Source organism: Trachurus trachurus (genome assembly GCF_905171665.1).
Source record: "Trachurus trachurus genome assembly, chromosome: 13".
Classification (NCBI taxonomy): domain Eukaryota; kingdom Metazoa; phylum Chordata; class Actinopteri; order Carangiformes; family Carangidae; genus Trachurus; species Trachurus trachurus.
The window spans coordinates 4,811,148-4,953,578 of NC_139892.1; the positions used below are offsets into that span (position 1 = coordinate 4,811,148).

The 142,431-nt window shown below is 41.6% G+C and overlaps 1 protein-coding gene across 1 annotated transcript; it reads right to left on the reverse strand.

Moving 5' to 3' along the window:
• Nucleotides 1-3,248: 3,248 nt before the first annotated feature.
• myo7aa (myosin VIIAa) lies at nucleotides 3,249-102,490 on the reverse strand (the record flags this gene model as incomplete). Its single annotated transcript, XM_083984952.1, has 49 exons — nucleotides 3,249-3,341; nucleotides 4,363-4,482; nucleotides 4,958-5,041; nucleotides 5,232-5,348; nucleotides 7,003-7,188; nucleotides 7,320-7,426; nucleotides 10,025-10,112; nucleotides 10,973-11,086; nucleotides 11,176-11,281; nucleotides 12,327-12,482; nucleotides 12,680-12,822; nucleotides 14,383-14,551; nucleotides 15,478-15,602; nucleotides 15,938-16,128; nucleotides 17,296-17,465; nucleotides 19,467-19,593; nucleotides 19,921-20,038; nucleotides 22,392-22,559; nucleotides 26,537-26,764; nucleotides 31,508-31,681; nucleotides 32,363-32,482; nucleotides 32,635-32,761; nucleotides 34,487-34,614; nucleotides 34,719-34,808; nucleotides 37,551-37,727; nucleotides 38,850-39,056; nucleotides 39,827-40,036; nucleotides 45,085-45,192; nucleotides 50,887-51,105; nucleotides 51,299-51,383; nucleotides 54,244-54,338; nucleotides 57,522-57,614; nucleotides 59,249-59,407; nucleotides 59,851-59,988; nucleotides 63,757-63,863; nucleotides 65,329-65,464; nucleotides 65,610-65,820; nucleotides 68,724-68,866; nucleotides 71,632-71,751; nucleotides 72,749-72,825; nucleotides 73,254-73,338; nucleotides 81,213-81,281; nucleotides 81,774-81,887; nucleotides 82,634-82,776; nucleotides 84,465-84,586; nucleotides 84,810-84,994; nucleotides 93,414-93,566; nucleotides 98,224-98,337; nucleotides 102,386-102,490. The coding sequence occupies 49 exons, from the start codon at nucleotides 102,488-102,490 to the stop codon at nucleotides 3,249-3,251; spliced, it is 6,624 nt and encodes a 2,207-aa protein (XP_083841078.1).
• Between the last annotated feature and the right edge of the window lie 39,941 nt (nucleotides 102,491-142,431).

Consider the following 142,431-nt stretch of genomic DNA (forward strand, 5'->3'; position numbering starts at 1 on the left):
TCGGCAGAAATAGAAAAACAATTACAGAATGAAATGTAAAATTGATGATATTAATATCATGAATCCAGTATAAAACAAACACAAAACTCATAATTAAACCAGAACCAAACCAGACCATACATAGCAAATACAGATGTGCTTCTAGTATCTCACATTAACATAGAATTTTAAATAAATTAGTTCATCTGTTAATGCATAAAGTTACACCCGAACAAGAATCAGAATTTCATTTCCCAGCCTGTGATGAATAAAGTGTCTCTTATCTTGTGGAAGGGATTTTGTAGAATATTGATGCTTGATGATAGGCAGATGCAGGCAGATGCCTAAGACAAACAATTCAAAGTACTTCAGGTTCAAAGACAAAAGAACAGGCAATACAGACCCTTGTTTGCTTTTCCCACGGTTTTCTGACAAAACAATTACAACCCATTTCATTTCTGAGAAAGAACGAAAACTCAACAAACTCTTGATTTCAAGACACAGAAAGAACAAGTGATGATCTGTGACGATCACACACACTCAGTGATTGGTCGTGTCATACAAGTGATGTTGGGACAGAATCCAGAAGAATCCAGTTTAAGCTTTGAAATGTGTAAATGGTAAAGTTAGTGTGGTCCTGTCAGACTGTTGGAACTCTTTCTGGTTCAACAGGGTTTTTGAGTCTTACTGTTAAGTTCACTCATCACATTTTGTCTTTTGTCTGTCCCTCAGCTGAACAAAGTAATAATTCTATGTAACTTCATGAATCCATGAATTTGACCTGAACACAGATAAACAGCATAAACTGATCAACTAAAATCAAAAGTGCCTGTTGTGAGTGGATGATAACTGATGCAGCACAATCCAGACATACCGTACTTGTAGTTTATTGATGTGTGACATCCCATGATACATAGAAGTTATTACTAATGGTACTGTATGTGCTACAGCTGAACATTAAAGGCTTTTTAAAGTGATAGTTCACCCAAAATTCAAATTTCACTCATTATCTACTCACCCTCATGTCGACTAAGGGCTGTGAGAATTTTCAGAGTCCTCCGTCCCTTCTCTGAGTTACGGGGGGGTCCGCGCAGCAGTATTTGTCCATATAATGGTTGTCAATGGATACCAACTTTCTTCGTCCAAAAAGACACACCAAAAAACATCCAGATACCTCCATACTGCTCGTCTGTAATGTCCCTCTTGTATTGAAGCCCCGACATGAGAAATTGTTCTGATAAAAATTAAATAAGTCTATATTTTAATCTTGTTTGTAGCGGAAGCTCCCAGTGTCTCAGTTCACTGCTCTTCCTGTGTCAGTGCAAATCGAACAATTTCTCATGTCGGGGCTTCAATACAAGAGGGACATTACAGACGAGCAGCATGGAGGTATTTGGATGTTTTTTGGTGTGTCTTTTTGGACGAAGAAAGTTGGTATCCATTGACAACCATTATATGGACAAATACTGCTGCGTGGACCCCCCCCTAACTCAGAGAAGGCACGGAGGACTCTGAAAATTCTCACAGCTCTTAGTCAACATGAGGGTGAGTAGATAATGAGTGAAATTTGAATTTTGGGTGAACTATCCCTTTAATAATATATATATATATATATATATATATATATATATATATATATATACTGTATATATATATTTTTTTTAACTGTGAGCTCTTCTACAGCTGCAGATTCCTTGTTAACATGCTAAAGCTGCAGAAAAATGTCCCACTATTGTGGTAAGTGCAACATTATGTATTAGGTATTGGATACAGCCAAGCCACCAACCACAGGGACTAGAAGTCTTGTCAGTCTCTTTCAAAATAAGGGAATAGGACAAAGAAACACATTTCATCTATAAGAGAGGATGTGGACCAAAACCTCTGACAAATAAAAAACACTGATGCTAAATCTGTAGACAGGACATGAACTCACTGTCCAGAGCCTGGTCATGCACTCAGTCCAAACCATTGTAACAAAACACCACACTAGATAGTGTCAGTGACAGTCCTTTAATGATCCCTCCATTTGTTACCATACCCACCATGACCTCTGGACAGAAATGTCCACCTATAGTGAGAGACATTTAACATCAGTTACTCCCAAAATATTTGTGATACATTTAAGGCTGGGTCTTGACTCAACATGAAAATCACTTTTGACATGGGTTTCAAAATGATTTAACCCCTTCCTGGCCAGTTGTTTTAGCTGCAAAAACACATGATTTCTCATACTACGTTTTTATTTTAGTATTTTTTTTATTCCTGACTATATTCTGAAGGTTTTTACAGAGGGGATTGTCGATATATCATTCATCCAACATTTTATTCCAAAAAAAAACAAAAAACAAACAAAAAAAAAAAACAGATTTTTTTTTTTACGGCTGGTGACAATATTTACTCATTTACAGAGTGATAAAAAGAGATATCCAAAACCCCCTCTGTGAAAACTTCTGACTCTAATGTGTCAACAAAATAAAACAAAGTGGCTTTATCCATTGTTCAGATTTCAGTTCTGGAAATGTATGCAAATTAGCGCATATTTCATCAGATATTGCCTCATTTACATATTTAAACATAAAATCTGACAAAACTTGTAATAGAAAAGATATTTGTCTTAATGTCAGTGATAAACTTGGGAAGTTTCATGGTGATATCTGTTAGTTAAATTTTTTAGCTTAAAATACATAAAAAAAAAACCCATAGGTGGAAGTGGACATTTTTGTAAAAATGCATTACGAGTCCAAAAAATGGACTTTCATCCTAAAACTCGGGACATCCAGAGTTTACCCAGAGATACACCTCCTTGACCTTTCATTTGACCGTGGGGAGTTGGGAAAGTGTGAGAGGTGGACAAAAATGTCCAGGGGTCATCTGAGGGTTCCAAACCTCGAAGCAATGAACAGCTGCTGCCACTTGGGGTCACTGCAACATTCATTATACATGCAACATTAGAGCAGAGAGTCTCTAGTCAGAGGATGTTCATCAGCGTGTCTGACCACAGAGACGTCCACCTGCAGCTGTCAGAGGTAGTCGTCTTCACTAGATGGCTCATCACTATCATCATAGGTGTAGTTGTCGCGGTAACGGTTGCTGGGGCCTTCTCCGGGATCGTTGCTGCTGGGAGGTGAACTCCTCGACCCTTCTAAACTAGCAGAAGGACTGCGACTCATCCTCCACAGCTGGTGGGCGAAGGTCCGACCCCAGCTGCAATGTTGGCCAATAGGCCGCAAGAGCCGGATGAGCTCGGTGGCCTCCTGCCAATAAGAAGTTCACTTGCTGTGGCCCCGCCCCGAGCGCTGCTTGTTCATGGTGGTTAACATCTGACTGATGTAGGAGGTCAACAGGTCGTCCATCTTGTAGCCCTGCAGGTCAGGTGCACACACACACACACACACACACACACACACACACACACACACACACACACACACACACACACACACACACACACACACACACACACACACACACACACACACACACACACAGAATCACAACTGTTTTTTTTGCCAAGAGCAGTAAAGGTCAGTTTACAGCCCCAGGAACTTGTCTTAGTGTCGAGTGCAAACATAAAGGTACCAAAAATAGTTTAAAGAGATAGTTCATCCAAAATTCAAATTTCACTCATTATCTACTCACCCTCATGTCGACTAAGAGCTGTGAGAATTTTCAGAGTCCTCCGTACCTTCTCTGAGTTACGGGGGGGTCCGCGCAGCAGTATTTGTCCATATAATGGTTGTCAATGGATACCAACTTTCTTCGTCCAAAAAGACACACCAAAAAACATCCAAATGCCTCCATGCTGCTCGTCTGTAATGTCCCTCTTGTATTGAAGCCCCGACATGAGAAATTGTTCCGAAAAAAATTAAATAAGTCTATATTTTAAGCTTGTTTGTAGCGGAAGCTCCCAGTGTCTCAGTTCACTGCTCTTCCTGAGAGATTTGCACTGACCGGCGGAACATTTGGATGTTTTTTGGTGTGTCTTTTTGGACGAAGAAAGTTGGTATCCATTGACAACCATTATATGGACAAATACTGCTGCGCGGACCCCCCCCGTAACTCAGAGAAGCCACGGAGGACTCTGAAAATTCTCACAGCTCTTAGTCGACATGAGGGTGAGTAGATAATGAGTGAAATTTGAATTTTGGGTGAACTATCCCTTTAAAGGGAGGGATAAATATAGAATTAAAAATGTAAACAAAATAAAATAAAATAGAATGAATTCAAATATTATAGTGCAAAAGATACGCATACACTATATGCAAAACAAATACGCATATACTATAAATATGCATATACTATATAAAAAATAGTGTGTGTGTGTGTGTGTGTGTGTGTGTGTGTGTGTGTGTGTGTGTGTGTGTGTGTGTGTGTTCCACCCACCAGCGAGGTCTCACACAGTAGTTTGCTTCCTCTGACCAGGTTGCCAATGGTGATGTGGAAGTAGGTGTTCCCACTGCTCCAGTTGGAGATTTTGGTGAAGGGGTGTGTGGTCAGAATGTCCTGCATGTCACACAGAGAGAGATTAAAGGGATAGTCCTTTTTTTTTTTGGAAGTGGGGTCGTATGAGGTACAAATGGCCACGAAGTGAAATATCTCTGCTCTGACTCAGCGTAGAACCAAGTATCACCAGCAACTGCACCAACAGTGCAGTTGCTGGTGCAACTGCACTGTTGTTCTCTGAGTTGACAGAACTACTGCAGAACAGGAGACAGGTCTATATTAGGAAACTAATAGCTCCAGGTTGAATTTACCTGGAATTGTCCTTTAAGGAAATTTACATTTGAGGGGGGGAAAAAAACAGTGAAAAAAAAAAAAATGAAAGAAAAAAAAAAAAAGTTTATTCAACCACAAATTTTGGACCCCCTGTTGAAGATCTCTGTGTTATGGTCAGCTGAGATATCATTTGGATTTACCTCTCAAAGTTTGAAATGAGCCTTGACAAAGTGTCATCAGTCAGACTAACTCAGGCACATACCTTGGTCTTGGGGTCGATGAGACTGACTCCATGCTTGTTGATGGCTATCAGCAGGATCTCTGGGTAGTTGGGCTCAGTGGTTTGCTGTGGACAGAGAACAAATATTCAGGCACTGATCATCTGTCACATACGAAGCAGTAATATTTAACTTATGTGACAAAATGACACTGAAGTCAAGATGTTTTGCTAACAAAACAAAACAAAGATAAAATGCAGCAAAGCAAGAAAAGCACTGAGACAAATGAGTGAGGGCTGCAGAAGAAATGACTTTTACCTTGACCTCAAAGAAAGCAGAGCCAAAAGTCGGCCATTTGTAGATGATCTTTAAGAATATCAGTTTGGCCTCTTCCCTTGATTTACCGGCCTGCTTGTTGAAGTATGCAACCACAGACTGCAATTATAACACACACACACACACACACACACACACACACACACACACACACACACACACACACACACACACACACACACACACACACACACACACACACACACACACACACACACACACACACACACACACACACACACACACACAAAATATAAAACATATTCTGGTTTGTTTAACACTTTTTGTTCATGTGTTCTCTCATAATTAAAGGGACAACGAGGAGTTTTGGAAAAGCAAAGTGTTTTCCCACTACATTTATGAGCCTCCGTGCACCGTGAAATTATTTGACCGGCGCAAGACAGACTCATGTTTTCATTCATCAAGAATTAAAGTCAGAGGTTGGAAGACGATCACATACCATCGTAGTTCTGACCATAAAGGGCGATTCGGCGGCGTTATTCTCATTACTCGCCACAAAACCGAAAGTAAGGAAATGCTGGTCGGCTCGCCCAGCATTTCCCCCACCACTAATAATAACTAGGGCTGGGACTCGATTAAAAAAATTAATCGAATTAATCAGAGGCTTTGTAATTAATTAATCGCAATTAATCGCATTTTAATCGCATATAAATATTTGACCTGAGAACAGTGAGAAGCATTTTTTTTCCAATGGATTTGAGTATACCATTGAATGACTGAATACATAAGCTTAAGCATTCAAGGTGGTACTTAACCAAGACCAACAGACTAGGGATGCAAATTATCGATTAATTCATTCATCGATATTTGATACATACAGATTAAATGGTCTTTCCTTCCAATACACTATGATGATTACTGTAGTATTTAACTAGGCTACTTAAATCACAGTAGCATAAACTGATTTGTTGAACTCAGCCTGATGTAAACATTAATAAAACTCAGTAACCAATCACACAGGCAGCTCCATGTTGTCCCTGTGTGGTGTTCAGGGACAGGTCAGGACAGTCTGAAGACAGAGCTCTGAGGGTGAAGTCCTATCATAATGAGATGAGATGCACCTGTGACAGTGACAGGTCATAGATATAGCGCTGCAGCTGAGTAATTAGCGCTATATAGCGCATTTAGCGTGCGCCCGTGTCTGTGTATCTATGTGCAGGCAGAGATCAGAGATGGTGTTTTAAATAACCATGCTAGCGTTTCACCAGCTCTCATCTCTGCCAGTCAGCCTCTCAAACTGCCGCCTCTCTCGCGTGCGGGCGCACCGCACGTAGACACATGTGAGAAAAAAAAAAAAAAAAAAAAAAGTTTAATAAGTGCAATTAAAATGTGTTAATTTTTTTTAACGCGTTAATTTTTGTGTAGTTAATTAATCGTAATTAATGCGTTAAAGTCCCGGCCCTAATAATAACAAAATAACGATAGAGACAAAACGATATATTTATTGAAAATGGAGCCATTAACAAGTGTGGGTAATGTAGATTCATCCACATTAATATGAGACTTTTTTATTGTCGCGGAATTTTTCGTTCTGCCGACGGAGAAACTCCTCATTGTCCCTTTAAGATGACTTTCTACTGTGTAGACAGATTCATGAAAATAAGGACATTGACTGGTACTGTGTATTTGTGTATAAGTATAGAAATAAATACATAAATATAAAAGGAAAAAGTAAATAAATTTTAAAAAAGACATAATAATTTAAAAAAAGACATTAGTTTTGCAGGTTTACCCTTTTCCAGTCATCAGGTGACATTTGACGAATAAGATCTTGAGGAACCAGCTCCCGAAGCATCTTGGGAATTGTAGGAAAGTGGGATTTGTCATCCTCAAACTTGACACGGTAGATAAGTGCTGCAAGTTGGAAGACCTCTTCTCGGGTGCACTTATGGTAGCCACGGAGGTATTTAGGCAACTCCTGAGTCAAAAATTTGAAAAAAGAGGAATAGCATATTATAATTGAAAAAACCTTGGATGAGTGTGTGTGTCAGCTGAAACTAAGGTGAGGTGAAGTGCAGGGTTTCTCAGTGGAAACAGCATCAAACTGACCTGGTAGTAGTGGAAGATGAAGTCTGCAAACGAGTCCTTTCCTGGAACTGTGCTGGTCCACAGCTTCTTCATGAAGAACACCTGATAGGTCAGAGAGGGAATGATACCTGTACGGTGGAAGAGAAGAGTCATTTACACTCTGCTGGAATATTAGTAACTTGGCCTCAGAAATCCTGTTGTTGTGTCTGAACTATTCATTTCGTTTTTTCCCCACCCTCTGTTGAACAAACTTGAATTAGCACTTAGCACTTCTGAATGTAACAAACACTGTTTTTCTTAAAAACTAAATACAGACCATCAGAAATGTTTTGTTTATGGGCTTCTACTCATATGTGTTGGTGACTGTGTCTGCAGAGCCACGCCCCTCTTCCTGTAGTTTGATGTTTTGGTGTAGTCAGGATGTTTCTGGGTGGAGTCAGTGTGTTTTCCGCAGGTAAAGTTGGGCCTATATTTTACTTTTATACAGTCAGTCACCACTGAAAGAAGTTGTGCGCTCGCAGCAGTCAGATAATCGGATAATCGGTAAAGTTAATCATTTCACTTAATGTGGCCATGAATACATTAATTTAGATGTTTCGCCAGTGTTGCCCAAACGCAAATCTTGAATAAGTCTACGATGTTTTCACATTTAAAAAGGTCTTTGTTGTCTTTGTACAGAGACAATATGAGATTTGCTTGTAGCTACAGCACCTAAAAAACCCACTATTTCCATACGCACAAACACACACTTGTATTCTATAATTTCGATCAGTGAAATATAAGAAAACAAGATGAAAATACAATTTAAAATGACAGAACTTGTTGCTCTAGTTTATTTATAAAGCTTCATATTTAAAAGTAGCGCAAGAGCTGTCAGAAATTAAAAGCAGCTCCTCTCTTGTCATATTTACAGCAACACTGTTGCTTCAGGCTCATACTATATCGCTCATACTCTCCATTAAAGCAGAAGTAAGCGATCCGGTCGTTTTGGCTAATGCTGCGTTCCAGGCAGGCTTTTGAAACCGTAAATTACAGCTTCAAGTCACAACTTACGATTTTGTAGCGTTCCAGGCAACCCACTCGTGTTTTTCCGACCTGTTTTACCGGTGAAAGTCACTATAACGGCCACTCGTAACTTCCGACCCGTGAACTCGTACCAGATCGAACTGGTACCACTTCACAGGTCGGAAAAACACGAGTTACGGGTTGCCTTGAACGCACCATAACAGTCCTCGTCCCTACGTCACCACATTCACGCGCATCCCTTGGCTGCACACACAGCCCTGCATGCCGTTCTCTCTCCTCATTGGATAAAAACTGTAGGATACGAGAAAAGTTTTCTCCTCGGCTCAGAGCAGAGCAGAGGGACTGAGAGACCCGTGTTTCAGTCCAAACACTCTATGTAAGTGATTGCTGTCGGAAGATATAACTATTTAAGACTTATATTAACACAAAAATATCACTCACTTCTGCTTTAAAACAACCTGCTGCTCTTGGCTGAAATCAGCCCGTTGTCGCTCCATTCATCATATGACGCCAAACGCCTCCTTTGATGTGAACACGCACAGAGCATGAAGCTGAGAGCCGGACTTAACAAACCAAGTTGATAACCAGCTTCGTAGCACCGTGGTAACTCTGACCGGGGCTGGAGGTTTAGTTGAGCTGCATCATGAACACAAAGCCTGGCCATGTTGAGCCTCCTGAATGTTGTGTTTACAAACTGCAACTAACAAATCTCCAGACTCTACCTTTAAACTAAGAAAATGTGTACAGCACAACTTCGATTAAATGGGTTCATTCAGAACAGCAAAGACCTACACATTACAAGAACATGATGCTCATGTCGGCCAATCGACTGTCAACTTTCTGTTTACAGGCAAATCTGTTTTTATGTGTTCAGAAACTAAACTGACACCAACTCCGTAGGAGAATACACAAAGATTCTCAGTGGGGTTCAGGTTCAGGTTCAGGTCTGGACTCTGGTCACATTGGACCACATTTCTTCCTTGAAGATGATGGTTCCCCACTCTCCTTCCAGTTTCAATAGTACGTTGGACAGTTCTTAACCCTCTCAACAATCTCCTTAGATGTTTTATTTGCTTGATGCCATTCATTTGACCCTTCTGAAACAGATTAACATTAGGGGTGGGAGAAAAACTCGATTCACATAAATATCGCAATATCTTTTTTGACGATTTTTAAAACTATTTTTTTTTGAAAAAATCTTTTTTTTTTTTTTAAATCTTTTTTTTTTTTGAAAAAATCTTTTTATTTATTTATTTTTTTTGATATTGTGCAATGTGCGTTTGTTAGCCTTTTTTTTTTTACATACAGAGAGTACAGGTTTTGAAAAGGGTTTAAGTTCACTTTATAATGCAGTATGTTAATTTATAGGCTCCTACAGTATTTGTGTGCAGATAAATGTTAAAAATGCAGACTAAAAATCGAGAGAATCGGCAATATAGTAGAATCGCAATTTAAATCTAATTGCCATCCGATCCAATCGTAGAAGAATCGAATCGGGAGAAAAGCATATCGTCCCAGCCCTAATTAACATCTTTTCCACAACCACAGGATGCGTCTTCCGACAAGGTTGACTCCGTTAGGGTTAAATAACTTTTTGCCAGCAGAAACATAATCATCCATGCAGTAATTATCCAATGGGAGGCTCTTTTTTTTGGACAGGCCGTGTATCTTTGCTGCTATAAACAGATGCTGGTACAAACCGTCTTTAGCTGGTCGAGATTTCTTAATCCAGTCAGTCAAATGTCTGACAAAGTCAAAGAAGAAATCTCCCTCTGGGACACTTATCACCTGGAGAGAGTCCACACACATTCACACACATCAGCTTACTGTAATGCAAATTCATCAATGAAGTCATTATAGTATCACTATCATTTACCTATTTAGATGTGAAATTTAAAGGGATAGTTCACCCAAAATTCAAATTTCACTCATTATCTACTCACCCTCATGTCGACTAAGAGCTGTGAGAAGTTTCAGAGTCCTACGTTCCTTCTCTGAGTTACGGGGGGGTCCGTGCAGCAGTATTTCTCCATATAATGGTTGTGAATGGATACCAACTGTCTTTGTCCAAAAAGACACACCAAAAAACATCCAAATACCTCCATGCTGCTCGTCTGTAATGTCCCTCTTGTATTGAAGCCCCGACATGAGAAATTGTTCCGAAAAACATTAAATAAGTCTATATTTTAAGCTTGTTTGTAGCGGAAGCTCCCAGTGTCTCGATTCACTGCTCTTCCTGTGTCACCGGCGGAACAATTTCTCATGTCGGGGCTTCAATACAAGAGGGACATTACAGACGAGCAGCATGGAGGTATTTGGATGTTTTTTGGTGTGTCTTTTTGGACGAAGAAAGTTGGTATCCATTGACAACCATTATATGGACAAATACTGCTACGCGGACCCCCCCGTAACTCAGAGAAGGAACGGAGGACTCTGTGGACTGTGAAAATTCTCAGAGCTCTTAGTCGACATGAGGGTGAGTAGATAATGAAATTTGAATTTTGGGTGAACTATCACTTTAAGACTGTACATTTAAGACTAGAAAAATGAAAGAATAAAAGGACAAACTTTGATAAAAGAAGGTCTGACAAGAGTAACAGCAGAAAAACAACAGACACAAAACAGGATTGGAATGTCCTAGTTCAGACCTTGTCTGAGATCTTGACGAAGAGGCTGAAGCCCTCAGGAGACTTCAGCAGCAGCCTGGTTGAGATATTCTGGCAGAAGTCCTTTGCTTTGGTGCTGGACTCCACTTCAAATGCCTGCATGTTTCACATAAATATTGAATACAAAAAAAACTCAATTTTTCAAACTACACTTCCTCAGTATTAATTATGTTTGTGTGTTGTACCTCATCTGTATCATCAGGGAAATAGACTTTGTGGAATATCTGTGTCGTCTTATGTTGGATTGCCTCCACCTCAACCAAATGAGGGGGGTACTTCCTGGATCCATTACTGTTACAGTGACAACAATGACAAAAAAAGCAGAAAAACAAAAGTTTAGTCCAATTGTGTGTGATAAAAACTGAGTAATTCAATGAGCCTATTACTACATCACACGTCTTTCAGAGGTTCCGCCTTTAGCGCTCCTTTAAACATTTGGTCAGTCAACTCGCTGTCCGTTTGGACGGGTAGTCATCCATATACTTCATCATAGGTGGGACAGGCGTCAAGGAACGGAAGATTAGCCTCAATACAAACGATACAATATACAACAATATCTGGCTAAAATGTTGAACTTTACCATTTGTGAGAGAACTTTTCACTGATCTGGGTCTGCTGGCATTTTACCTACATGATCGTGTTGCTTTTGTGAATGTAAGAAAACAGGTCTATGTAGACCAGTGGTTCTCAACCTTTTGTACATCAAGGACCCCTAAATTGACACAAATTAGACCACGGACCCCCATTGGACCAAATTTTGAAGTAAACACCAGAAATAAACAAATATTTGTTTGAAGAACATTACTTTTTTATACTTTTAAATTAGGGCCAATGGCGTGAAGTTTTGGAAATATTATAGAGAAATTTCTGGAAAAAAGTGGTCCAATTTCTCCAAAAACATTTAAACATTTCTAGGAAGAAGTGGTAACATTTCTCGTAAAAAATGTTCAAAATAAAAATAAAAAAGTGGTCAATTTTCTAGAAAAAAGCGGTAAAATTTCTAAAACAAAAAAGTTAAAAAAAAAATCGATCAAGAAATCAAGAAATAAATTGGGGACCCCCTTCAGATCTCTCAAGGACCCCTAGGGGTCCCCGGACCCCACGTTGAGAACCACTGATGTAGACTTCAATCATTATTTTAAGATAACCAATATCAAACTAACAGACATTTACAAAAACAGCCCATCATTTCCACTGCAAATGGGGTAACAACCTTTATGACATGACATAAAGGTTGTTTATGTCATGTTTGTGTCATGAGAAAGTTTCTCATTACATCAGAATAATAAAGAAACATCCAGTAAGTTGATGTCATTGAGCGATAACAAGTGTTTACCGTAGTGCTTTGTGCAGTCTCTGCATGCAGTCCCCAGACAGCGGGTGGTGTTTCTTGGACTGGAGGAAGCGCTGGATGTGGGGCAGCAGCACGTTACTTGGTGGAAAGAGACCGGAGCACAACCACAGCAGCTCCCAGCCTTTCTCCTCACTGTACCTGCAGCAGCAACACAACACCTCAACAAACACTGCCCAAGCCGCACAACACTCTGTTGTGTGTTAAGTTGTAGAATATTTACTAAAGAAAAATAATCATATCACTGTTTTGATGAAAATAGAATAATACAATCATATTTGGTGTGTATTCTTGTGGGTGTCAACACGACAGATTATTATGGACTTCCGTTTACACACTTAACATGGTTGTCAGTGAGCTGTTTGATGATCTGACAGTAGATCTCGTCTTTCAGAGGTTCCGCCTTTAGCGCTCCTTCAAAGATTTGGTCAGTCAACTCGTTGACCGAGCGTGTCCGTTTGGACGGGTAGTCGCCCATGTACTTCATCATAGGTGGGACAGACGTCAAGGAACAAAAGACTCTCCTCAATACAAATGATACAATATACAACAATATCTGGATGTGACACCGAGGGCAGAGAAAATATTCCTGTCTGTAATCATGTGCTTCTTACAAACATTAAGTATATCAAATTAAAAAAAGAAAAGAAAACCCCCCACTACATATTCTATATTCTGTCATTTCCCAGCTTGGGATCAATAAAGTATATCTATCTATCTATACTGATTTCTTGCTCAACACAGAAATCAATGTGCCAAAAGGCAAAAAAGTTTCTCTTGAAAATGTTGTTCTGTCGAATGAAATCATTGGTTTATTATGACTTAATAACATCCCAATTACAGTGTTATATACTAGTGGACAACCCTGTTTTTCTCTTCTGTTAAAGTTAGCATGCTAAAAACATCTCATCACTTGACTATAGCGAGGGAGTGTAGCATCCACTCTGCCTTCAGTCCCACATGTGAGTATGTAGAGACAAGTGTAATCTAATCTCCCATCTTGTAAATGAGTTAAAGGTACGCTGTAGGCGAACCTGTTGGGAAGGATGTACAGTACTGTAATCTGTGATGACTATATGTATTTATATGTATTTATTGTGTCATGTGTGTGCTATGTGAGCTCTACTGTGTTGAACTTTTGTTGCAAACCAAATTGCCCTTCGGGGACATTAAAGATTTTCAAATCAAATCAAATCAAGGTACATTGTGTAGGAATTCCTCCCATCTAGCGTTGTGGTTGTATATCACAAGCAACTCAATCATATTTTTCATGCTGCATTCACCTGAAATTGGGCAGAAGGCAGACGGACGACAGCTGCTGCAGGTAACGGCATAAACAAGCCTCTATGTAAACAAGTGGTCCGTCAGCACGAGGCAAAACAATACACGTGACAATATGTTGTCATGGCGATGTCGTATTGTTTACCTGACCCACGTTTTACCGGCTTTCTCTGGACTTCTGTGACTAAAATGACATCTGGTTTGTTAGCGACGGCCGTCTGCCCGACTGCAGGTGAATGCAGCATCAGTGTCACACTCCATTCCTCCTCACTGCGTTACCGCGGTGACTTTTCACAGACGCCACCTCGACCTGAGCCGACAGCTCCGGTGTCTCCGCTGAGTTTCCGTGGTTTCCTACCGTCACCATGGAGACACCACATGGCAGCCAGCACCGAGCTTACCCGCTCCATGTAGATATGAATGATATGAACGGCTCATTCAGAGCTGAAAGGAACACTTCAGTTTGTTGATGGGGGGGATGACTGAGTAATGAAAAACAGACTTTTGAACCAAATAATCAATTTTTGTGAATAGATAACAGGAGAAGTTACACAATGTCCCTTTAAGGGTCAACACTTGTGTCAAATGAGCATCACTGCCTGTTTTTGCTACAGCAAACAACTGCAGGCTCCTTTCCTTCCCTTCTTTCCCTTCTCTCTCCACTAACAGCTGGAATAAAGGACAAACTGCTATAAAAGAGTCCAAAAAGAAGAGAAAGAAAAGGAAAAAAATGGGTCAGACACGGCATCACATCAGCTGTTTCCAGGATATCTATGAATGACATGCAGGCGTCCTGAGCCAACTCCTCGTGGTTGACCACCTTCTTCAACAGTGGCTGCTTGAGTGGCTCTCTGGTGCACATCCACATCTTGTCCTTCCCACGATTCTTAGTAACCATCACTCTGCTCAGAGTGTGTTTGGGAGGAGGCCTAGAGGAAGCAGGTCAAAGGCTCAGTGAGGGATCAACAGGGGTTGAGCCACAATATAAGGGTTAAAGGAATAGTTCACTCAAAATTGAAATTTCATTATCTACTCCCCCTCATGTGGACTAAGGGCTGGGAGAAGTTTCAGAGTCCTCCGTGGCTTCTCTGAGTTACAGGGGGTCTCGGCGTAGCAGTGCATGTCAATATAACAGTTGGATGGATACCAACTGTCTTTGTAACAAAAAGACACACCAAAAAACATCCAAATACATCCATGCTGCCCGTATGTAATGTCCATCTTGTATTGAAGCCCCGAAATGCGAAATTGTCCCGAAAAAAATTAAATAAGTCTATATTTCAAGCTTGTTTGTAACGGAAGCTTCTCTTCCTGGTCCATCCAAATCTTGCGAGATTTGCGCAGTGCGATTACGGACGCCAGCGCAAATCGCGTGAGATTTGGACGGGGCATTTCGGGGCTTCAATACAAGACGGACATTACATACGAGCAGCATGGAGGTATTTGGATGTTTTTTGGTGTGTCTTTTTGTTACGAAGACAGTTGGTATCCATTTCCATTTGCAACCGTTATATGGACATGCACTGCTACGCCGAGACCCCCTGTAACTCAGAGAAGCCATGGAGGACTCTGAAACTTCTCCCAGCCCTTAGTCCACATGAGGGGGAGTAGATAATGAGTGCAATTTGAATTTTGGGTGAACTATTCTTTTAATGTCAACAATGTTTTCAAACCCCTTCATAAATCAACAAATAACCAAAAAAAAACAAGACAGCAACAATAAAGCAATATATAACTAAAAAAAGAAAACAGCCTGAGCCCACACATGTGACTGTGAACTGTAGTTGTGTTGTGCATTCTCCAAATGTTGTGTTTATATTATTCATGTTATCTTTGTTTGTGTTTTTATTTGTACCTGAAGTAGTCATAAGAGAACTCTTCCAGCGTGTAGGGTTTCATTCTGCCATCTGTCTCTGGCTGGACAAGCTGCGAAACACGAACTGACTCCTGTCTCTGATCCGGTGTCATGGTAACCAGTGCCTGATTGGATTACATTTAATTACAAAACATGCTTCAGACAAGTTGTTGTATAAAATAAGATCAAGATGTTACAGCAGTACATTAAGATTAAAATATTTCTCTTCATCAACCTTTCCAAAAATAGTGCTTGAATTTAAAAAGGTGTGATTTAGTTGTACTATGCTGCAAACTGTCACACAGGCACTGCTGTGTGTGTGTGTGTGTGTGTGTGTGTGTGTGTGTGTGTGTGTGTGTGTGTGTGCGTGCAGCTTTCTCCTTAAAAGAATGAAGCATATTTTTGGCCGACAAAGAGGAGTTTCTATCTGCACGTCACGTACTGTAGAAACCCTTCTCACCACTATTTCTTGTTGAGGTCGAGCCATGGTGGGCAGGACATAGACACAATCAGCTGGGAAATCTCCCCTCTGATTGGTTCGTTCATTGATGCCGTGTGTCCAACCAGAGTTGAGGACCTGCTCCCCAGTGTCCTGGTCCAACAGGATCAGGTCTCCCTTCAGGAAGCTCAGGAATGTTGACTCCTCACCAGCTGGAGGAAGAGAACAGACAACAACCAAAATGAAAACAATGAAAATGTATTCCAACTGTCACAGTGTTTGATGGGAATCTCTGAACTTAGAACTTTTGAATATATTAAAGGGATAGTTCACCCAAAATTCAAATTTCACTCATTATCTACTCACCCTCATGTCGACTAAGGGCTGTGAGAATTTTCAGAGTCCTCCGTGCCTTCTCTGAGTTACAGGGGGGTCCGCGCAGCAGTATTTGTCCATATAATGGTTGTCAATGGATACCAACTTTCTTCGTCCAAAAAGACACACCAAAAAACATCCAGATACCTCCATACTGCTCGTATGTAATGTCCCTCTTGTATTGAAGCCCCGACATGAGAAATGGTTCCGCCGATCAGTGCAAATCACACAAGATTTGCACTGACACAGGAAGAGCAGTGAACTGAGACACTGGGAGCTTCCGCTACAAACAAGCTTAAAATATAGACTTATTTAATTTTTTTCTGAACAATTTCTCATGTCGGGGCTTCAATACAAGAGGGACATTACATACGAGCACTATGGAGGTATTTGGATGTTTTTTGGTGTGTCTTTTTGTTACGAAGACACTTGGTATCCATTCGCAACCGTCATATGGACATGCACTGCTACGCCGAGACCCCCTGTAACTCAGAGAAGCCACGGAGGACTCTGAAACTTCTCTTTGGACGAAGAAAGTTGGTATCCATTGACAACCATTAGATGGACAAATACTGCTGCGCGGACCCCCCCCCCCGTAACTCAGAGAAGGAACGGAGGACTCTGAAAATTCTCACAGCTCTTAGTTGAAATGAGGGTGAGTAGATGATGAGTGAAATTTGAATTTTGGGTGAACTATCCCTTTAAGGAACAAACTACCAGATAAACCAGTCCTCAACAAAAAAGAAACAAACAAAAAAAAAACAATTCTCTCAGTTACAATGTGGATCAAATATAAATGGATCTGAATGGTTAGTTCTACAAATATCAGTCTGTGAAAAACAGTTTACATAGTTTGTTTCTAGCTATTCCTGATCTAGTTGCTGTGTGCATTTCACTGTGCAGTTTCTGTTTATTTCCTACTTAAATGTATATTTTTATTCTTAATTCTTAAATAATTATTTTTAAATCCCCCTCACAATAAAAACGTGATCCTCAGGACTTACTGGGGTTGGGGTTATCCTGCAACGCAACCACAAACTTGGACCTCTTCCTCAGGCCTTCCAGGAAGGTCACCACCAGGTCACGGATGTCTTCTGCATTGTTGGAGGTGAAGGTGTACTCATCTCCTTTGATGGTTGCCAAAGTGAAACTCTGACCATGCAACTTTCCTCCCCTGAAACAGGTCAACATACATACAGATAAATAATCTTTCACTGCATTGCACATTGCATTTCCTGATTTGACGTTTCCATCGTCAGGTCAACATTATTTGTCAGTGATATGCCTGAAAGTCTACACATTACTGCTACTACAACAATAAAGCAGTTTCCTGATGTGACACTGACGTAGTCAAGGTTTGATGGATGACTTGATCAGGGTCATTGTTTTGTTTAAAATCCGTTAACCCTTTGATGCGCAACAATCGAGTGAGTTTTTTTGTGCTATATCTTTGCGAAAAATGTATTTCATCATATAGCCTAGTATTCCAGGTATTCCCCAATTAACTTGTTTTTGATCATAATACATCCTTATTTTATTTTTTACTTTTTCACTTTTTTAATAAAAACACATTTTGTATCACTACCCCTCTAATGCGCAACATGGGTCTAAAATGACCCACATTCATTTCCAATGTGATTTCATGCTGAGTGATACTGTAGTTTCTTTGCTGTAACTTTTGAAATCTATCTATTTTATGATTGAATGTTCCAAGTATTATTTAATATATTGTTTTTTATTAGTGGGTCATTATTTCCATTTTTCATTTCTTACTTGTGAACAAAAATGTCTCAGTGAGTGGACCAGTTGAAAAAACAAGCATAGCAAGAATACTTTAATTTGAGCATTCCCTCACTATCGATACCAACAGCAGACCATTGTTTCCTTGATTACAATAATGACTAGTCATTACTTGTCCTTTTTCCCCATTAATAGCTCTGTTGACATATTCTACTGTGGTCAACAGCTAGCCATCTAGCCATCTCCATTGACTTCAGTAAATATTCTTTTTTAAGCACATATAATCATATTTACTTGTTTTACAATTATTCCAATTTACCTAAAGAAACATTTGATGACTCATTAAAGATAACTGTGCATAATTGATAAGGTTTAAGTAAACCTTGAATAAGTAGCTACATTACTTGTCATAAAGGGAAATACCTTAAAGCAGAAGTAAGCGATATATTTGTGTTAATATAAGTCTTAAATAGTTCTATCTTCCGACAGCAATCACTTACATAGAGTGTTTGGACCGAAACACGGGTCTGTCAGTCACTCTGCTCTGCTCTGAGCCGAGGAGAAAACTTTTCTCGTATCCTACAGTTTTTATCCAATGAGGAGAGAGAACGGCATGAAGGGCTGTGTGTGCAGCCAAGGGATGCGCGTGAATGTGGTGACGTAGGGACGAGGACTGTTATGGTGCGTTCAAGGCAGCCCGTAACTCGCGTTTTTCCGACCTGTGAAGTTGTACCAGTTCGATCTGGTACGAGTTCACGGGTCGGAAGTTACGAGTGGCCGTTATAGTGACTTTCACAGGGAAAACAGGTCGGAAAAACACGAGTGGGTTGCCTGGAACGCTACAAAGTCGTAAGTTGTGACTTGAAGCTGTAATTTACGGTTTCAAAAGCCTGCCTGGAACGCAGCATTAGCCAAAACGACCGGATCGCTTACTTCTGCTTTAATATTAGCAAGCTAGCTAACTGTTAACATGATGACATGTTCTAGCTGGTGACAACAATAGAATAATGTAGGCACCAGCTAGAACATGTCAACAGCTACCTAGCTAGCTAGCTGGTGACATGTTCTACTGTAGTTAACTAATACAGTAGAATGTAGAAATGTCAATAGCTAGCTAGCTAACTGGTCCACTCTCTGAGACTTTTTGTCTGTTTGTTCGTAAAATAATAAAGTAAAAATGGAAATGACACCCTGTACTAATTAAAAACAAGATACTTGGAAGATTCAATCATAAAATATATTGATTTTAAAAGATACTGCAAATAAACACTCACCCAGCATGAATTCACATGGAAAATGAATGCGGGTCATTTTAGACCCATGTTGCGCATTAGAAGGGGTGTGCATATGTTGTGCATCAAACAATTGAGAAACAAACAGTGATCTCCAGCTTCAAAATCTCAACTCAGTGGCTCCAGATCTCAGCTTGCTTCACCTGCTGCTGGAAACTGCAGATATCTCTGGGAAGGAGAGCTCCAACAGGACTTGCTCCTGTTCATCTACAAAATAAACTCCAGTCCAGTTGACGGCGACTATCAGGTCGTTCTTAGGCAAACTGGGACCTGGAAGGCAGAGTGACACAAGAATTCACTGTCACAGAAAAAAACACAAGGGCTTGATTATTGATACAACATAATTACCAATCCTGTATTTTATAAGGCAGATCGTTAATAACAGCAAATATAGATCAGTGTATTCTTATGAAGAAACAAAGTGATCTAATAGAAAGGAAACTGAAGACTGTGATTAAATGGGATTAGTTAAATTCAGTTTATTGAATGATGTAAGCTTCTTTCACCAAGGTGAAGTTCAGATTGATCTTCTCACCTCTAGAGGTGTTCTGGATAACTGGATATTGTGTTAAGGTAGAAAAGATTGTGGGCATTTACCTGAGAATTTGAAAGCTTCGTAGAAACGAGAGAAGAGTAGAGGCCACTTGTGACGAGCAAAATCAACCACTTCCTCCTTCACCTTCTGAGGTTCAAATCTTTTCTGGGTGTAGATGCCCTGAATGGACCAATAGAGACACAAAGAACAAGTGGCTTTAGACTACACAACATGACATAATATGTAACACTTTACTTGAATAGGTATTCATAAGATTGACATAAAACTGTCATAACCATGACCTAACAGCTGTCATAAACATCAATGAATACTTATGACAGCTGTCGTTAAGTGTCATTCGGTAAGTTATGTCACTTTTGATGCAAAGTTGACATTATTTGAGATGTCCTTGTTATGAGAACTTGACATCATTTTTAAAGTTTGGCAATTAGGTCTGCTATGATAGGTTAAATTGTCTTTATGTCAAGTTGTCATAACAAAAACATCTCAAACAATGTCAACTTTGCATAAAAAGTGACATAACTTACCGAATGATACTTAACGACAGCTGTCATAAGTATTCATTGATGTTTATGGCAGCTGTTATATCATGGTTATGACAGTGTTATGTCAATCTTATGAATACCTATTCAAGTAAAGTGTTACCATTTGTTTGAATGGAAAGTGAAGCTTCATGTGTGAACTGGACAGAGGAGCAGCGCTGCCTCAGGGCTCTGTGTGTAAGAAAAATGTGCAATATGTATGTGTGTGGGATACTTTTTTTTTTAAGAGTTTAATTTATTGTCTATTGCTGCCGTATTCATACTTTTGAACCTGGGATTGCAACCAATTTCGTTGTGCTTGCACAATGACCACAATAAAGTCTATCCATCTATGTACACAAACCTCATTTACATCAATAAATAAATGTTTTACAATGAGCCCATCGGTCTATATTCATTTACAGAGGGAAGTTTGGTGCAACGTGCTTGTTTTTTCGTGCTAGTCCGTGGCGCACAGCTCCGTAAAGTGTTCCTTCACGCTAGCGTGGCATGGAGAAAAAAAAAAAAAAGTGGTCTTGATGTTCAACCTGCACTTCAACACATGTCGCCTGGGTTTTGTTATTATTTCTGTTGGAGGATATAAGCAAGGTGCCTTTTTTTGTGCCAAATTTGTTCTTCACAGGAGAGAAACTTTGTTTAAAGAAAATGGTCTTTGAATTTAAATATACTTTCTTTATGTTTATTCTACATTCATTTGATTATTTTACATAAATAAATATTTGTTATAAGCTTCAGTCAGTAGAAAAATGCAATTCATTCATTGACGATCAAGTTTATGTATCTCCACAGTGAAACATAAACTTATTTAAAATCCTTCATGCATTGTCCGATTTGCTTGAAACTTCACATGTATGATGATGATATATTTTATTTCCAAGAGTTTACTGTAGTACTGCACTGCAGGCGCGTAGGCAGGAGTGGGCCTGGCTGGGCCAGTGCCGCCCACACGAATCACTGGCCCGCCCGTCCACGTTTCATAAGAAGAACATTTTAATTGATTAAATTAAATTAACTGCAGTTAATCGATCGTTTTCAATGGGAGTTGTTCTGTGAAATATAAACAAACAAAGCCGACAGACATGTAGCCTAGCGGATCTCTGTTTAAAACGTTGGTGCAGCGCACTGAGCACACAAGGGAGAGAGGAGGTGAAAAGAGACAATGTTACCTGTTGTATACTGGACTCAGCCATGTAGCACGGTCGCTAAAACACCGAGACCAGTGAGTAGGCTATAACGAGTCAAAAAGCTGCAGACACTGATAACTGATCACTGCCTGAAGAGTTTGAAAGTAGCCTCTAACTTCATGAACGCAGCTCAAACAGACCCGGTGCTTCAGCATGGTGACACTTTGATAAACAGCGGATCCGCGCTGGTTTACAGTAGCCTATCCTCCCGTATATCAGCCGGTCGCTACCGGAGCTTAATTAAAAACTTTTTTTTTTAAAGCGCTCCTCGCGGTGGAGCGGAGTTTCCTCTAGCCTACTCCAGCTGATCAGCTGACATGTGGTCAAGACGTAGCTACAGACCTCACAGTCACAGGTGCATTTCATTTTTATAGGACTTCAACCTCAGAGCTCTGTCCTCAGACTGTCCTGACCTGTCCCTGAACATCACACAGGGACAACATGGAGCTGCCTGTGTGATTGGTTACTGAGTTTTACTGTTTACATAGTAAGTTAAATACAGTTTATCATCATAGTGGCAGGAAAGATCATTTCATCTGTATCTATCAAATATTAGTGTTGGTCAAGAGCAAGTTACAAAAAAAAAGGAAAAAAGTTGTGCAATAAAATGGTTAACAGTGATGTGCGCTAGATGAAATGCACTGTCCTGAGAAAAGATGGCCCATCCAATTTTGTACTGGCCCACCCAAAATTAAAATTCTGCCTACGCCACTGCTGCACTGATGCCTTTTTGAATGATGAATTAAATACAAAGACATTGATACAATTTGTTCAAGAGACAGGCACCTTTTTGTGGGCAGCCATGATGAAATGAGCCCATTTCTCCACCGTCCAGGAAGTGCTGATCTCTCTGTCAGGGATGTAGGAGGGAATGAGGCTCAGCAGACGCTCCAGAAGGATCTCTGAACCGTAGTCAACGTAGTACTGCTGAGAGGCCAGCTCTGACAGGTCATCCTGGGGAAACACACAGACACATACTGCTAAGGTGGGTCATGATGATGCATTTTGTTTTGCATGTTTTCTCCTACATGTCATCGGCCAAGTGGATTTTATCAATGGAGGTTGTATGTTTTAAAGGGGAACTCCGGTTTTTTGACACCTGGGGCCTCATTTATCAAACAGGGTGTAAAAGTGCTACTAAATCTTGACGTACGACGAAAAGCCAAAAATGGCGTACACCCAAAATATTTAGGCCTACACCCTTTTCAGATCTATCAAACTGTGCGTACGCACAACTGCCTGCAATTTCCATTGATAAATCACACCGGACCCAAGAAAAGTGCTGACGTGAACACGCCTCATATCCTGGCCCAACACAACCATATATGGTCAATGCAAATCAGTACGTGCATATTAAGTAGCCATGTGCACTCTGGAAACGTGTGGAATGACGTCAGTGGAAGACGGTGAAGACAACAGACGGACGGAGAGCGGAGAAAGAAGCGGAATTTCTCTGAAAGCGAGATACACGGTAACACTGCAATATCAGTCAGAAACATCATCTTGCATTGAAAGGCTACAATAAAAACAAAAAACTCCCAAATCTAAATGAAACAGAGCAGAAAGAAGAATAATTTTAGATTATGTCACAAATAATTTAAAGCAGGTTTTCCACTACCAGTTATTAGGCTACTTTGAAACATTCTAAAACATTGAAGTCCACCAGTCTGTGACTTTTCCTAAAATGATGTTGGGCAGCACCCTCCTTTTGTTAAATACAATAAATACTACATTTAGTCATGAATGGCCAGTGTTATCATCATGTCAGCTATGAGCTCAGCTACCTTGACTCGTCACCCAGGGACAGGGGTGGAGCAGTGATTTTAAATGTGGGGGTGTTCCAAAGAACGGAAATTGAATTTCAATTTGAATCACAAAATGCAATTTTTAATCACTATCACGTAGTTATCACGGTGGATTTACCTATGGTACGACGTTCCTGAAAAAAACTCTGCACTTCATGGCTGGATTGAAAACTCTCTCGAAAAGATATAATTGACCTAGCCCACCTTAGATCGTAAAAAGAGTAAGCTTCCAATCAGGGTCCAAAACTAACTTTTTCAGGCTGGTAAGTGAATTTTTTTTACCAGTCAGGCAGATCATTTACCAGCCAAGCAAGTAAAAATTGCATTCAAGTGCTGTATATTGCTATCAGTAGGCCTATTATTTAACGTGTCATTTGGGTCTTATATGCGATTCTCAATCAATATTTTAGTAGTATGCACTAATACTAGCAATTAGGGGTGTGCAAAGCATCCGGAATTTGTATTTGTTGAGGGGGGAAAGTATTTCTATTTGTATTTGTGTTCGAGTAAAATTCAAAATAGGTGTAAAAATCCATGTTTTTTAAGATACACTTCTAATTCTAATCCATTATGAATCCCACCACCACCTGCTGAACAGACAGAATATAAACAAATGAACTATCATTAGGCTACTTCAAAAAATCTCTCTCTCTCTTACAGTTGTTTAGGATTGTGTGTGGTGTTTTTAATCATATTTTTATATATATATATATATATATATATATATATATATATATATATATATATATATATATATATATGATAATTAGTTTAAAAAATATTTTTATCAGTAATTTCTTTTTTTCAATTACTAGACATTTAAGGCGACCCCATCTGAATTCCAGGCGACCCCACATGGGGTCCTGATCCCAAGGTTGAAAAACACTGCTCTACTGTCTTTCCTGTCTGCTCTCAAAGAGTGTGTGTGTGTGTGTGTGTGTGGGGGGGGGGGTAATGTAGTGTTGATTCTCTCTCTCACACACACACACAAACAGGCGCGCGTGCACACACATGTTCTCAGCGGTGAGGTCCGACCAGAGCGATTGACATGTGTCCAACCAACCCAATCAGACGCGCGGGTTCGGAGTCCGGACCGAGAATTAAAAGTTGGACCGCGCTGGTCCGTGCTTCAGCACCGTGTGTCGGGCCGCGTCTGGGTTTAATTAACACGGGGATAAACAGTCAGCGCCGCGGTCACCGGAGCTGATCACTGCCCAAAGCAATAAGAGCATTTTTTTTTTTTTTACCTCCGCTGACAGAGATGGTGTTGATTTGAGGGGGCGGTTTCCTCTGCATTCACTCACCGGTGAGTTGAAAAAGATGCCTCTTCCTTTTTAGCATCTTTGCCTCCTCCTTCTTTCTCGTCTCTTCTCAATATTGTTCACTTTCAGTCACCGGTGAGTGACAGAAGCTCTGACTGGCACGTAACCAAAGTCCGTCTCTGTGACTTCAAATTTCGCGGGCCGGCGGCCGGGTCGCGGACAGCGGTCTGTGATTGGGTGAATGCCCGTTCAATTCGACCACTGCCTTTTCATGCAGCGTAAGGAGGCTGAGGCTGAGGTGCGCTCCATTTGTGTATGCTGGTGCACAGCGAGGGGTGGGCACACGGGTTTACTATTGGAAAATGTGGGGGGGATGAAATTATTTTGCTATAAAAGTGGGGGTGTCGAAACACCCCCATCCCCCACGGGTGCGACGCCCATGCCCAGGGATGACGTCATAGACATGCGCCGCAAAAACTCTGCTGATTGTCCATGCTGTTTTACGCTCGGCTGAGTCGGTTGCACTACAAACATGGTTCTCCATGGTCTATTTCCACTTTGTCCAAACAAAATGACTAGTTTGTCAAAGTTCAGCTTCCACAGGCTTCCTTTGGACTACCCAGAGTTACTAAAGCTCTGGCTTGTTGCGCTCAAAATGGATACGAATATTGAAGTGGAAGAATTGAGGCGGGCGAGTCATCGGGTCTGCAGTGCTCACTTCGCTCCAGAGGACTTTATTCCCACGAAGCCTCAGAGTAGCCAGACATACGTATATTTATGGAGACATCAATACGTGTATCCCCTGGCCTCAAGTCCCACTCTGAGCAGCAAATACATTCCTCTTCTGTTGCCATCGGTGAGCAGTGTCCACAAGAGCACCGCCAGTTCGCAGCTCTTCATGGACGTGCAGCGGTTTCTTGTTCTTGGGCCAGCTGTTTGGCTCTCTGCCTCCGCATCCTCCTTTCATGATGATAACACTGGCCATTCATGACAAAATGGAGGTGAAATGAGGGAGTTTGGCAGCAGATAATGTCCTATGTAGAGGCTGCTTTGCCTTGGCCCTCGTGCGCTGCGGTCATGATCGGTTGGATCTAAATAACGTCCGAAGGACTCCAAGCTGCACTACAAGTGTCTGTGTGAGTATATGAGCATAATTACACCTAGAAAGAAGGTCCAGCTGTCAAAAAACCAGAGTTCCCCTTTAAGTCTACATGGTCTGCCTCCTGTGTTAAAAGTCTTTTTAAAGGGATAGTTCAACATTTTGGCAAATTGGCCCATTGCCATAATCCCTATAGTCATAGCAGTAGGTTTGTTACCTTTAATTGTCGATGCAAGCTACTTTTAGAACGGCGGAGCAGAGCCGTGAGCTGCTCAGAGCTATGCTACGGAGGCTAAGGGAATTTCTTGGTTTCCCTCATCACACTCATCAAATACACAATCCAACAACTCCACAACGCTTTCGTGGACAAGTTGTGACCTGCACATTCACCACGCTATGAGATAATATCGGAACGTTACGAAACGGAGCCGTTTTCGAGGTAAATACAGGGTAAATACAGAGTCTGCTTGCTGAAAAACTGTCCCTGAACGCAACGCGCATCAGCGGTTTTGCATGAATTTACCTCCATACTGCTCGTCTGTAATGTCCCTCTTGTATTGAAGCCCCGACATGAGAAATTGTTCCGCCGGTGATTTGCACTGAAAATTCTCCCAGCCCTTAGCCGACATGAGGGTGAGTAGATAATGAGTGAAATTTGAATTTTGGGTGAAATATCCCTTTAAATGGTTTTTTGGGCCAGTGGAAAAGGGGTATTAGATTCCCAAAATATTTGAGCTGGAGAAGAAAACAGAAAGCTGCAGTCACCCTGTCACAGCGGTATTCTCCAAACTTGACCCCCCTGACAGTCTGTTGGTAGATGAGGTTGGTGGCCACCAGGTCATCAGCAGGGCAGTGCCACGGTGTGAAGATCTCCTTCCTGAAGAACAGCCTCCAGGGAGCGTTCCTCTCCTGGGCTCCCTGCTCCTTCGCATACTGCTCACACTGGGACACGGCATCCATCACATGGTCGTTCCCACTTCCCAAAGAGGACACCTGCAGAAAAAGAGGAATCATTTACTGCTACTACTGACACCACAAACATCTCTCATTGTGTTAAGTTTCCTTCAACACTGTCTGTCAAATATTCAGATATTTATACAGCCCTAATGTAAATTGTGGACTTTTTAAATTATAATATAGTCCATTTATTTATTTATTTATAACAAAATACTTAATTTTATTTATATTATCATCAAGGACTAGTTTCAGTTTGACACTTTCACATTTGTTGGGTCCTAACTACATCAGGCTCTTTATCAAGTCCTGCTTCAGCGTTTAAAGGGATAGTAGCATTTTTTTTAAAGTGGGGTTGTATGATCTACAAATAGCCCCTAAGTACTTTAATTGCAGTAGAAGACTCTCTGCACTCCTCCCGTTAGCAACGCCAGCCCATAGCCCTGCCCAGAGATTTACAACATACAGTGTTGTGAACAGACCCAAAGAAACGGCCTATTTTCACGGCCTAAAAGAGGTTTTACCTGAAAAAAAATACACAGTTCCATTGTTCGCTATAATATAATTTTTTCCAGCCCTTCAAAGTGCAGGAAAAACACAGTTTTTATTTGGACCTAACCAACTCACGTATCCCTCCGCCCAGGGTTAGCGCCCGCCGATCAGCAGTTGGTTAGGTCCAAATAAAAACTGTGTTTTTCCTGCACTTTGAAGGGCTGGAAAAAATAATATTATAGCGAACAATGGAACAGTGTATTTTTTTCAGGTAAAACCTCTTTTAGGCCGTGAAAATAGGCCGTTTCTTTGGGTCTGTTCACAACAATGTATGTTGTAAATCTATGGGCAGGGCTATGGGCTGGCGTTGCTAACGGGAGGAGTGCAGAGAGTCTTCTACTGCAATTAAAGTACTTAGGGGCTATTTGTAGATCATACAACCCCACTTTAAAAAAATGCTACTATCCCTTTAAGGTAGAAATAAAGGCTAAAATGCCAAATAATAATAATTATAATAATCACTCAGAGAACAAACACCGTATACTTGTCACCTGTCTAGTACAGTGCTGTGAAACACAGGCTTGGTTACTTTTCCCTAATAAACAACCTGTACGTTTGGATGGAAAAACCCTAACCCTAATCCAACAAACATTCAAGTTTATATAGATTGAAGTTGAAAAATATGTATAACAGTGGGTTCACACCGGGCACGAGTAAAATATTCGCCTTGCTCTGCTCGCGCCAGTCGGTCAAGTGGTCAAAACCTCACAGGAAGGTTTCCTGAACGTCAGGCACATAAATGCAATAAATAATCACAATAACCACTATTCAATGTAACTATCCCAATCAGAACATACATTTATATCTATCTACTGTTCCGTCGACTCTGATGACAGATCAAAGGCGGTTGGCACACCGCACGCATAATGGAAACTCGACCTGACTGAATTAACACAGCAGAAACTGTGATGCAAACTGCACTTGGCTTGTGCCCATAGACCCTGATCAATAACAAGTGACAGATACATAAGAATAAAATGAAAAAAAGAATGGTCAGATTGTCTGCTGGCTATGTACTGTAGTCCAGTACCTCTGCAATACAATAAAGATTTTTCTAGATTTGAAAATGATTGCAGAAATTTGGGATACCGCAAGGAAACAACTTAAAAGCAGTGGTGTGCAGTCAGGGATAGCAGGGCCAGCACTGCTAGCCCTGTCAAAAATGAAATAATTATTTTTTTTCATAATTAAAAAGTGATTCTGAAATGTGTCTGGAGTCAATTACTTGTTCAGTATGCAACTTTATCCAGAAAACGATTGGTTTTGTGGAACTCAAATCTCCTATGTCCTATCAACGCATCACAGCTCCGTTCCTTGGCTGGGGCCTGGGGCCAGCAGTAGGTGCATTGCTAGCCTTTGGTCGAAGCTGGACGCTGCTATTGGGTTAAAACGTTGAGTGACAGTATCATCAGCCAATCAGATTTTGATGTGTTATTGACAGAACGCCCTAGGGCCAGCAGAGTTTCTAGTGCTGGCCTTGGTGTTGTCATTGAAATTAGCCTGACTGATTGGCCCATGGGCAGCTGCGTGATGACGCACATACAGTAGTCTGTTATTCTGGAAAGGTGATGGCGGGTGATTTAACAGCAAGATTTTGTGATATGACTGCGGACCTTTGCAGAAAAAAATTGATTTTTTTGCAAGACAGACGCCTAAAATGGATGCTAACTCAAACCAACAACAGCTTTGTGTGGCATAAGGTGGGAAACTATGGTACAACTGGTTGACAGCTAGCTCGGAGCACAACAAGCTGTTCTGATGGACATGTCCACTCTTCAGTACAAGCCGTGGTGATGGGTGAGTGCTAGTTTTAGGGTGTTACTGCTGGCCCTGACTGAAAGGCCACCGCACGCTACTGCTTAAAAGAAAATACAACTTGGATCTGTTCATTTTAATGAGGAAAAGTTACAACTTTGGGTCGGGTCCGGGCTATTTTTTGGCAAATTTAGGCTAATTCTGAGCAACAAACAGGAAGACAGGACAGATGACCTTATAATTTTCACTTTGCACCAGTTGCGAATTGAACCCACAACCTCTGGAACCAAAGACCGTTGTCTATCGCACTGAGCTAATTAACAAGTAGCAGTGCTACGGTGGCTTCACAAATTGAGTAAGTCATTCACTGTCGTGCAGGCAGATTTGAAACCACCGTAAAAAGAGGTAAAACTCTAATATATATTTGTTAAACATCTGCTGTGATTCTAAGGGCGTATTCACACCAGGAAAGTCTGATAGTTCACTTGCTTTGGTGCGGACTACATTTTTTTTTACTTGGTGTGGTTTGTATTCACATTGCATTTTTTCACAAGCGGATCAACTTTGTAAACAACAGCACGTGTGTCCCACATTCGCTCAATCATTGGATAAAAATTATCAGCGGTATCTTCCACGAAAAGTGGTCCTGAATGCGTTTCTTGCTGCCTTTTCAGTTTGGTAGTATTTCCAGTTGCACCTGTCCTGTGCTTATTCATCACTTGGAAGCTATGCGGCCGTTACGCAGCAGCAGTCCCCGTGAAGGATGGTCAGACAACAAACACACACACGTCTGCATGTGCGTCTGAAGGATGGTGCGCAAAAAAAAGAGAAAAAAGGACGGCACAGCAAAAAACAAAACAAAAAAACATAATCATTCTCTCAGGATGTCGCGTTGCCGATCGTCATTTAAGCCTAGTCACATTTATTTCTGATAACGGTTAGCCTATTAATCGGATAACGACTTAATGTTATCAGTTTAAAAAAATATATTAAGAATGTGCATCCTTAACGGCGACGGGTGCGTCTTCTCCAGCATCTGATAAATGTTTTCCACTGACCAAATATCAAAGAGGCAGCGTGTCTATCTGTGCTCCATGTTGACCCACGGCTCATTGTTGATCATTTACACATTTTCTGACAACAACAGAAGCCTGTTGAATCCAAAAAGGCACTTGGATTTTGCATTTGGTTCGGTTTGCATTCACACCGTACGCGAATCGCACCAGGGTTCGTTTGGGACTCTGGTGCGGACCAAACAAGTGAACCGAGTCCCAGCTGCAGAGGTGGTCTCGGTTTACTTGTTTGATCCGCACCAGAGTCCGCTGGTTTGTATTCACACCTCCCCAAAAAGTCCGCACCAGAGGAAAAGTCCGTTTTAAGCGGACCAAACGAGCCTGGTGTGAATACGCCCTAAGATTTTGTACATTTGTTTCACAAAGACCATCTGGTGTTTTAGTCAACTCCCTGGTTGGGTCTTGAACCCACAACCTATAACACCAAGAACCAGCTCCTAACTCAGTGAGCTACTTGTCTGGAATTGAGAACTGCTGTGTGTCTTCTCAAATAGACTCAGGGAGTCAATGTCCGGGCAGCTGTTGTCAAGGCAGATTTAAAAAATGGTCAAAATGTCACAAATTCTAATATCTAAACAGACATCTGGTAATACATAAATTCTATCTTGACAGCATGGAAATGTTGGTGATTTGTTTTTAGCGATAAGCATTTTGCTTCTCAAGAGAAAATCTGATGTTTTAAAATGTCACTCTTACATTGACTCCAGTTCAAAATTCAAAATGTTCTCAAAAATTCAGTTTTTGAGATAAAATTCTGATATTTTCCAAACTTCATCAACCATGACTCCAAAATATTCTAATTTTTTTTCAGGAAGATTGAACATGTATTTAGCAGGAATTGGATGATATATGTTTTCAGTAGTGTTTACAGTCAAACGTTTTCATGCACTGTAGGCTCAATTTTTGATTAATCAAAAATCCGAGAAACAAGTTTTGTGGAGGACGGTCTGGAGATGCTCTGTAGCAAGTTTGGTGTCAATTGAGCAAAAATTGTGGGAGGAGATACATTTTAAAAGTTTTACAGTTATTGAAAAAAACTGAGTGATGGACTTCATAATTTGTAATAAGTTTAAGTGGACAAAAGTTTCAGCGGTATCTGATCTACATTGTGGTGAAGTTTCAAAACTGTAGCATCTACCGTTGGTTTGGTAGGAATTTTTTAAGTTTTTAAATTTAAACGCTTATTGTGCCCCCCCTAGGAGGGGGGGGCACATGTCCTTGGAGTTGAGTGAATCTGGCATGGGGTTGGATGTTTCTGTAAAGTTTGGTGAGTTTTCGCCCATGGGAAGTATGACTTCCTTGGAAGAAGAAGAAGAATTCCTAGGAATACAATAGTGTCCTGGCAGCTGCGCTGCCCGGACCCAATGAATTAACATTTTGAACAGTGTGTGTGTGTGCCAACCTTGTCAAACAGAGCAATGTAGAGTGAGAATCCAAAGCGGTCTCGCAGGTTGACTTTGTCAGACAGGGCATTGCAGAGCTCTTTGGCCGTGGTTGCAGAGTCGGTCAGCAGCGTTTTAGTCGTCCCGTCCATAAACGTCACTGGCAGCATGATCGGCTTCTTTGACTTTGTGGCCTGGATAGAGATTTCACAAACTGACTTTTGGCTTTGGTTCCAACTGTAAAGTTCCAGTGATGTGAACTGATGTGTCGCATTGTTTTTAAATACAATACAACATCATTCAGTGAACATTTTGGCAAATTGGCCCATTGCCATAATCCCTATAGTCATAGCAGTAGGTTTGTTACCTTTAATTGTCGGTGCAAGCTATTTTTAGAACGGCGGAGCAGAGCCGTGAGCTGCTCAGAGCTACGCTACGGAGGCTCATGGGATTTCTTGGTTTCCCTCATCAAACTCATCAAATACACAATCCAACAACTCCACAACGCTCTGGTGGACAAGTTGTGAGCTGCACATTCACCACACTATGAGATAATAACACAACGTTACCAGACAGAGTTGTTTAGAGGGAAATTCAGAGACTGCTTGATGAAAAACTGTCCCTGAAGGCAACATACATCAGCGGTTTTGCATGAATTTCCCTCTAAAACAACTCTGTCTGGTAACGTTGTGTTATTATCTCATAGCGTGGTGTATGTGCAGCGTAGCTCTGAGCAGCTCACGGCTCTGCTCCGCCGTTCTAAAAATAGCTTGCACCGACAAATAAAGGTAACAAACCTACTACTATGACTATAGGGATTATGGCAATGGGCCAATTTGCCAGAATGTTGAACTATCCCTTTAAGTGCTTTGTACCTGAAGCTCCAGCCAGGATGGAGGCTGTGTTCTCGTCCCATTAACAAATGTTCGTCTCAGTCTCTCTTCGCAGTAGGGAGCGTATCCTGGCGGCCCGCTGCTGATGAAGTTCCTCAGATACTGTGAGTACAAAAAAAAAGCTTTCTCACAAAAAAAGTTCACACTCTACTATACTTGACTGTCTGTAAATGTAGACACACTTAAAACAAACAAAAAAATATTTGAAAACATATATTTGAACTTTTTCTTCTGTGTAGTATAGTTGCCCTGACCTTGACGAACTTCTCTGACGGAGCAAAGCAGCCGACACAGAGAGAGATGAGAATCCAGCCACGAGCGTGAGAACTCTTAGATGGGTTCTGACTCAGCTGCTTACAGATCTGACAATAGATTTCATCCCTGACACACACACACACACACACACACACACACACACACACAGAAATGTTTTAATCATTTGTCAACTTTATCCACAACATTCAAACTTTGAAAATATATCATACTGTATACTGTATATCATAACCCACACCCACAATCCATTGCCACACTTTTTCTGATACTACCTAAACCAAAACCAAACATAAGGAAATATTATAACCAGAAAAAGAATATTATCATTATCAGAAACAGCAGAGTCTCACATTTGAGAAGGTGGAACTTATTTTAGCTTAAAATGTATTGAAAATGTTTAATCAGTTCTCAGAATAATCACACACAATTGCGTGTCTTTCTCTCAAATGATGTTCAAAAATGGTCATGACAGTGAGTTTTTCTCACTGACATGCCAAACAGGCGATCTATGAGTATGTCCTAACTTCACAGAGAAATAAAACACAGCGAGAGCACAACTAAAATGTGATATTATTCGCAGCTTATTTACAGATTTTACTAATGGAGGAGACAGCTGTCTGTCTGCTGCTCCAGCACCGCAGCACAGACAGGATCAGCGCCTATAGACGTCTGTCTGTCCTCATGTCTCGTCCTTTCCTTATCCGTGGTCGTGGTGCTGAAATAACGCGGAGCACTTTGCTCTCATTAACTTTTGTTGCCAATTTAAATTCAGAATATCATTAAAGCCTGTAGTTTCTGATTGTGTTAAGATTCCTGTTCATGTCTGAAAATGTACATAATGATTTTGCTTTTTGATGAAAACCAACTTCAGTCCTCGTTTTTTCTGCTAAGTCCTGGTTTCTTGCCCTGATAGTGATTTTAACACTTAATGTGTTGTGCGTAGCTGGGATGCATGGATAGTGCGTTTACTGCGTCCTTTCAGGGTTGAAAGCATCAGCGACACCTGGGCTCATAGCTGGCAAATAATTTTATGTTTAACAGGGTAGGGCCTCATATGAAATATTGAAACGGGCCCCCAGATGTCTAAGGCCGCCACTGGGTACAGCCTCTGTCCTACATGAACACTGCTTCAAATGCTCAGATCGGGTTTAGTTTAGATTGATAAATACCAATCCTTGCGACAGATTTGGAGGACACCCTTTTTTTTTTTTTTGGTGTGGGCACATTTAATAAATGAGGGTCAGTTACAGTAACCTTTTCACTGCAACATGTAAAGGTTAATCACACAACACAGTGCCATAGATATTGCAGGTTTTGACAGAGTGGGTAAGTAGCATGTTAAATCTTGTCTCAGTGAATTTGGAAATTCATCCATCAGACCATATTCATCTGTCATTGTGGCCTTGTGCTACAGTTGTGTCCAGCTTAAGCCCTCCTGAGCACAGTTTTAAAGGGATAGTTCACCAAAAATTGAAATTTCACTCATTATTTACTCACCCTCATGTGGACTAAGGGCTGGGAGAAGTTTCAGAGTCCTCCGTGGGGGCTTCAATACAAGACGGACATTACATACGAGCAGCATGGAGGTATTTGGATGTTTTTTGGTGTGTCTTTTTGTTACAAAGACAGTTGGTATCCATTTGCAACCGTTATATGGACATGCACTGCTACGCCGAGACCCCCTGTAACTCAGAGAAGCCACGGAGGACTCTGAAACTTCTCCCAGCCCTTAGTCCACATGAGGGTGAGTAGATAATGAGTGAAATTTCAATTTTGGGTGAACTATCCCTTTAAGTCATGGTTTATGTCCATGTTATACTGTACGTTATGTACCTCAGTGCTGGTCTCAGGATTCCATTGCCAATTATGAAGTGAAGTTTCTCCAGATTGGACGTTGGCCTGTCCTCCAACATGCTGTTGCCATGGAGACCATACTCGCCATCGTTAAGGCGCTTGGTGACCTGAGAAGAATCACATGCAAATGATTTTGTGGTTCAGCAACAACACAAACTCCAGATGTTAACTAGCAGCAAGGTCATTTCCTTGTTCTTTCTCTTTTTCCCACCTCCTCGGTGATCTTGGATTTCTTCTTCAGGGTAAGAGACACCAGTTTGTGCCTGACACTGTTCTTCTTGTGGCTGTCAGAGAGAGGTGTCTGAGGGCAGAACAACACAAGACTCTCTCAGCTTTCAAATCTCATGCGAGCAGCGCACTTGGTACATAAATATCTGTACATTAGTCAATGGATAGCATGTATAAGAGGGGAGGGGCTAGAATAAACAACTTTAATAAACCCAGTTCTCTCTTACGACGGAGTATTAGGGCCACATTTACAGATAAATAAATCACAAACTTCGAGAATAAAGTCGTAAATTTATGACTTTATTCTCATAATGTTATGATTTTTTTTCTCGTAGGAAATGTACGACTTTATTCTCGTAAATTTACGACTTTATTCTCGCAATGTTATGACTTTTTTTCTCGTAGGAAATGTACAACTTTATTCTCGCAAATTTACGACTTTATTCTCGTAATGTTATGATTTTTTTTCTTGTAGGAAATGTACGACTTTATTCTCGCAAATTTACGACTTTATTCTCGTAATGTTATGATTTTTTTTCTTGTAGGAAATGTACGACTTTATTCTCGTAAATTTAAGACTTTATTCTCGAAGTCTGTGTTTTTTTACGACGGAGTATTAGGGCCACATTGACAGATAAAAAAATTCACAAACTTCAAGAATAAAGTCGTAAATTTACGACTTTATTCTCGTAATGTTATGACTTTTTTTCTCGTAGGAAATGTACGACTTTATTCTCGTAAATTTACGACTTTATTCTCGTAATGTTATGACTTTTTTTCTCGTAGGAAATGTACGACTTTATTCTCGTAAATTTACGACTTTATTCTCGTAATGTTATGACTTTTTTTCTCGTAGGAAATGTACGACTTTATTCTCGTAAATGTACGACTTTATTCTCGTAATGTTAGGATTTTTTTTCTCGTAGGAAATGTACGACTTTATTCTCGTAAATGTACGACTTTATTCTCGTAATGTTATGACTTTTTTTCTCGTAGGAAATGTACGACTTTATTCTCGTAAATTTACGACTTTATTCTCGTAATGTTATGACTTTTTTTCTCGTAGGAAATGTACGACTTTATTCTTGTAAATTTACGACTTTATTCTCGTAATGTTATGATTTTTTTTCTCGTAGGAAATGTACGACTTTATTCTCGCAAATTTACGACTTTATTCTCGTAATGTTATGATTTTTTTTCTTGTAGGAAATGTACGACTTTATTCTCGTAAATGTAAGACTTTATTCTCGAAGTCTGTGTTTTTTTACGACGGAGTATTAGGGCCACATTGACAGATAAAAAAATTCACAAACTTCAAGAATAAAGTCGTAAATTTACGACTTTATTCTCGTAATGTTATGACTTTTTTTCTCGTAGGAAATGTACGACTTTATTCTCGCAAATAATACTCCGTCGTACTCTCTAGATGGCACTACTGTATCGTTTGGGGTTTAGGAAATAACCAGTGAGTGCCAAACCCCTTTTTTACAAGCAGAAATTAAAACACCAAACATACATTCATCTGATCATCTTACCTGAACAATTCCTTGAAACAGACAATTACAAAGGAAGATCAGTACCAAACAAGTACTTTGTGAAACTCTCGATCAATCAACTCTCAAGCAATCCCACAATATATGCCAGTGTTTTGCTTCTGACGTACCCAAGCTGTCACACTGTCTCCACCACTTTTGCTTTGGTGTTATAAAGACACAAATAATACACTTTTAACCAAATTCCCACCACACAGGCAAGTTTGCATTCTAACCAATCCTAATCTGCTTCCTTTAACGGAGCCTTGATGAGATGCTTTCCAACAGTTGTTTCCAATAAAGAGGCGTGTTTCAGAGAAGCTTGGCAGGACCATTGTAAAGCTAAAGCCCCCATAGTGAAAAGGTGACTATGGTGGTGACCTAAATATGTCTGCATTTTGTCTGCAAGTATTTGAAGCCCCAAATCCATTATTTTGACCCTGAGGCATTTCTACATTACAATGTGTAATGTCTCCAAATCAGATACACTTTGGGTGAGAAACTCACACAGGATTTCTGCTCTGAAATGTCAAACTAAATTGTGTTTCCAAAAAGCATGTCCATGTAGGCCTGTTGGATTAATCAATGTTAAATCGTAATCGGATTATTTAGTTAGGACGATGTTAAAAACAGCCAATCAGTGGAAGGCAGTCGGTTGACGTCACGTTTTAGTTTTGTATCATCATCAGAAATCGGGTTTTCAAAGAAGAAAATCTGGATTTTATTTTTGGGCAAAATCAAACAGCTCTTATGTCCATGCATCCATGACTGCAAAGAAATATCTATGTATAAATGACTGTGTTAATCCCATAGCTCTCAAAATTTGAATTTTGGGTGAACTATCCCTTTAAAACTAAAACATGGCCTGTTCATGTATACACCATACAAACACAGCCTGGTCTATTTCCATGTAATAAATATAGAAAATTTAATATGTGTATACATATTGAATATACAATAGTATACACATTTTCTCCAGTGAGGTACAGCAAGTAACATACATAGTACATATTTAAGAGGATACTGCACTTAATAAATGAATATAATACAACATAATAATACTATGTTTTACATAAACTAGAGTGGCACTCAGAAGAGGCTCTACAATGACAAAGGTCAAAAAAAGCCAGGGAAAGTGGTTTAATTCTCTGGATCAACCCCTTCACTGGCTCTGAACCAAAGTTTAAAGAGCTTCATCCCTCCACAATGTTTGGTGGAAAGCAGTCATTTTTGTAGAATTCTGCTACAGGGTGAAATGTATTATCATTATTTCTCATCCTCACCTCCCCTTCCCCCTGCAGTGCCTGCAGCTCTCTCTTGTAGGTCTTCTTTCCCAGTGTCTCATAGATCTTGGTCATGACAGGGATCTTTTCACTTCCATCGCTGATGGCTGTGTGATACTTGGGTTCCGGCAGATCCCCCATGAACCTCAGCACTGTGATCCAGACTGCAAGAGCGGCCTGGGCCCGGACATGGAGGACACACTCATTCATTAGGTTGAAGTCAGTACTGTTGACTTTGACTAATTTACTAACTAACTAGTTGACTAACTAGTCATTGATGGCCATACTCAAGATTACTTCAGGATTTTATTACATTCAAAATTATGACTCATTTAAAAAGGATAATTAGCGTTTTTTTACAACCTGGACCTTATTTCTAGCATAAAATACGATCATCTACTCACCCAGATAACTTTGGTGTCATTTGGAGTCGTTTTGACGAAATTAGCCCCAGTGGAGCGGCGCGTATATCCGTATAATGCGAGTACTCGGGGCACCCAAGGCTAGTGCTATTCCCCTCCGAGCCCGTGGTGGCATGTTATCAACATCCCGGGTCTCTAGGTTGACCTACTAACCTCTGACCTGGATGATGTCATCTCCGACCGCTGCCCGGCTCGACTAACTTGCTACCGCTAATGCTATGGTTGGTTTCTGCGTGTTTCTGACTTGTCAGAACAAAATGAGCAGCTGGATGAAGTTCAGCTTCCACAGGCTTCCTCTCCTCAACCTGGACTCACTAAAGCTCCGGCTAGTTGAGATAAAAATGAACCCGAATGCCGAAGCAGAATGATTATTATCAGAATGAGCCGGGCAGCGGTCGGAGATGACATCATCCAGGTCGGAGGTTAGTAGTCAACCTACAGGTGCAGGATGTTGATAACATGCCGCCACGGACTCAGAGGGGAATAGCACTAGTGTATCATAACAAAATATTGGTGAAATGAACGAGTTTTGCGGTGGATAATGTGTTATATAGAGGCTGCATTCCGTGCCCTGTGTTCTCGCATTATACAGATATACGCGCCGCTCCACTGGGGCTAATTTCGTCAAAACGACTCCAAATGACACCAAAGTTATCTGGGTGAGTAAATGATCGTATTTTATGCTAGAAATAAGGTCCAGGTTGTAAGAAACGGAAATTATCCTTTAACACTTTAAAGAGGAGATGATTAATAGATTCATTAATGAAGTCTATAATTTGTTAGACAACAACTGTGTTTCCTGAAATCAAATCAAAAACTATTCTGCACAGCTTTGTAAAACTAGATTATTGGGGTTGAAATGCCAAAAGTGACCAACCAGCTGATCTCCCTCGTCATCATGGAAGAGCAGAGGCTGTTTGAGAGGTCGTCGGACGTAGGTGTGAGTGGTGGTGCCCTGGAAGTAGGTGGCAGCAAACTTGGCGAATTTGTACTCTGATAAATCCTCCTCTTCATCATCCTCAGGGAGAGGAAGAGCCTCATCCAGATCCTCCTCCTCCAGCTCCTGATGACTCCGCTCCAGGTCCTGCAACAAGACCAGGCACAGCTGTCAGGAGAAAAACCTCCAGACACAAACTATATCCAAGAAAAAGAATAATCTTGTAGGCTACTGTGAATGACTGAATTGAATTGAATTGACGAGTGTGTGTGTGTGTGTGTGGGGGGGGCGCACGGTGTTTCTCAAGACCTGAAGTTCACTTCCTGGTCGCTCTGAGCTGCGTGAGCTGCGTGAGCTCCGCGAGAAAAAGCGGAGCGCCTGTGCGCCAATCAAACTTTTTTTTCTCAGATATTTTATAGAAAAACACACCCACAAATGACGTGAGGATTGAAGCTGAACGTGTTCGCCATCTAGTGGTACCAAGCAGTAACAATATAGGGCAGTAGATTTAAAGATATGGGCTGTTTTATCCAAGCATGCTGCCTGTCGCAATAATGCGACTTTGGCGCCTAGAGGGTTAAACCGACCTACTTCTACTGCCAGAGGGAGAATCCCAGCCCTCAACTGGGCACATAAAGATCTCTTGGATCACATCGGGTTCTGAACAATATACATTCTTCAACTGGCAATAGGTTCTGAGTTCTGGTTTAAACCAGATATCATTAGCCCATTTTTCTTTATACTCAAGAAATAACTTATGCTTCACAAAATTAACATTACAACGCAGACCATTTAGCTGTTGATCAGCCTCGCTAAAAATAGCTTTCATGTCACGATGCCAAGGATAGTTCTGTGTTTTATCCCAGTTAAAGGCTACTGTGTTTGTTCTTGTAACTCTTGTTGATAGTTGAGCTCACCTCGAAGCCAGCGGGGGCCTGTCCCTCCTGCCCCGGGAAAGAGCTCGTTGTTCCCAGGAAGCCAAACATTTTATCCACCATGTCAGAGTCATTGACCGGCTCTAAACGGGCCTTCTCCATCTGCTCCACCATCTCCTTCTTCCTGCGAGCCTCCTCTTTCTCCTTCTTCTCCCGCTCAGCATCCTCTTTAGCCAGCTGGGCTAGACGCTCCTTCAAAATACAAAAGTGTGACGTTAGCTTTTAGACACAACACTTTAATATCAATGAGGCGCAAGCACGCCAAGTTCCCACCTCCGTCCTTCCTACCAGCGGAAGTGGGAAAGAAGGAGGAGAGAAGGCGGAGGCGTGGAGTGGGATGAACACAGCCGATTCAGATCTTCACCAATCAAATGAGCTTTAACTGGGCGATGCACACTGCAATTTAGTCATTTTATACTTGGACATGGACGGAGGAGACAGCGACGCCAGAGGCCCAACCTCTCCCAGGAGGAAACTGCTGTTTTGAGCTCAGAGTGGCCGAATAAGGAGGTTACTTAAAGGGACAACGAGGAGTTTCTATTTGGTCATATTAATGTGGATGAATCTACGTTACCCACACTTGTTAATGGGCCCATTTTCGATAAATATATAGTTTTGTCTCTATCGTTATTTTGTTATTATTAGTGGTGGTGGAAATGCTGGGCGAGCCCACCAGCGTTTCTTTACTTTCGGTTTCGTGGCGAGTCATGAGAATAACGCCGCCGAATCGCCGTTTATGGTCGGAACTACGACGGTATGTGATCGTCTTCCAACCTCTGACTTTAATTCTTGATGAATGAAAACATGAGTCTGTCTTGCGCCGGTCAAAGAATTTCACGGTGCGCGGAGGCTCATAAATGTAGTGTGAAAACACTTCGCTTTCCCAAAACTCCTCATTGTCCCTTTAATCAGGTTTGTCCTGATACACTGAGAGCCGTTGTCCAGTGTTAAAAAAACAAACAAACAAACAAACAAACAAACAAAAAAACACACACACACACTCACCCCTTTTCCATTAATAAAGACACTCACATTTAGTAACCCATACTTAAACCCTGTGTAACAAAGATGAGAAGTAAACAAACACCATGGTAACAGGGATGGAATCAGAAGCATCTCAGTGTAAAGGATGCTCTCTCTCTGTCTCTTTTTTATTTGATTTCTGTGATGACTTGGCTCAGTGCGCTTGGTTACCACACACTTTGGTGACATTTTGCCGGCAGAACGTATATTTGCATACAGTGTGCAAGCAAGTGGCCAAGCGTGTGGGGGGAGATTTAAAAGCAATCTGGACCAGTGTTGTGGGTAACGCGTTACAAAGTAACATGTTAGAGTACTTATTACTTTTTTCCTGTAACGTAACTGTATTCATAGGTAACGCTGTAACTTAACTGATTACTTTTAATTGATGGTAACGTTGTAACCTAACTAACTACTTTCCAAAGTAACTATACCCAACACTGATCGGGACACACTTCACAAGTGCAGCCTGTGCCATAAGCACACTAACACAACTACGACACACACACACACACACACAGCAACAGTTTTAATAAACAGTGCTGCTGGATCACAGTCTCATCTACTCCAAAAGTGTCTCTATGCGCAAGATTTGAATCATAAATGTGTAAGCCTAACTACGTAAGTAAATAAAACAAACAAGAAAAACGAAAAAATAAAAACATGAACAGAGCATGATGAATATAAAATTTTATATTCATCATGCTCTGTTCATGTTTTTATTTTTTCGTTTTTCTTGTTTGTTTTATTTACTTACGTAGTTAGGCTTACACATTTATGATTCAAATCAAAAAGTCATAATTATGAGATAGAAAGTTAATTTCATTTTATTGAGATTAATTCAATCGCATTTCCTAAACGTGGCTTGTGGCTCCCGGTGACGGCGGACTTCACCGTGGTGCATTGTGGGATTTATACTTGGCTAAATACCGCTCGGATGCGGCCTTACCTTAAAGCAGATATCAGCTTCACGGCCGTTTCGGCTAATGCTGCGTTCAAGGCAGGCTTTTGAAACCGTAAGTTACAGCTTCAAGTCACAACTACGACTTGGTAGCGTTCCAGGTAACCCGTAGCTCGTGTTTTTACCATCCTGTTGTCTGTGAAAGTTCCCTATAACGGCCACTCGTAACTTCCGACCCGTGAACTCGTACCAGATCGAACTGGTATGACTTCACAGGAAGGAAAAACACAAAGTACGAGTTTCTTTGAACGCACCATGAGTTAGCAGCCCCCGCCCTTGTCAGGCATCAATTGGTCCTCGTGCTACGTCACCACATTCACGCGCATCCCTTGGCTGCACACACAGCCCTTCATGCCGTTCTCTCTCCTCATTGGATAACACTTGTATCCCACAAGGAAAATTTTCTCCTCGGGTTACAGCAGAGCAGAGTGACGGAGAGACTCGTGTTTAGGCTGAAATACTTCATGTAAGTGATTGCTGACGGAAAATAGGACTATTTAGGACTTATATTAACAAAAACATTCCACTGATATCTGCTTTAAGTGTGGGTAAAGTGCAAATCAAGCGCGCTGCACTTTCAGTCGTTGGAGAAACGGGACACACTGAACTGACACTAAGCCCATGAACGCGCACGCCGCACGCCAAGTGACCAAGTGTGTAAGTGTGATGGAGTGTGCATATTGGGACAGGCCCACTATCTGATGCCGAGGCTGTTTGTGGTTGGCTGAGAGAGTTTTTGTAGTTTTTCATAAGTTTGCATGACAGTTTCATCTGTGTTAATTCAGTCAGGTTGAGTTTCTATTACGCCTTTGACAGTGTTGGACAGTAACGGAGTAAATTTACTTGAGTACTGTACTTGAGTACATATCCAGAGGATTTGTACTTTACTTGAGTATTAGATTTCTTTGGTACTTATTACTCTTACTTGAACATTTCCAAGACAAATATTTTTACTTTTACTCGTTAATTTCTAGGAAGGCTGAAAAGTACTTGTTACTTTCAGGTCTGCTCTTTTTTTTTTCTAAAATACTATTGGACAAAACGTGAAAATGACAATTGCTGTTCTCTTATGATCCCATTCATTTTATTTGTTTTTCTAGGTGTTTCTGCAGCTTTATATAACATTGTGGTTCTAAAAGCAGCACATCAGTGCAGCTGCTTTCAAAGAGTTCATTCTCAGAAACAAGAGTTAAAAGCTCCTTACATTCATTTAGAAAAAATTATAGTAATTCATTGATGTGAAAAATAAGAAATGTACTCTTACTCTTACTTTTACTTAAAGTAAATTTAAAAGCATGTACTTTTGGATACTTAAAGCAGAAGTAAGCGATCCGGTCGTTTTGGCTAATGCTGCGTTCCAGGCAGGCTTTTGAAACCGTAAATTACAGCTTCAAGTCACAACTTACGACTTTGTAGCGTTCCAGGCAACCCACTCGTGTTTTTCCGACCTGTTTTACCTGTGAAAGTCACTATAACGGCCACTCGTAACTTCTGACCCGTGAACTCGTACCAGATCGAACTGGTACAACTTCACAGGTCGGAAAAACACGAGTTACGGGCTGCCTTGAACGCACCATAACAGTCCTCGTCCCTACGTCACCACACACAGCCCTGCATGCCGTTCTCTCTCCTCATTGGATAAAAACTGTAGGATACGATAAATGTTTTCTCCTCGGCTCAGAGCAGAGCAGAGTGACTGAGAGACCCGTGTTTCGGTCCAAACACTCTATGTAAGTGATTGCTGTCGGAAGATAGAACTATTTAAGACTTATATTAACACAAATATATCACTTACTTCTGCTTTAAGTACGTTTAAAAGCAAGTACTTTTTTACTCTTACTGGAGTAACATGTCGACTGAGCTACTTTTACTTGTAACGGAGTAAATTTTGACCAGTAGTATTTGTACTCTTACTCAAGTACTGGGATCGAGTACTCTGTCCAATGTGACAGGACAATCTATATAGATTAGTGCTGACAAAGTTAACGCCTTCATTTTGGAGATTAATTTTAAACATTTGCGCGTTTTAAAAAATTAACGCAATTAACGCTGTTTTGTTTACTTCCGGTGGTGGCTGACCCGTCACGTGTGCAGGCTGCAGCATGTACCGGCTGTAGCGCTGTTATTCTTCACTTTATTCAGTTTTAATATTTTTTCATGCGAGTAAGTAACCGTTTAGATAACCAGTATGCTATGTTAGTTTATCCACATGATGCAGCAGCGACCGTAGCGGAGCATCACCGAGGCAACAGCCCGGTCTGCGGAGCCGGTCGGCCGGGTAACAGCGTCGTCCCCGGGGTAAGACAGAGACAGAGAGCTGATTAACAGGCCTTTAGAGGTTCACCGCCGGCTGCTTTCATTCTTTCTAGATGAGTTATTGAATGTTTGTTTAGTTGTTGATGAGTTTGTTTAAATGAAAAGTGAAGCTTCATGTGTGAATTGGACAGAAGAGCAGCGCTGCCTTGATGTACACAAATCACCACCTACAGATCAATAAATAAAACAATGAACCGATCGGTCTATAGCTAATTCAATTTAATTTACGGAGGGAAATTCAGTGATGTGGTTGTTTTTTCGTGCACGTCCGCAGCACAGCTTGGTAGGAAAAAAGGAAAAACAAAATATGTTGGTGCATGCCCATAAGTGGTCTGGAGTGGTCTTGATGGTTTTGATATTCAACCTGCACTTCAACACATGTAGGTTTTGATATTCAACCTGCACTTCAACACATGTAGGTTTTGATATTCAACCTGCACTTCAACACATGTAGGCCTGGGTTGTTTTGTTATTATTTCTGTTGGAGAATATAAGCAAGTGGCCTTTTTTGTGCCAAATTTGTTCTTCACAGTAGAGAAACTGTGTTTAAAGTTTAAAGAAAGCCATTAAAATAGTCTTTGAATTGAAATATACTTTTTTGTGTTTATTCTACACTAATTTGATGATTATACATGAATACATTTTCATTATAAACTCGAGTCGTAAGAGGTCAAATGCAGTTTATTTGTTGATAAATTAATCGCGGTTAATTACAGAAAATTGGGAAATGAATTAGTTATTTTTTTCTAATCTATTGACAGCCCTAATATAGATATAAATTCACTGTTGATTCCATTAGTTGCATTAAATAGTGTTTGTTGTGATTATTTATTGCATTTAAATGTGCCAAACTCAAGGTATCTGGAATTTGAATGAAGGAACAATTTCATGATGATGTATAAACTGAGGTTTGAAATGTTATAATTCTTTGTTGAATTCCCACCTGGTGTTTGCGTTCAGCCTCAGCTTTAGCTCTCTTGGCAGACATCTGGTTCCTCAGTTTGGCCTCTTCAGCCAGACGCATTTTCTCTGCCTCCAGCCTGCGGTGGTACTGAAGGGAGACAGGAAGGAGCCCAACATTAAATAAGAGCAGCTAGTTACCAAAAGTATATGGGAACAGACCCAGTGAGCAGTTTGTCTAAAATGAAACAGCATTAAATGCAATTCAAGAGCATGGTGTTAATGTTGAGGGGACAAATGAAATAAAGGTAGTGACATTAAATTGAGGAAATGAACTGTAAGTAATTATTCAAATATTAGAAATGTAAAACATTAAACTAAAATAAATTGAAAACTTAAACTTGTGCATTTTCAAATGCAGAAAACTAAGATATAAGCACCATATAAGTACATATTTTGGACTTTTTTGGGGGGGGGGGGGGGCAAAGAGGCACAGTCAGCAGTTCAACGTCATGCTTTTGCACCAGCACTTGTTTACATATGGACACACCCCTCTCCCCTTACAGAATATAGAAGGGAGATGAGAATAGAAACCAGCGGTGGAGTTAAAGGGATAGTTCAACATGTTGGCAAATTGGCCCATTGCCATAATCCCTATAGTCATAGCGGTGCAAGCTATTTTTAGAACGGCGGAGCAGAGCCGCAAGCTGCTCAGAGCTACGCTACGGAGGCTCATGGGATTTCTTGGTTTCCCTCATCAAACTCATCAAATACACAATCCAACAACTCCACAACGCTCTGGTGGACAAGTTGTGACCTGCACATTCACCACGCTATGAGATAATAACACAACGTTACCACACAGAGTTGTTTTAGAGGAAAATACAGAGACTGATTGATGAGAAACTGTCCCTGAAGGCAATCAGCGATTTTGCATGAATTTCCCTCTAAAACAACTCTGTCTGGTAACGTTGTGTTATTATCTTATAGCGTGGTGAATGTGCAGCTCACAACTTGTCCACCAGAGCGTTGTGGAGTTGTTGGATTGTGTATTTGATGAGTTTGATGAGGGAAACCAAGAAATCCGATGAGCCTCCGTAGCGTAGCTCTGAGCAGCTCACGGCTCAACTCCGCCGTTCTAAAAACAGCTTGCACCGACAATTAAAGGTAACGGACCTACTGCTATGACTATAGGGATTATATAGTGGAAGCAGGAAGTAATGTCGCCATGGGACCTCAATTCAGAAAAAGTCTCCATGTAAGTGAACGGGAGTCAAAATTTTATTTCTAATCTGATTGAATTGTGTCATGATAAAACTCTCTGACCTCTACCTGTTTAAAACATCACGTTTCATGCCGAGAAATCAGCAGTTTGTTGTAAAATTATTGTAGAATAAAATTCTGAAGAATCCGCAACTGGGAAGACTCCAGGTGGCGTAGTGACGTCACCACATGGTGCCCTTTCCCGTGTCAGTTGGTGACGCATTTTTTGTGGAACACCAGATCTCTGTAGTGCGTCTTCACACAAAATACATTCTTCCGTTGCCGTTTTACAACAAACTGCTGATTTTTTGGCATGAAACGTGGTGTTTTAAGTAGGTTAAGGTCATATATTTTTCTTTGACTCCCGTTCACTTACATGGAGACTTTTTCCAAAAATCCCATGGCGACATTACTTCCTGCTTCCGCTTCGGCTCTCTATACTCATCGCTGCACCGTACCCAAAAAAGAGACGGTGATGTCGTGAATGCAAGCCTAATGACGGAGATCAGGAAAAGGATGGATGGAGAATGTCCTGTTGTTGTTATCTTGTGCCAACTCAAGAATGACATTTGTTCATGTGGGTATGTTAGCTCTTTTCTCCAGAGCAGAAAAAGAGGCAAATGAGATCATGAATCAACGAGAGAAAAAACAGCATGATTCGATGAGTAGTCGACTAAAGGCACAATCTGACCAAACACAACTAATCCAATGTAACTGGCAGGTCGGCTCCTGTGGCCTTTTCCACTTTGGGCTTGTTCAGACTGCAGCCCAAATCGGATCAGAATCTAATCTTATTGGCTGACAGTCCACATTACATATTGCAAGTGATCAGATCAGATCTGCTTGTGTCCATATTGCCTGTGTGTTATACACACACTATGGTAAGCAAGGAAAAAAACAAGGCGAACTGTGCTGGTTTTTGTCCCAAATCATTATGTGGAGCCATGGTGCAAATTGTCTGAAGAAAAGAGTATTTGATTTTTTTTTATTTGCAGGCTTCCATAGAGGTCAGACATTTTTACAAGCTCAGTCACCAGTATGGAAAAGCAGAATGGCTTTACCCTTCACTTCACATATAACACAGTTCATTGTGAAAAGCCATAGTATAGGTCTCTTGATTCTGTCTGTCCAGAGGATTTTAGAATTCTAATATTTTTGGAACAGCTGCTGAGACTGAACTGGTTCCGACTTTATGGTTTTTGTCCCAAATCATTATGTGGAGCCATGGTGCAAATTGTCTGAAGAAATGAGGCTGGAACTGGCTGGAATGACAGTGGAACGGGGAAATGTATGCTCCTTCTAACGACTATTATATAAAAGAGCTACAGTGAAAAAGGAAGAATTGCAACAAACTAATTTGGGACTAGTGAAGATATTTCTACTTAGCTACAGGTCAGACCCTGGACGTGGAAACATATCAAAGATATATAAGGTGTTGCAAGAACTAGAAGGAGAGGATACTGCATATATAAAGGAGAGTAACATCACGATGCAGATGGAAACATGGGAAAAATAACTTTACAACAGTGGAAGAGTGCACCCTCTCTGTCTTGGAGAGAATTTGGGTGGAAAAATGTAGTTAGGTTTTTTAGAGTTCCAGCACAAAGGACTTCTCTGGGAGGAAGTACATCTTGCGGGAGATCCTGTGGCGAGAGTAAGGCAACACATTTCCATGTGTTTTGGGACTGCCCGGTCATTTCAAAATATTGGGAAGAAATCAAACTGAACATGGAGAAAATCATGAAAATAGCGATCCCACCAGGGTTTGAGACCTGGGGCCCTAGTTTCTTAGACCAGGTGAAGTCTAAGTTCAGTGCAGCTTCGCCACGCCAACTAGGCGTGTCCAGGTCCATTTCGCAAGTTTGCTGGACAGCGCAGTCCGACTTAGACCAGCGCAAGCCCTCCCCTCGTCCCTCCCACCGGCGCAAACGGCAAAGGGGGAGGAGAGAGGGCGGGAGGGAGACAGGAGGAGGAGAAGTGGGATTAACACAGCCGATTCGGATCTTCACCAATCAAAGGAGCTCCTCTCCTCACCTTTAACTGCGCGGCGGGCGATGCGCGCTGCAAGTTTGTCATTTTATACTTTGACATGGACGGAGGAGACAGCGACGCCAGAGGCCGAACCTCTCTCAGGAGGAAACAGCTGTTTTGGTCCGGAGGTCCGAGCTCAGAGTGACCGAATAATGAGTTTACTAATATACTTAACCAGGTTTGATCTGATACACTGAGAACCGGTGCTCAGTGTAGCCTAAGAAACAACAACTAATAAACTAATAAAGAAACTCACATTTATTCATTTAAATTTATTATTCCCTGTGTAAGACAGATGAGAGGTGTACACTAATCACAACATAAACAAACATGCGGGATGAAATCAGCGTAAAGGACGCTCTCTCTCTCTCTCTGTCCTCCTCTCTCTCTCTCTCTCTCTCTCTGTCCGTCTCTTTTTTTCTCTTTTTTTTCTGTGATAGAGATGCTGAGTATAGGCTATATACTGACTATCTGATAGCGAGGCTGTTGTGGTGGACTAAGAGAGATGATGATTTGTGTTTTGTTTTTCAATACGGCTGCGTGATGCGGTAAATAAATAAATAAAGCGATCATCACAAGGGCAGAGTGGTATCTCAACACGGCAGCGACATGCAGTCATCCACCCTCAGTCCTGCTTGGGACATCCACAGCTGCTTTTCAGTGCCAGTTCGTCCCTGCTGTGTTAATTCAGGTGGAGTTTCCTTTACGCACCGACAGCCTTTGATCTCTGCTTTGATCTGACGTCAGATGTGACGGGACAATCTATATAGATATAAATTCACGTGTTGATTCCGTTAGTTGCATTAAATAGTGGTTATTGTGGATATTTATTGCATTGAAATGTGCCTGGAACTGTGGAGATCTGCCTGTGATGTCTTGGTGGCGTGTGTGCACTGCAGGTCAGTCAGCCAAACTTCCACTGCACCTGCTGCGCTCCGCGCTGCGCTGAGACTAGACCTGGTTGGAGGTGGCGAGCTTTCAGCGCAACCTCGGCGGGACATTTTCGCACAAAACTTCCACTGCACCAAGCTGAATCTGTGACGCCTCCCCCTGCTGCGCGGCCACGCCTATCTCAGCGCAGCGCGATCTACAAATCTCCCAATCTGACTTTGCGCTAGGCTGCGCTGGTCGAAACTTGCATTAGACTGGCTGCGCTACCTTGCGCCACCTGCGCTGCGCCAGGAAACTAGGGCCCCTTATGTCTGGGGCTAAGAAAACAAATATATCTATAATATATTTAATAATATATATAATATATTTAAAGGAAATGGTTGGCAAAAGACTCTCCTACAGTCGGAGATTGGATCAAGGTGGTTAAAGGGATAGTATCATTTTTTTTAAAGTGGGGTTGTATGATCTACAAATAGCCCCCTAAGTACTTTAATTGCAGTAGAAGACTCTCTGCACTCCTCCCGTTAGCAACGCCAGCCCATAGCCCTGCCCACAGATTTACAACATACAGTGTTGTGAACAGACCCAAAGAAACGGCCTATTTTCACGGCCTGAAAGAGGTTTTACCTGGAAAAAGTTCCATTGTTCGCTATAATATAATTTTTTCCAGCCCCTCAAAGTGCAGGAAAAACACCGTTTTTATTTGGACCTAAGCACACAGACAGACCTCCGTGTACGTTGTTGTCTGACCTTCTTCCTTCACGGGGACTGCCCTGGATTACTGGCACACGCCATAGCCGCACGCATTTTTTTTAAAATTATGATTATTAATATTAATATTAACGATTAATCGATAATTGATCGTTAATTTTCCCGAAGATCGATCAAAAAGATTTCTTCAAATGCCCATCCCTAGTGCAGAGAGTCTTCTACTGCAATTAAAGTACTTAGGGGCTATTTGTAGATCATACAACCCTTTAAAAAAAAAAACTATCCCTTTAAGGATATTTACATAATGGAGAAGCTAACATTCATTCTGAAGCTGGAACAAGATAAGTTTGAAAGTCAGTGGAAAGTTTGGACCAACTATCTAGCAACTGATGGGCAAGATGCTGGTTAATGTGATATCCCCCTCCCCCCCAAGTTTCTTTTTGACTCCACTCACCTGGTTCTGTTTTCTGTTTATGGTGTAGTAATTACACCATTATTAGTCAGTGCTATACATGTATGCAGCAAGCTATCTTTATTTTATTTGCTATTATTATTGTTTCAGTTACTGTTGCTTTTGTCATCCCACAACAAGCTACTGTTCAGGGAAGAAAACATGAGGGTGAATATGGGGAAGATAAACCCATTAATATTGTGGTTATTATTGTTGTTTTGTAATTATCAGTTTTCTTCAATTTTCTTTCTTTTTTTCCTTACCGTTCCTTTTCCTTTTTGACCTGTTTTCTTTCTGTGTAAGCTTTGATGATGTTTCTTTATGAGATATATATGTATGTGCTGTTTTTTTTTTGTCTTCAAATAAAAAAAGTTTAATAACAAAAAGAGCTACAGTGATTTCATGTGGAATTCAGTAAACAGATCATTAAAATAAAGTAAGTATAAGTAGGTGAATTGCAAGATGTGTACAAACGTTAGTGTAGTGTATCAGTACTACCTCTCCCTTCAGCCTCTTGTACAAGCGGCGAGCAATCATGCCTCTGGTGTAGGCCTGGACGGTGATGACAGCCCACAGCCGGTGTCTGAAGGCCTGGCGCACCAAGAAGCCCCGACACCGGCCCTGGAAGCATGTGATCCGCTGCCGGGCCACGTGATAGGACACACACAGCTTCCTGGAGCGAACCAGAGCCTGCAGACGAGAGAAGCCCGCTCGCATCTGACAGGACACAGAAAAGGAAAGGGACATGATGAGAAGGAGAAGATCATCGACCTAAACTAAAAACTAACCTTAAATGAGCTGGACTGAGCTGCCTCATGGATCACAGTCATGAGACATGACCATTTACTCTTCTGGTGAATATATTTTCTGCCTGTCTGAGATGTGGGTGTGAAACAGAGAAGCCCCTCACAGCTCCGTAGTTCTTCCGACAGTAATAGCCTCTCCATGTCTTCTGGATCAACACGGCCGACTTCCTCATCTTGAGGAAATTAGATCTGTTGGCAGGAGTCGAAATATATCTTATTCTTGATTTTTTCATTGAGAAAAACCGACAACATTAAGCGTCATTCACGAACCATTCTTAAAGGATAATTCTGGGCAAATTCAACTCGGGGCTGTATTTTCCTAACATTTAGGTGTAAAAGAAGGAATCTGAAGATTTTCAGTTTAATGTCTCCTGTTTTGCGGTAGTTGTGTCTGTCTCCGCATCGCCACGGCAGCAATGAATGGGAGCGGATTGAAGTTCCACTGCTTAGACTGTTTCCATCCCTCAAAGCCACAGACAGCGTCAGATGGAGACTCAATGGACAAATGTTTTTCCGTTTTTAATACTCTGTTAACATGGAAAGCTTGTAGGAAAAAATATGGTATCACTTCTTGTACTTCTGTGGACTCACCTATTTACCAAAATCCAGATCTGAACATTCAAACAAAGATCAACATAAGAGAATGGACAAACTCCGGTTTAATACAATTTAAAGACCTATTTAATCTGAATAGGCAATTAAAATCATTTGCTGATTTAAGAAAGGAATACAACATTTCTAATAAAGATTTTTTTAAATATTTACAAATCCGGAGTCTTGTTCATTCACTTATTAAAGCAGACAAACTGCGGTTTGTACTATTCGAGATAGAAGATATATTAATGTCCTCTGAAACAATAAAAGGGAAAATAAGTGAATTTTACAACATTCTCTCAAGAGGAGGTAAGTCATCTTTCCAGATTATAAAGAAGTCATGGGAAAAGGACTTAGAGATGGTCTTTGAAGAAAATACCTGGTTAAATATTTGTGAAAGAATACACTTTCCATTCACTAGCAACAAAATTAAGGAATCTAATTTTAAATTCATTCATAAACTATACCTAACACCAACAAAAATGCATAAAATCTCCAAGACTATCTCAGCAAAATGTCCCAGATGTAAAAGAACGGATGGGACATTTATACATATGTTTTGGGAGTGTGACCTTCTACAAAATTTTTGGAAATCAATTCACTCCTTTACACAATCTGTTTTGAAAATAAAATTTGATTTAAGTCCCAGTTTCTATTTGTTAAATGATCCATTGCATCTTCAATTAGATACGAAAAAATGCAGGATATTAATTATGATAACATACTTTGCGAAGAAATGCATACTCTTATTTTGGAAAGATGATTTCCCTCCAACTCTTAAGATTTTTACAAATCAGATTTCAGCTTTTCTACCCTTAGAAAAATTAACTTTGGAAAAACATAAATGTGGTCATATTTTTCAAGAATTTTGGTTTCCATTACTTTTAGGTCTGGAGGAATTTTCTAAAGGGCACATATGATTGGTTGAGCCCTGAATTGGTGCCCTATAGAGCAGGGCAGACCTTAATATTAAATATATGTATCTCTGTAAAATATATGCGTATGTTTGACTATGTGGATGTACAAACGTGTTGCGAGCACGCTTATGTGTATGTTGGTGCAGGTAAGCACATATAGGTGCAAATACCCACTAATGTCAGTGAAGACAGATTGCTGCTTTTTTTTTTTTTTTATTGATTTAGATTTTTGTATATTTGTTTATTTTTTGGTTTGTTTTTGTTTGTTTGTTCTGTTTGTATTTTGTTTTCTTGTCTGTCCTATATAGCTAAAATACATGGGTTTAACAAAAAAAAAGAAGAAAGAAAGAAACTGTACGAGTCACCCTATCATCGATATTGTTTCAGGATGGATATTTTTGTTGTTGTATCCTTTTTGTTAATTTATTGGAAATAAAAATATATAAAAAAAAAAAAAAAGATGGAGACTCAAACATGCACCCAGAAGTTTATTTACTTCAAGCAAGCCGACATGTTTGTAAAACTAGATCTAAATCAAAGTCTCCCAGAGTCTCGCGCAAGACCCAAGTTGCAGTGCTGGTGTGTTCAGGTGCAGTGGGAAGCTCCCGTTTGTGTCATAAACACAGGAATATCAACTCTTGACTTGCTTCAAGTAAAAAAGACTTCTCACCGCATGTTTGAGTCGCCACCTGACGCTGTCTGTGGAAAAAAAATGTGCACTTGAAGCAAGTCAAGAGTTGATATTCCTGTGTTTATGACACAAACAGGAGCTTCCCACTGCACCTGAACACACCAGCACTGCAACTTGGGTCTTGCGCGAGACTCTGGGAGACTTTGATTTAGATCTAGTTTTACAAACATGTCGGCTTGCTTGAAGTAAATAAACTTCTGGGTGCATGTTTGAGTCTCCATCTGACGCTGTCTGTGGCTTTGAGGGATGGAAACAGCCTAAGCAGCAGAACTCCAATCCGCTCCCATTCATTGCTGCCGTGGCGATGCAGGGACAGACACAACTACCGCAAAACAGGAGACATTAAACTGAACATCTTCAGATTCCTTCTTTTAGACCTAAAATGTTAGGAACATACAGCCCCCGAGTTGAATTCGCCTGGAATTGTCCTTAAAGAAGAAACGTCTTCCTAAAATTCACTCAAAAAAGTTTCAAGAAGATTTTGACATTCACCAATGTTTTCTTATTTGGGATTTGTTCTCAGCTAAAATGAAAACCAAACGAAAAAGTAAACAGCCTGAACACAGGACAGACAGAACTAGTGCAAACAGGAGCAATTAAAAAGACAATCTTCAAATACATTCTTTTAGACCTAAAATGTTAGGAAATTAGAGCCCCAGGTTGAATTTGCCTGGAATTGACCTTTAAGAAAGAATTTAAGAAAGTACTAAAAGATATTGGTGAATGAGGTCCATTGTTCTCATACGTTTTCTCAAAATCTGAAAGGTGGACAAATTGAACATGGACAAATTTACAAAGACTGGGCCAACCAGTGGCCAATAGGTATTATGGAAGTCCAGTCCCCTACCTGTCCTTGAACCCTCGCACCACCTTCTGGATCAGGATGACCTTGTCAGTGATGGCCTTGTCTCTCTCAATCTCCAGCAGCATGTCATGGTGATCCTTGACATCCAAAGAGAAAACTAATAAATACCAACCAATGAATTGTGTTTGATGTCATGAAACACAGATGAACAATTAGATTTTTTTTTATTTGCAGGCTTCCATAGAGGTCAGACATTTTTACAAGCTCAGTCACCAGTACGGAAAAGCAGAATGGCTTTACCCTTCACTTCACATATAACACAGTTCATTGTGAAAAGCCATAGTATAGGTCTCTTGATTCTGTCTGTCCAGAGGATTTTAGAATTCCAATATTTTTGGAACAGCTGCTGAGACTGAACTGGTTCCGACTTTATGGTTTTTAAGTTTACAAAACAAGTCCTACAGCAGATCCTATATTCCATCTCTTCTGGCAAAACATTGAAACAAAAAAAAAAAACCTTTATATGGGGGCATGTTTTAGAATGTTGAAAATATTTTACCAACAAAAACATTGCAGTGTTTAAGCTGTTGTGGACAAACTCTGATATTACTGAAAAAGTAATAGTGAATAATAAATAACTGGTAACACTTTACTTGAATAGGTATTCACAAGATTGACATAACACCGTCATAACCATGACATAACAGCTGTCATAAACATCAATGAATACTTATGACAGTTAAGTGTCATTCGGTAAGTTACAGTATGTCACTTTTAATGCAAAGTTGACATTGTTTGAGATGTTTTTGTTCTGACAACTTGACATTAAGACAATTTAAACTGTCATAGCAGACCTAATTGCCAAACTTTAAAAATTATGTCAAGTTCTCATAACAAGGACATCTCAAATAATGTCAACGATGCATCAAAAGTGACATAACTTACTGAATGACACTTAACGACAGCTGTCATCAGTATTCATTGATGTATATGACAGCTGTTATGTCATGGTTATGACAGTTTTATGTCAATCTTATGGATACCTATTCAAGTAAAGTGTTACCAAATAACTTGTACTGATTATCCAAATACAGGTTTGTAGCAACCAAAAACGTCATAACAGCCAATAACGTAATAATTTTGGCCATTTTAAATGTAATAAAGCCAATAATGTAATAACATGCCAATAATGTATTAAAACTTTTGAGCTAATAACGTAATAACATTTTGCCAATAATGTAATAAGTTATTACATTATTGGCTGGTTATTACGTTATTGGCCTAGTATTAAAAAAACCTTTGACAATGTAATAACTGGTGCCGATAATGTAATAATACATAGATATGACTGCAGTTCTTGGAAATAAAAGGCAGTTTTGTGCAGTTTGCTAATGGGTATAACATTATAAAAATAGGTATAGTGGATGACATAGTCGTCATATTTATTCATCCAAGATATGTATCTTTCACCTCTCTCTCTCTCTCTCTCTCTCTCTCTCACTTCTACCGTGCTTAATGATATGTTTGCAAACGGAAGAAGTAAGCATTGTAGGCTATCAACAACCTCCAAAACATAACCAAACTACAACAAAAAAAAACATCAAAATGTCAGTTTATCCAACACGGGACCTTTAAGCTCAACGTGTTGAAAAAAAAAATTCAAATAGAAAGAGAATGGTAAAACCAAATCAACTCCATTGCTCCTCCGAGCCATGCTGGGATTATCACATTTCACATGGTTTGTCTGAGGCAGGAAGTTATACATGACAAACAGCCATAAACTGGCTGCAGACACCATTCAATACACAAGTTTGGTTATGTTTTGGAGGTTGTTGATAGCCTACAATGCTTACTTCTTCCATTTGCAAACATATTATAATGTAATAACTTATTACATTATTGGCACGTTATTACATTATTGGCCTTATTACATTTAAAATGGCCAAAATTATTACATTATCGGCTGTTATTACGTTATTGGCCGTTATTACGTTTTTGGTTGCTACAAGTTTCCATCAAGATGTTGATGATTTTGATGAATGTTGATTTGTATAAGGTTCAACACCTTGATGTAAGCACTCACATTTCCTATTAGCACTACACAAAGTAACACTAAGAGGCAAGTTAGAGGCAATGTGACTTCTTCTGCACATAATTGGTAATTGGACAAGCTGAAATTTTAATAAGGATCATGCCAGTGCAACAATTTCTTTCTGAGAAGGATATGACTGTCTAAGCCAGCGTGGCAATTCATCCAGTCATTTATAATACATTTTACCCCAAACCTCAAAAGACAAACTTGGTCATTTCTTTGTCATCTTAAAGTCAGTGCCACACAAACACAAAGCTACACTTCTCGGTTTCGCCACTTCGACACAAAAACTCCTTCCATCTCTTCCTGCTGTGAACTGTCCATCTGCCCTGTGGCCGATCTGACCACATCCTGGAAGGGAAGTGTGGATACTGCCCTGCCTTCACAGCCCTGCACTTTCTACTTCCTGCCCTGCTTCCTGTCTGACTGAGCAACAAGGTCACATGTTTCTCCCCAATCACAGGAATCCAGGGAAAGCAGGACTCATCAGTTGTGATCGACGTAACACTGGATCTACAGTATTACAAACATATTTAACCATTTATTGTTTGACATTTTAGAGGAAGCAGCTTGTTTGCTTGCAGTCTAACAGCAACCGCCTCTGCTCTCTACAGTCTAATGCAGTATCTACTATTCTCGTATAGATATTTAATTAATTTAAGTAATTCATTTAGAATTACAGCTTGCAGCAATTGTGTGTATATCTTGTGCCCTCATTCTAAAATAGAAAAATATGATATCAGTGTCTTAAAGGGATAGTAGCATTTTTTTTTTTTAAAGTCCATTCACAACAATGTACATTGTAAATCTCTGGGCAGGGCTATGGGCTGGCGTTGCTAACGGGAGGAGTGCAGAGAGTCTTCTACTGCAATTAAAGTACTTAGGGGCTATTTGTAGATCATACAACCCCACTTTAAAAAGAATGCTACTATCCCTTTAACGTCTTCAGGTTTGCTAGCCATATAAAATGACCTAGCTGAAATGCTGTTACATTTTCTTGCTGTTGTTATTTCAGTTGCAGTAAGCAGTGCAATGGAAGGCTATCCTCAAAATCAGTAAGTAAAATGATCAGAGAGAAACTTAGATGTTGTGTGGTCAGCACAGCACAGAGTGCTGGTAGAGAGAAAGTGCAACCCTCTTCTACAGAAGGTATTCATGTTTGTGGTTAGATTTTAATTTGCCTGCCATGGCTGAAAATGAGTAGAATTGCCCTTGAATGCAGGAGTACCTTGAGGAAGATCTTGGTCTTTCCCATCTGCCAGTCGTCATCCCTGCCCAGCACTGCCTCAGCTATCCTCTGACACGTCCCCCTGAGGTCCTCCTGAGAGGACAAAGACATCACAGATTTTCAGTCTTCAGCCATACTTGCAGCATTCTTTTCGCGCAACTGCGACACACGCACGCACACAGGCAGGCACATACACACACACACAAATCCTAACCCTAACTCATACTGCCCTATTGTCCTGAATAGAAGGTGACCATGAGTGAAAGTTTATATTCACTTTTGTGAAATAGTTACTATAGTGGGGCAGATAAGCAAAATAATTGTGCGTTTTAATGACTAAAGCATGAAACTTTCAGCATTTCATCTACATACCCCAAGTTTAATTTCAGACGTGGAACCACTTTGGTGGCTGACCTTTAGGGGTCTTTTTCCACATTATTCTCCATTGGAAACCTATGAAAATCTGGGAAGTAAATCATTACCCATAAATTTCTTCACCATTGTGTTTAGGAAGGTGTGTAATATCATGTAATAAAATGTTGAAATTCAACTCCAGTGGGAACCCACCCGTAACCAGATTTTGCGAAAATTCCGAAATGTTAAATTTGGCCTTAAATATCTTGTGAGGGGTCAAACTAAGGGTTTTTCATGATTCTGAGTTGATCGCAAACATTAGTTTTACACCCAAAACACAAAACAGCCACACACACTTTTGGGTGTGGCTGTTGTATTGGCTGTAAAACTAATGTTTGCAATCAACTCAGAATCATGAAAAACCCCTAGTTTGACCCCTCACAAGATACTTAAGGCCAAATTTAACATTTTGGAATTTTCGCAAAATCTGGTTACGGGTACCCCAACTTTGAGTAGTTTTTTAGGGGGGTTCCCACTGGAGTTGAATTTCAACATTTTATTACATGATATTACACACCTTCCTTTTTATTTATTGATAATGATTTACTTTCCAGATTTTCATAGGTTTCCAATGGAGAATAATGTGGAAAAAGACCCCTTAAGACCCCTAAAGGTCAGCCACCAAAGTGGTTCCACGTCTGAAATTAAACCTTGGGGTATGTAGATGAAATGCTGAAAGTTTCATGCTTTAGTCATTAAAATGCAAAATTCCTTCCATATATGAGCTTATCTGCCCCACTACTAGAGGCACACTTTCATATTTGTTCTATTGGGAAAGTTTCCCTTACATATTATTAAGCCTAGGCTGCTCCTGTAAGAGAGAACACTTCCATCAAAACAATGTCAGTTCCACAGCTCAGTATTACTGATACAGTACTCTCTCCTGCTTAGTTACTAATACTGGTCAGAATTCATCTCTCAAGCTGTTATCATGTTTCAGGATGCCTTTGCAAGATCCTCTTCAATAGTTTTTATTCTTGGCTGCTCAACAGATGAACACACCACAGTCTGTTACTGCAGAGGTCATACAACATGAATCTCTCAATGGGAGTGAAAAGTCTTCATGAAGATCAAACTGGGCAAACAAATAGTTTAGTGTCATGGGACTCTGAAGAGTCCACTATGAACAGACAACTCTTTAATGCCCAGCAACATTCAATCTACAAACAACCAGGTAACACTCATACAGTACTGTTTCTACTGACCGTAAACATCCCTGCAAAAGTCATTCCCTAAGAATGAATTGCTGCTTTACATATGGACTAACAGGATCATTAAGCAATTACACAAACACACACACAGTTACACTCTACCTGTTTGTATGCTGGTTTGACTCCAGGCATGAGCACCCGGTAGCGATCAACAAACTCCACAAAGGTGTAGCGGATGGGATATCCTGCGCGGCGAATACGAATGGTCTCCATCATACCCGAGTACCTCAGCTGCCGTACACACAGCTCTCTGTCAAATAACTACGCACACAAACATGAGCGTCATTTGATGGAGGTGCCGAGAATCAATATGTGGCCTTCCACAACCCGTCAGACGTATTCATATATTCATTTTAAATATATTCAATTTGGTGGCTCCTTTGTAGTCATCTAACGTCCCATCAGATCCATCAAAGAGAAAAATCTGAAAGACCTATGGCCTAATCAATTTAATGTTTACATGGATCATCATAATTATTATTACTGACACTCTACAAAGTCACAAATCATGTAGATAACAATTTACTTTACATACAAAAAACACAATAACTGAGGAAGCAAAAACCTGAGTCAGATTAAGATGAACACACATGAGAAACTTAAACATTGCACACATCTCCAGTTTAGGACTGTGGACCCCTCACTCCTTTATACTGCTGTGAGTTGCCAATCAAGTCAGAGTGAAATAAATGGGAGACACTCACCATGGGTTTCTTGTATTCATTAGGTTTGATGCAGCGAACAAAGAAGGGTTGACAGACTCCCAGAGTCCTCATCAGTAGCTCCAGAGATCTCTTAAACTGACTGCTCAGAGTGGGCGAGCGCTTCCTGGTCTCTGCTCCCTACACACACACACACACACACACACACACACAAAGTGACAGTGCAGAAACAATGAGGACCGTCATGTCTCTTCCTGAGCACTGACTAACCTTTTTTTCCTTTTTCTCTGTCCCTAAAAAAGAAGTCTTTGTCTGGTTGATGCAGCACTTCCAAATGTCAGTTAAAGGAACAGTCATAGCAACAAAGGGCGCTTTCACACCTAATAATCTGGACCAAGGTCCGGACTTAATTTTTTTTATGTTACATTGTTTCCATATAGTCCAGTAAAGTTCGCTTTCACACTGCTATTATGCCAGCGGACTAAAGGATCTACCTACGTCATGACGTCATTACCCGCAAGGGCTGCGCCTGCTTAGAATTGTCAGTGATTGGCTTGTGGATGAGCGGTCTGACGTTAGCGCATAAAAAGTGCTCTGAAAAAAAAAAAGTGTAAAAAATAAAAAAAATAGTGCTGGAAAGCACGCTGTGGTTTGTAATCGCAGTGCAGAAGAGTGAGTTTGGAGCTGATGAAAGGAGAGAAAAAAGAGGGTTGTGCCGCGGCGAAAATGCTCTCATTGATGAGAGCGGCAGCGATCAGCGATCAGCTGTTTTGTGTAGTGGAGGGGAACACACACACACACGCTATGCGTGCACACACACGCGATCCTCCTGTCAGATGCGGCTGCATCTCTCCAGGTCACTTGTGTGTGTGAGTGTGAGAGAAATAAAAGCTCTGACTTGCTGGGGCAGACGTTGTTTGGTGTCACCCGCTGATAAATATCCGTCTTTTTCAGACTTTTTTCGACAGAAAAAAATATATTCGGGTCAATAAAAAATAGGCTATATAAAAAAATGCATGTATCGTTTGGGGATTTATATTAAACACTCTAGGCTACTGTTTAATTCCGTGTAAACGTTTACAAATGTACACTGACACACCCATCCCTCTGACCAAATCTGGATATAATATTTGATCTCCTCTACGCAAGTGTCGCTGCGGCTCATCTTTCCTTTTTTTCTGTTATTTACTTTTTTCGGCACGAGCGAGCGAGACGGGCGAATCTGACGTGACTTCCTGTATTTGGTCTGATAGTTCGAACCTTCCAAAAAATGCTTTCACACTACGCAGCATCGGACCTTGGTCCAGGATAGTCCGGACCGAGACCACCTCCTGAGGCTGGACCAAAGACTCGGTCTTTAGTCCGGACCGCGGTCCGGGGGAGCTTTCACACCTGTCAATTTGATCCGAACTATCTGGAAAGTCCGGACCAAACGAGGTAGGTGTGAAAGCCCCCAAAGACAGGTAAGGTTAGGAGTGAAAGTCACATTCTTAAAGGGATAGTTCACCCAAAACTCAAATTTCACTCATTATCTACTCCCCCTCATGTGGACTAAGGGCTGGGAGAATTTTCAGAGTCCTCCGTGCCTTCTCTGAGTTACGGGGGGGTCCGCGCAGCAGTATTTGTCCATATAGATAGATATCACGTGACGTCACACAGCGGTCGCAGCCGGTCACAGCGCCATCTTGGGTACCGACTTCCAAAGGCAGTCTATGGGCTGTGACCTAATACATCCATGGCTGTGACATCAAATCTCACAAAAATAGTGGATAAACCTTTTTTTATTACATGGCTCTATTGAATGTCGTATTCCGATAATTTATTGATATTTCTGATATTTATTTACATCTTGATTTTGCATTTAACAGTCTGTTATTCCTGTTTAACAGATCGTTGCTAAGTAAAATACACCGTTGCTAGGGACGCCGCTCTGACAGACGTACAGTACGTTCACGTTGCTTTCGTGAATTGTAAACAAACAGACGCCCCCTTGGTTTTAGCGTCCAGCACTTTAGCAGCTAATTCAACAGCAGTGATGGATAACTGTACCGGAGAGGCTCAACATGAGCTTCATTTGAGGAATAAACGGCAGCTTTTACCTGACGGGAGACCGACGCCTGAGCTACGGTAGCTAACAGCTAGCAGCTAACAGCTAGCAGGTTTTACCTACTTTTTCCTCTCTCCCTCCCTCTCTTTCTTATACAGGCACACACACAGCCCAGGTTGTCTGTCACATCTGTTGTAAACCTTGTAATAACAGCTTGTTGAGTACAGTTAACACTATTGTTGCTTCGGTTTGAGTGTGGATTAATTGTTAATGGTTTGTTTAATGTGAGTGGTGGTCATCGCGTCCTGATGAGTTGGGTTTTAATAACAGCTGATAACGTAACTGTGTAGATGGCATGGATTGTGATGAGAAGGTGTTGCACATATTTTAAGACTTATCTGTGCAAACCATTGTGCAAAACCTGTTTGTTGTGACTTTTTGCGTAATAAGATGATTTGCCGAATTCTTCTTCCTGCAGCCTTTTGTCTCAATGACGATGGCAAAATGTCCAGATATTTTATTACTTTATGAAAATAAATGTCTGTGAGTTAAAAAGAAGTTGGCTACGCATTTCTGATTTGATTTGGCTTTTCGTGTATTTGGTTTAACACATAAGTAACAGGTTGAGAGAGAGAGAGAGAGAGAGAGAGAGAGAGAGAGAGAGAGAGACGAGGAGAGAGAGAGAGAGGTCCACTGGGTGAGCTAGATTAACTTTTAACAGGAGAGATAGCGGCGCACCGCGCTGTCAAAGCTCGTCTCAGCAGAAACGGTGTGTGCTATCAAGGCAAGGCCATCAAAATGAGAAATATCCATATCCAAACTACATCATGCAGCAGTCATTTCTGGTCAGAGAGGATGTGGCTGCACTGAGCTGAATAGAGGTTAACTCAGTGTTCGGTACCCAGCATGGCGGCGGCCAGGTGGACCGCATCGTGACGTCACCCTACTGATAAGTATTTATAATGGTCGTGAATGGTGCTCACTTTTCTTCGTCCAAAAAGACACACCAAAAAACATCCAAATACCTCCATACTGCTCGTATGTAATGTCCCTCTTGTATTGAAGCCCCGACATGAGAAATTGTTCCACCGGTCAGTGCAAATCATGTGAGATTTGCACTGACACAGGAAGAGCAGTGAACTGAGACACTGGGAGCTTCCGCTACAAACAAGCTTAAAATATAGACTTATTTAATTTTTTTCTGAACAATTTCTCATGTCGGGGCTTCAATACTAGAGGGACATTACAGACGAGCACTATGGAGGTATTTGGATGTTTTTTGGTGTGTCTTTTTGGACGAAGAAAATTCAAATTAATTTTCAAAGAAACTTGTAATACAAAACATTTTACATTCCATAGATACTTTCATTGTGTAAAGTTTCATTATGATAGGAGTAAAGGAAAAAAAATAACCCTATTGGGGTGTATTGTTTTCTGGCCCTATTGGCACCATATAGTAAATCAATCTTGGATTGATGAGAATTAAACATATTTCTCCAACTAGGATTTCTTAGGACTTTTAGTATGTGTTTCTGGACACCTCATAGAAATGATGTATGGTGAAAAACATTCTATTACAATTAGTCTGTCGTAAAATGCTATTTTGCCTGGACTAAATACAAAAAATTAAAGCAGATATCCATTCCTTGCCAAAATTAGGATGGCCCATGAGTGCAGGCAGTCATCAAGCGTCTGAATTTGTTTTGCAGGAGGGGGAAATACAACAATTTTGATGTGAAGATATTCAAATAATGATTTTTGGATATGAATTTAGTTTATATTGAAGGATAAATAAGCAATTGGGGGATACAGGATTAAAGCTAGGAAAATACATTTTTCATTTCAAAGGGAAAATACTAAAAGCACCAATTTAAAATTTTGTGTGTGCGTGTTCTTATTACCATAGCAACATCAGCTTGAAAGATTTGTTTGATGAACTTGTTCTTGGAGGAGTGAACCAGCTGGATAATGTCACCGTATAAAGTGTCTCTGTTCTTCTCCAGGAAACCTGCAGGACACATACACACAGCGTCACAATGTGCACAGTGCAGAGAATAGTATGAGAAGCCCCTTGAGAAAAAATTCAGACTTGCTCTCACACACACTACTATACTAGTATGTGTGAGAGAGTTTGAAACGGAAGTGAGTTAAAATTCTCAGTTTCTGATTGGTTCTTTGCAAGACCGCAGGAACTAGGAACTTCGACGGAAAATCGACTTTTTTTTGTGCCTCGGCTTAAGTCGGATCGTCTTACGTCGGATCTCCGGCGCAGGGAAGCCTCCATGGCTGGCAGCGGTGGCCGTGTTTCCAGAGACCAGCGGACCAAGCCGGCCGACTGAGTCTGACAGCGGAGGAAAAAGAACCGAGGATGGGCCACTTCGCTTTCACCCCGTGTGGGAAAGCGAAACGGTCTCGTCGTATCAGTAATGCACTACAATGCAATGGGGATAGGCTGAGCATCTGAGCAAAGAAAACAGTAACTATTTTAGTCTAGTTGAAGTCAATGAAAACTGCTGATATACATCCAGACATGGAAAATGCCACTGACTGATTGAAATACACATCTCAACATGGCATGTTGTTCTCAACAACACTGTAGGGATGCCGTTACAAGAACTTTGACCGATTAATAGTCTACTATCTATTAATTTTTTTAAATTAGCTCTTTATGTCGTCAACTTATGGGGGCGTGTCGACACCAGGTAGTTATGCAGTGCAGTCCCCATGAAGGAAGGTCAGACAACAAACTCCTACACAGACGTCTGCATGTGCGTCACCTGTAAGTAGGGTTGCCAACTTTCTGAAATGAAAACAAGGGGCTGGGAGCACTGGACATCACATCATTTTTAAAAGTTTTATTATTATCATTTTATTATCGCTCTAATAAAACAGTTTTGTTTTTTGTTTTTTTACTACATTACTGTTACCTTGTAAACCTTAAATATGATTAACTTTAAAGGGATAGTAGCATTTGTTTTAAAGTGGGGTTGTATGATCTACAAATAGCCCCTAAGTACTTTAATTGCAGTAGAAGACTCTCTGCACTCCTCCCGTTAGCAACGCCAGCCCATAGCCCTGCCCAGAGATTTACAACATACAGTGTTGTGAACAGACCCAAAAAAAAAGGCCTATTTTCACGACCTAAAAGAGGTTTTACCTGAAAAAAAATACACAGTTCCATTGTTCGCTATAATATAATTTTTTCCAGCCCTTCAAAGTGCAGGAAAAACGCAGTTTTTATTAGGACCTAACCAACTCACATATCCCTCCGCCCAGGGTTAGCACCCGCCGATCAGCAGTTGGTTAGGTCCAAATAAAATCTGCGTTTTTCCTGCACTTTGAGGGGCTGGAAGTACCAAAGAAATCTAATACTCAAGTAAAGTACATATCCTCTGGATATGTACTTAAGTACAGTACGCAGGTAAATTTACTCCGTTACTGTCCAGTCCACCACTGTTTAAAGGAACACTAACCTCTTGTTTCATAGTAAACCACTCCGGCAAAGTGCTGGATGCCAAACTGAGTCTCATAGTTGTTCTTTGGAGGGATGTAATTTGTGTTGAGTTTGTGCTGAAAGTTCAGCTTGTTGAGCATGGTGGTGTCTGTGCCCTGCAGACAACACAAAGGTAGAAACATAAGTATACATGTGTGTATCTATTTTCATTGAAATTGCAATTAAAGCGTAATTTAAAAAAGATTGTTTAAAAAGAAAACCCAGCTGTCTGACCATGCACAACCATCTCCAATTATGTACCTTGGGGAACTTGCTCTCCTCATCAATGAGTGAAATGATGTTCATGGGTTTTAGGGCGATCATGTCCAGAGCATCCTGGTTGTCCGTGAACTCAATGTGCTGCCAGTTGATGTGCTCCAAGTTGTACTCCTCCTGCTCCAGCTTGAAGACATGTTGGACGAAGAACTGCTGCAGGTTCTCATTGGCAAAGTTGATGCAGAGCTGCTCAAAGCTGTGGAGGGAGGATAACTCAACTTAGCAACTGCTATCATTTTTTTCCCGTTATCACCTGTTGGATCTAGCCTATTGCTCACTCCAATTTCTCTCTGTTAAAAGGGTTTTTCATGGAGTTTTTCCTCAGTGGATGTGAGGGTCTAAGGACAGAGGATGTTGTTGCCATGTAAAGCCCTTTGAGACCAACTGTTTGTAAAAATGGGCTATACAAATATAATTGCCTTGCCTTGCCTTGGCTGTATGGACTCAACAGGGTAGAGATGGTCAGAACTGCAAGTTAAATGCACAATAAAAATAACTTTATTGTAACTTGCATTTAGCTATCTCTATCAAACAATGAAAACAATTATATTTGATGGGCTCCTCTGACACTTTATTTATATAACTGAATAGAAACTATAAAGATGATTATTCAGCCACAACTGTTATTCCCTTTTCAACCACTGCCTTTGGAAGTACCAACTAAACAGTTTAACAAGTGGAATCAGACTATCTCTAGGTTTATATGGCAGAACAAGAAACCAATGGGGGTATGCTATAATACATTATGGGCCTGATCTACTAATATAAAGGTTTGCGTGTATAAAAACGTGTGCAAACTTGATTGCACGCGCAAACACATGCTGATGCTGATCTACTAACCGGGCGCACAGAGGATTGCGTCTCTCAAACGGGCAAACTTGCACGTGCAATCCATTAAGGGCCGGATTTACTAAGATCCCAGATAGCGGGCGCTAAATTGTTTGCACCCGCTAAAATATTGCGTGTTTGGTTAGTGCACGCAAAACAGCTGATCTACTAAGAGTAACCCGCTAAATGACAACACGTGCAAACCGCAGTATTCAAATGAGGGTTTTGCGCGTGGTAATCGTTTAGGCCATGGAGAGTGTGGACAGAGAGCTGGATGGACGAAGGGACAGAATGACATTTGATCCAATGCATACAATGACAGCATGTGTGTTCATCTCTCTCGCGCTCTGTTTAGATAAATAAACACAAATCGCTACAGGGCCCAACTCGTCATATAGTGACCAGTGGATTAATAGAGAGCTCAGGTGGGACACACGGATCTAAACGCTCTGACCACTGACCAGAGGGATCAAAGACGGGTGAAGGCAGCGGTGACGTCTCTCAGTCCGGGACCGGGACTGAGAGACGGAGCTGAGCAGCCAGGTACTGGAGAGGAGAGGAGAGGAGAGGAGAGGAGAGGAGAGGGAGGAGAGGAGAAGAGAGGAGCGCACTGCAGGACAGACGTGCGTAACGGCGCGTAAAATACTTTTAACACGGCTGAAAAACTGTTACAGAATTACCCAGACGTGAAGAAATGCAGAGATGTAAGATCATGGCGCTCTGACAGACATCAAATCAATAAACGCATACGTTTTCACAAAGTTGTATCAGTTAGTACATGGTTTTCAGACGTGGTAAATAAAGACACAAAAACTTCCACTGCAATCTGTTTCAGGTTTGCTAAATCACATTGCGCGCGCTAAATAAATCTATTTGCATCTACTCCTCCCAGTATTTTGCACGTTCTGGCAGAAACGCCCATATTTACATATTCATCAAGGCAAACACGCTAAATGGATTGCACGTGCTATTTTGCCCGTTTGAGAGACACAATCCTTTACGTTTGCACACGTTTTAATACACGCAAACCTTTAGTAAATCCAGCCCTTAGTGTGTTTGCCTTAATGAATATGCAAATATGGGCGTTTCTGCCAGAACGCGCAAAATATTGGGAGGAGTAGATGCAAATAGATTTATTTAACAAACGCAATGTGATTTAGCAAACCTGAAACAGATTGCAGTGGAAGTTTTTGTGTCTTTATTTAGCACGTTTAAAGGCAAGTCTTAACTGGCACAGCTTTGCCACAAATAGCTGCGGATACTAAATTAATACCTTCCAGGGCAAAAGCTCTTATATCTCTGCATTTCCTCGTGTCTGGGTCATTCCAGCGAACTGTAGCAGTTTTTCCAGCTGTGTTAAAAGTCCTCTAACGCCGTTATGCACGCCGCACCTCTCTCCTCCAGTGCGCTCCTCACATCACCGCTGCCTTCACATGTTTCTTATTTATACCGCTGCTCTCAGATTGAAATGCACTGAAACTTTGAACTTCAAGGCAGCGGGAGAGACAAAGCACAGCTCTTAAATGATTTGCATTCAGACATTGTGTCATTGTGCGGTGCGTCGCCACAAACGCAGCAAACACGTTAACGCATATAAGACGGCAGCACCCCGATCTCAATCACTGGTGCAAGGAAAAAGACAACTTGTGTGCAACAACTTATCCCCACTGCTTCTAAGCCTCTTGACATGAACACAGACAGGACCAGAAACATCAACAAAGCAAATGGCATCTAAACTACCTGTGTAAACCAACATTGATGTTAGTTTCTTTTCTTTCTTTTAATAATAGTTACCAGTTGTCAAGTGCAAGTTTTTTTCCGGTAGAATTAATGAATGGTATTATAACATTCCTAATGCGCTTATTTTATTTTTTCTTCTTCTTTTGTACTTTTATAACAGAAGATGGTTTTCAGTTTTACATTCAATTAGTGTCTGTTGTACCGAACCCGTACCAAACCATGACCCCCGAACCGAGGTACATATCGAACCGTGACTTGTTTGTACTGTTACACCCCTGTTCAGTAGGCATTGGACATCTCAGGGTTTAGCTTAATAAACATCTACTCAGCTTTTTTTTTTAAGACCCAGGCTTCCAAAGATTAGAATCCTTCATCTGGCCAAAATATAAAGTTGAAAACACCTACAACAATGAATGCAGTACAAGATGACACATACTGTAGTTTAAGGATTTCTGGAAACAGAGATAATGTAATAATACATTTTAACAAAAGAGGTTACATAAGGTCAATACGTGTAGGTGTGTGTTGAACCTGTTAACAGTGAAGTTCTCAAAGCCGAAGATGTCCAGCAGTCCGATGGAGCGTCTAAGAGCTTTGGGCTGTGAGGACGGAGGCTTGTAAATGGCTGCATTGATCTTGTCCACGATCCACACAAACAAACGGCCATAAATACCCTACAATGACACATGCGCACACACCAACCAGGTCAGCACTTCAATACTATGCTACAGTTGATTAATTGAATAATTTGTCATTTTTCAAGAACAGACTGAGTAACACTAACTTATATAAATAAAATATAAATGAAAGATCAGGGGTTGAAAGAGTACCAAAAAAATTTGGCAAATACGATTCCAGGCTGTAGGTGGAGCCAGAGGAGTTGGACTTTGTCCTAAATTGCCCATTTAAAGCAACATTGCGGAGTTTCTGCTCAGTGCTTCCACCATCTGGTTGAGAAGCGCTATCGTCTGGGGGGAAAAACGAAACTTAACGAAAACGTTACATAGTGCAGTTTCAGCCGACGCGACCCGGCTCATTCATCCTATTAACCATTCTTCTACCATTGCAATGAGTCTGGAAACATTATTTTAAGGCCGAAAAACTCCGCAATGTTGCTTTAATGTCTGACCATCAGAATATTAATGGACGGCCAGGAAGAGTCTGCTACCAGGTATAGCAGCTAATGGGGATCTTAATAAAATCTAAATCAAAATATAGTGACAGTTCCAGCAAATATGACTGATTAATTGTTACCAACTGAAGCTTTAATTAATGAAATTTTACTTAAAGGGATATGCCAACAGATCGGTCAAAACGGAGGGTTAGACGGTTTATTTTGGTTGAAGCTAGCTACATCGAGGGTAGGTTAGCTTCCTATTTCAAAGTAAAAGCACTTCTGTATGTAAAGGGCATAGGTGTTTTATTATGTGAAAGCAACGTTAACCGGAAGTAACCAGAAGTGTGTTGGTCACAACGGCTAGCTTTAGTAGCGCCAAAGCTGATTTCATTTTAGCTCTAAACTCTGTAAATATATCACTTTATCAACATTTCAAACATGTTTAGGCGAGAAAGTAGCCGTTTAGATCAGCAGTGTGTCGTTAATTTGTCTAAATACCAGCTGTTTACAATTTTGTTCGGACGAATTCGGCGCTACTCAAGCTAGCCGTTGTGACTAGGGATGGAGTGATTTTCGATCGGATCGTCTATCGGCGATCGAAAGGACAATCGTGATTTTCTTTTTCAAATGGCGATCTTTAAGGCGATCTTTAATTAATTTACTGCCATAAGATGTTAAAGAAATAATCTCTAGAACCTGCGCTCTACTGTGTACTTGAAAAAGTTTTGTGGAGCAACATGTCTGCATACAGAGCCCTTGGATCTGTGCAACAGAGGAGTGAATATTAAACTCTTAATTACACACCCTGTTGCATCTTTTTTTTTTTCTCCTCACTTTTTTTCGGAGGTGCATGCCGCGGACGCAGGCTGTGCGGGGGGCGGGTCATTAAAAAAACTGACGATGAAGTCCAGAGTGTGTTATCAGGGCCGCGCTAATGTTGAGGGGAAAGCTGGCGGAGGTGTGAGGGAACAGGATGAGACGGCGGCTGGGCGCATCAGCAGAGCGGGGTTGTTTCACTGAGAGCAGAGAGCAGACCGGGGAGAGGGAGAGGCGGCCGCCGCGGCGGCTGCTGCATTCGCTGCACTGTGACTCTCCCACTCCTCACGAGCTCCACACTGACAAGCTACCGGCAACACAGCGCCTCTGTCTGCCCTTTCAAAGTAAAAAGCCGCTGTCTGACGCTTAATAGCGGCGGGACGGGTTGTGAAAATAGATGCGGTGGTGCCGGGTCAATTACTTCATAGATGCGGGACCCGTGAGTTGGAAAAAAAACCCGAGCCGCGCGTCATGCATGCGCGCTTGTCTGTGTGTGTGGACGACAATAACGGAGAGTGAGCGCTATGCGGAGATGAATGAACGGAACTATATAGCAAGTTTTTTTTTTTTTTTTTTTTTTTTAAGCTGACGTAATTGCAACCCCCCCCCCGGCGATTGGATCGCCTATCGGCGATCGACAGTGTCCACGATCGAATGATCTGAATATAGGGCCGATTTCCCATCCCTAGTTGTGACCAACGCATTTCTGGTTACTTTCACAAAATAAAACACGCGTTGCCCTTTACATACAGAAGTGCTTTTACTTTGAAATAGGAAGCTAACCTACCCTCGATGTAGCTAGCTTCAACCAAAATAAACCGTCTTTGCTTGAACCCTCCGTTTTGACCGATCTCGTCCCATTACCGGCATTTGACCGCTCAAGATGCCTTACTGGAGAGTTTTGTCAACTCTGAGACGAAGATCGGCCCGCTGGTTTCCGTTTAGAGTTGCTGAAGAGTTTCTCTGATGACGTTAGGTGGAGGCAGGCTAACACTACCCATACACTTCCAGTGTTTGAGCTAAGGTAATTACTGGCGATACGGCTCTATCTCCCTTGTTACTGCACGCACAGTGGAAAGGATGGTGTCTATCTGCTTGTAATGGACTTGGGAGTGAGGCAAGATACGTTAAAAAAAAAAATGTTGGCGTATCCCTTTAAGTTAAAGTAAAAATACTGGTGTAAGTTATTTAGTTATTTCTTTTGGGTGAGTTGGGGGGTTGGGCTGGGGAGGGGTGTGTGTGTGGGTGGGAGGGGGGGGGGTAGTAATGGCCAGGGATTGGCCTCACGTTCTCCGTGTATGTGTAGCAGTGCTTGTCTGTTCCTCTGAGCTCCTAGATGACCATGGATGTGTATGGGCTCCTATACATTTAACTTCTCACTAACTAACTAAAAAGTACAAGTACACAAAAAAACTACTCAATTACAGTAACAAGAGCAAATGTAACTGGTTACTTTCCACCCCTGTGAAAGATATGAAAGACAGTTTTAATAATCAAGTACTGCACCTTAACGAAAGCGTCTCGCACATCCAGCGCTTGTTCCCTGCTCAGTGGGGTGGAGACAGTCTCTCCTCTGGTAATTAGAGTTCGGCTGGTCAGACAGTTCATCAGATCCTTACTGTCCACCTGAGCATACATATATACACACACAGAAACTCTTTTTTTTCTTACTTCTGCTGAACTCAGTTTTCTTTTTTAAAAACTACCATAATCAATACTTGAACTATCACAACATTTGTCACTTATCAAACACTTTTGATCTGCTAAAATGGCGCCACTTACGGCCACCTCTGTGATTTGATGTGCTTGTTTGTGTGTTTCTTTGTTTAGTTTAGTTTAGTTTATTTCGGTCAATACATGTCATTAAAAGAAAAGTAACAAACCAGAAAGAAAAAAGGAAATAAAGAAAAATAACATCAATCTGAATAAACAATAAGTAAACAGAAAAAGAAAATTTGGACCGAAAAGGCATAGGCTGAAGCATAGCTTATTACGCCTACCCTATTACAAAAAAAAATTATAATTTAAATGTACAATTTGTTATTTATTAATAAAAGAAATAAGCAATCACAAAACAGTGAAAAGAGAGAAGCTGCTTGATTTGATTTCCCTTTCTTCTTCCTTTCCTTTCCCTTCCTTCCTCCTCTCCTTTCCCTTCTTCCTCCCCTACTTCCTTCCTCCTCAAAAAAAGAGGAAGAAAAAGAAGACAATCAAAAATACAGAAAACAGAACAAACTCATTACTCTAACTTATATAAATTAATCATCCTGTTTTTAAGTACTTTTTAAAATAAGATTATGGTATTGCATGTTTTTAAGTCATTCTCCAATTTGTTCCATAAATTAACAGCTGTTACCGTAGTGCATTGTAATTTGGTGTTTGGTGGGTTCTGGTTTTTAACTTTCTAAATATACATACCCCTCTGAGATTGTAATAATAATAGTAATTGTTATTAAACAGTGTGATATGTGTTGCTTCCCGTGCTTCATTCACAAGAGAGGTTCTCCTGAACAAGAGTTTAATTGCCTTGGATTCAACTCCTGTTTTTATCCCACCAACTGCTGATATTATGGACATTTTGTGTGTGTGTGTGTGTGTGTGTGTGTGTGTGTGTGTGTGTCACCTCCAGCAGCGTAGCAGCAGTGGTGAGGTGAGGGCTACGGACAACCTCACAGGCATCTAGGTTGTCATAGGTTCGAGCTGCAGGGTCAAAGGTCACCAGCATGTGGACATGTGAGAGGATGAACATGAAAAAACAATGAAGAAACAATCTTGTAGAAGCAAACAGTTTCTGGCACTACTTCATACCCCCCACCCCCCCACCCCCATTTCCCAAAACAAAAATAAAGTTCCTTTGTTTACTTCTTTGGTTTGGCTTTGGAAGTCTACAAATAACAATGGCAGAACATTTATATGGTTTAGTTTGAAATAATGGTGATTTTCATTTTATTATATTACCGATTAATATCATTAATTAAAGCATCTAATGAGAATTACTATTGGAAATGCTGAGGTAGTAAATTAGAAATAGTTGGAAACCCACCAATCACAGCAATCTAGGGTTTTTTGTGTCTCAATACTCAGGAAATTAAAATGGCAGAACTGATTCACTGAGATTTCTTTTTTACCTTCATAGCTGAGGTTTCCCATGTGTAAAATTGCAGCCAGCAGTTTAGAAATTTCCCAGTTCTCTTTGTCTGTGAACATTAGCACCTGTGGAAAAGAGCAAAGGGAATCTGTATGCTGTTTGGATTAGACCTTAAAGTCAGTCCCTCCAGGATTTCGCGGGCATTTTTTGTGATTGTGCCTGATTTCATGGCCACATTTTTAAAAAAATTATTCAAGTGTTTTTGTTGCGATTAAATTGCGGGAGACAGCGAAAATTGCAAAAAAAAAAGTTGCGGTTTTGTTCTCAATAATTAATAAAAAGAGGCTCAACTTTATGCAAATGAGCAGCGCCGTGAGCGCGGTGACAGCCAGTTGCGGACTTGGATGGAAAACTGCAACGCAGCTCGAAAGTCCCGCCCCTTTGGTTGCGACCAGAGGCGCTCCGTCCCTGCGGTGCCGTCCTGTATTCTCCCTCTGCGACTAGTGCTGCGGGGAACACTCAGGCGTTCAACCAGGACAGCTCACACACTCAATGCGTTCGACTCAGCTCGAATTTCTTGTACCAAGTTTCTTGCCGTTAGCCCAGCCACGCTGTTTGTCTGTGGACTCGCTTTCTTTGAACCACCACTCCGTCCCGACTCGCACTCTCCGCCATGGAACTCGAGGAAAGCACCGATGATTGGTCAAATTGCGGAAAAGTTTCGGTGATTGGACAAAATTGCAAGATCGCACATAATTCATGCAAATTGGTTGAATTTGTGTTAAAGGGATATTCCGGCGTAAGTTTAAGCCATGGTCCAACGCACCGCAACACAGAGTTAGACCCCCCCCCTCGAGAGATGAAGTCTGCTAACCGCTAGCTTCTCTAGTTGTAGCAACTTTAGCAATGACCGCACCATAACAAACAGCGCAGTATATGGATCCACTATCCACCGATCAAAAAGCCACTTATAGCCACAAATAATGCTCAGAACAGCACCAAACATCATCAACAGTACAAACAGGGTCCCAGCCCATAATACGAGGCATCAAACATCTGTTAGCTTTGCCTGGTTTCTATTGAAAAGAGACGAAAACAACTCACCCACTCTGCTCCAGTTATACGCTATGCAGCAAATTTCAGTGTCCAGCACAGAGTCCGAGGCCGACTGGCAGCACAAACATCTGCAGTCAAAGTTCCTATGTATCTTGCCTATCAGTTTCTAAAAGTTATTATCGAGTGTTCACAGGGAAATGAACGGAGAGAATTACGTAAACAAGCGCGAGATTAGACGCAACGTCACACGCGCGATCAGGACGCCGTTCGTTTCCCGGAAGAGACTGTCTGTAATTTAGTGAAGGAGACATCACGGACACGGCTGAGTTCATGGAGTTTGAGAACAACAACGACTGGTTTCATTTCAATGGGCGCCACTATCCGTTTGAGACCGAGTTTACTGAAGACAAGCTGAAGGAAATGGAGGAGTAAAGTGAAAGAGGGGCAGCTGCAGTGGAGACTATGTTCTGGAAATGGAGGCTAAAAGTGACAGAGGGAGAGAGCCGGTGGAGGATATGTGCTGGACCTGGGGGAATCAAGTGGTCAGTGTGGTGGTCGCTGCCTGTCGGTGGCCGCTGAAACCAGATGTTTGTGCTGCCAGTCGGCCTCGGACGTGTGTTGTCAGTGCCTGGACGCGGAAAGTTGCTGCATAGAGTATAACTGGAGCAGAGTGGGTGAGTTGTTTTCGTCTCTTTTCAATAGAAACCAGGCAAAGCTAACAGATGTTTGATGCAGAGGAGACGGATGAATAAAAGAAAAATGGCAAAAAAGGGCTCTCACACCATCCCAACCAGGGACGTGCACATAACTATAGAGGGGCAGGGGCTCAACATCAGAAAAGGGCAGTACGTACATTTTTTTCAGGCCTTAATATCAAAATAAATAAATTAAAATAAATTACAGTTACTATATAGTCGGTAGAGAAAGCCTGCACGCCTTCAGGACTGCAGTCAACACGCTGGACCAATTTCCAAACTTCCCGAAACAGAGTCATGACTTCTGAACTGGTAGGCTAAGGCCAATATGGTATTGGGTGCACATTAACATTGCAGAAAAAAAAAAAAAATCATGTGAGTGCAAGTGCAAAAATAGAAGTAGGCTAAGCCTACAGGACACACAAAACCAAGAAATGACTACTGTGACTGCTACTGTGCATATTTCAGAACAGCAGCAATATTTACAACAGCAAAGTCACAATTAGCAGTAACTCAATATCTGGAAACAAATTCAAATAGTCAGTGAAATCAAGCTGAGTGAGTGATTCCTCCTGTTGCTGTTGTTGTTCACTACATTCAGGTGATGTTAGACAGAGGAGGGGGTGGGGCTTAACTCTTAACAAGCAGTCAGCTAAACAAACACAAATGGGCGCTTTTCTTAAATATGACTCATATTAAGCTCGTTGAATAAGTGGACGGCGACTTGTCAGAACCGACAAGGAAGTGATGTTGGTGGATTTATAACTCACAAGATTCGACACAAGTCTCTCCACTGTCACGTCTCATCTGTGCGGCGCACACAGAGTTATCGATGAGGCAGCAGCTTCTACTTCTCTCTCTCTCTCTCTGGACGTGCATGTGAGGGAGCGCGCACCGCGGGGCAGCCCCCCCCCCCCCCCCCCCCCCCGCCCCTCAGTGAGGGACCGAGCGGAGCAGCAGCGGACAACACACACACACACCAACGTACACAATACCGTGTGTATTACAAGGAAATGCGTACGGTAGATAACCGTGGCATTTTCACAGCGCGGTTGTTTACATCCTCATGCACAACAGGAATGCATTTATTGAAAAAAAAAAAAAACATTACAAAAAGGGCACTTTTTAATACGAGGCAAAAAGGGCAGGGGCTCAAGCACCCTTTGGGCCCTATGTGTGCACGTGCCTGATCCCAACAAATAATAAGTAGGCTACACTGGACTTTTGCTCTCTGTCGATTGGACCACTTTGTGACTTTGTGACATGCCAGGCTAAAATGAGACTGTTGTTCACTCATGACGGACAAATATGGACACATGTGCAGACACACACGTAATCTGTATGTACTGTCTAGAGCTAGACTTCAGCTCTGTATAGAGGGTATGCGTTTACGTCACGTTGCCGAGTGCACGAGTGGCAAAACAAGCGTCCCTCAACGTGCTGGCGGAGAGCGGTGAAATCATAAACCGGATAAAATATCTTATATCAAAACAAATTGATGTCAAAAGGAATCGACAACCAGCTCCCCAAAACCGTCTGCTCCACGGACACTTCCTGTAACAGGCAGCCTGCAGAGTGACTGACAGGCTCACTGTTACTGTGCAGAGGGACGAGATTACAGCTGTTACTGTCGTCCTGACAGTGACTCCCGACACTTAAACACGAGCTGCTTTTATTCTGGAAAAACTCTGACCAGTCAAACTGTAGGATGTGTTAGAGGACTAATTTATCTGTCTAAACATCATAACTACGACACCTGAAACTGTAACAGCTGATCGATCGAAAAAAAATGACCGCTCCAGTGAATTTACTTTCCGTCATTGAGAACAGGTTGTTGAATGTAACTCGGTCAAAGTGAGACGTATCCTCAAGATTTCTAGCAGCTCTGTTAGGTCATGCTGCTTTACATGCAGGCAAAGCTAGGCGTGTCAGACTTGTGTGGGCTCGGAGAAAATCGCTCCGTTACTTGCTCGTTTTTAAACTTTGGCGGCTCTGCCACTCAGTGGACGTTCCACAGGGACTTCCGAGTACCGTGACGTCATGTGCATACCCTCTATTCACCACTTTCCGTAGAACGCCGCTGGGCGTCGCCATGACACTCAATTCACCGACAAGTCGGTTGCGCACTTCTGTCTCACTTCAAGCAGAATGGAGCTAGCCTAGCAGTCTGTCTTAGAAGTGTTTTTATTATTATTACAAGTTCATAGAATGTCCTCCGGTACGACATGTGCTGTTGTTGGATGCACAAACAACTCAAGGAAAGTTAAAGATTTTATGAATGGAGCCTGTAACGACCATAAAGCCAATCGCAAGAGTTGTGGATGTCCGGTTGCTACGTTAGCCAGTAGCTGTTGCTACGTAAACAACCGACTTCCGGGGTGGTGTGACGCAATGGATCATGGGAAAATAAAGTGGTGAATACTACCTACTGCTGTAACACGTTATGTCAAAATGTCATAAGTAAAAGAAAATGTTATGTCAAAATGTAAAAAGCAAAAGAAAAGATTATGATGAAGATTTTATTCTGTGGGTAATGGGGGCGGGACTAGATAAGCTTTTGTTTCTCCCGCTTTCCCTTTCGGCCATGTGTATTGTATTATTTGAACTAAGATGAAGTGTGATGATGATGATATAATTGACATGCCCGAAATAAACAAATAAATAAATTATGGGCTGGGACCCTGTTTGTACTGTTGATGATGTTTGGTGCTGTTCTGAGCATTATTTGTGGCTACAGTGGGTACTAGTTTCATTTGGACGTTTCCCTCACGGAAAGCGTGATTCACGCGTTGCGTGAAATTGTAGGTCACATTGTAGCCACTAGGTGGAAGCATCGTACTGAGATGCAGCTCAAAAGATTTTGGGGTAATTCCACGTTTGACCACAACGTTGCTGCAATGGAGAGTGGCGCTGTTCATAGGCCATAGGTACTTCATTTGCAGCTGTGGTCGAGAGAGCTAGAGAATGGATGGATGTTGTTGTTTTATTGTTTCACAGTGGTTACGTTCAACAGGATCAATGGTTCTCAGCCTTTTGGGGGTCCCCTGCATATTTTTGATCTCTCCTGTAGCCTGGTCTGGCTCCAAGTTTGAGTAGTTTGAGTTCTGCAAGTTCTGGTGAATGTAACAATCCACTCACAGCCCACGATCGCTTCGTCCGTGCCAGCAGCCTGGACCCGATGCTGCTGGACTCATGAGCGGAGCAATAATGCACATCTGTCAGCAGCTGCTCTTGAAGGGACAGATTAGATGCTGATTTTGTTAACAGTGACTTTGTTGCATCCAAACATTTAGCATATCTGTCGGGTGCTGTCTCTTATCCGGTACAAAGTGGGAGATGACAGAACTACTTTAATCGAGGGAAAGCTACATTGTTGCGAGTCGATCTCCGGCCGGCGTGTGCACATGCACTAAGCCTGTGAATATTCTCGTTTGTCCCGGACTCCCGGTCATAGTTATCTCAAGGAAATTTAAATCGAATGCAACTGGACTTGGTTATTTGTCTAGGAAGACGTTTCAGCCTCTTGGATTACAAGTTACAGTTGCATTCGATTTAAATTTCCTTGAGATAGGTGCACACTGTTTCTGCTGTCAATTCGGTCATAGTTCATTTGTAGCCTAACGTGTTTTCTTCATTCTTCATTAGGCTAATGTTAACACTAGAGCCACCCAGATGGTCTCAGACAGGCGTGTGTGTTTTTCTTACGTAAATGACTTTGTTTACATTAAAACTACAGGTCTCTCAGTCCGTGACTTTTCCATGTGTGATGGTTTCTGAAGCTTACAACTTACACAAATGAAACATTCGATTTCTGGGCTTTTATACCTCGGGCCGACAATAGCTTATTTTTTTCTTCAATTATTGTTTTTATCTACAGTATATTTATCATAATATGCCCAATTCGGGAGGGAGAGAGGGGGGAGAGAGTGCTGCGTTCACGTTACATAATGTAACAGTTTCCAGAGAAATACAAAACAGGATATTTATTCATGTTACCCTCTGTTTAGGTAGATAAAGGTCTCAGTCACATTTGAATAAAAATAATGCAATTAGGCTAAATATCAGAGGATCTTTTTTATTTTATTTTATTTTTAGTTCCATAATTCAGAGATTATTTTCATTTAACGAAATGAAACGAAACAATGAAGCGAAGCCTACAGTTTTGTCCCCCGGCTTATGAAAAGTGTGAGGAGAGGTAGCTATCTGTAAGAACCGGTTTTTCTAAGCTGCCTGAACAGCTGTGTGAAGTTCTGTGGGGGGCAGAGCTGTAGCCTACTTGAGTGAAGTATCCACAAGCACACCTATTGATCAGAGATAAATGAAGGTGCTAATGTCTCGCTGATGTGTCTGGTCCTACAGACCGCTGCATATAAACCACACTAGCGATATTCACCCAGCCTCGCTTTCAATAAAATATACACTAGCATTCTATAGCCTAATTGCAATCAGTGAAATATATGAAATCAATATAAAACACAATTTAATATGAGAGTTGCTGTTGCTCTAGTTTAATAGCGCTGCAGCTGCATTTACCGTGCGCCCCTGTCTGTGTGTGAACCTGTGTCTGTCTATGTGCGGGCAGAGATCAGAGATGGTGTTTTTTTAATAATCATGTTAGCGTTTCACCAGCTCTCCTCTCCGCCAGTCAGCCTCTCAACCTACCGCCTCTCTCGCGTGCGGGCGCACCGCACGTAAACACACGTGAGACGTGGACACATTTATTTTTTTTTTTTTTTCTGTGGGAAACACTGATCAAGCTGTGCGTACGCACAACTTTCCGCAATATTCCATTGATAAATAACACCGGACCCAAGAATGGTGCGGACATGAACACACCTCATATTCCACCCCCAGAATGCATCAGCACAACCATATATGGTCAGCACGTGCATAATTAAGTAGCCATGTGCTCTGTGGAGCGGCAACAACAAAGACAACACCCGGAATGATGCTTCGGCGGACCTGCCCTCGCTTTTGAGGTCGGTTGTGAGAAAAATGCCTACTGTCCAGACAACTGTGTTTTTTTAAAGCACCCCTGCATTACACAAACACACACATACGGTATATGTAGCCGCACATTTAGGCTAGCCTATATCAGTGATCATAATAATGATGATAAGAGAAAATACATTATTCACTAAAACTGCACGTTGGCATCCCAGACTGAAATAAAATCTTTGCTTACAGTGAGAGCTGCTCTACTAAGTGAACTATACCTTTCTTGCGTTACTAATGTTATTGTGTCTCAGAGTCGGCCGGCTGTAAACCAGCTGACCCCGACTGACTTTTGTTTTTTTGCGGTCACATCAGCACGGCTGCATCTTCGGTCGCGGCTGCTGTGGCCATTCATCCAAAACATGGATGAATGAAACCTATATCCACACATCTTGTAGCCTATTTCTATCGAGGGAAAGTTATTTCAGGATATCCTGTTTTATCGCCCAGCCCGAAAGTGACATAGGCTATTGCCCGTTCATTCATGAGAAATCATCCAGCTACACTCTCAGTCAAACAAGGTGGGGAATGAACACTACTGTACAGTAGTTGGCTCATTTTAAAAACACACCGGCAGCATCGCCCACTGAGTTAATTAACTGCTGTGTGGAAAACCACGCTGTGGTCCATAATCGCGGTGCAGATGGGTGTGTTTGGAGCTGACAAGAGGATCGATAAAAGAGAGTGAGACGTATAGCTGCCGTCGTTACATTTTTCTCATTGAAAAACTATACTGTATTATTATATTGCATTCCCCATTCGTGTTCACTGCTCCGTGCTGCTGTCTTATGGAGGCGATCTGCTGCTCACAGATGCCACCTGGCGGTTGTTTGGGCACATTGCAGCTTCTGGTGAAAACACAATTACTCCTCCACAAAAAATCCGCGTGAGCCTCTCGTGACTCACGCGTGAATCTCGCGTGAAACCCTCCAAATGAAACTAGTACCCACTGTATAAGTGGCTTTTTGATCGGTTGCCAGTGGATCCATATACTGCACTGTTTGTTATGGTGCGGTCATTGCTAAAGTTGCTACAACTAGAGAAGCTAGCGGTTAGCAGACTTCATCTCTCGAGGGGGGGTCTAACTCGGTGTTACGGTGCGTTGGACCATGGGTTAAACTTACGCCGGAATATCCCTTTAAGTGTTGCGATCGCAACATCGCAAATTCCTGAGGGGACTGTACAGTGTCTTTAAAATACAGGATCATAAAGTAACATAGATTTCTAACTCTTTGTGTGATCTTTATCAGTACCTTCATTGCAGAGCGAATGTTGGAGTACTCTTTCATATCATCTCGTCCATCACACAATGTACAGTTTCCCTGCAGGGAAGGAACAAACCCTTTTGGTCATCAAATATAAAAATGTAATTCATTTGTCCATTTATATTTCATTTAATGTTACTGTAGATGGAAAATAGAAGTGCTTGAAGTGGACTACAACATGCTAAGTACAATAACTGACATTCACTGCTGATTTAGATGTGAGAACATTGACAACAATGATCAGCTGGAAGGACTTGCAGGAGATGGAGGCAAGCAGAAACAGTCCTCAGTCCCTGCTCAGACCAATCCATGATGGTTCCCATCTGTATAATAGACCAACTTCGGAACGTTGCAACTCAGAAATGTAATAATGGCTTATAATGTGAAGATTTTCTTTTTAACTGCTTCTGTAATGCAGTAGTTCTGTCTGTCTCCGCATTGCAGCAGCAGCGTAAAATGGGAGCAGATTTTTTTTTTTTTTTACAGACGTCAGATGGTTATTCAAACATACACCAAGAGGGGTATGTTTGAAAGTGAAACAAAACTCACTATGGTCAGGTAGGTGTAGTCTGTAGCCTTGCTAAGCCCCAGTTTCTTCTTCTCATTTGCAGTCATCCCCTTAAGCATGCAGTAGAAGATGTGGTAGTTCCTCTCATCATAGGCCTACAGAGAAGGAAAAAAACAATTGTATTATTTAAATCAAATAACAGAAAAAACATTTACAAAAACTAATTTATTACCACAGCCATGAACAACCTAAAAAAAAACCAAGAACAATTCAAATGCATCAGACAAACACGGACCACCTTGTCAGCTCTTTAATAAATATGCAGTATGCCTGTGTGTTTTCCTCTCTTTAAGTATGAAGAGCTGATTTTTATTATAGAGGCCAGGCAGCCAAAGCTGCTGGGTCACTATTGTTTTTGCCAGTTGTAATAACTTTGTACTCATATAACACTGTTAATATGTCCATAACAGATACGGAACATGGAGGCCTATTTGTACACGTCTGCACTTCTTTATTGCAGTTCTCAGACTACGCGAAACCAGTAAACATCTGGGTATTGCTGTATTACCAAATGGCCACTAGATGGCGGTGGTTAAACACAAACTGTATAACATATAGCAGCTAAGCAGTTATAGTATCAATATACTACATCAGTCTTCTTCTTTTTCTTCTACTTCTTATTCCTAGAAGTCCTACTTCCCATGCATGAAAAATCATTGACCTTTGCCAAAAGGTCTAGTCCCATGTCAGATGGAAACACATGAAAGTAGTCCTGATGGGCGGGGGCATCAACCGTACATGGCACAGATTTGCAAGTTTCACCATGTGGCCCCGACACTCCAGAAACTTTTATGTGTGTGCAAATTTCTTTGGATAGTTGTTTGTGCATTTTGTGCCGTACCTGTCGACAGACTCTAGATTTCTCCAGTAGGTATTGCTCTATCTTGGCTCCCTCTATGGCTCCTCTCTTGTTGAAATGGATATCGATGTATTTCCCAAAACGAGATGAGTTGTCATTACGAATTGTTTTGGCGTTGCCAAAGGCTGGAAGAGAAACAGCAGAAAACTGTGATAATGATGACATGTGATTGTGAATGCATGGCTTAGTGTACATGAGTCCAGCTGTATCTGTGTCCTTGATATCTGAGTATTTTAATTAGGTTTCACATGTGAAGAAACCCCTATTTACGAATACCAGAAGAAGAGAAAAAACAAATTGATGGAGGCAGATTTGAGTTTCAATTCTTGCTTGAGGACTTTATTGATGTCCTCCTTTATTGTGTCAATGCATTTACTGCTTTCTTTGAATTTCTAGAGGAAGAACAAAAGAGTTTCAGAGACATTCATGTAGTGTGGTGTGGTGTGACATTGCAGGATTGTTTTTTAATTAGGTGATGCATTGGCATGGTGCTGGAATAGAGGCCGGCATTGCATCAATGCATCAATAAAAGTCGCAATAAAGTGAAGAATAACAGCGCTGGGGCGCATAACGTCTGTCCGACTACCCATTTCTCCGACCATACATGTGGGGAGAAATTAGCGGTCGGACTTTTGGGCAGTCGGACTGATGTATGCTCCCCACGCTACAGCCGGTACATGCTTTGCCTGCACACGTAACGGGTCAGCCACCACCGGATACTTCCGGCGTTAATTGCGCTAATTTTTTTGGTAACACTTTACTTGAAGGTACCGTCATAAGAGTGACATGACACTGTCATAAGACTGACATGACACAGACATGAACGTGTCATAAACATTATGTCAATGTCATAACGTTGTCATTAAGTGTCATTCGGTTAACCCTAACCCTAACCCTACAAAAACCGAATGACACTTAATGACAACGTTATGACATTGACATAATGTTTATGACACGTTCATGACTGTGTCATGTCACTCTTATGACGATACCTTCAAGTAAAGTGTAACAATTTTTTTAGCGCGTTAAATGTTTAAAATTAATCTCCAAAATTAACGCGTTAACTTTGACAGCACTAATATATATATATATACATATATATATATACATTTGTTTTATATATATATATATATATATATATATATATATATATATATATATAGTTTTTATGCCTTTTTTTTGAGCACCTGCCCCTCCAAAGGTCTCTGCACGGGCCTGGACCATTCAGGTATAGCTTCTTTTGCGCACACAAACCCATTACTTTCAATGTAGACGCGCATCATGGGCGCTCACAACGCCGTAGCAGTGCGCATTTGGTACAACGCGCTTTTTTCTCTCATGCACGTCTATGGCGTACAGACCTGCCTCTCCCGCCAGTGTTGTGTCAGATCCCGGTTCCCCCTCGGACCGGGTCTCTCCTACTGTTTCCTATGGAGCCCCATTTAAAAGGAGAAAGAAGCCCGTATGTGGAAAGATGTCGCCTCCGAGATGTAGAATGTTATGTTATTTCAGGACTGACTGACTATCATCAGAAGATAAATATCCTGTGATTTTCAGTCCCCTTTCATATTTAATAGAGGGGGGGGGGCAATACTGACAGTAATATTCTCAGCTCTGACCAGTTTCCCATCTGCTTTGCTGTATCTGTGGTTTGCTTTTATTTGAACACTCCATTAAAAAACCTGCCATCATTGACTTTTCTGCTTTGGGGCTGAGTATTCTCAGAATGTAATAATATTTTTTGAGATTGTGGTAGTATCCACACAGACTGCTTCATCAGTGTGTGTGTGTGTGTGTGTGTGTGTGTCCCTACCTTCTAGAATAGGGTTGGCTTCCAGGACCTGCTGTTCTATCCAGGAGTGTTGACCACTGATGGCAGCCAGGAACTGAAGTATCAGTTTGGTGCTCTCTGTCTTCCCTGCTCCAGACTCACCACTATTAAGAGTCACATACACACAGTTTTGCAGGTTCCTGATCATAAGCATCCAACACAAGATGGCGCTGGGAGAAAAGTTAAGAGATCATACCCTTTCATAAATGAATGAATGTCTGCACCAAATGCACAATAATCCATCCAATACTTGTTGAGTTTAACTCTGTGCCAAAGTTTTGGAAGATATTTTTAACACATTTACTTGCAGCCTGAAATCTTTCTTACCTAATGATACAGCACTGATCGCGGTTGTTCCTTTGCATGTTGAAGTAACAGTTGTCAGCAATTGCAAAAATGTGTGGCGGCATTTCCCCAATTTTCTTGTTGGTGTAGAGGCGGATCTGGTCAGCTGTGTAGATAGGCAGCAGCTGATAAGGGTTGACCGCCACCAGGATGGAGCCAGTATAAGTCTGAATACAGAGGAAGACAACAAACTGATGAATATATTTTTGAACAAAAAGTGTTAGTATAGCATTTTCATGCTGAAGATCTGCAAGACTTGTTGAATAATAGGGGTGGAAGAAAAAAGAAGTTACTAATACCAGAGATGTTCACAAGTCTTTTTTTGCAAGTCCAAGTCAAATCTCAAGTCTTTGGTCACGAGTCCGAGTCAAGTCTCAAGTCTTTGAGGGGTGAGACTTCATCAAGTCTCAAGTCTTTGGTCACGAGGCCAAGTCAAGTCTCAAGTCTCTGGTCTCTTCTGGTTGTAATGACCCATCTATCATCTGCTGCTATCCGGTCTATCTGGTCTACAGCTATATATCTAAGAGATTCAAAGCATTTACTGTAGGTTATTATCACTCCTTTATCTATACAGTATTGATTAGTTGTTTATTATATGATCACTTTAAACAGGATATTGCAATGCAATATGAAGAAAACACACAATGAAAGCTTTCCTTTAAAGGAAACTGTATTCTGAGTCAAGAAAGAATCAAGGCTGCTCTGCCCCTCTGCACTGGCCTTTTCTCTTTTTTTTTTGCTTTGTTGAATTCAGAAAACCCAGATGAACAACATGGAAAATGATTTAGGCTGTTAATTATAGGTCATTGGATCTGGGTGGTACCTATAGCTCACATCTTTATGTGCAGCAAAACCTTTCTGGATCCGCATGTTTCTGAGAGAAGAACTGGTTGTTATTATTTTTTTAATTAGCTCCGTCAACTCATGGGGGCATGTCGACACGTCCAGACTTCCATACGGGCCTTCAGTCATATTTCGCAGCAAAAACATAAATAAACAGGAGGATTTATCCTACAGTAGCCTGATATGTGCCAGTTATGCAGCAGCTAGTCCCCGTGAAGGAAGGTCTGACAACAAACGGACGTTGTGCCGTAGGCTACGGACGGTGGCGCTATTAGTTACCGGCCATGTGGCGCTGCTCCGCTGTAGTGGTGTGTTAATGGCAAAAAAAAAAAAAAAAGATCGTCGGTCGTCCTGTCAGGATGGTGGCACAAGCCAAAAAAAATAATGATTGTTCACGGGTGCGACTTAACCCCTTGGTCGCACTGGCTTCTCGGGCGCTTGGGTGGTCGCACTGAGAGCTTACTTCCCCTCCTCTCTCCGCGCCAGTCAGACAACGACTGCAGTCGCCTATACTCGTATTCACTCGGTTTTCCACACACGTCATTTTAAACGTGTTTGTGTGTGTGTCTCGTGTGCAGACACAACTGACAAATACTTAGGCTATAGACGGACAAGCAACAACTTAATTACAGTAATCATCATTTAATTTTGAAAATTGACCGGATTCTCTCGCCTTTTCTGTGCCCGACTTCCTGTCTGGTACGATCTGGTCTATCCAGCTTGACAGACGGCGCTCTCGGCGCTCGCGGCTCGCTTGAAAAATAGAAATGAACCGATCTGAAGCGCTGCAGGCGCGCGCACTGCGCTCCAGAGCGTGAGATGTGCGACCAGGCAGACCTGTTAACATGTGCGCCTATCTGAAACTGCCTCCGCTCCAGGGCGCTGCGCTTCGGTTCCGCGTCCAGTGCGACCAGGCTGTAACCCCTTGGTCGCACTGCACGCGGCTTCTCGGGCGCTTGGGTGGTCGCACTGGGAGCGTACTTGTCCTCCTCTCTCTCCGCCGGTCAGACATCGACTGCAGTCGTTCATACTCGTATTCACTCGGTTTTCCACACACACGTCATTTTAATTTTGTGTGTGTCTCATGTGCAGACGCAACGGTCAAATATATATAGATGGACAAGCAACAACTTAGTTATACATCATTTAATTATTTTATTTTGAAAATTGACCGGATTCTCTCGCCTTTTCTGTGCCCGACTTCCTGTCTGGTACGATCCGGTCTACCCAGCTTGACAGACGGCGGACTGATGTATGCTCCCCGAGTTGGAGTCGCAAACTCGAGTCCCCATCTCTGACTAATACTTAAAGCCCCAGTATGTAACTTATTTGGCTTTTTATTAGCAAAAATCAAATATTGCTTTCATAAAGACTTATTTCACTGAAGTGGAATCACACCCGAATACAAATGAAAGCTTTCTCGTACCTTAGAATGAGTTGTTACAAGTCGTTACAAATAGACAAGGGAGGGCAAACGGAACCGAGGCAGCCATGTTGCATCGCCATTTTTTATGTTCAGTGGCAACGTGACCTAGGTAACCACGGAGACTCAGCGGAGCTGTCGGCTCGGCCTGTTAAAACTGTCACCACTGTGTAGTGTGAGGAAGGACGGAGGCACTGGTGTTGCATTCAGGTGCAGTCAGGCAGACGGCCGTCGGCAAACCAACCGAGTGTCATTTTACTCGACGGGAGAAAGACGGTAAAACGTGGGTCAGGTAAACAATACCACATCACCATGACAACATATTGTCATGCCTGTATTGTTTTGCCTCGTGCTGGCGGACCACTTGTTTACATAGAGGCTTGTTTATCCTGTTACATGCAGCGTCTGTTGTCTATCTGATGTCTGCCCGATTTCACATGAACGCAACATCAAAAATACGTTCAGATATGCAACCGCACCGCTAGATGGGGGTAATTCCTACATATTATACCTTTAATGCACAACAATGATGTACAACACGGGATTACAAGAATCATGCAATAATCATACAAAAGTTAACATACAGCACAGGCACAGCGCGGGAAAGCTAACCAATCACATACATTCACACACCCAATGCACACATGGGGGGGCAAGTGTGGGTTCAGTGTCTTGCCCAAGAACACTAAGGCTGTCTTTACACTGCATGGTTCAAGTGGCCCAATTCCGATTTTTTTTTCCTCTTAAAGACCCCCTCCCATGAAAATCGTGTTTTCGTGCTTTTCACATGTTCTCTTGGGATTTTTATTGTGTTAGAGCACATATCAGCAGAAAAGGAAGTGCAAAATTGCATTTCTGAGTTTTTCTGCCTTCAAATTGCTGTGAACCAATGGCAGATGCAAACTGGCCGTTTCAGGGAGACTGGGGTTGACGCGTCACAACTCCAGGGGAGGGCACTAGTGCTACAAGCTCCCGCCCCGCTCTGCATCTGGCTCAGAGGTGAAAGGCTTGACAGCTTGGTGTAGCTGCCGGTTTTAAAATAAGATCAGATCTGTAACATGAATGTGTAATCGGGACAAATTCGCATAGAATCGGATATTGTCAGATCAGATTCAGGCCCTGTTATATGTAGAAATAAATCAGATACAAATTGGATATCTGCCAATACGTCTGCAGTCTAAACAGACAGATCGGATCTTTCCTGGCAATGCGTGACATACGTCATCGATGATAATATTAATTCACGTGCTCACGCGTCTCGCTGAACCTCTGTAGCCTGTGATTGACACGTGGGGCTGACCTGGACTACCGTGGTCAGCTGTGGTCAGCTGTGGTCACTGTCTGTCTCAGATATGGGTCACCTCTGATGTAAATAGACAGTCAAAAAAAATCAGATATAGGCAACAAATCAGAATGGGGCTAATGGAAAGGGGCATTTACTCGTAGTAATCGCGGAGTGCTCCCGGTATGAATGAATGGGCTTCCGGTAGACTGTTCTCATACTTCCCGGGTTTGAGTGTGGCTGCGGTGATTGGAGTGACGGTTCATGGTGGGCGTGGCAGGGTGTGATGTGTGGATTTGTGAATGGGGGGGGGGGACGGCCACTTGGCTCAACCAGCTGAGTTGCTACAATGTGTTATCAGCTGGCTAACATGAGTTGGGATCATCCCTATGTTCCCCGGGTCCTATGTTCCCCACTTTGTATGGGACAGGGGAAAAATAGAACCCTTTTTCTAAAAAAAGGTCCTGTGTTCCCCGCTTTTCCCAAAAGAACCCGGGGAACATGCAATTTTTGGTCCCATACCTGGAAGTGGAGTTGTGACTAGGCATATTTTTGCCTATTTCTGAGTGAGAAGTTGAGTTGTGACTTTGAGGGCTCTATTTTCGTGAACTAGGTGCAGGCGGAGCGGATCAGGCCTGCGCCTCGCCTTCGCTTCGCCAACGGGGAGTGGCCAGGAGCAGATTGCGATTTTGCTTCGAGACGCAGCGGAGCGCATCCCGCCTACTTCCCTCCCACCGGCGCAAATGGCATAGAGGGAGGAGAGAAGGCGTGGAGTGGGTTTGACACAGCCGAGTCAGATCTTCACCAATCAAATGAGCTCCTCTCCTCGCCTTTAAATCCGCCGCGCGCGCAAGGCGGACGTTTGATTTCACCGTCACACTGATGACACATCAAAGGCTGCACAGATGAAAGATGAGGATGGATTACTGCTGTGTTGACACTACACGATTATCTGCTATATTTATGTATTTACTTATTGATTTATTGAGCCGCATCGTCACGCGACCATAACAAATAAAACTGAAAACAAATAAACTATCATCTCTCACATCTCTCTCAAACCACAATCAGCCTGGCATAGTGCTCATAGTGAGCAGATATTAACATCTCCCCTCTCAGGTAAATTCTAAAGAAAAAAGAAAAAGAGAGACGCTCCGTGATCTCCGTTACGCACAGCTGTTTGTTATGTTGTGATCTGTGCACACGTGTTTAAATATAGGTTACTAAATATGAGTGTCTTTATTAATGGAAAAGGGGTGTGTGTGTTTTGTTTTTTGTTTTTTTTTACTGGGCAACAGCTCTCAATCTGTCAGAGCAAGTGAGACGGGAGGAAACTGATGTTCTGGTCCGGTCCAAGCTGGCAGTGTCCGGTCACGCGAACAGACCTCACGGGCTGATGATGCAAAAGTAGTCTGGGAGGGAGGAGGTTATGATGTTTGCTCTGACAGATTGAGAGCTGTTGCCCAGTAAAAAAAAAAAAAACACACACAGCCCTTTTCCATTAATAAAGACACTCATATTTAGTAACCTATATTTAAACACGTGTGCACAGATCACATCATAACAAACAGCTGTGCGTAACGAGGCATCGCGGAGCGTCTCTCTTTTTCTTTTTTCTTTAGAATTTACCTGAGATGGAGATGTTAATATCTGCTCACTATGGTGCCGAGGCTGATTGTGGTTTGCTGTGAGAGATTATAGTTTATTTGTTTTCAGTTGTATTTGTTATGGTCGCGTGACGATGCGGCGCTGGCCCCTAATAAATCAATAAGTAAATAAATAAATAAATAGCTGATCATCTGCAACGGCACAGTGTGTAGTGTGTCAACACCTGCTCTTGGGACATCCACGGCTGTCTCAGTCCCTCCCTGGTTTCATCTGTGTTAATTCAGTCAGGCTGAGTTTCCATTACGCAAGCCTTTGATGGTCATCAGTGTGACGGGACAATCTATATAGATATAGGTGTATGTGCTGATTCAGATACAATAAATAGGGGTTATTGTGATGATGATGATTATTATTATTATTATTAATTGCATTTAAATGTGCCTGGAAGTGTGGAAATCTGCCTGTGAGGTCTTGGTGACGTGTCTGCACTGCGCGCTGGGCAGTCAAATTGCCACTGCGCTGGCTGCGCTTCGCCTTGCGCTGAGACTAGACCAGGTTGGAGCTGGCGAGCTTTCGGCGCACTCTCCGCGCGGTCTATCGGCAACAAATTGTCACTGCGCCACGGCGAATCTGTCGACACCTCCCCCTGCTGCGCGACCACTCCCATCTCAGCGCACAGCAGTCTGCCAATTTACCGAATCCGCTGCGCACCTTGTTGCACTGGAGGAAAATGCCACTGCGCCAGCTGCGTCAGGGCTCGCTTCGCTGCGCCCCCGTGAGTTGCGCCAAGAAATTAGGGCCCCCCGTGAGAAGTCTAATTGTCCCATTGGTTGGGTTTAGGCAATGAAGAAAGGAGTTGGTTAAGTTTAGTAAAAAGACCAGGTAGAGGCTAGACAGGCCAGATAGATAGAGTCCAGATAAGTAGAGAGAGTCCATCGACCAGCAACAGCGGGGAACATAGGACCTTTTTTCAGAAGTCCTATGTTCCCCAGTATGTATTGCGGCCGGGGAACATAGGACCCTTTTTGGGAAAACCGGGGAACATAGGACCCATTTTCAAAAAGAGGGTATAGGGAACATAGGACCCGGGGAACATAGGTACGCTCCCCATGAGTTAGCTACAGTAAGTATCTTCAGGCTTAGTCACTTAGAATGTATCAAAAATCCAATGATGAACATTAATGTTTCTAACTCACAAATTAGAGCATTTTCATGTTACTTGACAGAGTCTGTTCAGCATATCTGTGAAAGTAGGCATACCTGTATGGTAACTCAAGTATTCCAACAGTATCCCTTAGCTGCAGGCAGCAGAATTGGGCTTTGAGTTTACTGACAAACTAGTGCTATATTTAACCACACTCACTGATGAATTGGGGTGGTAAGTCCATAAAATGAAATAGATACACTGAATAATGAGGAGGCACCTTACAGATGGTATGACAGGAAATTTACCATGATTTCACTTACGTTTAAGGTCATGTGACAGAAAAATTCTTACATGAAACATTAAAAACATGCAAAAAGCATGCATTTAGAGATACAGAATAAGACATTTACTGCATATTGCTACTTATCATGCTGTTGTTGCATTAAAGATGTGCGTTAAATACATTTATATTCGGCTGAGGTTGCATCTCTGTTCAGTCGTGTTTGACATCCACTTACCCTGCCACCACAATTAGTCTTCAGACAGAGAAGGAGAGGGGAAGGCGGAAAGGAAGGACAATGAGAAGAGCAAAAGGAAGAATAAAGAAGCAAAAACTGAGATAAAAAAATTCCATGAAACAATACTGTGAGAGTTTCCATAAAGTAATTCAAGCACTGGATAAAGATTTTAAAGCCTTAAGTGGGTGATTAAAGAAGCATTTGCAATTTTCCCTTTCTACTTCAGCACTGCATCAAGTTACTGCAGAGATAGCAAATTTGAGGAAGCCAATGAAGTAGGAAATAAAGCCCATGATGAAGTTAAAATGACCTGCCTAATTAAAATTCTCAAAAGAAAACTTGTACTTATATAACCTATATTGTGTATAACAGGAACAGCTTTACACTTGTTCATGCAATTTTCCAGTAAGTCAGTCATGATGTTGCAGTGTAATGCATAAAACCATCACTTATTGTTATCAAAGATCAGAATGGGGGTAAACTGATTGTTGGTGACAGACTAGTCTGGTTTCAGTATCTCTAAAAACAGCTTGTTGATGAGAGAGGTCAGAGAATAAGCTGATAGAAAGGCTATGGTCACCTATATAAACACTCACCCACACTGCACAGATGAAGACTTTAAATAGCACGGCCTGGTTGGAAAGATCTGGATTTCTGGTGAGGCAGCAAGTGGTCGGGTCTGAATTTGACATCAACAGCATTTATCCAAACTGCCTTGTGTCAACAGGCTGTTTTCTTGTCACTCATTAGGCCATAATACCAATCAATTATGTCCAAAAGGAGGGGTGCTCTTGCGCTTCAGCTGGTGAATCTGTGCTCTCAGACAGGATCGGTAATAGAAAGGTGCGATTGGGTCACTTCAACGAGGACTAAACCCAAAAGAAACAACTGGAGCACTCGATATAATGCAGAAGTTTAATGAAGGTGCACAACACCTAACGTTTCGACGCAACGTGCGTCTTCATCAGAGGTAAGCCGAACATGGGTGACACAGCTGGTTATAAAGTCACTACCAGGAGTTCATTCATTTCATTGGTTTATGCCGTAAGCCAATGATGTTCTTACACTCACCAAATGGGCGATGCTTGATCAAAGGGCAACTTAGGCCCACCCACCAAGAATAGGCTACACAAATATACAAAATAGCCTATAATAAAAACAAATAATTAGAGCAATAAGAGAGAAACATATACAAATGGGAAAGAATTAATTAGACATCACAATCGAGCAGCAAAATACTATTAGAGGAAACATGATAAATTGAGTTCTTCGATTTGTGTAGCCTATTCTTGGTGGGCGGGCCTAAGTTGCCCTTTGATCAAGCATCGCCCATTTGGTGAGTGTAAGAACATCATTGGCTTACGGCGTAAGACAATGAAATGAATGAACTCCTGGTAGTGACTTTATAACCAGCTGTGTCACCCTATGTTCGGCTTACCTCTGATGAAGACGCACGCTGCGTCGAAACGTTAGGTGTTGTGCACCTTTATTAAACTTCTGCATTATATCGAGTGCTCCAGTTGTTTCTTTTGGGTTTAGTCCTCGTTGAAGTGACCCAATTGCACCTTTCTATTACCAATCAATTATGGTTTGGATGCCACAGCCTGACTGAGTGTCATTGCTTAATAATTTCACCCCTTTGCATGTAGTCCCATCAACATGGAGCAGAGTCTCAGAGGAATGTCTCCATCTGTATTCATACCAGTTGGGACTTTGGGGTTTTCAAGTAGAGGAGTCATTGAGGTGTTAATACAGTAATACTCACATATATACGTTTTTCTCTATATCTGATGAGCAGGTTACGGAGAATTCCAGCTTCATTGAGGTCTCCCAGGCGGATCATGTCCTCCACACCATGGATGGAGGTAGGGTGCATTGGCTTGATGTTGGTGGCATTCTGGGGGGAGATCCAGTGCTCCTGTAGCGGTAGGAAGGTTATAGGTGTTTGTAAAAGAAAACTGACGCAGCACAGTCCTACAACAACCTTTTGGTATTTGTGTGTATTCCTTATCCAAAACAGCGACAATAAAGCTGGCTTACCATTTTCAATAGTTCAACTATTTACACTCTCATAATTTCACTTAAACTCGTCAGTAAGTGGACAACAGAATTTCTAAAACCACCTCCTTGCAAAAAAAAAAAAAAAAAAACTCCACCGAAGCAAACAAAACAGCCAAGCCTTCTCTGCTGAGCAAAGTTCACATGGGAGAACACATGTGAAAGATAGCTTTACTTGAAGTTATGTTTTATGTTTCTGTTGTACGGAAGTTTCCCCAATTGAAAGGGGTGGCATCCACCCAGAGACGACTGGATCTACTCAATTAAGCTTCCTGCACATTGCTTGTCCTATTTCTTTTATGCATTCATTTGCAGGTTTGACAACAAGAAGATTAATTAGACACACAGAAAAATATATTGTAAGACAATAAAAATTTGACATCACTGAAAACAATATAGCCTACCGCCAGTATGTGTGAAAACATACACCATGGCCGCACTTAAGTTTTCAAAGAAAGTGTTACTCATATAGCCACAAACACAATGGTACTAAAAACTGTCATAATAAATTATTTCAGTTTTCAGCCAAAAATTTTCATTTGGGCAAGTTACATCCAAAATATAATACATTACATATTATTAGTTACTGTCATTTGAAAATAATTAGTTACATTCATTACTTTTGAGTTACTTTCGCCAAACCACAAAAATATGACTAGGCATTCTAAAATGCTAAAATGTAGTTTATTGCAGCTGATTATACATTCAGTGGAGGGTGTTGTAGGAACTGTGTAGGCCTCTAAAGCTACTAAAGCTACGTTTTGGAGGCTATCTACCAGGAGTAACTGCCTAAATGACAGCACGTGCAAACTGCAGGATTGAAATTACTAGTGTTGTTCCGATACCATTTTTTGGCTCCCGATACCGATTCCAATACCCTGCTGTGCAGTATCGGCCGATGCTGATACCGTACCGATACCACGCTGTTTAAACAGTAAAAACACCCTAAACATTTAGACTCTGACTTTAAAGGACAATTTCAGGACAATTCAACTCGGGGCTGTATTTTCCTAACATTTTAGGTCTAAAAGAAGGAATCTGAAGATTTTCAGTTTAATCGCCCCTGTTTTGCGGTAGTTGTGTCTGTCTCCGCATCGCCACGGCAGCGGATTGAAGTTCCGCTGCTTAGGCTGTTTACATCCCTCAAAGCAGCAATTTTTTTCCCACAGACAGCGTCAGATGGCGACTCAAACATGCACCCAGAAGTTTATTTACTTCAAGCAAGCCGACATGTTTGTAAAACAAGTCAAAAAAAAAAATCTAAGTCTCCCAAGTTGCCGTGCTTGGTGTGTTCAGGTGCAGTGGGAGCTATATCATCAACTCTTGACTTGCTTCAAGTGTACATGTTTTTCCACAGACAGCGTCAGGTGGCGACTCAAACATGCGCCGAGAAGTTTTTTTTACTTGAAGCAAGTCAAGAGTTGATATTTCTGTGTTTATGACACAAACGGGAGCTTTCCCACTGCACCTGAACACACCGAGCACGGCAACTGGGTCTCGCGCGAGACTCTGGGAGACTTTGAATTAGATCTAGTTTTACAAACATGTCGGCTTGCTTGAAGTAAATAAACTTCTGGGTGCATGTTTGAGTCTCCATCTGACGCTGTCTGTGGCTTTGAGGGATGGAAACAGCCTAAGCAGCAGAACTTCCATCCATCGCTGCCGTGGCGATGCGGGGACAGACACAACTACCGCAAAACAGGAGACATTAAACTGAAAATCTTCAGATTCCTTCTTTTAGACCTAAATTGTTAGGAACATACAGCCCCGAGTTGAATTCGCCTGGAATTGTCCTTTAAGTTGAACTTGTTCTTGACCAACACAATAGATTTGATACTGTACATACAGATGAAATGGTCTTTCTTACCACTACACAATGATTACTGTATTTAACTACTTAAATCAAAGAAGCATAAACTAATTTGTTGAACTCAGCCGGATGTAAACATTAATAAAACTCAGTAACCAATCACACAGGTCAGGACAGTCTGTAGACAGACAGCTCTGAGGTTGAAGTTTATAATAATGAGATGAGATGAGATGCACCTGTGACTGTGACAGGTCTACGTCTTGACCACATGTCAGCAGATCAGCTGCAGCTCCGCTGTTCTCAGCTGCACCACGAGCGCGAGCCGTTTAGCTCAGGTAGCAACCGGCTTAAATACGGGAGGATACTGTAAACCGGAGCGGATCCGCTGTATTTATCAAAGCTTGGACGCTCTGCTGAGGCACCGGGTCGGTTCGAGCTGCGTTCAGGCTACATTAAAACTCCTCAGGTAGCTCAGTGTCGGCGGCTTTTTGAATCGTTACACACTGGTTTCTGTGTGTTAGCGATGGTACAGCCTGAGGCCAGTATACAACAGGTAACAGTGTTGTTGTCTCTTTTCACCTCCTCTCTCCCTTGTGTGCTCAGTGCGCTGAATCCAAGAATCAAAACATGAGCCAATAAGCAATCAACGCAAAAAAGAGAAAAATTAATCTGTGGTTTTCAATAAATAATAATAATAATTCAGCAACTGACTGATGTTAAATAAATTGAAGATCAATAATCGTTAATAATCGAAAATTGGTCTGTAATCGACTCGAGACTTTTATAATCGTAATCGAATCGAATCAGGAAATTGGGCCAATTTACCACCCCTGCAATCCTGTAAAAACAGCGTCCAATCATCTTTAAAGGTACATTGTGTAGGAATTCCTCCCATCTAGCGTTGCGGTTGTATATCACAAACAACTCAATCATATTTTTCATGCTGCATTCACCTGAAATTTGGCAGACGGCAGACGGACAACAGCCACTGCAGGTAACGGCATAAACAAGCCTCTATGTAAACAAGTGGTCCGTCAGCACGAGGCAAAACAATACACGTGACAACATGTTGTCATGGCGATGTGGTATTGTTTACCTGACCCACGTTTTACCGGCTTTCTCTGGACTTCTGTGACTAAAATGACATCTGGTTTGTTAGCGACGGCCATCTGCCCGACTGCAGGTGAATGCAGCATCAGTGTAACGCTCCATTCCTCCTCACTGCGTTACCGCGGTGACTTTTCACAGACGCCACCTCGACCTGAGCCGACAGCTCCGGTGTCTCCGCTGAGTTTCCGTGGTTTCCTACCGTCACGCTGCCACTGAACGTAAAAACATGGAGACACCACATGGCAGCCAGCACCGAGCTTACCCGCTCCATGTAGATATGAATGATATGAACGGCTAATTCAGAGCTGAAAGGAACACTTCACTTTGTTGATGGGGGGGATTACTGAGTAATAAAAAACAGACTTTTGAACCAAATAATCGATTTTCCTGAATAGATGACAGGATAATCTCTCTCCCTCTCTCCTTTCTCTTGCGTGTGCGATCAGAGCCTTCACTCCTCGTCCGCGGAAAGCCACACTCCAGTCTGGTGGGTGGCAGTGTAGCTATGCACAATGCACAATGCACAATGCACGTTGAGTGTCTTCACCTACGTCCGCGGAAAGGGGCTGGGACTTTTGACATGTGTATTTTCAAAATGTTGCCTGTTAGAACCGTTTTTTCCAGGATCTCCAACCCTACCTTTAAAGTAACATTGCGGAGTTTTTCGGCCTTAAAATAATGTTTCCAGACTCACTGCAATGGTAGAAAAATGGTTAATAGGATGAATGGTGCTGCCGCTGCCGGGTCGTGTCGGCTGAAACTGCACTATGGAACTTCCCTGCACGGGTACGAAACAACCCCCCCCCCTCCTCTCTGCGTCGAGGGAGAGACGTGGTGGGTAAAAGCGAAACTTACGGTTCCCCTCCGGTCGCCGTCACCGCCGCCGCATCCCCCCCACCCCCTCCCCCGACCACCCGCCACACAGTCTCCTTGCAAACATGTGGGAAATACTGTCGTTTATTAATGGGAATAAACGCTGGATGCGCTCGCTGATAAGTTACGTTTTCGTTAAGTTTCCTTTTTCCCACCAGATGGTGGAAGCACTGAGCTGAAACTCCGCAATGTTGCTTTAACAGCACGCATTTTCTGTAACTTCTCCACTATTTCAGTGGCGACGGATAGTCAGTTACCAAATGGTTACCAAAGCAATTGTCTGGAATCCGGAAGATGACATCTGCACTGCTGTAAGTTGTGAGCTGAAGGTTTCTTGTGATTTTGTCATCAAGACTGTCCAATAATTTAACCATTTGTCTCATCCTGTCTCTGCAATGCTTTACAGTCCTTTTTCCTTTTACTAATACCAAATACACATACATATACATGCTAACCTCCAGACCAAAAATATTTTGGTGGATCAGAGCTCTAGTGAAGTGCTTATAGCTTTAATATAAATGTTTTCTTATCAGTAACAAGCCAGCTGGAAAATCATAATTGCTTCAGAGAAATATACATGAATTAGTATTTACATAATATCAACAACCCATCACTCCTGTGTTTACTCATTCACTGACTGTACACTATATTTGATAATGGGTAGATTATGTTACAGTTAGGAGGGGAAAGGAAATGAAAAGAAACACAAAGTTTCAAAACTTACATTTCCCTCATCATCCAACACCTGGATCTGTCCTGAGTCGCAAAGTTTAACCACCGCACCGATCGGTACCTCAAACTCTCGTCCAGTCTTCAAATCCAACCAGACATAGTCGCCCTGGAAAGAAATCTAGAGTTAAACAGGTCAAACTGAAACCAGGACTAATGTAAGAATAATCATTTAAAATCAGACTCAGAATGACAACATTAAGAAAAAGTGAGTCAGAACGGAACCATGCTTTAATTACACCATCAACATGAATGTGATTGAAAAATTAAAGGAACTTGAGGCAGGATTTGTGAAGAAATACACATGCGTTTTAAGTTTTTTACTGCTAATGGGTGATGAAGCGTTCAAAACCAAAAAGAATGAGCCCAGCTCTTCATTCCGAAACACCTCCATTCCGACACTCCGCTGTTCCGAAAGACCCACCCCTGTAGCTGTCCAAGGTGCTGAACCGGCTGACGTTGTTTACACTCTGCGTTGTGGCTTGTCTGTGAAACGTGCGCTGCTCAAGGACTGGGGCAGATCTGTCCCACTTGCTTGTGAGAAATCTCCCACACAGTAATAGAAATACACTTTTTTTTCTCTCCCCCGCTCCGCTTGAGCGCGAGGCTGCTGCAGCAGCCGCCGCTCCTGCTGACAGCCGACTGGGGGAGAAGCTTTGGTTGGAGTTGGTTAAGTTTAGTAAAAAGCCCAGGTAGAGCCTAGACAGGCTAGAAGCATAATGAGCGTTATAAGTCATTAATATGAAGTATTTGCTTGTTTTGCAGAAAAAAGGATCAATGCACAGCCTCCGTTTCCTTTCTGATTACGTCCGTCTGTCCGTGGGAGGTTTTTTGAATGGAGGGTTTTCCCCAATAGCAATTTCGGAATAGCAGAGTCTTTAGAAAAACTAGAAAACCCCACTATTACAAAGAATGGAAGTCTATTTTCGGAAAGGCGGGGTGTGACCCTCTCCCCAATGGCCCACTAGTATAGCACTCCCATGACTCACACTACAAATCCCATAATACACTGCAACAGCTACCATACGGTCATGACCAAGCAATAGATCAACAAGCGGCAAGCCCTATCTGCTGTTCTACAGTATTAACAACAAATCAGCACATGGTCATCTCACTGATGCACACCTTCATTCTATGTCGAGAGTATCCACAGCTCAGGACCTGACTCCAAACATACAGTAATGCCCAATTCCAATTCTATTTTTCATCCCTACCCCTACCCCTAGCCCTTAAAGGTCCCATATTATGCTGTTTTTCAACCATTTCACATGGGTCTAAGTTGTCCAACCATATTGTATTCGTAGTGAATTGTCCCCAAATCAATCTGCAGCTCTAAATCTCAGCAATCTAAAAGTGTCTCTCCAGAGCTCTATTTCTGTGTCTGCACCTTGAAATGCAAATAAGATGTGTAAATCACGTCCACTCCACACCTGTCACGGGGAGAGGGTGTGGTTATCACTACAGGTACATGTGCCAATGTTGACATTGGGACAGGGATCCGAAACTGTTGGGGACTAAAGGGGGTATTATGCTCCTTTTTCCACAAACTAAAATAGTTCCTGGGTGTCTTAAAGACATGTCTGTGACGTGCTTCGGTCAAAATACCCCAAAGATCAAACATCACAGCACTCTGTTCATCCTCTCAAAAACAGGGCTCTGCAAAACGGTCTGTTTCAGTGGCCCCTCCCTTTAAATGCAAATGAACCACTCCCTCAGCATTGCGTTACCACGACGATGTCTACTACTAGTACCTACCTAGCTTACTGATTTGGCCAAAATGTAGTATGCAAACAAAAGCTAAATCTGCAGTAGGCAAATTGCCAGTCTCTCCAGTCTGCATCTGACCAGTCTACATTGTGTAATGAAATGTGCCCATGACCTAGTCTCACCCTAACCAAAGATGGTATAGAGTAGTCTTTGCCATGTAGGCTACTGTAACCATGTAACATGTAGCTAATATAACTTAATAAAATAAATTAAAAATATATGCAGACTGGTCAGTTCATTGTAAAACTGTTATTTATTGATGTAAATGTGGTGATTTGTGCACATAGACTACAGAGCTCCGCAGCACTGCGCCTCCTCTCCTCCTCCTTCTCACAGCTTCACTTTTCATTCAAACTAATTCAACTGCCACAACTGTAAGATTTCATCAATGAGACCAACATTTATCTCCTAAAAACAATAACCGCACGGCGGTAAACGTCTAAAAAACCTGCGGGTATGTTTATTAGCGACCGTTTTCTCTACCGCGATGAGCACGGACGCCTGCCCGGCCAAGGAGGCCTGCAGACGGGCTCTGCCTGTGTGAGGAGCCGCTGCAGCTCCGGAGCTCCGGTGCTCTGTCGGTCCAGCGTTACGTCGGTCCGGCGAACAACGTCGCTGCTCACACAGGTACAGCTTCACTTACATGAAACGTTGGCGTAAACTTCTAAATAAAACTCAGTAAAGTGACGCTACAGCGCTAAAACATGCAGGAAAAAAGCAGGAAGTAGTCTGCTCCACTCTCCGCTGTGACACCAGGCACAATAGAGCAGCATGGGAGGAGGCGGGGCCGGCTGGAGCAGAGACCTCGGCATGACCATGTAGGGGAGTCCGGCACGCCATGACCTCAACGCGACCTCATGTCAAAAAAAAGTCAGTGCAACTGAGTGTAACACGGTGTGCAGAGAAATCCCAATCATCTAGCAGGGTTTACCTCCAAATGCATTAACCTCAGGATATGACACTTCCACGGCCTCTAGAACCATTATCCAACATTTTAAACATATATAACAGTCTGAAAAGCTGGAAAAGCATAATAGGTCCCCTACAAAAAGCCGAACCATGGCATGATAATGTAGTTTGACCCAACACTAGACTGCGCTCTAACTAGGGATGGGCATTTCGAATAATTTCCTAATCGAGTAACCTAACCTGGTGTTACCCGGGTAACCGATTACTGTAATAAAAAATAAAATGACATCATGTCTGATGGATAGAGCGCAGCCGGTGCATAATTCAATTCAATTCAATTTATTTAAAGTGGGACAGTGCAAGTTCATGAACGAAACAAAATCGTAAACAAGCCGGATTGTAGCCACAGGCTAATTTCCATCCGCTGTCCCATACATAGATGTTCCCTGGTACAAAAATACAATAAATAAAAACAAAAGCATGTTATAAAATAGCAGCAATGCGCTCTGTCCATCAGACGGTCCGCATTACTGACACACAGCGTCGTCAGACTAAATATCAGGTGGGTAATAAGAGTAGAGACTGGAGTGGAGAAGGTGCACATATGGGGCAGATGTGCATCTTTATGCCGCTGCATGAACGCGCTGCATGCGCTCTGAGCGCATTTATGCTGCGGCTGCCTCGGAGGAGAAAACTTTTTTTCTTTTTTTTTTTAATCATTAGCGGTGCTTATTTATTAGTCCACACTACATTTTGGTGCCTTCGGTCCTCTCTGCCTCACATCATTTCAGGAAGTAACTGGGAAGGTTTCAGAATGTTTGTAAACTGAAAGCAGATTTTCTAACAGACTTGATGACACCTGTCGTCTCCGTCCCGACGGTTTACGCCGAGGGAACCGCCACATATTATTGTAAAAGGTTTGAAAGTCCGAGGCTCGATCCAAAAACGCTTTTACACAGCAGAAAATCACGTTGCTTGATCTGAAACTGTTTAACACTACAAAAAGCCGAACCACGGCATGATAATGTAGTTTGATCCAACACTAGACTGCACTCGAACGTGCCGTTTTTTTAATCCTAGGTTAACCGGATAATAAATTCATAACCGGATAGCAGATTGCCTACTCGGGTACCCGGGTACTCGGGTAACCGTGCACAACTCTACTTAGGGGAGCCAGGTCATTTCATCTAGGCTACATAAATTGTTATTATTATTTGTTAAATGTTATTCTTGAAGGGCTACTGACAGGCCTTCACACAAACACGCAAAAAAAAAAAAATCATGTCGGGGCTTCAATACAAGAGGGACATTACAGACGAGCTGTGTGGAGGTATTTGGATGTTTTTTAGTGTGTCTTTTTGGACGAAGAAAAGTGGTATCCATTCACATTCATTATATGGACAAATACTGCTGCACGACACACACACACACACACACACACACACACACACACACACACACACACACACACACACACATACCGGCAGCAGTGTGCTGTGTTTCATCACAGTGTTGACATTTCTTATCAGAGCCCATTTAGCCTCATCCTTTTCATAGAGTTCCGCATGGTCCCGACGTTTGTACATGTTCACATGCACAGTAGAGAAAACTCCCAGAAGCTGTGATATCCGATGGTCTGATCCGATGGAAGTCTTTTAATCCTCACAAATGTAAAACCGTTATTCAGTTTAAGGCTGCCGGAAAACATGTGAAGCTCTCTCTGAAAACATAGAAGTTTCCAAAGTCTTAAGGGTTCAACATGTTTAATTCACCATAGGTTCAAATCCAGCAGACTACAGTCGCATGTGACCTCTGTTTCTCTTCACTGAGTCCATCCAAAGAAGCAGGTCCAGTCCAATCTAACAGGGTCAGATTAAAAAAAGCATCCTGGTTTGTGACCTTCACTGTTGTCCACTCAAAAGTAAATTCAAAAACAACTAACTCACAAATAAATGAATTAAAATCCAGCTGAAGTTTCCACTTCAGTTACTTTTCAAGACACACAATCCTCCTATGCTCTCTGTCTGTCTGTCACACTGTTGACCCACAAACTCCCTTGTTGCCCATGGCAGCAGGATGTCACTTCCTCCTCTGGTGTGCCCTATGGTGTTGGATTTCTGTATAGATAAATACACAATAGGCTCTCATTGCGGTGTAAATTCTGAATGTTATGCAGGATCAACAAAGAGATGCCTGACCGAGAGAAATGACAGAAAACACAAATATACTTGAATTACAAAAACAAAACAAAAACTTTAGTGTGTAATTCACTTCTGATATACAACAGAACAGGACAACAACAGGAAACATGAGATATGTGGCCACAAAATGAGGATCTACCGAGAACAAAAGAGGACGTCCTGGGCGTCACCTATTTATCTGTCCGACACAATATACTACAACGGTTCTAATCATATAGGTTTAAACTATTTGTTATACAACAATTAAAAGAAGAAATGGAATCAAATGCTGTGAAAAGACTGGAGAACCACTGGATCAACAATCCTCTAAATAAAAAAACTACACTACCACATTTAAAGTTTTCACTCATCCCGTAAAACATCTACCTAATGGATCTAGTACAGATGTTCATAGTTATCAAAAGATACTTCTTTCTGACATCCTGACTTTTCTATTTTCTATTTCTATTAAATGAAGGCTGATGTGTTTTTTTTTATGAAAACCTCTTGACAACTGTGAAGGATTGTGAGAACATCAATATAACTGTAATACCCTGTGTTCAATTGATTGGGGTTGTGCTTTGTGTATAGAGATGAGAGTCGGTGACACTGGGTTGTGTATGTGAGATGAGTGGTTGTTTGAGTATGTGCTGCATAATATAGTACATTTAATTAAGTTAATACTTCTTCTGGCAAACTGAAACACTTGAACATTACACCACAGGCACCTGTCGCGCACGCACACACACACACGCACGCACGCACGCACACACACACACACTTAATTATTTAATACAAAGGATCTGTTTGGTGTCTGTTTTGCTGTCTTATGTTGTACATTTCGTTTTCTCTGCCCCTGTTTTTCTCTTCCTTAAAGCAGAAGTGAGTGATATATTTGTGTTAATATAAGTCTTAAATAGTTATATCTTCCGACAGCAATCACTTACATAGAGTGTTTGGTCTGAATCACGGGTCTGTCAGTCCCTCTGCTCTGCTCTGAGCCGAAGAGAAAACATTTCTCGTATCCTACAGTTTTTATCCAATGAGGAGAGAGAACGGCATGCAGGGCTGTGTGTGCAGCCAAGGGACGCCGTGAATGTGGCGACGTAGGGACGAGGACTGTTATGGTGCGTTCAAGGAAACTCGTTTTTTTCCGACCTGTGAAGTCGTACCAGTTCGATCTGGTATAGACTGTACAAAAAGACGTACTGGTACGATTTCACGGGTCGGAAGTTACGAGTGGCCGTTATAGTGACTTTCACCGGTAAAACAGGTCGGAAAAACACGAGTGGGTTGCCTGGAACGCTACAAAGTCGTAAGTTGTAACTTGAAGCTGTAATTTATGATTTCAAAAGCCTGCCTGGAACGCAGCATTAGCGAAAACGACCGGATCACTCACTTCTGCTTTAATCCCATCATCTTCATCTCTATATTCATACAGGCGGCTCTGAAGGTCTTAGACCACCGTCAATAACACAAGCAGTGTTAACTAATGGTAACACTTTACAATAAGGGTCCCTTAAAGGTATATTGTGTAAGAATTACTCCCATCTAGCGTTGCAGTTGTAGATCTCAAGCAACTCAGTCGTATTTTTCATGCTGCATTCACGTGAAATCAGTTAGATGGCAGAAGGACGACAGCCGCTGCAGGTAACGGCTTGAACAAGCCTCTATGTAAACAAGTGTTCCATCAGCACCAGGCAAAACAATACACGTGACAATATGTTGTCATGGAGATGTGGTATTGTTTACCTGACCCACGTTTTACCGGCTTTCTCTGGACTTCTGTGACTAAAAATGAGTTTTGGAAAGCGAAGTGTTCTCATACTACTTTCCCATGAGCCTCCGCGCGCACGGTGAAACTCTTGGACCGGCACAAGATGCACAATATTCGTGTGACCCGCCGGGCAGCATCCGTGAAACCAAAAGTAAGGAAACGCCCAGCATTTCCACCACCACTAATAATAACAAAATAACGATATTGACAAAACGATATATTTATCAAAAATGGGCCCATTAACAAGTGGTAACGTAGATTCATCCACATTAATATGAGACTTTTTTATTGTCGCAGAATTTTTCGCTCTGCCGATGGAGAAACTCCTCGTTGTCCCTTTAATAATCTATCAAAGCAGAAGTTCGTTTTGGCTAACTTCTTGTCAGCCGATGGAGTTAGCAGTCCCCGCCCTCGTCATGGATCTATTGGTCCTCGTCCCTACGTCACCACATTCACGCGCATCCCTTGGCTGCACACACAGCCCTTCATGCCGTTCTCTCTCCTCATTGGATAAAGGTTGTAGGATACAAGGAAAGTTTTCTCCTCGGCTTACAGCAGAGCAGAGTGACTGACAGACCCGTGTTTCAGACCAAACACTCTATATAAGTGATTGCCGTCGGAAGATAGAACTATTTAAAACGTATATTAACCAGTGGCGGCTGGTGCTAAAATAAATTGGGGGGGCGTCAGATAAATAAGATAAATAAAGAGCATTGCTAACTTCACATCCAGCAGTAAACAGCAGTCAGCAGCGGATCAGCTGATCCAGCTCCACTGGACTTTCAAAGTAAAGGTGACGCCAGCTGAAAATTAGTTAGGCTAAATAGTGAAACAGCGGCGCCTTTATAGCCGATTTTAGGATGAAACTCTGAACATAACCTGGTCGGGACCAGGTTATGAGCTAAGCATAAGTTACCGTGGTGATCTAAAGAGAGCCACCTTTGCAGTACAGGAGAGCCTGGCTTTAGACTCAACATACCTCGCTAACTAACTGGCTTCGCAGAACAGCCCAGCTGAGTTTGGCCTGACACAGGCGGGAGAGGCGTCGTGTAACTCCGTCCACGGTCACTTGCCTGCTGCAGGATTTTTAAGTCAGGTTGCTCCTGTCCAAGTTCCTTTATCCTTTTTTTTTTTTTTTTACTCCAGCGAACGCCTCGTGAAAGGATTATTTCGTAAAGAAACAACTGATTTTTCTTTTGCTGCGGCCGCCACTGTCTCCTGTCTTGTTGTTGTTGTCTGTCTGCTCCGTGTGCACGCGGGTGCGTCTGTAACTGTTTGAGTGACAGGCATGTCGCCGCTGCCAGGGGAGTGACTTTGATTGACAGGTCAGGTATCATGAATCAATCCGATTGGATGAAAAAATGACCCAAACGCGCTGATTGGCCACGGGCGCAGAGAGCTGCGCCCGGAGGAGAATCTTGAAGTGACCAATTAGAGACCAGCATGAAGTCACATGGAAGCCAAAAGTTTAAGAGCCCACATACACACTCATTTGGCCGGCGCCCCTCGCTATTGAAATGTATGAAACAACCCTGAATAAACCCAATATGGAATGGAAAGGCTTACAAATGTCAAAGTAAAACCCATTGTATGAGTGAACACTGAACAGATATGGTAATTACTTTTTATTATGTTATTTATGTTTACTGTGTCTACACTTTTTTCCTGAAACTTTGATGGGGGCGGCGCCCTAGCGCCCCCTATTGACCGGCCGCCACTGATATTAACACAAACATTCCGCTTACTTCTGCTTTAACTAACTTTGAGTAGTAAATATTAATTAACTGCTTACTAATAGGGTACATTAATTAATGTGTTTCCTAATCCTAAGTAAAACATAATAATGATTGTTAATATATCTGTAAACAGTTAATTAATGCTTAATAATGTGCTAACTAACGTTAATTAAGGGACCCTTATTGTAAAGGGTTACCCTAATAGTTTTATTTTCTTACTGTCGTATTAGCATTATTTTACCCTACAAGATCATTCAGTGTTTTTTATGACGACCATCAATCTAATAGAGAGAGAGTTGTTTTAACACAGTATTTAACAGACCTACTTTTCTTTTCTTTCTTTTTTTTACAGAGATAATTAAAAGATCAATGAAGCACTCAGGGCAGCCAACCAGATAATGAAGTGAACTGAATCAACCATGTGGTAATGCATAACCTATTAATGGTCAGAGAACACAGTCGATAATTCTTTTTAACAGTATGTGTATGAAATGTTAAGATCTTAAAAGGCTTCTAAGTGCCATGACAGGTAGTTTTCAGCTTCTCTTTCAGTTTCAATTTGGAGTAGGGCTGGGACTTTATCGCGTTAATTACGATTAATTAATCACAGCAAAATAACGCGACAAAATGGAAGCTGATGAGAAGTCATTGCAGGGTTTGGTGAGCGTAAATTTTAGTTTTAAAAAGCTACGGACGGTAGCCTGGATAAAACCACAGTTGTGTGCAAATTGGCCTATCACCGGAGCGCTTCCAGCAGCCCTCCGCTACCACCTCAATGCCAGCAGCACAGACAACGCTCCTGGTTCAAGCAGGCAGTGTTGCCAAATCCATACTCCACAAGATGATTTTTTTATTTTAATAAACAAAAATGAATGTGTTTAAACCAACACTAAGGAACTTTTCAACCTTCATATAATATTTTCATAACTTTTGTGATGGTACATCGACTTACAACAGGTTGAATGACACATCTGCCATGGCCTGAGGGGGTCTGTATCATTATGGTCTGTATCGCCTTCACTGGCACTAAGCAGCTTTGAGGAGCATGGTAGGACACCAGCTCTCACTTAAGATTCACTTTCACTTTTGCGAGTCACAACGAGGAGGGAGCAGGCAATGCGGCACCTTTCTGTCGGATTGTGTATGTGTGTTTACTGTGAAATGATCCGCTGGTAACAGAAACTTAGTTTGGACGTCTTCTGTTAATTTCCATGCACCTCAGGATGTTTACGGCACTATGCGTTGGTGCTCATGGGAAATGGAGTCTTCCTTCAGGCAAAACACTACCGCTTTGGGCCACTGGCGCCGCCAAACTCAACCAAAATTGAAAGTTCTTAAAGCAGAAGTGAGTGATATATTTGTGTTAATATAAGTCTTAAATAGTTATATCTTCCGACAGCAATCACTTACATAGAGTGTTTGGACTGAAACACGGGTCTCTCAGTCCCTCTGCTCTGCTCTGAGCCGAAGAGAAAACATTTATCGTATCCTACAGTTTTTATCCAATGAGGAGAGAGAACGGCATGCAGGGCTGTGTGTGCAGCCAAGGAACGCCGTGAATGTGGTGACGTAGCGACGAGGACTGTTATGGTGCGTTCAAGGAAACTCGTATTTTTCCGACCGTGAAGTGGTACCAGTTCGATCTGGTACGAGTTCACCGGTCGGAAGTTACGAGTGGCCGTTATAGTGACTTTACGGTAAAACAGGTCGGAAAAACACGAGTGGGTTGCCTGGAACGCTACAAAGTCGTAAGTTGTGACTTGAAGCTGTAATTTACGATTTCAAAAGCCTGCCTGGAACGCAGCATTAGCGAAAACGACCAGATCACTCACTTCTGCTTTAAGTACTGCTTTAAGGCACAGAGTTACAAAAAGTCCTGAAAAAGCTTGAATATAGCTCACTTTAATTTAAGTTTGTGCCTCGTGAACAATGCAATCATAATGTTCTATATTCATATTGCATTTTATTTTAACACTCAGGGCCCTAGTTTCCGTGACTAGGCGCAGTCTAGGTGTTTTGGTCCGGGAGGTCCGAGCTCAGAGTGGACGAATAAGGACGTCACGTTACTAATATCGTTAATCAGGTTTGACCTGATACACTGAGAACCGCTGCCCAGTGTAAAAAACAACAACTAAGAAACTAATAAAGAAACTCACATTTAGCATTTAAACCCTGTGTAAGAAAGATGAGAGGTGTAGACTAATCACAACATAAACAAACACCATGGTAACAGGGATGAAGCGTAAAGGATCTCTCTCTCTCGCTCTCTCTCTGTCTGTCCATCTCTTTTTCTTTTTTTTCTGTGATAGAGATGCTGAGTATAGGCTATATACTGACTATCTCATACCGAGGCTGTTGTGGTTGGCTAAGAGAGATGATAGTTTGTTTGTTTTTTGTTTTTCATTACGGCTGCGTGACGACGCGCTCGCTCGCCTGCTAATAAATAAATAAAGCGGATCATCACAACGGCACAGTGTGTATCTCAACACGGCAGCGACATGCAGTCATCCACCCTCACAGTCCTGCTCTTGGGACATCCGCAGCTGCTGTTTAGTCCCAGTTTTTTGACCAGTTTTGTGTGGGGGCATTTTCAAAAACTGGAGAATGACAACGCAAAGTGTAAGTTGTGTGACCGGGTTATCAAGTGTTCCGGGGGATCAACAAGTGGATTGTGCAGACATTTAGAATCACAGCATGCTACCCACAGCATTACGCTTTAAAAAAAAAAAAAAAAAAAAGAAGAAGAAAAAAGAATCTTAATTTTTTTTTTTTCAATTTGTCTGACTTACATTTATCTCATATAATGCATAGATCTCTGCTTTTGATGTGATATGCAGCCGCCAGCCTGGCTCCACAGCAGCCTGGCATCTGGCATAGTGGAGTCAGGCTGCATCTGACAGCTCAGTGTGACGCTATGGCCGACAGCCTTTATTTCTAAATCCCTCAGTTTATTTTTACACATTAGCGACCAAGCTCATCGTTCATTAGTTCATCTTCATCTTCCTCACGTACTGTCCTCGTCTGACCTGGGTCTGTCACCGTTGCGCTGTAGCTCTTCACTCCCCATCCCCCCTCTGCTCCGTGTCCGTTCGGGACCGCAGACGGAGCAGAAACCCAGGTCTGACAGTGCAACTTGTCCCTCTCTGAAGCAGAGGATGAGGTCAGCTTCACTCCAGTCAGTCTTCCCATGCAGACAGTCCACAAAGTTGAAAGAGTTTGTGATCATATCGTTGTCAGTTTTTTTTGTATTTAGGGCCGACCTTTATTTGTTGGTGTAAACAATTGCTATTATAAAATAACTTCAAATCAAATCTTTAATCATTGATAAGTGTGCGTCTCTCCCCCAACTCTCCCAACAAATATCCCGCCCCCCTCTCAGAAAATAGTTCCAACGACCATGGGCATAGCGCTGCTGCAGATGTTGAGCATGAAGCGCAGTAGCTTTATTATTGCTGTTGATAGCGTAAACTGTATTCTTTTGCACTAATAATGATACAAATACTGTGTAATAATTTGATACTGTAGTGTATTATCCATACATAATGTCAGTTTGGGATTTAGGAACGCATATTTGAATGATACATATACATAATGCGTATATAGACCAGAGCAGCTTTTTTATGCAAATGAGAATGACCGATGCATTCTGGGTAATTTAGGGGCAGCTACCAGCATCCCTCCATTGAAAAGTTCAGCCTAACTGGCTTGACAAACTAACTAACAAAAAAGTTGGCTATTAACAGGTTATTAACAGACAACACTTAGCCAAAACCTACCCGGTGATTCGACCAAATACGTGTAGATGTCTGGATAAGACATTTCTGGCCACTTTGTGGGGTCATTGATCACTGTGGGAGGCTAAATGAGCATACCGGCAGATTCATTAATTGTAATTTTTCAAGATAGCGTGAACGGTGGGTTTCAAAGAGGGTGTCAAAATAATTATGAGACATAGTGCTACAAAAGAAACAAAAAATAAAACATTCAGATTAATTGTTAGTTAGTCTACGCTCCATCAAAACACAAAAAGCCACTGAGTGCAATGTAAAAATGCCGGTAGCTGCCCCTAAATTACCCAGAATGCATCGGTCATTCTCATTTGCATAAAAAAGCTGCTCTGGTCTATGGGCTAAAAAAAAAAGAACAAAAAAAAAACCTGCAGCTTTTTCCCGGGATTCCCGGGAAATGGGTCGTCTTATCGCGGGATTTGATTCATGTTATTTTCGGGAAAAATATTAAACCCTAGTCCCTGCTGTGTTAATTGAGGTTGAGTTTCCATTACGCATGCCAATAGCCTGACGTCAGATGTGACGGGACAATCTATATAGATATTAAATTCACGTGTTCCATTTAAATTGAAAAATGTTGCTTCTCGCACCAAATATTGATATGCGATTTATCGAGATTAATTACAAAGGGTGTAATTAATTAGATTTTAATCGAGTCTCACCACTAATTTTGAGTCAAGTAGCTGCCAAGGTTATGAAACTTTCGAAAACGTCATACTGTTGAAACTATGACTTAAAGTCCCCCCTCCCGCGACCCTTTTTGGTTATTTTAAAACATTCTCTGTGGTCTTTAAATTGTGATTATGAAGTTTTTAGCCAAAATCACAAAACCTGTGCCATTTCCCAGGGCTCTTCTTCTGCACAGCACCAGCAGCTCATTAGCAATGCGCCCTAGCCACCCCCCCCCCACCTCTGAGCCAGATGCAGAGCGGGGCGGGAGCTTGTAGCACTAGTGCCCTCCCCTGGGGTTGTGACACGTCAACCCCAGTCTCCCTGAAACTGCCAGTTTGAAGCAATTTGAAGGCAGAAAAACAGAAATGCAATTTTGCACTTCCTTTTCTGTGTCCTATGTCCTCTAACACAAGAAAAATGCCACAGGAACATGTGAAAAGCACAAAAAACACGATTTTTATGGGAGGGGGTCTTTAAACAGCTTCAAGTATATACCAACAGATTAAGGGGAAATATTCCTGACCTTAATTCAAGGTCACACAACCATGCATTGGACAAAAATGACAGAGAAGCCTCAGTGTCAGTGTGTTGTTAGAGGTTATGTAATATCTACATTGCCCCTGGCTGGGTGTGTGTTCTCATCATCTCTTTCTTCAAGGTAAATAATTTAGGCTAGACATGAGCCAGGTATTCACTTACGGTTGCTGGTGTCACTCTTGTGTGTGAAGGAAAATACCATACAGGTGACAGATAGAAAAAGATACGGTGTGACTCCAACGACTGTCGTTATAACACAATAGGGCCATTTCCACCAACGACAGTCGTTAGAGTGAAAGTCGTTGGTTTCGACTTCGCACATGGATATTTAACATTTAGATTAAGATTCACTGATGATGTGTCTTATTTGCACCGAAAGTGTATATCAAAACCAGACACTGGACTAGTTTATTAAAATCCTAATCTGTCAAAAATATTTTCCTTTAGATCTACATTAATGTTCAATCACCACCTAATCTTTTCATCACAGAAACAAACGCTATAGAAATAGAAAAAATCTAGTGCAGCCACAGCAAGTGCTTTACTGTCCCATGAGCCACTCCTCCTACAGGTGCTCATAGTGCGACAGATGTGATGCATCACTCATAAAAATTGTGTTCAGCATGCAGTGCAATCTCTGAAACAAACTCTGTAGTGCTTGATTATACCCTAGCACACATCCACGACCAGGAGCTGGAATTCACTGTGTAAAGGGTTTGGAAAATCAAGAAGAATACATTTTGTTCTTAAACTGTGTAGAGTAATCTGACAGGTTGATTTGAGACTCACCTAAAATCCTACTCGACCAAATTTATGGTCTGATAATGGTAGTTTTTGTCATGCAGAGACAGGTTACTGAACCAACACACAACAGAAAAAGACATCATTGAATTAACTGAAGCTGCATCAGTATGATGTTAAAATGGGACCATTTTCTAAGATGAGAAATACATTTAAAATTAAAGCCGCAAGCGGCGCTGATCGGGCCCTCGCTCACCCATGCGACCGCGGGGCCTGAGGCATGTCGGGGCTGCAATGTTTTGTTCATCCACCAGGTGGCGCTAAGCAGTTGTGGGTGGGTGTGTTCAGGGAAGGCCCCTCATCACTCATGTGAAGTTTGTAGTGAATCGGACAAAGTATGACGGAGTTATGAGCAGTTAATGGTTCGTCCACTAGGGGGCAGTAATGGGATGCGTGCAGGTGTGTTCAGGGTCAGCCCCTCATCACACATGTGAAGTTTCGTGGAAATCGGACAATGTTGATGTAAAATATGCCACTTCCTGTTTCCACTAGGGGGCAACATGAGTGAGATCGCCTATGAGCATATGGAGACGTTGAGGTCGTGACCCTGGACCTGTGTACCAATTTTCATGTTGATACGAGTTCATTAAAGCCATCAAAAGGGCAAACGTATTTTCATGGCGAGGAATGGTAGCCACGCCCCCACAGGGACGCCATTACTCGTAGCTTCACAGTGTTCATGATGTAGCTTCACCACCTTAGTCTGCATGTTTTAGAAGTGGAATGAAGTTGATGGGGTCAACTATATGGCATCAGTACACGTTAAGGTAAAACCTGGCCACTTCCTGTTACCACCGGGGGGCGCTATGAGTAACGTAGGAAATTAATATATGGGGACGTTCAGGGCGGAGCCATCATCATGTCCAGCAAGTTTGAAGTTGATCAGATAAAGTATGTGGGTGTGAGAGCTGTTCGAAGGTGAAATGGCGAGCAAACGAAAAGTCGCCAAAATCCTCAAGGCCACAGAAGCCACGCCCTTTGACCTAGAGACCTGCGGAGCACAACTTTTGATCAGAGTGGCATCTCGGTGGTCTCCAGCCAATTTGAAGTCAATCGGACAAAATCCCTAGGAGGAGATAGATCAAACAGGTCAAAAATTCAAATCAAAATGGCCGACTTCCTGTTGTGATTTCACCATGACATAAGAGGCTTTTTTGTGTGTCTTGCCATGTTCTATAAGCCCACCAAATTTCATGCGTCTAGGTGACACACAAAGGCGGGGCTGATGTTTTGAAATTTTGTAGGGGGCGCTATTTAGCCATTTGGCCACGCCCATTTCCAACGACTTTAAAATATCAAATTTTTCGCCAGTCCTGATGTGCATGCCAAAATTTACGCGTTTTGGGGCATGTTGAAGCCTCCAAAAATGCGATCCTTTTGAGAGAAAAAGAATGAAAGAAAGAAGAATAATAATAAACAGAGCAATTACAATAGGGCTTTCGCTGGGCGACTTGCAGTCGCCGCTCGGGCCCTAAAAATAAAAAAAAAATTTTTTGAAGCAAACACCAGAAATACACAAATATTTGTTCTGAGACTGAATAAAGTTTTGTACATTCAAATTAGGGCCAATGGCATTGATTTTTGGAAAAATTATAGAGAAATTATCTGGAAAAAAGCGGTACAACTTCTCCAAAAACATTCAAACATTTCTAGGAAGAAGTGGTAAAATTCGCCAAACAAAAAGTAAAACATTTTCTAGAAAAAAGTGGTACAATTTCTAAAAAAAAAAGAAAAAAAAAAAAAAAGTGATAAAATTTCTTAAAAGAAAAAGTTTAAAAAAATCTAAATAAAATGGTAAAATTTCTTTTTTTTTTTTAATTAAAAAAAAAAGTGGTAAAATTTCTAAGAAAAAAAAAAGAATTCTCAAAAAAACAACAACAACAAAAAACAATCCTAGAAAAGAGTGTAACAATTTCAAGAAAAAGTTGGGGACCCCCTTGAACCCTCTCAAGGACCCCATGTTGAGAAACACTGCACTACACGGACTGGTCTTTGATTACTGGAAAACGGAAAAAAAAAGAAAAGAAAAAAGTTGAAGTTCAAGTTTGAATACAGACTAAAAAGTAGGTGTGAAAGGACACCACCAGGTATGCACATAAGTATTCATTTTTGAACATGTGTATCATCATGTACTTGTTTGATCTAGATTCAGCAGAGGGTCATGCTGTCTCTAGGATTCAAATAATTTCAGCTCCAAGTTTGTAGTAGCCTATCTTGTTACATATGCAATCAAACACAAATACAATCTCCCTCCAGTATCTGAAGGTGTATGCTGCAGACTGCACTGTATCTGTCTACTTGTGAGAGTTCTTCTTTGGGTATAGGTGTGCCCTCTGCTGGTAGTAATGACAAATTCCCCATTTCAAAAGCAATGTAGGTAGTAATGAGCCTCATTCACAAACCATTCTTAAAGGGATAGTTCAACATTTTGGCAAATTGGCCCATTGCCGTAATCCCTATAGTTTTACGTAGGTTCATTACCTTTAATTGTTGGTGCAAGCTATTTTTAGAATGGCAGAGAAGAGCCGTGAGCTGCTCAGAGCTAATGGGATTTCTTGGTTTCCCTCATCAAACTCATCGAATACATAATCCAACAACTCCAAAACGCTCTTGTGGTGAAAAACTCAAAAGAGAATTTGGTTTAGATAATGGTGACCTGTATAGATATTTACAGCTAAGACATTTCTATGAGACAGTAATCAAAAGAGGAGTTTCTACAGAAGAAAACAAAGTGATTGATGTATTCACTAATGCATATAAATGTACGCCTGTTAAGATTGTTTCTAAGTTGTATAGAGGTCTACAAAAACAAAATGGAAGGAACTCACTATATGTGAAATCTAAATGGGAACGAGAATTGAACATTAAACTGTCTGACACTGATTGGCATTCTATGTGCAGAACTCAACAAACCTCCACCAGCTCTAAAAGATGGAGGGAGTTTGGATGGAAGAATTGAATTCGCTTTTTCATCACACCACACATCAAAAATAAACAAATAGGTGAACAGCAGCAATGTTGGAGGAAATGTGGGCAGTTGTGTGCCGATCACACGCATGTTTTTTGGTCATGTGTAAAACTGCAGGGGTTCTGGGACAGAGTGGTTCAGATTCTGGTAGGGGTGTCACGATTCTCCAAATCCTCGATTCGATTTGATTTTCGATTTTAGGGTCACGATTCGATTCGATTCTCGATTTCTTTTCTTTTTCTTACAGCACAGACGCCTATGCTATTTTCAGACTAGTCTAGTCTACGATTATTGGTTTTATTCATCAAATTTTGTACAGTAGCCTAAATCTTATTTCAAAAGATGGGCTACATATAAGTGATGCAATTTCCATAATGTATCACATTAGACACTAATGGTCACATTTAAATCATTTCTTTACAATATAAAGGTAACATGCCCCCAAAAATCATGATCCAGGGGCCAAAATTGCCCCCAAGGTTTTGAAACAAGCAGGCAGGAGTGTGGAGGATGCCGTTAACACTCTTCTCAGCCTGGTCTTGGGTCATCTTGAAGGAGCACAAAATTTTGCACGTCTCCTTTTTATTGACTTTTCCTCTGCTTTTAATTGCATACAGCCACACATTTTAGCTGACCACCTGACCAACTCATATAACCTGGACCGGGGCCTAGTATCTTGGATTGTTGACTTTTTAACCGACAGACCTCAGAGGGTGAAAGTAAATGGCTTTTTATCTGATGTACTTTTATCTTCCACTGGCTCCCCTCAAGGCTGTGTCCTTTCACCACTTTTATTTATTTTATACACAAATGACTGTCGTAGTCAACATCCTGATAGGCACATTCTTAAATTTGCCGATGATTCTGTGATTGTGTCTCTTTTAAATAACCAAGATTGTACCCACGGCCCAGTGGTTAATGATTTTAGCGCATGGTGTGAGAGTTCATTTTTAAAAATTAATGTTCTAAAAACTAAGGAACTCATTGTTGATTTTAGGAAAAAACCTCCGCCATATCCCCCTGTTTTTATTCATGGTCAGGCAGTTGACACTGTTCAACAGTATAAGTACCTGGGCACTATCATTGACAGCAACCTCTCATTTGAGGCGAACACTGATGCCATTTGCACAAAGGCCCACCAACGTATGTATTTTTATCGAAAGCTGAGAAGTTTTAAGGTAGACACCACTTTTATGAAGATATTTTATTCTTGTTTTATCGAGTCTATTTTAACCTTCTCTTTTATCTGTTGGTTTGGGTCCCTCACTGCTAAAGATAAAAATAGGCTCAGTAGCATAGTGAGGATGTGTGGCAGGATTGCAGGGACAAGCTTGGAGGAGCTCTCTGTTTTGTACAGAGCCAGGGCGACTAGGAAAGCTAGGATGATCCTGTCCGACCCTGTTCACCCGCTGGCCTCCCATTATAGGCTCCTGCCGTCTGGCCGCCGGTACATGGTACCTAGGCTAAGGACGAATAGATTTAAGAATACTTTTGTGCCTACTACTATTGGTTTATTAAATCAGTCACTGTGAGCCTGCCCTCCCCTTCCCCCCCGAGGCACTGGTGCCCGGAGTCTTACTGTTGTGACTGAAATGCACTTGTTTTGTTTTTGTTTTGTATTTGACTTGTTTGTGTTTTGGTGTTGCTCTGCCTGCCGTACAACAAATTGCCCCCTAGGGGGATAATAAAGTTTTCTGAACTGAACTGAACTGAACTGAACAAATATATTTATATCTGTACATTATCATAATTTTATTTTCATTAATTTACCATCGTGTCTCATTATTCTCCTGATGTCGGCTTAAAGCAGAAGTGAGTGATCCGGTCGTTTTCGCTAATGCTGCGTTCCAGGCAGGCTTTTGAAATCGTAAATTACAGCTTCAAGTCACAACTTACGACTTTGTAGCGTTCCAGGCAACCCACTCGTGTTTTTCCGACCCGTTTTACCGGTGAAAGTCACTATAACGGCCACTCGTAACTTCCGACCGGTGAACTCGTACCAGATCGAACTGGTACCACTTCACGGTCGGAAAAATACGAGTTTCCTTGAACGCACCATAACAGTCCTCGTCGCTACGTCACCACATTCACGGCGTTCCTTGGCTGCACACACAGCCCTGCATGCTGTTCTCTCTCCTCATTGGATAAAAACTGTAGGATACGATAAATGTTTTCTCTTCGGCTCAGAGCAGAGCAGAGGGACTGAGAGACCCGTGTTTCAGTCCAAACACTCTATGTAAGTGATTGCTGTCGGAAGATATAACTATTTAAGACTTATATTAACACAAATATATCACTCACTTCTGCTTTAATGTAAACGAGATTGCGCTGATACGCGAGAGTCATGTGACAGCGGGGCAGAGCTGCAGCTGCAGCTGCAGCTGCTGCGCTGCGATGGACCTGATCAGACTGGCGGTGGTCCACAGTCAATCAGTCCCGGATCCTCCACCGTCGCCAGATCCCCCGAAAGCCCCCGCAAATAATACATCGACAAAAAGTGGCAAGTTGCACCTTTTCGTCGGCTTATTATTTGCGGGTTTTTTTTAAATTTTTTATCTTATAACGTCTCTGCAACATGCAGCTCTCAGTGCTTGTCGGTGTTGTGTAGTTAGAGCTGCGTGCCTGCGTCTCCCTCCTGTTTCCCAGGTAGGAGGGGGACAGTAGCCCACCAGGGCTGGGTGATAAAACGCTATAAATTGTGAAATAACTTTTCTTCGATAGAAATATGAGACGTGGTCGATAGTTTTCATTCATCCATGTTTTGGCAAATAGCCAATGATATCGTCGATCCTCTCTTTGACTTCGATGCTCGAGATCGTGACGTAATTTCGATCGATTTCGATAAAAAAACGAAATCGTGACACCCCTAGATTCTGGAAAATATTTTTTCTTACAGGATACCCAGAGACCCCCGGACTCTGTATCTGGGTTTGTCTCCAGAAGATACTATTCAAAAGAAGGACCTGTATCTTTTCAAAATATTGATCTTGGCATGTAAGAAGGCCATAACAAGAAACTGGTTGAAAAGTGACCCTCCAAGTCCAGGGCAGTGGCTGGATATTGTTGAGGAGATTTACTTGATGGAAAGACTGACTTACTGTCTGAATGAAAGCAGGGACCTTGGACCAAAGGTGGCAGAAATGGTTTGTGTATACGAAAAAAGAAGAATCGAATATGCAGCAGACATAATGGACAGGGATGAAAGCTGCAACCAGAGGGGTGTGCCCCACATCCACTTGTTACTTTTTTATTTATTTTTTAAATATTTTTTCTTTATCTACTTTACTCTGTTTTTTTCCCTTCATCTTCTATCATTTTGGTGAATTGCATTGTTGTGCAATGACTCTTGTTTATGTAAAACAAAAAAAAGCAAAATAAATAAAGAGTTTTAAAAAAAAAACCCTCTTGTGGACAAGTTGTTACCTGCACATTCACCACGCTATGAAATAATAACGGAACAGAGGGGTTGTTTTCAAGGTAAATTCATGTAAAACCGCTGATGCGCTTTTCCGTCGTGGGCAGTTTTTTGGGAAGCAGTCTCTGTATTTGCATTTATTTTCTGATTCCCCAGTGTCGCGACCGCACGCCACCCTGGAACTAAAGATTGAATAATAAGGCTCCCGTCAGGGATGACACAGGTGCGCATATTTGTGTAACTGCAAACCGGAGCTCGGTGGGAGTCGGCTGCTGTTTGTCAAATGCTCGCCACTCATAGCTTGGTCCGAGCCTCGCGGGGGATGCTGGCGTCCTGCTTCAGAGGTGCCGGGCCTGGCCAGCTGCTCCAGCTTCCAGTTACATGCTGCCATTCCTACATACCACCATTCCGACATACCACTATTCCGACATGCGCTACTGGTGCGTCCAGGGAAGCAATAAACATAGTCGCTACTTAGTCTTACGCCTGGTTCACACCAGACGCGGAAGTGCCGCAAATAGCTGCGGAACGGAGTCCGCTTCCATTCGGTGCCCGCCGTGAAGCGATCGTTTCGGCATCTGTTCTATTTGGTGCGTGAGCTGCAAGCGATTGCGTCAATTCTGGCAGGAAGTCACACAAAGAAACACAACAGAATCCGGTAATTTTTTTTAAATAAACGCAATTTTCAAAATAAAATACGATTAACTTTATTACGCGATTAATCTTTATTTTCACACAATTTGCATAAACTAACTGAAAAAGGGTCAACCGCGACTAAATAACAACTACTTTCTAGGCCAGCGATTATTAACCATAGGGCCGCGGCCCACACTTGGGCTGCCATCACCCCCCAGAGGGCCGCAAAAAACGTTCAGGCCCACAGGACTGCGTAGATCAGGCTAGAGCAGTGTAAAAGAGAGTAACGACACCACCATTGACTCCCTTGGTAAGGGTTTTGCGCCCCGAGTGGCAGGATATTGGTATTGCAAATGCGCCCAGAAAACCCATTCACTCCAATGTAGGTGTGTTGCCCACTTGCTTGTAAATTGATGAAAACGGCCGTGTTTTTGTTTTTAGATGTCTTGGTCATATCAAATTATACTTATAATTTGTTTATTACAAAATGTAGATTGAAACATTCATGTAGACAACTATTTAAAAAAAAAAATTTTTACATGCCTATGTTTTCATATTTATCTGTAAAGGGTCCTCAATGATGCTATTAACGTGGGTGATCTATAAATGTCCTTAAATTATTGAAAACACCACACTTGCTCATTCACCAACAATGCAGAGATGTCAGTTCTTAGGCGCTTTTGCAATACCCATATTCCGCCACCAGGAGGCGCTTCCATTGAACCAATGCGTGTCATTACTCTCCTTTCCAGATGCTCTAGATAGCATGTCCAAAGTCCGGCCCGCGTCTCTGGCCTCCAAACAGGCTGAATGACAAGAGGCTTCACTCTGTGAATCGGTCTCAGCACCTGGGCGCATTTGTTCCATCGACCCTTTGCAGATACGTCACAATTATCACGTGACGCGAGAGGCAACGCCATGACGGACGGCAGAAAGTGCTAATAAGTGATAATGTACTGTCTATAGACTGTATGGGTGACGTCCAACAATGTGACTCGATCACTTCACACTACAACCTCACAGCATTATCACTTATTTAAAGCAGATATCAGCTTCACGGCCGTTTCGGCTAATGCTGCGTTCAAGGCAGGCTTTTGAAACCGTAAGTTACAGCTTCAAGTCACAACTACGACTTGGTAGCGTTCCAGGTAACCCGTAGCTCGTGTTTTTACCATCCTGTTGTCTGTGAAAGTTCCCTATAACGGCCACTCGTAACTTCCGACCCGTGAACTCGTACCAGATCGAACTGGTATGACTTCACAGGAAGGAAAAACACAAAGTACGAGTTTCTTTGAACGCACCATGAGTTAGCAGCCCCCGCCCTGGTCAGGCATCAATTGGTCCTCGTGCTACGTCACCACATTCACGCGCATCCCTTGGCTGCACACACAGCCCTTCATGCCGTTCTCTCTCCTCATTGGATAACACTTGTATCCCACAAGGAAAATTTTCTCCTCGGGTTACAGCAGAGCAGAGTGACGGAGAGACTCGTGTTTAGGCTGAAACACTTCATGTAAGTGATTGCTGACGGAAAATAGGACTATTTAGGACTTATATTAACAAAAACATTCCACTGATATCTGCTTTAAAATATAATATCTACTCATCAGTGGAATATTCAGTTTGTTTTTTTGTTATTCGCTGTAGAATATCTCAGTTTTCTGTGTTTGCTTTTCCACTGCTAAGGAGCTAACGCTAACGGCAGAGCCACACTCCCCATACAGCAGCTGCTCCTGTCTTTGCTGCTGCTAACTACAGTTAACGGACCTGGAAATTAAAACCTGGTCCGACCCGTGGGTGTTGAAGTCCTGACCCGGTGTCTGTCTAATTAGTGATCATTCTCTGATTAAACCCGGCTGAAAAAGAAAAGAAAACAGGAAGCCGGTTCACACACTTGGTTCACACCGGACGCCGAAGCGCCGCGAGTGCGCTTCCATTTGGCGCCCTTGTTAACCGATGTTGTAGTTCAGACCAGACACGAAGCGCCGCAATCCTCCGCGGCCGGCTCGCGCCGTGAAGCGATCGTTTCGGCGTCTGTTCTATTTTGTGCACAAGCCGCGAGCAATCGCGTCAATTCTGGCAGGAAGTCACACAAAGAAACACGAGAATCCGGTCAATTTTAAAAATAAAAGCAATGGTAACACTTTACACTAAGGTACACAAAATTAGAGTAGTTAATGAGTAACTAATGAAGAACTAATGAGGAACTAATGAGTAGTTAGTGAGGAACTAAGCTACACAAAATTACAGTAGTTACTGAGGAACTAAGCTACACAAAATTACAGTAGTTACTGAGGAACTACTGATTAATTAACTATTAGTTAATGGTCAGTTCTTCAGGAACCCCTGATCAAATTTCAGAGGAGTAGTTACTGAGGAACTAATGAGTAGTTAGTTAGGGAAATGAGATACACAAAATTACAGTAGTTACTGAGGAACTAATGATTAACTAACTATTAGTTAATGGTCAGTTCTTCAGGAACCCCTGATCAAATTTCCGAGGAGTAGTTAATGAGGAACTAATGAGGAACTATTAATGATCAGTTCTTCATTAACTCATGATATAATTTCATAGAAAGTTAATCACAACTTGATGATTAGCGAACTAGTTACTTCATCAGTACAGAATCATTACTCAATAAAATGTCCAGTAGTTAACCTTTATGACCTAAAGTGACACATAATGAGTGGTTTTTCATTTCTTCATCTTCATCTTTACATTAGTAGTTCCTTAAAAAAATCACAGACAGCAGGATTCTTTAGAAGATTTTATTCATTAATTTCAGACCACATACACATCAATATGACCATCCATTTTGCCTTTGAAATAAATATGATAGTTTGTCACATGTTTGGTAGGCTAAATGAATGTATCATGGGGCTGTGTAGTACTGTATACTGATCACACCGTGGTTCACAGTAAAGTTGTTTGAGGTGCACAAAATTTAGAGTAGTTATTTACTATGAAACAAATTTGGAATGAATGAGGAACTCACTATTAGTTAATGGTGAGTTATTCAGTAAGTTACCCTTTTTGTGTACCTTAAGGTAAAGTGAGACATCAAAATGAGTAGGTAATGAGTACTGAATCATTACTTAGTCATTAGTTACCCTTTTTGTGTACCTTATAGTAAAGTGAGAAATCAAATTGAGTAGGTAATGAGTACTGAATCATTAGTTACCCATTTTGTGTACCTTATAGTAAAGTGAGACATCAAAATGACTAGGTAATGAGTACTGAATCATTACTGAATCATTAGTTACTCTTTTTGTGTACCTTATAGTAAAGTGAGACATCAAAATGAGTAGGTAATAAGTACTGAATCATTACTGAATCATTAGTTACTATTTTTGTGTAAGGTACACAAACATTACAGTAGTTACTGATGAACTAATGAGGAACCAAAATAATCATTTGCCTCCATGTGCACCAAAATGACATAGAATGTAAAACAACAACAAAAACCTTTGTAACTTACTTGCTTAAAAAAAGTCATGTCTTTTATTTTGGAAACAAGATCTTCAATTCCGGTGGCTCACCTGTGCAGCTTTACTGTGAGGAGCAGTGAATTCATTTGACGACGATGAGAGAAGTAATGGACAGAGCAAGGAAGAGCAGAAGCTCCCATCTCAACTATATCAGAGACGTTCTATATCTCGAGGATGAGGATGTGACTGTACAGTATAAGTACATTTTAATGGTATCTCTCTCTTTAGCCCTCTAAAACCGACCGTAGTTTGGTTAACCGAACGTTACATTGATGCTACGCTTGCACATGTTTTACAAAACATTAAATAACTTATGAACCGTTTATGATAGAGACGAGCTGTGAACAGCATCTGAATCGGGGGGGGTTATCCGCTTTCCGAGGGTCCTTGAATGGTGCCTCTACGACAACACGTGACACTGGAAGAGAAGCTAAACCGAGCATAGCATTGATGCTGAGGTTGCACATTTTTGTCAATATTTAATAACTTATGAACCGTATATGATAGAGACGAGTTGTGAACAGCATCTGAATCACTGGATTTTTTGAATGGTGCCTCTATGACAACAAGGGACGATATGCGTCATGTAACCACATGGTAAGGGAACAGAGCTAAACCGAGCTAGCATCAATGCAACACTTGAGCATACTTTCATAGAGGCACCATTGAAGGACCCTCGGAAAGCAAAGTGTTCGATACTGACTTTGCATGGAAACAATGATTTAACGCCCGCTCTGTGTTCAGCGACCAGCTTTATTGAACTACTGCTCGGCAATGTCTCAGTACAGCGCCCCCGCCTGTTGAATTCACATACACACACAATTGTCTCCTGTCAATGACCTCATCAGTACACGACATCCCCCCTTTACTTGGACTTAAACTCTTAACTCTGTATTAATGAAATTGGAAACATTTCCCCATCAGAGTATTACGTATAAACAGTCATTAACATATCTAACATATATTAATATCTCAGCCTATTAAACTTTCTTTTCACAGAACATATTTATTCCTGACAGAACTGCTTTTTTTCTCTTTTGTATATATTCATCTCTTTCAAACCGTCTCTGATATGCATGAGAGGCACATTACTTTATGTTAGAACAAACCAGTGAACATTACAATTTCAACTTTTCATCTTTAACCCTGGAAGGCTCACTTAAGGATAAAGTCAGTTAACTTCTGTGGCAGTTTAATCTGCCGGTGGGGTCTCTCCTGCTTGGGTGTGAGAGGCTCGGTCCTGATCCCCTCACTGTGAGTCTGAGTCAGGGATTCTGCCCCGGACTCTGCAGCCTGTTTGTTTCCCTGCCCCTCCTTCTCAGTCCATGTCATTTGTGTTTTGTCAGTTGTTTGTGGAGCAATGTCCTCAGTGTAGTACTTTTTCACGAATGTTGTATTTCTACAGTATGTAGCTCCACTTGGTGATTTGACAACCACTTTGTTACCGTCCTTGCTGATTACCTTATGTGGTGTCTTGTTGAATGTAGTGGAGAATTTGTCCACCTTATCTTGTTTCAGTAGCACCTGATCTCCAACCGTCACCTCCGAGTGTTTTGCTCTTTTCTTGTTGTCGGTGTAGATCTTTGATCTTCCTTTCCTTTCAGCATCTATGTCTCTCGTCTCTAGATCTCTTTGTGGTGTTGTTATGTCAGGGAGCTTTCCTCGTATTTTCCTTTTGAAGAGTAGCTCTGCCGGGCTTTTTCCAGTCGTGGAGTGGTCAATAGATCGGTAGACTGTGACGTACTTCCGGAGCTCTCTCTTCCAGTCCAATCCCTCAGACTGTGCAATGCGTATCCTTTTCATCAGCGATGCATTTTGTCTCTCCACCTCACCATTGGCTTGTGCCCACTTGGGCGTCGTTTTCACATGCTGTATTCCGTTGTCCTCACAGTATGTCTGGAACTGTGAAGATATGAACTGTGGGCCACAATCAGATCTGATGGTGATTGGGAGACCATGACGACTGAAAATGTTCTCCAGACTGTCTATCACCTTGTCTGTGGTGGTTGATTGCAATACCTCATATTCATAATATCTGCTGTAATAATCGACAATTACCAGAATAGAATGTCCTGTTGGTAATGGGCCTAGTAGGTCGGTAGCAACATCTTGCCATGGCCCATCTGGTAATGCTGTCGGGCGTAGTGGTTCAGGCACATCAGGCCGTGAGACTATCTGGCAACCATGACAGGACTTCACATGTCTCTCTGCCGCCCGATCCATTCCTGGCCACCATACTTTACTCCTGAGGTGCTGCTTTGTGCCCACTATGCCCAAATGTCCCTCATGGGCTAAAGCTAGAGCCCTGGCTCTCAGTGTGTGTGGTAAAACGATGCGTGTCCCCCTCAACACTAATTGTCCAATCACACACAACTCATATGCTATTGGTGCATATGTCTGGCACCTGTCAAAACAGCCGCTCTGTACAGCATTTCTCACCTCTCTCAGTTCATCATCGGCTGCTGAAGCCTCCTCGACTTCTCTTGTAGTCAGTGCTCTGGGAGTGGCGCTTGTAGCGACCAACCTCACATATTCCTCTGCTCCATGTTCATGAGTCTGTTCTGTGGCACTCTTTCCCAGCAGCCGTGATAGGGGATCTGCAATATTGTCTTTTCCTGGGATATGAACCACTCTAAAATCATATGGTTGAAGTCTCAGAACCCACCTTTCAACACGTGCACATGGTTTTGATGTGGGACTGTAGATTGCCTCCAACGCTTTGTGATCAGTCACCAAGTCGAACTTTTTCCCATATATGTAGGGGTGCAGTCTCTCGCAGGCCCAGACTAGGGCAAGCGCCTCACGCTCAGTCTGTGAATATCTCCTTTCACAGCCTGTGAGACTTCTGCTCACATAGCATATTGGTACCATTTCCCGTTGTTGTTCTTGCACTAGCACAGCGCCTATGCCAACTGGTCCTGCATCTGCTATGACTTTGGTGGGAGCCTCCTTGTCAAAATATGCCAGAGTACCAGCCTCAGCTAGTTTTTCCTTCAGTACTTGAAAAGCTTGTTTCTGCTCCGGCCCGAAATCGAATGGTGTGTCTTTTTTAGTGAGTCTGCGCAGCGGCTCTGATATGCTGGCAAACTGGGGTATGAACCGGCTGCTGTAGCCAGCTAAACCGAGGAAGCTGCGTACCTCTGTTGCATTTTCAGGTTCCCGGGCCTCCGCTACAGCTCTCACTCTTTCAGTTGTGGGGCCGATGCCCTTCTGGGACAGTAATATGCCCATGAAGATCAGCTTATCCATGTTGAACTGACATTTATCTGCATTTAATGTCAGGCCGCATCTCTCTAGCCTCAACAGAACTGTATGCAACCGTTGATCATGGGCTTCCTGGTCAGGGGCATGGACGATGATGTCATCAGAAATATTCTCCACCCCCTCGATGCCCGTCAAAGCCGTTGAAATTTCATGTTGATATTGTTCGCTTGCTGAGGAAACACCAAATATGAGTCTTTTGTACCTGAATGTACCGGTGTGGACAGCAAACGTGGTGATACCTCTTGACTCCGGCGTGAGCTCCAACTGGTGGTATCCCCATTTAAGATCCAGTTTGCTGAAAACGGTTGATCCATTCATCCCTTGTAACAGCTCATCCACCGTGGGAATCGGATGTCTCTCTCTGATGATAGCTGCATTTGCTCTCCGCATGTCGAGGCACATCCTGATGTCGTCCTCCGCTGCTTTAGGAGCAACCACAACCGGGTTCACCCACGGTGTGGGCCCGTCCACTCTTTCAATAATGTCCATTTTTAGCAGTTGATTTATTTTTTTGTCCACCGCCTCTCTTAGGTGAAACGGCACACGTCTCAAAGGCTGTGCCACAGGTGTTGCTCTCTCATCAATGTGCAGACTTATCTGTTTAGTGTTCAGTTTTCCGACCCCTTGGAACAGCTTTGGATATTGTCTCTGAATTTCTGCTTTGATGTCAGTCACAGTGGCAATGTTCGCACCAACTCTCAGTACTCCAAGCTTGATAGCAGTTTCCTTGCTGAGTAATGGCTCTCCATGCCCTTGAATCACTGTGAACTCAGCCTCGGTGTTGTGTTTTCCTATGCTTATTTGGCACTTGAACACACCTTTTACTGGTATAGGCACTTTGGAAGTGTAGGGGTACAGGGGTCTACCCGTTGCCTTGGAAGACACACATTTTACTCTTTTACTCTTTAACATCTCCCATGTGTCTTCATCCACTATGTTACTTGATGCACCTGAGTCAATTAACATGAGCAGATCTACTCCACCAACATTAAATGTCACTCTCTCAGTGTTTGAGTAATCTCTCATTACAAATGCATAGTCTCTGTCCTGGGTCTCTGTTTCAACACATCTCACTGTTTGTTTGTTATTACCTTTTGACTTGCACATTTTGGCAAAGTGGTCTTTTCCGTTGCACTTTCTGCATGCTTGTCCTTTTGCTGGGCAGGCAGGATCCTTGGCAAAGTGACCTCCACGTCCACATCTGAAGCACACTTTCTCTTTCTCCTCTCCGTGATCTTTTATTTTTTTCCGATGGAACTTTCCCCCTTTCTTGTAAACATGGTGTACTGTCTCACCGCCTTCCGCGCCGACGTTGTCGCTCACCTTCATCGCAGCCATTTGCATCTCCACTCGCTCACACTGCGCTGCGATCTCCAGGACGCGGGCAAGCGTCAGGTTGGCTTCCTCCAGCAACTTTCTTCTCACATAATCCGACGTGCATCTGCTCAGCACTGCATCTCTGATTTGGTTCTCCGTGTCTGCAGCGAATGCACAGTCTCTAGCAGCCTGGCGTAATCTTGTTACAAACTGCTGTACCGTCTCTCCCGGTTTCTGCGTTGTCTGGTAGAAGGATTGGCGGGCGAAGGCAGTGTTTACTTGCGGTACGAAGTAGGCGTTCAGCGCCGCAACCGCTTCATCATACTCCGTCGGTCCTCCCGTATCCGGTAAAACTGCGAATACATCTTGTACATCCGTACCGGCGTGGTGTAGAAGCAAAGCTCGTCGTCGTTGTCTCACCAAATCTTCCGCGTTGTCCCCCAGAATCAAGCCTTTTCCGTCCGCATACAGCTCGAATGCGGTCAGCCATCTTGTCCACCGCGGACCCAGCGTGGCAGGCTCGGTGTAACAGTCAAACTTCGGCAGCAGGTTGTCCATTTCCGTCGACGACCTAACTATACTTTTCAGATTTAACTATAAGTCGACTGTCGTCATCCTCGTCGCCATTGTTCGATACTGACTTTGCATGGAAACAATGATTTAACGCCCGCTCTGTGTTCAGCGACCAGCTTTATTGAACTACTGCTCGGCAATGTCTCAGTACAGCGCCCCCGCCTGTTGAATTCACATACACACACAATTGTCTCCTGTCAATGACCTCATCAGTACACGACACAAAGAATCCCGCGATTCAGATGCAGTTAACAGGTTATTTAATGTTTTGTACAACGTGTGCAAGTGTAGCATCAATGCTACATTCTGTTAACCGACCATAGCATCGATGCTATGCTAGGTCACTTTGGAGAAAGTTAGCATAGTAAAATTTGAGGAGTCATCTTACACATCTTCCAAAAAAAAAAAAAAAAGACAGATACCATTAACATATCACTGTACGGTCACACCCTCATCCTCGAGATATCGTCGAAATGGGATTTTCCTTCTTTTGCTTTTCCCTGCATGGTCCATTGCTTCTCTTGTGGCATGGTCAATTGCTTCTCTTGTGCCAAGTGAATTCACTGCTCCTCACAGTAAAGATGCACAGGAAATGATGATCTCGTTTCCAAAATAAAAGACAAATGACACTTTGTAAATGACCTTTATGATAAGAACATTACTTCATTTGTTGTTTTTATGTTTATTTATTTAGTTTCTGAACATTAGTCAAGGTCAGGGCTTTATTTCTTATATATTAAGCCGACGTTATATTCAGTGCTTTTATTTTGAAAGCGTCTCGCCGAGACCTCATAAACTTCCGGTGCTACGGATTTTACCGGCAGTCAGTGTGTCTGCATTCTGCAAGGCCAGAGTGTCTTCAATGCTAAAAGTGTGCCTAACTTACATGAAACGCCCTAGCACCTGGCTAATAAGGGGCACAAGGTTTGTTTTTGTTACCTTTTCATGTTATATTTATGTCCGGCTCGAGTTTGGTCGCCGTTGATAGTCTCATGTATGGAACATGTTGTGGTTAGCGGTAGCTATTAGCATTGGCCAGCTCGGCTTAGTTAGCTTAGCTTAGCTCCATCTCACTTCAATACATTGAAGTGAGATAAAGCTAAGCTAACTCGTTGATTGTTTTATTAATGCAACAGGACTGTTTTGTCTGTTTGATGTGAGGTCTGGTAAGGTTAAAAACAGTTTATTGGATTAAAAACAAACGGTTAAAAATATTTATTTCAGCACTCCATTTGGATATTGTCTTTTGATTAAATAGATAAAAAGGGAGTCAACTTACATTGAGCATGTTTTTATTTCCTTTACCCTGTTTTTAACATTTTTAACTCTTCCTTCTACCCTGTTTTTAACTCTACTTTCCCTACCTTGTTTTAACAATTGTAGCACTTTGAGATCGTGCCGATGAAAAGTGCATTACAAATTAAATTTATTATTATTATTATTATTATGATTGTTTATGTGATAAAAGCAGTTAAAAATAATTTCATTTATGTAAAAGGAAAGGTAACTGTATTTTATTTTCTTCTCATAGCTCTTACGGTGTGTCTGCAACTGAATACGGTCCATGGAATGAAGGAATGTGAACCATCAGTTTCATCATTTGTGACCATCATTTAGCTGGGGACGCTACACACTTGTTATTTTTTATTAGGCTATTATTAAAACAAGAAAGCTACAAAGGTTTTTCTTTTCTTTTCTTTCTCTTTTTATTATTATTTTTTTTTTTACATTCTATCATATTTTCTTGTGTGTGGACATAAAAAAAATGTTATTTTGGTGTACCTGTGCAGGTAAAATCTTATTTTGGTGCCCGTGAAGACAAAAGTTATTTTGGTGCACATAGAGGCAAATGATTATTTTGGTTCTTCATTAGTTCATCAGTAACTACTGTAATGTTTGTGTACCTTACACAAAAATAGTAACTAATGACTAGGTAATGATTCAGTACTTATTACCTACTCATATTGATGTCTCACTTTACTATAAGGTACACAAAAAGAGTAACTAATGATTCAGTAATGATTCAGTACTCATTACCTAGTCATTTTGATGTCTCACTTTACTATAAGGTACACAAAAAGGGTAACTAATGATTCAGTACTCATTACCTAGTCATTTTGATGTCTCACTTTACTATAAGGTACACAAAAAGGGTAACTAATGATTCAGTACTCATTACCTAGTCATTTTGATGTCTCACTTTACTATAAGGTACACAAAATAGGTAACTAATGATTCAGTACTCATTACCTAGTCCTTTTGATGTCTCACTTTACCTTAAGGTACACAAAAAGGGTAACTAATGATTAAGTAATAGTTAGTTCCTCAGTAATTTGATTAGGAGTTACTGAATAACTCACCATTAACTAATAGTGAGTTCCTCATTCATTCCAAATTTGTTTCATAGTAAATAACTACTCTAAATTTTGTGCACCTCAAACAACTTTACTGTGAACCACAGTGTGATCAGTATACAGTACTTTACACACAGCCCCCATGATACATTCATTTAGCCTACCAAACATGTGACAAACATCATATTTATTTCGAAGGCAACATGGATGGTCATATTGATGTGTATGTGGTCTGAAATTAATGAATAAAATCTTCTAAAGAATCCTGCTGTCAGTGTCTGTCTTTTTAAGGAACTACTAATGTAAAGATGAAGATGAAGAAATGAAAAACCACTCATTATGTGTCACTTTAGGTCATAAAGGTTAACTACTGGACATGTTATTGAGTAATGATTCTGTACTGATGAAGTAACTAGTTCACTAATCATCAAGTTGTGATTAACTTTCTATGAAATTTGATCATGAGTTAATGAAGAACTGATCATTAATAGTTCCTCATTAGTTCCTCATTAACTACTCCTCTGAAATTTGATCAGGGGTTCCTGAAGAACTCACCATTAACTAATAGTTAGTTAATCATTAGTTCCTCAGTAACTACTCTAATTTTGTGTATCTCAGTTCCCTAACTAACTACGCATTAGTTCCTCATTAACTACTCCTCTGAAATTTGATCAGGGGTTCCTGAAGAACTGACCATTAACTAATAGTTAATTAATCAGTAGTTCCTCAGTAACTATTGTAATTTTGTGTACCTTAGTTCCTCAGTAACTACTGTAATTTTGTGTAGCTTAGTTCCTCACTAACTACTCATTAGTTCCTCATTAGTTCTTCATTAGTTACTCATTAACTACTCTAATTTTGTGTACCTTAGTGTAAAGTGTTACCAAAGCAATTTTCAAAATAAAATAGATAAAAAGAGTCCAAAGTGTGTATGTTTGTGTTTATTAATCTAAATAGAGCGCGAGAGAGGAACACACCTACACACATACACATAGGCTACACACACACACAGCTGAGGGGCGGAAGCACTTGAGACCGCTTTGTGGCGCTTCGGCGTCCGGTGTGAACCCGGTGTTAGTCTCTGTATTTCACTGAACTCAAAACTCAAAAGGCGGCATATAATAAACAATTACACACAAACTCTCACTCGCCTCCCCTCTCACCACGTCACTTCCCCATTTAAACCCTCGGTCCCACTTAAAGCAGAAGTAAGTGGTCCGGTCGTTTTCGCTAATGCTGCGTTCCAGGCAGGCTTTTGAAATCGTAAATTACAGCTTCAAGTCACAACTTACGACTTTGTAGCGTTCCAGGCAACCCACTCGTGTTTTTCTGACCTGTTTTACCTGTGAAAGTCACTATAACGGCCACTCATAACTTCCGACCGGTGAACTCGTACCAGATCGAACTGGTACGACTTCACGGTCGGAAAAATACGAGTTTCCTTGAACGCACCATAACAGTCCTCGTCCCTACGTCGCCACATTCACGGCGTCCCTTGGCTGCACACACAGCCCTGCATGCCGTTCTCTCTCCTCATTGGATAAAAACTGTAGGATACGATAAATGTTTTCTCCTCGGCTCAGAGCAGAGCAGAGTGACTGACAGACCCGTGTTTCAGACCAAACACTCTATGTAAGTGATTGCTGTCGGAAGATATAACTATTTAAGACTTATATTAACCTGGGGAGCAAACCTGCAAATCAACTACCCCAGCTGGCCAGCCAAAACCCAGTGGATCACTACAAGTTGTTGCATCTTTACTTTGTGCGTGGACAGTCCCAATTAATCAACTGCTTTGGGGAATTTACTCCTGGTAAAAAGGCTTACAAACATGGACCAGGACAGCTTTATAATACGCACAAAAATCCAAAGGAAACGAAAGGTGGCTTTTAAAAAAATAGCAACAGCATGAAGTAGTCAAAATATGTGTTTTACGCATGCCTCTGTGCGTCTTCCTGTTCAGCTCCGCTCAGGGGCGGATTGGCCATAGGGAGTAGGGTTGTGAAATCGATGCGACCGGATATTCGGTTTAACAAGTGAGAGATCCGGCTGTGTCGGTAGCAGCCTCCTGAATCGATACAAATTAGCCATGAATTCCTAGATGAATCGGTTGGTTACACCCCGCCTTTCCGAAAATAGACTTCCATTTATCGTAATAGTGGGGTTTTCTATTTTTTAAGACCCCGCTATTCCGAAAAGGCTATTGGGGAACCCCCCCCCCCACTCCGAACGGACAGACGGACGTAATCAGAAAGGAACCGGAGGCTGCGCATTGACCTTTTTAGGGTCAAATAGATCATGTGCATAATTAACTGCAAAACAAGCAAATACTTCATATTAATGACATATAATGTTCATTATTCTTCTAACCTGTCTAGCCTCTACCTGGTCTTTTTACTAAACTTAACCAACTCCTTTCTTCATTGCCTAAGCCCAACCAAAGCATCTCCCTCAGTCAGCTGTCAGCGCGAGCGGCGGCTGCAGCAGCCTCGCGCCCCTGTGAGCTCAAGCCGGCTTCAGCCGAGCTGGAGCGGATCAGGGGGGGATGGAGTGTATTTCTATTACTGTGTGGAGATCTCCAACTACGGAGTCGGGGAGAAAGCAAGTGGGACAGACCTGCCCAGTCTCTGAGCAGCGCACGTTTCACAGACAAGCCACAAAGCAGAATGTAAACAACGTCACGCGGTTCAGCACCTTGGACATTGGACAGCTGCGGGGGGGAGGGTGTCGGAACAGCGGTGTTTCGGAGTGGGGGTATTTCGGAACAGCAGGGTGTCAAAGTGGAGGTGTGTCGGAATGGAGAGCCTTCCCCAAATCGGTTGTAGAGTCATGGATTGGTTATCGCTATGGGCTAGAGTGCCTAGCCATTAGCGGTGTCTTTAATAACTCATAAATCAATCAACGGGCCACGTAAAAACTATTTTTTTCAGCCAATATCTTAGTTACAACATGATGCACTAACTGGAGTAGTTTCATGTTGTGTCCGATAACGGGGGGGGGGGGGGGGGGGGGTTAACAGATGACGTCCTGATGTTAGCTTTGCTGCTGCTGTTGACATAATCCAGATCAGAGGGCAGTAGGTCAACCTACAGACCCCGAATATTGATAACATGCCACCCCGGGCTCGGAGGGGAACAGCACTAGTGTATCATCACAAAATATTGGTGAAATGAGTTTCGCGGTGGATAATGTGTTATTTAGAGGCTGCATTCTGCTGCCCCGTGTTCTCTCATTATACGGATATACGCGGCTGTCGGCTGGATCTAATTTCGTTGGAACGACTTGTAATGACACCAAAGTTATCTGGGTGAGTAAATGATCGTATTTTATGCTAGAAATAAGGTCCAGATTGTAAAAACCGGTAATTATCCTTTAAGCAGGTATGTGCTGTCCAGAATGGTGTGGAAAACATTCATTAAAATACTGTAAATGGACTTAACTTAACATAATAAATAGCAAACTCTGGATGGTGTGGTGTGTAACAACTAAATCTAGCTTTCTAAAGTATTGGAAAACAATAACCATATTCCTATACTATCCTGATTAATTGATGAGTTGCTTTTATTAAAGTGCCAACATGCACCTTTCTTTGTGCCCACACTCCAATTTGGTCACGAAGGACATTGAGCTAACAACTTGTATGCTTTACATATCAATCAGTGTTTATGGTTTATTGTCCTTTCAACAGTTTAACATTATACAGTTAAAATTAATAAAACACTGATTAACTACTGTTACAATAAAACATCTGCATACATACTCATGATGCAGTACACAAATCCCAAGTATTTCCTGTCATGCTTCATGGTCTATACATTATGTTGAGCTGTACTGTCTTTCTAAAATAAAAGTGTTTGTCCATCATTATACCATTGTTTTCCATACTTTAGCCAACTAGCCAAAGTTCTGATTGCATGCAGACTCATTATGTGCATGTAATCTTGTTCAAACGTAACCTATTCCACACTATTCCTCTACTTTGTTGTATATTGTATATCGTTTAGTATAGTGGTGTTATTATGAGCTTGTGTGTTTGTATGTACATCAACGGTGCTAGTTGGCAAAATATCCGCGCGCAGATAGTGGGCCGGTCTGGACCAAAAAGTCCAGGGCCAAATTTTTGTCCCAGTCCACCCCTGTTGATGGGGCGGTTACGTATGCTAATCCTATGTTAATTAGGACCACCTGGCACACGCTCTCTCAATTTTGGAGGAGATGGCATTCATCAATGTAAGAACACAGCTGGGAACAATTCTGTGGTTTAAGAGCAAGTTAATGGATCTGATGTAGAGTTTTCAAGAAGATATCTGAGGCCCATTGTGTTTCTCAGTGTTGCACCACATAAAACGCCAGTTCCTGAAACTTACATTAATCCAAATACGTAGAAGAAAGAGTGGCAAAGCACATCTATCAAAAGTCCATATGATTAACATAGGCGCTTTCCACTCACCTAATTTGCATTTAGATAGACAATTTAGCTCAATCAAAGGTCAACGGATGAGATGCACTGACATGCAAATTGTGTTGGTATTTATCTCTGAATAAATGTACCCATAAAAACATGGATCCATAATAACCTTTTTTTTCCACTATCCAACTGCTGCTTGTGCCAAATCAGGGACAAGTGTGAGTGTGTGTGTGCATTTTACCGTGACAATAGTGCTCAGAGGCAGGCTATTCCACTCACTACATTTACCTTGATAAGGGTGGTGTATCTGAAGCTGTTCTGGCATAGTTTCATGTCCTGGCCCTCCAGCAGATAATCAGATCCTTCCTTGTTCGTTTTAGTTGACATAATGAGGATCTGCAGTTGGGATCAGCACACTGAGTGAACAGGATAAATAACTAAACCATAGTTGATTCCTTGTTATCGTTTCCTTTGTGTCCTTGATTGATCCACTGAGAATAGTTTTTTTTTTAAAAGGACAAATGAAAATATATGATACCAGATATCCTTTTTTAGTGGTAAAAAAAACGAAGAAAAAATGAAAAGTTAAAAAATAATTACAATCAAGGCAAAAACATCTTCAGAAAATCTGTCATGTAAAAAAAATGACAGGTGACAAGAAAACTGCAAATATTATCCTTAGTATTTCTTCTCCATATAAAAGAGTTCTTCACACACACTTGCTGTCCGGTGAATTCTGTGCAGTTTAGAATGAGACAAACAACCACTGCGGATGGGTGAGGGCTGATCTGTGTGTGTGTGTGTGTGTGTGCTTGGACTCATTTGGGCCTCCACAGTGGGGGAGGCTGTCAGAGCTGATTAGTTGATAAGAAAGGCTGACAAGTTCAACAACGCGTAAACCGAATGCCAGCAAACTTAAAACATCCACACAAGCACAAACAACACACATACACTACTTACAAAGTTATTCGGCTTCATGCTACGGTCATATTATATCATGAAAGTAGGACATTAGGACATTTAACACTAGCACCGCCGTTGGACACTACGGTATCTACCTATAACCGCCATGAGTCGTTCATTGGACGAACTATAATAAAGCATTAATTAGTGCTGTGTAGGTGTTACATTTGGGGTGGAGCTGTCCATCATACCAACGCAGGATAACATAAATTATAAACATAAATTTGTTTATAGCATTTTGTGGTAGGGCTGGCCCGAGTGAAGGATTGTAGGAGGCAGACTCATGAAGCAGGTTTCAATTATCAAAAATAGAGATTTATTTTTACAAAAAGTGCCACCAAAAATGCACAGTGAAATAAACAAAAAAGATATTTACAAAAAGTTATTAAGGAAATAACAGTTAACTCAGCTTAACTGAAAATAACTCAACTCAACTTTAAAGTGAAAACACACTGTGCACTCTCCTGCAGACCTGATGTCCTCTCTCTCTGACACCACACACTCCACTGACTTCCCCTGCATGCTGCTGGGAGTCCAAGACAGGAATCCACCTGGACTCAACCAAGCCGCAGGGAAGACTCACATTGATGACCTCACTGATGATGTCAACCAGGTTATAAAAGCAGGAAGTACTGCACCTTTCCTCCTTTTGCCCCTGGACCACATGGTGAGTATGAAAGCAACAAACAATGTCTCTGTAAAGGATATTTAACTTAACATAAACTGAATCAAACCAATAAACTCATTTAACTTAATACTTGTCTGTGTTTGATTTATAAAATACAATTGCCTTCCCTTGCCAAATTGACCACTCTGTAAAAACCAAAATTACCAGCTTAAACGCCCCCATTTTTTCAAATTACTCCTTAGCTAACTAACTGCAGTATATATACAAATGGACACACCCGAATCACTCAGACTCCACATGGTTAGACATTGAACAAACAATATGTAAGGATATTCAAATCTCAGACACCCCATTTCTTAGTTTATCTATATAAAAAAAAAAACATCCATGCTTCTAATAGCATCTGCTCTGACGGCCTGGTGGAAATTCCACAAATTCACAGATTCCACTTTGGCACCTTCAAATTTCACCCCTATCTGGAATAACCCCGAGTTTAAAAGTAACAAAAAATCTCTCAATTTTCACACATGCACTGACAAGGGCATCACACATCTCAAACACATATTCCATACTAACACCACCACTGGTTTTATTCTCCTATCTGGTCCAGGAGCAATCAGTATCTGCAATTTCGACAACTTAAATCATCCATTCAGTCAAATATAAACATTATAACTACTAAACTATCCCTCCCCGCTGCAACTACAAGCCTGATAAACATCCCTTCCCCGAAAAAAATACTCTAAAATATACAACATACTACTGCACTCTGACAAATCAATATCCATCCCATTAAACAGATGGGAACAAGACCTCTCCATTGCTCTCGACTGACTCCTGGACCCAAATCTGCAAAAACATTTATTCTATGACAAAAAACTCCATCCTCTAACTCATCCATTATACAATACTTAACAGAACTCACTACACTGGGCAAAAACAAAACTTTACAAACAAAAATTTAAAATGGGTTTCACATCCAAATTATGCACACACTGCACACAAAATAAAGCAGACACATACAAAGGACAGTTGTTTACAACTACTTCCGGGTAGAAAACCAGCATGAGAACAATAGTGACGGACGAGAGTTTCGCTAGCCTATATAATTTTTCATGTTACTATATCGCCGTTTAGACTAATCTGATGTTTGTAAAGTCTATAAAACCAATGATTGGACAAACATTACTATTTATATGTGCACATTTTTGTAATTAGTCATGGTTATCATAGATTAGCTGGGCTAACGGTTAGGCTACCTGTTTAACTTTAATAACTCAGTGACTCAATAAACGGTCCATGAAAATATATTTTCTCCAGCGGATATCTGAGTTCCAACATGACTGAGCTAACTGGAGTAGTTTCATGTCGTGTCCCACAACGGGAGGGTTTTAACAGCTGACGTCCTGCTGTTAGCTTAGCTACCGCCATTAGCTTAGCTACCGCCGTCAGCTGTCCCTGTCAGCTGCAGCCACTGATGCTTTCTAGACACCGTGATTCTCCCAAACTGAATAAATACCACACGGCTGCATGGGATAAAGCATCCAGTCCTAACATGGTTTAAATAACTAGATATTTTCCTATGGTACTGTGAACATATGATCGAGAGTCAATTAAATATTAAATAAGCCTGGAAAAAAGCCAGTAATCGTTCGCACAATCGTTACATTATGTTTCAGTCCTACATAATGCTGTTCATCACAAAAACCAGCATAAAGAAAAGCGTCATGTTCGTTCATTCTTCCAAATGTATTTCGGGATGGAGGATACCACTAACTGATTCAATTAATTATTCAAAGTGTTATCGATCAGTCTAATCACTGTAAATGTATAAATACAGGTGAGCCCCGTGCGCAAAACCTTAGCACTGCTGGAGGAGAATAAGGAGGGAGAGGGTCTTCAGGGACCATGGTGACTGGTTAATAACTTGTTTCAGATTCACTAGAACCGTTGTCATTGTTGTAACTATGTGCCGAACCGGGTCCAGCATTTTCCAAACGGACAGATGGACGCAATCAGAAAGGAAACGGAGGCGGCACATTGATCTTTTTTTCCTTTTGGGGGTCAAATGGAATCATGTGCCTAATTAACTGCAAAACAAGCAAATACTTCAGGGTCATCAGCCGTCTGTCGGAATGAGGCTCAGCTTCGCGGCTGTCACAGCTCTCCTCTCATCTCGGTGGCACCGCGACTCCGCGACACAAACGCGCCCCGTAAACAGTAAAGTTAATCTCTTGTTTATGACAGATACGACTACACACAATACACACATCATAATAACACGTGTATGGTAATCCATCGATCCACTGATTGATTATCAAAGGCTTCATAATGCACGACCGGGAGGAGGCTCAGCAAAACAGCGGCCGTGCAAGTCTTTGTAGATTCGCTAAATGATGCAATTATAAATCGATGAAAGTCGTATTTTGATCAACATTTTGTTTCAAATTAATTATTTTACTCATAAAGGCCGTGTTCTAAGCGGGATAATGTATAGTTGGTCGGTTGTTAATGGAGAAATAACATCCTGTCAGGGTTTATTTCTCCATAACAACCGACCAACTATACATTATCCCTTAACACGCCTACGCACATGCATCCAGCATCTTGTCTGATAGGGTTGCTTTCCCTGACCTACAATTGTGTGTGTGTGTGTGTGTGTGTGTGTGTGAGAGAGAGAGAGAGAGAGTATAATAAAGATTAGCGTAATTTGTAGCCAATCCTTAATGAACATAGGCTACAGTACTTGTGTGTGTGCGTGTTTACCTGCTGTAGAATGACCATGGTTCTGGTTGCTGTCCTTGTGACTAGGCCACTACAAAGACAGAGAAAAGAAGAATATGTACTTATTCTACGCATTTGAGGGTGAGACAAAATGGCAAGAGTTTCAAGAAACCGTCCACATTGGGGGGACATCATGGCTTAGACCCAACAAAACGTTTTATCCAATTTCATCCAATGGACTTTGAACTTTAACTTTAAATTAAAAAAAAAAAAAAAAAAGTTATTAAAAGGCTCAATTTTTCACAAGGGCATGATTCTCAAAAGGTTGATGAATCTCTCCACAGTGACACACTTTACACGAATTTCATTTCTTCACCATGGAAAAGTAACCTGTTATAGCCAGACATGAAAACGGGTCATGTGTGAAAAAGGTGAGAAGGATACGACCCCTCTAGGGGCTCCCCTGTAAGAAACTTTTGAATATTTCATATTTGAAAGCATCAATCTGATGCATTTTGAGAATAAATTCAAGCAGAACTACAAGACAGTATGAGTGTATAATAAAGTATCTATACATGGTCACATTATGCTATATAACTTTTAGTGTTGTCACTATACCAACATTTTTCTATTTTTACCGGTATCGGTACCAACATGTTTTTTGATACTTTTTCAAATACAAAGAGAACACAAATGTCATTATTGACTTTATTTTAATAGAAAATCTTAGAACTATTATGCATCAGTAAATAATCAGTAAACAATCACTGCTGCTGCAGGATTAAAATTGAAATTTCCATCGATATTAATCTGAACTCTCCCTAAATTAAAACATTAGTGGTCTGTTTAAAAATGAATATCAACTTGTTTTCTTCGTTCTATCGTTATCGGATAATTGAAAAAAATTATTATTCTTTTTCGCCCACCCCTACTTTGGGCCACTGTGTTCCTAGCTTTAGTCATGACAGCCAGTGTCCAAAACTGTGTCATATAATAACATTGTAATATTCAATGTACCTCAGCAGCAGTGACTCGTGCATTATTAACACTATGGAACACTATCCATCTGAAAAGCATCTTAAAGATACAGTAAATGTTGAAATTGAAATTGTATGTTTTTTATGTTGCTGACCTACATCTATACACACAGGACAGTGTAAACCTTTTAAATACAACAGCTAATATTTTAACAAAGAAGTCACAGCTGGACCACTTTATAAAAATGCAGCATCGCCCTTTAAAGAAAAAAAGCATACACACTGTAAGGAGATTTTGCAGCATCAAGCGAGCATGCTTCTACAGCTCACCGACTGTTCCCCGCAACTCTTCTCGCTCCTTTGTTCCTCTTGCTGTCCTGTTTCAGTTTTGATTCTTGGTAAATATATCCTACATTCTGGATGCAGGGATGAAAAAGAGGAGAGTAGAATGAAGAATAGGAAAATCCAGTCTCTTTTTAGGTGCTATGGAGGAACCTGTTAATCCCACTACAAAGGGAACTGGAAGGAAAAGAGTGACACCTCCTGTTCTGTCCTCTCCTCTCACTCTTTTCTCTCTGCTCTTTCTCTTTTCCTCTCTCATGGTAGATATGACTCTTCTTACTTCTGCTCCCTCTTTGGTTCTTTTCTCTCACCTCTCTTAATTAAATGTTAAGGTATTTAAAGCCACACGGCAATATGCTCATTCACTTCCACTGAGGGAGTCTGTAAATGTGATGAGCCTACACAACATTAAGCATAGTTGTAATGTTGTAGTCCCCCCCCCCCCCCCCCCCCCGCCTTCACACACACACACACACACACACACACACACACACACACACACACACACACACACACACACACACACACACACACACACACACACACACACACACACACACACACACATACAAAGGCAGTCATTCTGAACTCCTCCCACTGTAATTTGAGTCACTGACATTTGACTGTATGTTATATTACCCACTCTGTGCTGCCACAGGCCACCAGACCCGGCTGCAACCCTCACATCCACATACACAGACTCTAGCTGCGTTTCCATTACAGATTTTCGCAAAATACTAGCGATATTTCTGAAACTTCGAAGCCTCGGAGCCTTTTAAACAGCGGTGATGAGGTGGTTGTGTCCACACACCCGTACTGGTTTATGTGACTAAATAGTGGCCTTCTTTTTCAAAATGGCCTGTGTGGTTTTTGGTCATTTTCTCCAAAACCACCGGCCCGATTTCTTTTTTTTTATGATAATTTTTTTATTATTCTTTTCCATGTTAATATAAACAGACACTTTGTGTTCAAGTATGAATAGAGAAAACAATGGCAGCTGTATCCGGCCCAACCCTTACCCCAACCCCCCCCCCAACCCAGGTGGTATGCCCAAGGCAAGGCCTGCACAAATATCTACAAGGCAATAAACGCCATTACAGCAACAGATGTAATGATAGTAAACAAAACAAAGCACAAACAGGAAAAAAACTAAAACAAACAAAAAACAGCAAACAAAACAAAAATATATAGAAAAATCTTACATGCACAAAACAGTTTCAATCAATCCATCACACACACACACACACACACAGTCATTCACTCATAACCCTTACCCCTCCCCTCCCAGGGATCCCAGCAGGTGATCTCAACATGAACATCATACCAAATACAGAGTACTACAATAAGTCACATATCCTTTGCAGAAGCCTTGACCAGACGGAGACATTTTGTGCTTTGGCATGGCGAAGTTGTGCAGTGGATCGCTCCATCTGAGCAATCTCCTTGTAGCTCAAAAGCCATTCCCTCACTGACAGCATGTGTGGCAATTTCCAGCGACAGGCTATAATTCTTTTTGCAGCTGTCAGTCCGGCCAACAGAAGTCGTTTTGTGTTTACAGTAAGCTTTAATGAAGAAGTGTCATTAAGCAGGAGCAAATGCTGTGAGTGAGGGACAGATACTGTATATCCAGACAAGGTGCTTCAAATCTGAACAAAATTAGGAAACATCGCATTGAATCTTTGGAGATTGCAATTGCAGCTGTTGAGCAAGTATTATTGAATAACAACTCAGCTGAAAATATAGATAAGCGCCGGAAGTTACTGGATGAACTCGGTGGCCTATTGAGACAGAATGCAGAATTCATAATCCATCGTACTAGGCAGAATCACTATATGAATAGTGCACGCCCCAGCCGCCTCCTTGCTCTTAAATTAAGAACAAATGAGGACAGAGCAAACATCGCAGCAATCAAGACCAATGACGATATCTTAACTTCTGACCCCATAGAAATTAATAGTACTTTCAAATTATTTTATCA